This window comes from Telopea speciosissima, chromosome 9 (genome assembly GCF_018873765.1).
Source record: "Telopea speciosissima isolate NSW1024214 ecotype Mountain lineage chromosome 9, Tspe_v1, whole genome shotgun sequence".
Taxonomy (NCBI): Eukaryota; Viridiplantae; Streptophyta; class Magnoliopsida; order Proteales; family Proteaceae; genus Telopea; species Telopea speciosissima.
Window position 1 is genome coordinate 53,428,672 of NC_057924.1, and position 144,179 is coordinate 53,572,850.

At 37.9% G+C, this 144,179-nt stretch overlaps 6 protein-coding genes and 3 long non-coding RNA genes across 9 annotated transcripts in view; 8 read left to right on the forward strand and 1 right to left on the reverse strand.

The window, feature by feature from the left end:
* Positions 1-13,134: 13,134 nt before the first annotated feature.
* On the forward strand, positions 13,135-28,048 carry LOC122640644 (polygalacturonase non-catalytic subunit AroGP2-like). Its single transcript, XM_043833869.1, has 3 exons — positions 13,135-13,192; positions 13,295-14,290; positions 28,038-28,048. The coding sequence occupies exons 1-2, from the start codon at positions 13,142-13,144 to the stop codon at positions 14,267-14,269; spliced, it is 1,026 nt and encodes a 341-aa protein (XP_043689804.1). The 5' UTR covers positions 13,135-13,141; the 3' UTR covers positions 14,270-14,290; positions 28,038-28,048.
* A 6,523-nt stretch (positions 28,049-34,571) lies between these two features.
* LOC122640648 (ABC transporter C family member 3-like) lies at positions 34,572-42,110 on the forward strand. Its single transcript, XM_043833873.1, has 10 exons — positions 34,572-36,647; positions 36,942-37,028; positions 37,113-37,763; positions 37,863-38,027; positions 39,806-40,100; positions 40,207-40,415; positions 40,576-40,881; positions 41,324-41,387; positions 41,644-41,883; positions 42,005-42,110. The coding sequence occupies exons 1-10, from the start codon at positions 34,620-34,622 to the stop codon at positions 42,103-42,105; spliced, it is 4,146 nt and encodes a 1,381-aa protein (XP_043689808.1). The 5' UTR covers positions 34,572-34,619; the 3' UTR covers positions 42,106-42,110.
* An 8,424-nt stretch (positions 42,111-50,534) lies between these two features.
* On the forward strand, positions 50,535-51,635 carry LOC122639087 (polygalacturonase non-catalytic subunit AroGP2-like). The gene is made up of 2 exons (XM_043831923.1): positions 50,535-50,552; positions 50,661-51,635. Exons 1-2 carry the CDS (start codon positions 50,535-50,537, stop codon positions 51,633-51,635), a joined length of 993 nt encoding a protein of 330 aa, XP_043687858.1.
* Positions 51,636-53,378: 1,743 nt separating this feature from the next.
* Positions 53,379-54,156, forward strand: LOC122640650. The gene is made up of 4 exons (XR_006329715.1): positions 53,379-53,482; positions 53,658-53,789; positions 53,884-53,988; positions 54,069-54,156. It is a non-coding gene; the product is annotated as an uncharacterized LOC122640650 (long non-coding RNA).
* Positions 54,157-72,571: 18,415 nt separating this feature from the next.
* LOC122639089 (ABC transporter C family member 3-like) lies at positions 72,572-73,000 on the forward strand. The gene has a single exon (XM_043831924.1). The coding sequence runs from the start codon at positions 72,572-72,574 to the stop codon at positions 72,998-73,000; it is 429 nt and encodes a 142-aa protein (XP_043687859.1).
* Positions 73,001-82,902: 9,902 nt separating this feature from the next.
* LOC122640646 (ABC transporter C family member 3-like) lies at positions 82,903-83,787 on the forward strand. Its single transcript, XM_043833871.1, has 3 exons — positions 82,903-83,015; positions 83,124-83,332; positions 83,515-83,787. Exons 1-3 carry the CDS (start codon positions 82,916-82,918, stop codon positions 83,665-83,667), a joined length of 462 nt encoding a protein of 153 aa, XP_043689806.1. The 5' UTR covers positions 82,903-82,915; the 3' UTR covers positions 83,668-83,787.
* Positions 83,788-114,352: 30,565 nt separating this feature from the next.
* Positions 114,353-115,565, forward strand: LOC122640645 (polygalacturonase non-catalytic subunit AroGP2-like). The gene is made up of 2 exons (XM_043833870.1): positions 114,353-114,437; positions 114,544-115,565. The coding sequence occupies exons 1-2, from the start codon at positions 114,387-114,389 to the stop codon at positions 115,516-115,518; spliced, it is 1,026 nt and encodes a 341-aa protein (XP_043689805.1). The 5' UTR covers positions 114,353-114,386; the 3' UTR covers positions 115,519-115,565.
* A 4,642-nt stretch (positions 115,566-120,207) lies between these two features.
* Positions 120,208-124,345, forward strand: LOC122640562. Its single transcript, XR_006329693.1, has 3 exons — positions 120,208-120,301; positions 120,483-120,487; positions 124,335-124,345. It is a non-coding gene; the product is annotated as an uncharacterized LOC122640562 (long non-coding RNA).
* Positions 122,304-144,179, reverse strand: part of LOC122640560 — a 22,355-nt gene continuing 479 nt past the window's right edge. Inside the window, exons 2-5 of the long non-coding RNA XR_006329691.1 lie at positions 140,432-140,533; positions 125,110-125,188; positions 122,588-122,682; positions 122,304-122,476 (exon numbers count right to left, since the gene is read on the reverse strand). This is a non-coding gene — a long non-coding RNA (uncharacterized LOC122640560). The remainder of the gene's footprint in view (positions 122,477-122,587; positions 122,683-125,109; positions 125,189-140,431; positions 140,534-144,179) is intronic.

Consider the following 144,179-nt stretch of genomic DNA (forward strand, 5'->3'; position numbering starts at 1 on the left):
GAGGTTAGACCTTGGAAAGACTATCCTTTGGATCATGTCATTGGAGACTTAGACAAAGGAATCCAAACTAGATCTAAAACTCAAGACATTTGCAACAAATGTTGCCTTCATATCCAAAATTGAACCTAAAAACATAAAAAAAGCATTGGAAGATAGTGATTGGATAGTTGCTATGCAAGAAGAGCTTCATCAATTTGAAAGAAATAATGTTTGGTAGCTTGTCCCAAAACCCAAAAATCATTCTATTATCGGAGCCAAATGGGTGTTTAGAAACAAACTTGATGCAGATAGATCAATCATTAGAAACAAAGCTAGATTAGTTACCAAAGGATATAATTAACAAGAAGAGATAAATTTTGATGAAACCTATGCACCGGTAGCAAGACTGGAATCTATTAGAATGTTACTTGCTTTTGCATGTCATAAAAATTTTAAGCTGTACCAAATGGATGTCAAAAGTGCTTTTTTAAATGGCTTTATCATGGAGGAAGTATATATTTCACAACCTCCCGAATTTGAAGATACAAAATATCCGGATCATGTCTTCAAACTTAACAAAGCTCTCTATGGACTCAAACAAGCTCCTAGAGCTTGGTATGAGAGATTGAGTGAATTCCTAATTCAAAGTGGATTTCAAATGGGTAAGGTTGATACAACTTTATTTGTGAAACATAAAGGAAAAGACTCTATTATTGTGCAAATATATGTTGATGATATTATATTTGGATCTACCAATGAAAATCTTTGTGTTGAATTTAGCAAATGCATGAGTGATGAATTTGAAATGAGTTTGATGGGTGAACTAAATTTTTTCTTAGGACTTTAAATTAAGTAAACCAAAAATGGAATATTTATATGTCAAACTAAATACAATAAAGAACTTCTCAAGAAATTTGATTTTGATGGACAAAAGTCATCTAGCACCCCCATGAGTACCTCTCTAAAGCTATCTAAAGATGAGGAAGGTACTCCCATAAACCCTACACGCTATAGAGGCATGATTGGCAGCCTTCTATATCTCACCGCTAATAGGCCAGACATCATGTTTAGCGTGTGTGCTTGTGCTAGATTCCAAGCCAACCCAATGCAATCACACTTTAGTGCCGTTAAAAGGATCTTTAAATATCTTAAAGGTACTACAAATGTAGGATTATGGTACCCAATGAACCAAAATTTTGATTTAATAAGCTTTTCGGATGCCGACTTTGCAGGGTGCCATCTTGATCGCAAGAGTATAAGTGGCACATGCCACTTCTTAGGATCTTGCTTGGTTTCATGGTTTAGCAAGAAACAAAACGCTGTTGCTCTTTCCACTACTGAAGCCGAGTACATTGCGGCTGGTAGGTGTTGTGCCCAAGTCCTTTGGATGAGACAAACTCTCATGGACTATGGGATACATTTTGATTCATCTCCAATTAATTGCGACAATACAAGTGCAATCAATTTAAGCAAAAATATCATTCTCCATTCAAGAGCCAAACACATTGATATTAGGCATCACTTTCTTAGAGACACAGTTCAAAAAGGGGAAATTGTTCTAAAATACATTGAAACTGAAAAACAACTCGCAGACATCCTCACCAAGCCATTAAGTGAAGAGAGATTCTGCTATTTGAGGAGAGAACTCGGGATCTGCAACCCTTTTGAGTAAAGTGAAATCCTCAAAAAGCCCAAAAATCAGGCTGCTAGAGAATTCTGGGCTAAAATCCCTATTTTTGACCTATCGGTCGACCGACACGGGAAAAATTCATTTTTAAACAAGAATCGAGAGGATTCTTTTCATTTCCCTCTTCTTTTGTTCGAGACCTCTCCTCTCCAAAACCCTTTTTCTCTGAACTCCAAGGCAAAACCCTGCAAAATTCCTTGAGATTTCACCAAATCCAAGCCCCAAATCACTCTTCCTACACAATCTACCCACTTCTAACCCAAAAATCTCTATTTCTCTCAAATCTCTAAAGCCCTAGGTTTCAAATGGCTCCAAAGCAAAGCAAGAGCAAGCAACCAAAGAAGAAAGCCAAAGTTGGAGAGAGCTCTGCAGCATATGACAAGTCACTCTTCATCTCAGAAGAAGCCTCCATTCTCTGGGGAAGATTTGAGAAGAGAAAGGTTGACAAAGAAAGAACTGTAAGAGTTTCTCAATTCCTTGACTATGACATTGAAGAATATTTTAAATATTTGGGTTGGGAAAATACCTTAGTTTATGTTGATCCTTGCTATCCTGACATTGTCAGACACTTTTACTGTAATCTTAGAACCCAAATAGTGAATGATAGGCTTGCCAGCGCATCCCTAGTAAAGGGTGTTCCCATCATGTTCACTTATGAAGATCTAGAAGAGATCCTGGGAATTCCCACCTTAGGAGATATGAGATATCTTCCTCCCAAAGGGGATGCCAAGACCTTTATGAATGTAGATGAAATTTATAGTACCATCATGAAAGACTATGTTGGGTTTGAACCAACTGTTAAAGCTATCCAACTTCATGAACTACCTAGGATGATCAGTTTCATTGTAAGCTACAACATCTTGCCCAAAGGAGGCCATAGAGATCAAGTCAATCCCTTTCAAGCCTACATTACTTGGTGTCTTGTCACTGCCAATCCTATCAATCTTCCATACTTGATTATGAAGACCATGGAACACTGTACAGTACCTCATTACAGGGGAAACCTTCCATATGGCAGACTCATAACTGCCATCCTTAAGTTCCATGAGGTGGATCTCTCTGGGGAATTCATTGACCCCAAGATGCTTGACATTGACTCAGCCACCATCAAGAAGATGAAGCTGGGTTTTGTTGCAGCTCCTCTTTCACACCAAGCCCGAAGGAAGCGAGCTACCCAACATGTCACAGGTGAAGAAGCAGAGTCACAAGAAGAGGACGATAGTGAGGATGAAGACTATGTTGGTGAACCCTCAGGAGACTATGTCACCAGAGGAGAATTTTCAAGTTTTCACCAACAACTTGACACCCGCCTGAAGGGCTTTGATGATCACTTCACCTCTCTCCACAAAGATCAAGAAGAGATTCTTCACATCCAAAAGTTGAACCAAGTGATCTTGCAGCATCTCAATCTGCATTTCTTTCCTCCTCCTCCACAGTAGAGATAGTTGACCTCACTGACTTTATATTAGAACTCTTGATATGTACTTTTGTGACATACTTTTAAAACATGGAACTTCTATTTTGAAGCATGTGATGCTTTTAAAATTAACACTTTATTGGGCTTCATATTATTTGCTCTCTGTTCTTCTAACCATTCAGGAAATCATTTTCTTAGGGGGAGCCACCTTAAGATTGTTTTTGCTTGTTCTTGGTTACTAGCACTGGCTCAGGGGGAGCTACTCATGCTCTACACCTCCTTTTTGTGTTGACAAAAGGGGGAGAAGTTATTATGATTCAAATATTCATATTATGTGATAATGCATATATGATATGCATATTTATCTTTATCTTGAATTATGATTCAAATAATCATATGATATATGATAATGCATATTCATCTTGAGTTACATGCCTACATGAGTAATGCATATATTTATCTTGAATTGCATGCATACATGAGTAATGCATATTTTGAATCACATGTTTGTCATCATCCAAAAGGGGGAGATTATTGGAAAACACATTCCTCTATAAACTGATTTTGATGATAACAAACATTAAGATTAATACTAACATTCCAATCTTTAAGCAAGCGTCATAGTTAGACGTTAGAAGCATCAAGCATCCAGGAAAGACTTGATCAACCGAGCTCACAACAGAAGAGTTAAGGAAAAGAAGAAGTTTGAAGATTGAAGAACATCTTTTTAAAGGAAGCCAAGAATTAACAAGACAAAGACTCTCCAAGAAGATCAAGTGCATTAGAACACATTTCTTTACATGTGCATATCACATTGCACACACATTGCACTCACATGTACGAGACCCTAGGAGGAACTCATTCCCATACCCTAGACTCAAGAAACATGGCCATTAAAATGTTGAACAAAAACCTATAAAATCCCAAGGAAGCTGGACCAAAAATCCCCTTGACAGACAGTCAAAAACAGGACAACTGTCTGTCGGTCGACCTACAGACTCTGTCGGTCAACCTACAAACTCTGTCGGTCGACCTACAGAACATAAAAAACACACACCTATTTTTAGTAGCCTGTCGGTTGCAACCGACAGAATTATAGGTCGACCGACACTTGTAGGTCGATCCATAGGTCGACCGACACTTGTAGGTCGATCCATAGGTCGACCGACAATCGACTGACAGTCCCAAACTTGGCCTTAACGGCTAGTTTTTCAATGGCTAGTTTTTGATGGTCGACCGATAACCTTTATAGGTCGACCGACAGTCTAAAAATATGACTATTTTATATCCGTTGGAGAACAAACAAACTCCAACTTTTGGCTTTATAAAACACATCCAAACAAGAAACAAAATACATCTTTCAATAGAAAAAGTGCATAGTACATTTGTGAAAGTACAAAAGTAAAAATTTGTCATTGAGCTAAATTATTCAATTCAAGCTCCTCAAAGAGATCTTACCAAGCTTTTAACTCTCCACTCTCTCCAACTCATGTCATCAAGGAGAATCATCTAGGAGACTCAAGGTGCATCACTCTCATTCATATCATTGAGTACCATCACTCAAAGGGTAAAAGTGTCACTACTCTTTGATAGGTATTTATACCAAACTTCTATTGTATTTACTTGTTTATGCTTTTGATTTGATAAAACATTGTTGTATTAATCTAGACCGTACTTAGATTAGTACAAGGACCCTCTCATCCTTAAAAGATTGAAATGATACTCTTGTCCTGGAACTAAGATTGTAAGGATCCTCTTATCCTGTTAAAAAGAGTTATAAATGTGTCATTTCCCACCTATTGTATTGAAAGGGAAATACTAGTGGAATTCTCTCAAGGTTGAGAGGAGTGGATGTAGGCTAAGTTAGCCGAACCACTATAAATCTTGTGCCTCATTTACTTTTGCTTTTTATATTTAATATAAGTGTGCAATCAATCGAAAAAGAGGCAAAATCCACTAGTAGTAACCTATTCACCCCCCCTCTAGATTACCCAACACAATCTATCTCCAACTAGGTAAGTTCGCTTCCTTTCATTTTATTCGAGTTTTATCGCTTTTTGTTATTTTGCATCTCCTATAGGAATGTGATCTCATCTCCCTAGATGGTGATTACACATCCTCTTCTCCTCCTTTCTTTTCATATCTCTCTTGTATGCATGCATGCATCGATCTATAATCCCCATCCCCTATAGTCTAAGACTCCCCTTACTTTGGCTCATGTCACAAATTTGCATGCTTTCATATGCCTAGCATTCTCCATGTGTTTTTAGGATTTGTCTTTCTGTGGCTATCATCGTTTTTAATGTAGTAGGCTTTTAATCTTCTATATAACATGTATGTGATTTAGGCCTTAGTTTCCTTGGTGCTTTTTCCACATTTCATCCCATCATGTATGTTTCATGTTTCTCCATGTTTGCTTCCATCTTACCATTTTCATTACTGATATTTCTCACATAATATGGTCTTTATTTTACTTTCATGTATAGCCTTTGTTTTACAGCCGAACATCCAAGTATGTTTCTTCACTTTCCTTAGTATTTTACTCCTTTATTTCATTAATTTTGTATTTTACATTATATCCCAAAAGCATGTTATAACCCTACCCTATCAAGTAATAGAAAGACCGGAAAGTCTGAGCGAACTGGGGTGTCTAATACCTTCCTTGGATTGTAACTTGACCCGTAACCAAACTAATAGACCATTTGTTATACTCGTGCCCAATCTGTACTTAAGGTACTTGTGTGTGTGTGTGTTGTAGTGTAGCTTGGGCAACCCTTCAGAGTCCCGGAGGTAGACTTTGACTCAATAAGCTTGAGACTTAGACTTTGTAACTTAATCTAGCATGATTGGTTCTTGACCATTATCTTATCTTTTATGTGCATTAATTATACTCTTGCATGCCCTCTTTTCATGTACAAACAACTTCTATTAAAACCCCTCTCAACCCCTACCTAAATATCCTTGAAATAGGTGAGATCATTGGAGTCAATTCAATTCTAGTTTGCTGTCATTGCATAACAGCCAGCTTCGAACCCAATTTCGATGGCCTTTCATTTTGATTTTATCAAAGGTTTCTTCATGAAAACTTTAGCCCTTTAATTCTAGTTTACAATGCATTTTGAATTGCATCATTTTTTTTATCTATTGACCGAGTTATGGCTGAAACAGTGGGCTAAGGTCAGACCCTAATAACTCCTGCGGATGATACACCCTTGAAGCTGGCGGATGATGCATTATAAGACTGCTGCATCATTTGCCCAGTGTAAAACTTGCTCTGTGAATGTTATTTCAAATTGGTTCCATCTTGCCTCAGCCTAGGGCTTATCCCTTGGTTATTTTAGACCATTTGTGACCCATGTGGCCTAATTAAACCCTAAGACCATAAACCTAAAACCTGTTTGGCCAATAACATGTCTTAAACCCATTTTAGACCTAAATACCAACCCCAACCAAACTAGGCCTAGGATTCTTAGCTAAACAAGGAAATTACCGAGCCTTTCCTTCTTTTCCCTCACTTTCTAATGATAAAGAAGAGGGAGAAACATGGAGAGCTAAGCTTGAGGGGGAAAGAAGGAAGAAGGAGGAAGTGTAGGAGAAGCCCCAACTTCTAATGGAGCCATCCTTGAGTTTCAATCTTCACTTTAGCCAACCTAGAATCTACCCTTGGACCTTAGAGCTCGTGGGAAGGAGGATTTGCATCTCAATCCCAGCCTAGAAGTTTACCCCCTTGCCGTCCTAAGCTAACCCCATTGTAAATAAGCTAAACTATGTTAGTTTTAGGTAATTTTCATTTTGGTTTGATTGGAATCCTATCCAATCCTTATCCAAACCTTAGGGCTTCTTGCTCGACAGTACTAGACCTCTTACTGGATGCTAAAAGCTTCACTTGTAGAACTTAGATCATCCATCCCTAGCCCCATAGCTTCGAACCTCCAATTTGAGGATTCTTGATGTTGGAATCCATCCAATCTCTAACCAAACCATAGGGATTCTTTCTCCACTGTAATTAGACCTTTTATTAGGTGTTAATAATGTTATTTTGTAACCCCAATCTATTGGTTACCAACCCCATGGCCAAACCACCCTGAAACCCCATTGTAGACCTCCATTTTGGGGGATTTTGGTGTTAGAAACCAAAACCATGCTTTGTGGATCCTAAATGGATCAAACCCCCATGATTGGTAGCTTCCCTAGAGGCTAGTGACATCCCCCATAGACCCCCTATAGGCCCCTAGGCCATTAGCCAAAGGAGGGCTCGAGTTCAGGCCAAACTATAACATTTTTTGCCTAGGCTGACTAAAGAGCAGGCGAACAATGTATCATCCGCCTACATCATCTACCTAGGCTATTTTGTTACAGTTTTGGAGTTGTGACTCCAGACGTTAAACCCATACACTCTCTCACCTATTTTACACTTGTACGATGACATGTTAGGCTAGTGTACGTGTACAAAAGGAGCGTAAACTACATAGAAACCAAGTTTACCTACGCTTTGTCTATTATGAGTGGATTAGATATTTGGACTTAATGTATGGACTATTTTTGTGATGACCTACGTTGAATGTCATTCATGCATGTATGTGATAAATGATATGATGATCTATGCTAATTTCAATGCATGTTACTAATGATGGATCATGGTAAGGATGGTTTAAGATTATCATGTTGAATGCTAGTTGTTTAGGGACTTACGATTATACTTGAATTGTTATCAAGAATGGGGATATTGGTTATGTATTGAGACATGAATATGAGATGTGGTTTTATGATGATTATGCAATGAGATGTGGATGTGAATAAATGTTATGTGTTGGATATGCGGTATTTATGTGATGAGTGTAACTGATAAGATCCAAGTGCCATGAGTAGGCGCCAGACTTGGGATCACCATGAGTTGTGCAGATTTGTGACTGAGCAGACCGTTATTTGGTATCACATACATCGTACCCTTACATGGGCATATGTAAGCTAGAGGAGATGAGAGGATAGTCTGGCCGACCGTTATTCAGTACTTTGGACTCGACCTCTGGCTTATACGTGAGCGTGCACCCTTCGTTTTAGATGCATGGTTAGGATTACATTTTTCCAGTGCTACACCCCTTACCAATAGGAGGAAAGGTGTTGGGTAACCGATGGAGACTTTCGACGGACTGGGGTGCTATTCTCAACAGACCACCATATTTGAGTGAGAGCTTGGGTTATCTTGGGGGTTTATGGACAACCTAGTGAGGGGGTTCGGTCTCGCAGGTATCCAACCGCAACTCGGGTGCCATCACCGGATAGTCACCGTGTTTAACTCTGGAGGCCGGGGATGCTACCTAAGGGATGTTGCAGTAGCACTTAATCCCAAAAACTTAGGCATTTTTCTTATTAGGTGGATAATAATAAAATGAACTCATTATACACTCTTTGCATGGACACTGGATTTGATACACTAATTATCCTGGTGGTATGGGATGTTGTGGGATTCATCTATCATCCGTGACTTACGTCCTTACATGATTGTTTGTGTATACTTGTGTGATCAAATTGCTCACTGGGCTTAGTTGGAAGCTCATCCCTCGAGGGACCTCTTTTTTAGATATGACTGTAGGTATGATGGGACCTGGCAATGATGATTCAGTGTAGTTGTACGTTCATGGCTATGATGCTTGGGGTGTTCCTGACGAGGAGGAGCATGGACCGTATTGTGCTTATGAGACTTGTACTCATGGTGTGGCTTAGTATGGGCTTAAGGCCCATATGAGTTTTGGAATGTTTATTGAAAATTGATGTAATTAAATACGATCCAACTTTTGGGATTTTAATTACTTGTATATATACACATTGCTAGATAATGTTTGCAAACCTTGAAATGTTAGAATAAAATGTCACTTACTATATGATATCACCTGTGTAGCTTCTGCACTCTGATAACTTATAAATGTTATATAGCTTCCGCACACACTCTGATTCAATTTGTTATGTGGGATCAGTGATCATGGTACTGCAAAGTATAGATCCTTAGGGTTAGTCTGGAATGTCGGGGTTATTCCAGTCACACGTCCCTAGGTGTAAGGAGCGGGGTGTGACACTATTTGTCCCTAGAATTGCGCATTATGTGAGTCATTACATTATAATCTTAGGTCCTAGAAACCCCTCTAGGTGGCGACTCCTACATACATTTTCACCTCTCTCTTTTCCCCCAGAGAGGGACGGGTGGAGGACACATGGTGATTCCCCCCGCCAAAGCCATTTGTCTTCACTAAGGTCTTTGGTATTCCTTCATGTATCATCTCCAAAATTGAGACAATATTTTGCTCCTTCCTATGGAAAGGACTTGATTCTTCCAAATTCCTTCATACATGTAGTTGGGAATTAGTCTGTCTCCCAAAATGAAGGAGGCTTGGGCATTAGGAGAGTTAAGGAGGTCAATCATAGTGCCCTTGTCAAGCTCATTTGGAGGATCGTTTCCAAGGATGATTCTATTTGGATCAAGTAGGTAAACTCTAAACTTTTTAAAAATGATTATATCTGAATGCTCAACTGCTCCTTTGATGCCTCTTGGTCTTGGAGGGAGAATTCTTCAGCTAAGGCCCCTAGCTGCAATTCCTTTTCTATCTCTATCTCAATAGACGATGGTGGAGATACTTACCTTTGTCTAGACAAGTGGCACCCTAGAGAGGTTCGTCTTTCAACCTTGTTGATAGGATCCGTTATGATGTTGGATCTTATCATCTTGAGAAACTTTCCTCCATCCTCAGGGATGACATCTTGATACTTGTTCCCTCTCTATCTCTCCCACCTTAATTAAGGCTTGGGTGACCTTTACCTCATTCCTCGAAGGCCTAGAGCTTTTGGGGACTTCCTTCTTTGGATGGCTTCGCCTACAGGTAGGTTTTCTTCCACCTCGGCTTGGAATCTGGTTATATCTTCAAGCTTGTTGCCCCTTGGCACAAGTTGATTTGGGGTAAGGGAGATATTCCTAGACATAGCTTCATTGTCTGAAGGGCTATTAATTTCAGTTTTCCTACTCAAGTCTTTCTCCCCCTTCGATCAATAGCTATTTTCAATTATTATTTTGGATAAATTACACATCACCCCTTGGTTTTTGAAAATACTCAAATCACCCCCTCAACAGTAACGATGTTAGTCTGTTGTTAGTTATTGGTGTGAAAGGATTATTTTACCCTTATACTAAAACATTAGAATTAAATTTATAATACTATTCTTCCTTCATCTTCAACCTAATCATCTGTTGTTAGTTTTGAAAAGACATTTTTGCCCAACCCTCATCTTCCCCAAATCATCTTCTTCTTTTACCAAATCCACCACCAGCACCCACCATTGCAATCGTCGAGCCTCGATTCGATCGGAGCCCTAGTCATCCCATCTTTGAGCAATGAGCTTGAGGCACCACCAGATACGTCAATGGCCTTACAACCCATGTTGGTACTGGCCACCAAACAACCCTCAGTGGTGGCCATGGGCACCGTACACTCTCTCCCATCGAGCAATAATGGACTAGCAATTCCCACAGGAATCTGGACATACCCAACTGGCATTTCACAGCATTGGCCCAAAATGGAGGTGTAGTTAAACCCATCCAAAGGTAAGCTAGCAAGCAATCTCCCCGTCGTCCTCTGCAGTGCCTCACGGCGTATCATTGTGGCATCGAATCTCACTTTGGCACAATTCAGCTAGTTGTAACAGCCTCAGCGCTTATGTCACAGGAGTTCTACCTTCTTTGATTGTTTGGGAGTTATGGAAGGAGAGGAACAACAGAAGGCACGGAGAAAGTAGGCGCACCGCTGGCTCAATAATTGAAAAAATAAAAGCCTGGGTGAAAGAAATCAATCTTCCCTCAAGGGTGGGTCGGATAGGGTCCTTGAGGGACAGGCTAATACTGCAGTGTTTTGGCCTTGTACCTCCATCACCAAAGCTGAAAAGCCCTCTTCCGGTTTATTGGTGCCCACCGTTTGCTTCTGTAAAGCTTAATATGGACGGTGCCAACAGGGGTAATCCAGGCTATGGAGGACGTGGAGGGGTCATTAGAGACCCGGATGGTATGGTCTTGGCAGCCTTCTTTAATTTTTATGGTGTCTGCACTAACTCGGTTGCCGAACTTTGGGCCTTGAGGGATGGTTTGATCTTGTGCCAGGACCTGGGGCTCCTTGATGTTGTGGATAACTCGGATTCAGCTTCTACTATCAGAATGGTTAACCATAATAGGTGTAACCTCTGGAAAGGTTGGTATTGGTTCCAGGAAATCTTGGCTGGTCTCTTCTACCCAGGCTTGTGTTTCGGGAAAGTAACAGGGCGGCTGATTGGTTAGCCAATCACGCCTGTGATTCTAGTGCTTCAACCACATTCCAACAAGACTGCATGCGTCTAGGTGCTTTTCAGGTGTTACTAAGGGAGGACAAGGCGGGCCTGCCTGTTCTCAAAAATTAATTTTTGTAGCTGTCTTCTTTGTTCGGGTTTAGTATAGCTCTTGAGAGTCCATGAGTGGTTTGCTCCTTGGGATGGGGTACGGCGGCATGTCTCCCCCGTGTATTCGTTAATCATTTATTTGAATTTAAGTAAAACTCTAGGGGCTGGCCCGGGTCCCAGGTATGGTCAGTAAAAAAAAAAAAAACTTCTAAACATAAAATTTGGCTGGATGATACATTAGATATATTTTTATTTGTCTACTACCAAATTTTTTTTGAATAGAACTGATCAAAAAATATTTTTTTAATCACAATTATATATAGATTTTTATATGCCTAAATTGTTCTTACCAATTTTGGCTATGAATAAATTTCTTAGTTTCCTTATTTCTCAAAATTCTCCTTTCGTGGTCATACATTATGACCCGAAAAGTCTCAAAAATTGGTTCATCGGTTGGCAGTTAGAATTTCTCCTAGAGCCAATCACATGGGACGATATTCTGACCTAAAACAACGTACGGCTTAGGTTCTTCACAAAAAAAAATATCTTCTTCACTAGATAAAACTTCATCATGACATTAACTTTTTTGGTTGATGTTTTTATTTTAAAAAATTTCAAACATCTTAATTTTTGGTAAGCTAGGAATATCAGAGGAATTAAGTGATCTAATATCCTTTTAAAAGGGGAAGGTTTGGGTCCCTTTCTTGTTTTCGTTTGTTAAGTTCATAGAATGTCCATCAATTTTAGTGATATCTTCAACGTGGGAAAAGAAGATTGGGCTAAAACCTTGTAAATGGATGGATGATCATGTGGAGATTAAGTCCACCAAATTTAAGTCCCAACTCATGAGTTGCCTGATTAGAGCAATGGTTTCCTCCCATCACTCAAATATCTGCAATGTGGAAAATCAATTGAGGTCCAGATTTTTGGGCAGGTGAGGGTCAATGTACCCAACTTAAATGTTAAGTTTGGGGAATACTATATTTTACCACGTGGAAAAATAACGCATTAAATGTCCATTAGAAAGTCATATTTTGTAGAAATAGTTAAAATTATTGAATGACTAAAAAAATCTTATATAAGGAATGGAATGTAGGATACAATTTATCTTTGAAATTTGACAAATGACCGATCCAAACTGTACTCTATTATATAGCTATTAGAATTATCACATTACAATCCCATCTAGCAAAACTAATTCACCTTTATAGAACCCTTGTACCAATAAAACAAACTGATCTTCCAGACCAATTTGACTCTTCCTTGTGTTTTGTTAACACTTTGATCTTTCCTTAATCAATAGCCATACATATCTCAATCAAATTACTCCTTTTATTCGCGCAACTTTTTGAATACCACAGTTACCCCTTAATAGTAATAAAAGAAATTTTTTTTTCTCTATTTCATTGGGGAAATTTGGAAATTATAGAATACGTTAGCCATTCAAGGGACTGACAAAAACGACCACACCCCATGGATGGTGTGAGATTGACTATAGTGGTTAAATATCATTGGAGAACTTCTGTACTCGACTAAAACTCCCCCCCCCTTTTTATTTGTTGATACTAAATTTTCCGTTCATATAAAATCAAAGGCCCCCTCTATGAAACAAAACCAACTCATTCAATTTTCTTTTGAGTTCCACCATGACGCATCCCATTCTTTTGCTTGGAGTTCTAATGGTAGCATACTTTAGTGTAAGGAAAACAAGATTTTCTATTATTAACTTCAACGTGGTTATTGAATGTTCCTAATTTATCTTTTTTATTTGATTGTTATTTTTCCCATAAAATTTTCAGGATTCTCAAGCTGAAAATGCATTCTCACAATATTGGGAAGAGCATATTGGTCTTCCACACCCTCCACATTGGTTTGTTGCAAAGGCTTCTCCATTAACCCCCCATCAGGTGGCAGTGTTTATGAAATTTATGGAGGAAAATGAATTGGCTTTCCACCTGCGTTCGTTTTGTTTGCAGGCTAATGTTGCTTGTTCTACAAATGCACTGTTGAAGAAGACAAGGTATGACAAAACCCTGCCACCAGTAGTCCCATGGAATGATCTCAAACTAACATATGAAGGCCTTCCAAACGAAATACCATTATCGATTGCCAGCCAAGGGGGATTACAATTTTTCCGGGAGTCAATGGTGAAAGAGGGAAATTTCATGTCTATACCTGATCTAAGGGATCCAATGTCTTATAAATCGTTCTTGCCGCGCCCTTTGGCTTCAAAAATCCCATTTTCCTTTACACACATCAAGGAATTGAAGAAGCTTTTTGGTGTGATGGATAATTCAAACATGGATGAGTATATTCAAGACACCCTCAAGATATGTGAGAAAAGCTGCATTCGTGGCGAGCAATGCACCTGTGCGACTTCCGCCGAGGATCTCATCGATTTTATTGTTGAGAAATTAGGGCACCATGTACGCCTATGGAGTACTGAGAACATCGAAGGATCTTTTGAGAATGTCACAATTGGAGCTATGAAACTAATATATGGAAACCTCTCCGAACCACCAGCCCTATGTCATAGTCAACCTTTTCCATTTCAAGTCTATTATTGCCACATTTTAAAAAAAGTAAAAGTGTATGCAGTTGATATACATGCTCAAAAGAAGGTGAATCATGCAATCATGGCATGCCATTATGATACATCAATTTGGAATCCAAACCATCTTGCTTTCAAGTTGTTGGGTTTTGGTCCAGGCCTAATTGAAGTGTGTCATTGGATAAACAAGAACGGAGTGGTCTGGACAAAGACTCTAAGTTGAGCAGCATTTGAAGATTTGATAGTTCTATGATATGTGTTACATGCTACTTTTAATGATATTTTAAGAATAAATAATGACCTATTTTTTACCTTCATATTATTTCTTTCAAGTTCCAATATAATTTGTTCTTCAATTGTCCAACATAATAGATGACAACCTGATGAAATCAAAAGAAAATGTTTGTCCCATAAAGTCTTAGCTAGACATTCTTAGTCAACTAGAAAAAAAATCTCATACAAAAGTAATTATTTGACATAATATTTTACCTTCTTTTTGCCCTACAAGACAGAGTAATGGGAAACGTTAATGCGAATTCAAAGAATGGAGAGGAGATCGAGATAGTGAACAGAAGCACTAGAACAAACATGGGATTACATGCTAAAGGAATGCTTACCGAAGGGCATAGCCCTATGTATGAGGCTGACTCAGGTTTACATACGAGAACAATCTCGTAAGCCCCTGAGGCGAGGTACACAGATGGAATCCACTTCAAAGTTGGATTCTTTCTATGTGCCTCATGAATGTATGAGATGGTTCTTGTACGTGAACTTGAGCTCGACCCTGCCAGCCTTTCACACGTCAAGTCAGGAAAGGTAATTTTTTTTTTGGTAAATCAGGAAAGGTAATTTTAATGTGGTGATTTATACTCTTTTGCAATCAATTTCACTACAGCCCGCTGCTTTAGCTAATTATCCATCCTTTCCAAGTGTGATTTTATTAGGGGTGCAAGTTTGGTCTTGTCGGCCCAAACTCTCCTGGCCCGCCCTAAGCCCGAATAGGGCCTAAGCTGAGATACCAAGGCCCTGAGGGCAGATCAGGGCTGGAAATTTCTAGCCCTGAGTTAGGGTCAGGCTGGGCCAAGATTAAGCCCTCGGGCTATGCCCAACCTTTGCTTAAGTTATACCATAAAATATAGTAAACTTTAACTTTTTTTTTTTTTTTTGAAACAATTTTTTTCATGCCTGTTTATGAACATGATTGTGCCTTTTAACCGTTGGATAGGTGTGCGAGCAAAAATATAATTACCCACCCCTCTCTCCCCAATCCAACGGTTGAACGCACCACCATGTGCCTACATCGCTATGCGTAAAACATTTTGCTTTTCATTTTTTTGGATATGCTCGCCTCATATAAGTGTTGGCTTCATTTTCACATGCCTTATTCTTGTATATTAATAGAACTTCTTTGTTTCATCAATAATTATTCATTTTTGTCACTTGTAATCAATATATGATCCAAGTTATAGCGAATTTGTCATATCATAAAAGAGAAATTATTAATTGAGTGTTGTATCCATTATGTGAACTTGCAGAAGTCATCAATTGTCCTTTTAATAAAGATATAGTCTTGGTATATATATATATAAGGTAACATTTGATTCACCAAAAGGAATTCTAATTATATGATATAATTCTCTTTCATAGAGAATGTTGGGTACAAATAGGAACCTATTATGCAACTCAAAAGGAGCGACTTGCCTTGGAAGATCTATTACCATATGAGTCTTCATAGTTCACCCATTGACTAGGATAATTGACACTTACCATTTGTATCTATCCATTGACTAGGATAATTGTTTATTTCCTATCCATATCATATTGATAGGATTTAATTAGGGAATAATTAAGGGTGATTGACCCATGTAATCCTTGTATATATTGATACATTGACATCAATAGAAATATACCAATTCATCCCATGATTCTAGTACTATACAATTAACATGGTATCAGCCTAAACCGTTCTTGGAATACTTCTGCACAACACAAATTTGACAAATGTGCCAACCCAGGGGTGTTCATTGGTTATCCTCTTGCACAAAAGGGGTATCGCATCTATGACCTCCAAACAGGTCAGATTTCCATTTTCCTCGATGTTACGTTCCATGAAATTTTTTTTCCTTTCCACACTGTTTCAGATTTCACCACCCCCTTTGTGTGTCCCTTGTTTCCCAATGACCCCGAGCCCGATGCTTTGGCTCCCATTGGTAACGAGCCTGCTACCATGACTCCCATTGATAATGAGCCACCTGCTTTGACTCCTACTACTCCACCACCACCAACTTCAGGAACCCCTACATCTGAAACCGAGTCACCTCCGGTTCCCCATCACCTACCCACCCATACCCGGCCACAGAGGAATAAACAAAAGCCAAAGTATTTAGAAGATTACCATTGTTCGTTTACCCATTCTCAATTACTATCTTCGGCATCGGTTCAAGGTACATCTCATCCACTTCATCAATATTTATAGTACAGTCATTTTTCTTCCAATCATGTTGCATTTCTCTCATCCCTTGCTAGTACAACTTCTCTCATCCCTTGCTAGTACAACTGAGCCTGCCACATTTGCCGAGGTAATGAAATACACAGAATGGTGTGATGCAATGAAAGTAGAAATTCAGGCCTTATCCGAAAATAAAACATGGTCACTTGTTCCCTTAACACACGGGAAGACACCAATTGGGTCCAAATGGGTGTTCAAGATTAAACGGTGTTCTGATGGTTCAATCAAACGTTACAAGGCTCAACTTGTCGTTAAGGGTTACAATCAGGTGGAAGGCATTGACTATCATGATACGTTTGCACCCGTTGCGAAACTAGTTACAGTTCACACCCTTGTTGCTCTAGCAGCTGTTAAAGGATCGATATTACACCAGATGGATGTCCATAATGCATTTTTGCATGGGGACCTAGATGAAGAGGTTTACATGACCCCTCCCCCAGGTTATCGTCGTAAGGGGGAGCAACTCGTCTGCAAACTTCAAAAATCTTTATATGGTTTAAAACAGACATCTAGACAATGGTTCTCCAAGTTCTCTACTGCGCTCCTGGATTTCGGATTTTCTCAATCTCAAGCTGATCACTCCTTGTTCACTTTGCATCGTCAAATAGAGAGTGTTTATATAGTGCTCTATGTGAATGATATTATCATCACTGGAACCACTGCCGATTTGGTTGACACAGTTAAAAATTTCTTATTCAATAATTTTCACATAAAGGATCTTGGTCCTTTGAAATTCTTTCTGGGAATTGAAGTTGCGAGATCAACCAAGGGCACTTATCTCTCACAACGCAAAATATGTGCTGGACATTTTACAAGACAGTGGTTTCACTGGAACTAGACCAACCGAGACACCCATGGAGCAGAACTTGCGCCTTACAAAATCTAATGGGAATTATTATTGGATCCTTCACCTTACCGTCGTCTTGTTGGGCGCTTGATCTATCTCACAGTCACGCGCCCAGATATTACTCACACAGTCAACATTCTAAGCCAGTTTATGCATCAACCTCGACAGCCACATTTGGATGCTGCTCATAGGCTTCTTCGATTCTTGAAGGCCACCCCAGGGCAAGGAATTTTTTTCTCCTCCACCTCCTCGCTTCAACTTTCGGGATACTGTGACTCGGACTAGGCGACTTGTCCAATGACCCGACAACCGATGACAGGGTACTGCATTCTCCTGGGATGCAAGTCCAATTTCTTGGAAGACCAAGAAACAATCCACTGTTTTTCAATCATCTGCAGAGGCCGAATACAGGGCAATGGCGGTTGCAACATGTGAACTTTCATGGATATCCTATCTATTGAAAGACTTGGGAATTAATTTATCTTCCCCCATACCACTGTATTGTGACAATTAATCAGCCATCCACATCGCCTCCAATCCTGTTTTTCATGAACGAACTAAGCACATCGAGATCGACTGCCATGTCGTTCGCGAAAAACTACAACAAGGATTCCTAAGACCGACCAAGATTGCTAGCTCGGATTAGATTGCAGACTTACTTACCAAATCTCTTGGTCGTGAACAATTTCAGCTTAGTTCCAAGCTAGGCATTTGTGACATACACGCTCCACCTTGAGGGGGAGTGTTACCATATGAGTCTTCATAGTTCACCCATTGACTAGGATAATTGACACTTACCATTTGCATCTATCCATTGACTAGGATAATTGTTTCTTTCCTATCCATATCATATTGATAGGATTTAATTAGGGAATAATTAAGGGTGATTGACCCATGTAATCCTTGTATATATTGATATAATGACATCAATAGAAATATACCAATTCATCCCATGATTCTAGTGCTATACAATTAACAAGATCAAAATTGGATTGAGAGTCCAGTAAGTTCACTACACTATAGTTTTACCTATAGGGATACTCTTAACTGCTTAACTGCCACATATATTGACAATCTAATGATTTTTTTGGATGTCATGTAGGTTGTTGATGTCTTCGGGCAAATGCTAATCCTCAAACAGACAATATATATATATATTCCATTCTGCCACTACTTTCCCACTTATTTTGGGATAAATTTTTTATTTTTGTATATCCAATACTAATGCATGTGACTTAAGTTAGTCATATATATGCATTAATATTTTCAATGGTTATAATAGGTGATGAGCCCAAATTCTCACCAACCAATTAGGGGCCGCCACGTGTCATAAGGAAGACCGGTTCAAGACAAGAACCCAAAAATGAAGAACCAATAAGGATTTGACCCAACCCAGCATGGGCACCATAGGCGCGGATCATGGGCACGGACCCGGACTTGGGCATGACGACCCCGGCACACGTCGTGCCCACACACGTCAACTCCAAACACAAGCTCCCTCAAATCCCCATCAACAAGACAACATCACCAAGAACTCTAGGCCACCACCTATCGAGTCACGTGGAGTGAACGGACTCATACACCATGAACTCCATCTACCACGTAGATGAGTCTATCCATCAAGATTACCAAGGCCACTCGGACACTACGTCCCACAGGAAGGCAACTACCTAGTCTATCAAGGACACTACATCTCCCGGGAAGACAACTACCTAGTCTATCAAGGACACTACATCTCTCGGGAAGACAACCAATCAGAATAAGTCCTGCTACTCAGGGACTCTATCACCTACGGCAAACACTTTACATCAATTGGGACTCTCTACACCGCCATACACTACTATAAAAGGGAAGGTACACAACCCCATCGGGGGGCTGAACTCACCTTGAATACTACTATTCATTCATCTGTTTGCTCAGAGAGATCTAACTTAGCCATCGAAGAGTCCTAGGCCGGAACCACACCAGTTCTCCTTTGTCACCCAGGGTCTTTTGCAGGTTACGGCACTCGAAAGACCGCTGAGTGATTTCTTGACGCAACAATAGGAAAAGATTGCTAAAGGACTCATCAAGGAAATAAAGGATCTACAATCTTATCATTCAGAGGAGAATCTAAAGTACAACTTGATTCTTTGTGATCTGTTAATTATTTAAAAAATACTTGCCCCAAGTTTGTATCTTCTATGGTTACATGTTCACACATTGTACTGTAGCTTTGCATTGAGTGCATCTTACTTTTGTTTTGTTAAGTATGTTATTGTAATAAATGGATGACTAATGTACTAAACTTTGACTAATTATAATAATTTGTGTGCAGCTTTTCATCCCCATATGCTTAGATAAACATTGGTTTTTATACGTGATAAATTTGAAGGATAAAATATTACATACTTTGGATTCCATACAAAGAGAAAACACTTTTGATCAAAATATGACACAGAAAATAGTGGTTTGTTTATTGTCTATAATTAATTTTCTTGTGGCTCATTTAAAACATTATTTTAATTTCCTAGATACATGGATTAATGTGTGAATTGTTTGCAAAAGGATACATGCGAGATGATTTTAACCTCGCTAAATGAGGAGAGGATACTTTCAATTTCCAAATGGAGTCTAGATCGACCTAAACTACCATTACAAACAAACTTGTATGTTTTTCAATTTTGGGTTTAACTAAGATATTCTCTTACTGTTTCATAACATATTGACAACTTTGATAAATCTTGTAATAAGCATGATTGTGGTGTCTTCATGTTGAAGTTTATGGAATGTTGAGATCGACTAAAAATTTCTCCCAGTTATGGATATGTTTATAATCTTTATGCATACTTCATTTTTGTGGTTTATATTAATTTAATTTGATTAACTTATTTTCTTTTATCATTCGTTCTTTCAAAATGTAGGATGACATGGTATTTATCCGAAAGAAGATCCAAGAAGACTCGGTGTCATTCTCCAAAACAATGCAAAAAGGACACTTCAACAAAGTATGTCATTTTATTTTTTACCAATAGATATTATTAGGATATTTTAAAATCAGTAAGTAGTGTACCATTAAATTTTTTTAGGGCAAAAGTTCTTTGTGGGGGAGTGTGGCTTGTGTGCATGCACAAGGGCCAATGGGAGTGCGCATGCAAATCATCAATTGGGCGAGGCAAGCATATCCGCCTTTCATGGGGTAGGGCGATCATTTTGCCCCTGTGTGGGCATGGGCAGTACACTCCGCCACAAAAAACATCTCTCATTTTTTTTTAAATATTTAGGCACCATTTGATAACCACTCCAAGAAACATGTTTCACTGTTTTTCTATTCTAAGAAACGAAAAAACACCCCAAAAATTATTTGACAAATCTGTTTTGTTTTCTAATGTTTTTGAAACAGAAATTAGAATTTATGGATCATGGAACACTTTTGACGACACAAGTCTGAGGTGTTTTTCTGTTGCTTGAAACAAACTCAAAGAACTTGTGCCCAATAATTTCCAAGAAAGGGTTTCAAAGTTGAGAACCACACTCTACTCTCATCATTCTCAAGAGCTTCATAGGAACTAGGAAGCTCTTTCATCGCTGCATGTTCATCATCCAGGTACCCTCCCTCCCATATCGCTCGCTTATACTCTCTCTCTCTCTCTCTCTCTCTCTCTCTCTGAGTTGGTCTGATCTGATCTTCTTCAACGAAAGGCCATAGAAAGGTGCGACTAATTTGGGCAAAATTTCTAGGGTTCAACGATGAGCAGAAGCGTGCAAGTATTGTTGCCATAATTGGCTTGAAATCTGTAATAAAATAAAATAAAAACTCATTTTCCCCTCGTTCTTCTCTCATCGTTGAACCCTAGATTTCACAAATCTCACAAATTTCATCTATTCTTTATGATTTTCTGAATTTTACATTTAGGTCCCGTTTGATAACACTTCCATTCTGGGAGAATGTTCTTTTCACAGAAGTTCTCTTTTTCGATTCCTTGCTATGAGAATATCCTTGTGGAAGAGAAACAACGTTTGGTAAAACTGTTACAGAAGTGTTCCATGAACAGAAAAAGAACAGAAACAGTGTTTGGCAAACATTTTACAAAATCACTTCTTTTATACAAAAAAATTACATAAATGTCATTATGTTCATTATTAATCCATAATAATTATGATTATATCATTCATTATCATAAATAATACTATAATACTTAAAATTATTTATAATTATTTTGATAAAATCAACATATTTTTTTTACCTAAGGTCCTCTTTACCAGATTCAATCGAACTAATTTGGTTAACACCCCATGAGTTTCAAAATCTTGAAACAATGCCACGACTCTTTCAAATTTGAAATTAATTACAATAATGCAATTGCCATCTAAATTAAGACCAAAAAATACTTGTCAACCCATTTTCTCTCTTACCAACCTTAGCATAAATTAAAATATCTCTCTTATCAAGCTTAAAATAACCAAAATATATCAAATTATAGTTATTTAAAACTGAAATTACAACTTCAACAATCTAAAACTGAATTTAATCTTCATTTTTGTTAAAGTCTGACTTCAACAACCTAAAACTGAATTTGGACCTTGGTGGATTTGAACCACCATCCCCTTGGAACATGAGCATGTTCCAAGTGCTCCACCAATTTGAGCTAAAGACCCATCAAGTAGAGGTTAGAATTTATAAGTAACCATGAGACCTTGCCACAAGCCTTGACATTCATGATGTTTTGAAGATGCAGTCCTAAAGTTCTAGAATCCAACGTTATTCAATAATTTACAAGTAACCATATGACCTTGCCACAAGCCTTGACATATTCAAGTTTTCTCATGAGACAACCACATCTATTTCTAAATGGCATTTGTAAGCTTCTTGGGTATAATGCCCACAACCAAGAACTAAATGAAACAAAAATGAAAGGAAAAAAAATGAGGTATAACAGAGAGATACCCTTTAATTAAATAAAGATTATATAATCATGAAACCGTCTTATTACCTTCAAAATACCCACACTTGCCATACAAAGATCCTCAAGAGAAAGAGGATGATGGTACCTCATACCAAGAGAACTGAGAGAAGTATCCGCATACACCTTGTGTGTTTTTCTTTAGTTGAACGTTCAACATGGTTTGTGGCCTTCAAAATGGCAATGTCCAACTCCTGCAAAATTTAATACTAACACCCAATCCCAGAAGGGAAAAAAATATCAGAAAGCTCAAACTTATGAATTGGGCCTATGTGTAGCAGGAGAACTCCCTCAAACTTATGAATTGGGCCTATGGGGGGGGGGGGGGGCTGCCAATGGTGGCCTCAGCCACTGTTGTGTATAAGAAATAAAGAAGTGAAACAGAAGAGAAGAAAATGGAAGAAGCAAGGAAGAAGAATATACGAACCAAAAGCATAAATGTAGCAAGTAATCATTAGCTGAAACAAGTTAGTTGAGAAACATCTACATTGGAAGTATAAGAAGCCTAAAAAGCATAAGCTTGGCTGAGTCTGGCACAGCATCCCATCTCCCACTAGACTCATATGTGAAACAATGTGATGCAGTCCAGTTGGAATAACAGAACCATGATACTTTACTGGCCAAGAGCATTGAATGAGGGATAGATTATAATAATATTGGGCATCGATTATAACCAAATCTTCTAGTTTGAGGAAATATCACAAGAGGGATTCTTGTTCTTTTTTTGTATTGCTATTTTTGGAAGATAAGAGTTGAGTCATATTAGGCCATTGGAAAAATAGAACACAGCAATATATGACAGCTTCCACATCTAAGCTACTAACTTCAGAATATTTCAAATTTCCTGATGAGTTTCATTAATTAAAAAAAATATATCCTTTAGTCATTAGCTGAAAGATGCAGTATTAACCTAGACAAACAACAATTCAGACCACATGCATCCAGATGTAAAGAAAATATAAACTGGAAGGCCAAACTACATGCAATATTCTTGTTCTCTGCCTAATTTCCTATGCATGTAGATGTACTTACAGTAAAATATTCAAATAAGCATTCATTTACAGCTCCTGGTTAGTAGAATGAATGGAAGTTGTTTGTAACTCTAATTACACTCCTGGTTACTATTATTATTAGATGGCAGAGATTGATGTAAGCCCTCTCCATTCTCTATTATCTCTCCATCCATCTCTCCTTCTATATAACCCAGTCAACCTCCGCTCCTCTCCTTCACTTTCTTCTGTTTAAATCACAATACATCGACCTCCCTCTCTTGTTCCTTCTCCATGTCTGCAACTCTAAACACCCTCTCTCTCTAATTGTTTTATTCCCTCTGCATCTCAACTACCCTCTTTTCAGCCAACTACACTGAACCCATTACTACACTCACGCTAACTATTACAGGAGCCAAAATGTGGATGATGGGTTGCAAGAGACTTCGTCCTCTCATGCCAAGGCCACCTTCTTATACTACTCATCCTTGCCTTAGTCATATCTAGGGGTGTCAATACCCAACCCGAACCGATGAAACCGGTCCGAACCAGCCCGAACGAGCCCGGACCATACTGGACCGAACTCTTAATGGTTCGGGTTCGGGTTCGGGTTCGGTTTGTGGATCCAAAGGGGCAAACGGTTTGGTTTGGTTTGGGTTAGCCCGACGGTGCACCGGTAGTCCGAACCGTTAGGCCCGAACCCAAACCGAACCGATCTAACCTGATAAATGAGTAAATTAATAAATGCCCCTAAATGTGTTGTGATAATTTCTCACTTTATCTCATATCCTTTGTTAGTGATTACCCAACCAATTGTATCCATAGGCCATAGGACATAGGATACAAAGATGCATTGTATTTGAAATATTTTATGTACTTATAAGAGAAAGAGAAGAAAAATTAGCACTAACCGGACCTTACTAGTTATATAAAACCGGTACCAAACCGAATCCAAACAGATATCAATCCGTTATCATAAACTGAAAACGACACGAAACCAAACCGCACCGAAACCGAACATTTCTTAATGGTTTGGTTTCAATTTCTATAAAAGTCACACAGAAACCGAAAAGCCCGAACCGAAACCGGCCCGTTGACACCCCTAGTCATATCCATGGCTCTGATCTCTTCCCATGTTTAGGTAATTTTCTTTTCCATGTTTTCTCAACCTGGATTCTTGATTATTTTTTTTTTCCTAATTAATAATTTTCTTGTGTTGCAGCATCCATTACCGAGCAAAGCAAGCGAGAGTTCATAACACAACCTACGATTAGCACACGATGGAACCCCACACCTGAGCAGTGTTGGATTTTGTCTTTCTTGGGTTTTGGATTTTCTAGTTTTGAAGAGTTTTTGTTGGACATTTCAGTCAGGGGTTTTCAGAGAGAAATAAAGAAAGAACGCAGGGGAGGGGCTGTTTCTCGGGGTGTTTCTTAGGGTTCTTGATTTCAATAGATTTCATTTTCTTTTCCATGGAAGAAACCCTAACCTAAGGGCTTCGTTTCTTCTTTCTTGATTTCAACAGATTTCTTTTTCTTTTCCATGGAAGAACTCCCTAAAATCTCAAGGTTCAGAAATTTTGAGAGAGAGAGAGTCACCTTCGAGGAAGAGAGAATGGCGTGAGAGGAGGTCCAGCAACAGAGAGGAAAGCTGATGCAGCACCGTCTCGCACCTTCGTGGAAGATAGAATGGCGTGAGAGGAGGTCCAGCAACAGAGAGGAAAGCTGATGCAGCACCGTCTCGCACCTTCGTGGAAGATAGAATGGCGTGAGAGGAGGTCCAGCAACAGAGAGGAACGCAGATGCAGCACCGACTCTCACCTTTGTGGAAGAGAGAATGGCTTGAGAGGAGGTCCAGCAACAGAGAAGAAAGCTTATGCAGCACCATTGTCTTCAAATCCAGTAGCAGAGGTTTGGGCGGAGCTTGTGGAAGAGAGAATGGCGTGAGAGGAGAAACACCCTTTCACTCGAGTGTGACTTTTATTGGGAGTAGTTTTGCATTTTTCTACCCTTTTGATCTATAATTTGTGGTGAATAATCGAAGAAGCTTCAATTTGGTGTTTCTCAATTTCTGATCTTTTCATATTTTTCCAACTGGTCCAGTTTGGGAGAACACAAGATTACAAGATTGAACCATGTTTGCCAAAAACTATTCTATTCTATATGCACTCCCAAAGAGCAAAAGATCACCAGAAGCACTCTTCAGGAGTGTTACCAAACGGGACCTTAGTGTTTTGTGATTTTACTGATTATCTTTGTTAAATGTTGGAGTTTGGGAAATGATTTTAGGGTTCCGCGTGTGTGATTTTGTGAATTTTAAGTTGAAAATTTTTGTGATTCTACATCTTTAGTGCTTGATTTTGGGGTTCTGAATTTTTCTAAAATTGTATTTGGCTCTTGATTAAAGCCAACATGCTAATTCTCTTTGGTTAGTGTTCTTTCTTGTCTTGTTGTTTCTCTCTGTTCTTCCTTTGTTTTGGTCTAGTGGAGAGCTATAAAAAACTTCCAATGAGGGTTTGATTTGATTTGATGCACAATACAATGTGGGTTCTTGGCCATGCATGTAATGCTTATGGACAGTCAAGTGAGGATTATAGATTCTTCCCCATACATAACATTATCTCATAAGCTACATTGAATTCCCAAGCCACACTAGGGGCCCCTGTCTTTCAATTCATCTTTCTTTGTCTATGTAAGAGGTGACTTAGTAAGGTTTGCAAGTGAACTGATATGGTATATCCTGCACATCAGCATGGAAACACTAGAAACATTTTTGAGCCTTCTTTTGGCAGACACAATTTTCTTACTATAAGGTAAATTGCCCTGGTGCCTTTAGAATATATCTTGGATTATTGTTACTGTCATGAAGATTGGTAAGATAAAGAAAAAACAGAGGATGAGGGAGAAGCAAAGAAAGGAAAGAGGTGGGGGTGGAGGGAGAAGATATCCAATCAGTGGAGGATGTATGCTTTTGCCATCGAAACGGGTATAACCCTGCTTGTGTATGGCTCTCTCTTCCCCTTGTTAAGTTCTTCAAAAAAGAGTTTACTTTTCAAACAACTTTTAAGAATTTTATTGATACATAAGTGTACGTCTAAAATGTGAGAACATTAATAATAAATAAAGTTAAAATATTAATATATTATTAAATAAAAATTAAAAATAAAAGATATCAGATAAATATATTGATATTCTAACTTTATTTGTTAGTAATGTTCTCACGTTTTAAATGTACTTAAAATATTTTTTTGGTTAACCAGAGATTCTTGTCAAGGTGGGTTTACTCATACAAAAGATTTATGTCCAATCTATATGAATTATGTTGTTGTAGGGACAGTTCAGGAAGCTGAGGCTTGAGGAATCCGGGAAGGAATCACAAGAAGATTATCCATGGAGTGTTAAAACCTAGAAGTTTGGACTTATTTGCTGGAAATAGTCAATTAGATCTCTCATCCTCAAGATCACATCTGGTCGTGGCAGTTGTTTTCTTTACTTTTTAGACATTCAAACACTTGTGAAATTTGCTACTGAGAGATGTATTAAGAAAGTAGATAGAAATTTGAGTTGCTCATGACTTAGCAAACATAGCTAGAACTAATCATAAGAAGGGTACCTTTACAGACAATGTTTTTAATCTTCTTTGCTAGATTTAATGCATTTCATGTTATATCCATAAAATTTCACCCATCCAAAATTTTGCACCAGTTTAATATAACCATTGGAATAATAAGAATGAATTACTATAAATAAAGGTGTATTATTGACACTTAGTGTTCTACAGTACAGTCAAACTGTAGAACATTTGAAACAATAGGCTTAACCCAATAAGTAAAAAGTTGTGTGATCATCTCCAATCACTTCCAGAAATGAGTCAACATTCTCCCAAACTCCGTCAACCTTATTGTCAGCTTCTCCAATTTGTCTCTGATTTTTTTTCCAAGGCAACCTAACAGATCACTCATTTCTGCCTCAATCCTTAGTGGGCTTCTTTCCTTGGCTCAGCCTTCATAGCCTTAATGTTTGGGATAGGTTCTCCTGTGCTCTATGCATTTATTTCTGACTCCATGTGGAAGTTGGCTTGTTCAAGACTATTGTAACCATCTGAGAAGCTCTTTAGATCAAGTTCCAGCTTACCAGCTAGGTTTCGATATGTGGATGGATAAAGTTCAATCTTATCTTTTTCTAATTTGAGCATCTCAACCTGTTGCTTCTTGAATATCTCTGCGGACACATATGCATATGCATGCAGGTCATCTTGGTCCTTGCGCGTGACACATATGCGTCTTCACACTTAGACACCAAAGGATGAGAAGTTGGGAAAAACTCCTTTGGTATTTCTCAGGATTCAAACACTTGACCTCCCTACTCTGATACCATGTTCGCTATACATTGTGTTAATCCATTGTTTGAATATTGTTTCTTATTCCTATTGTTTACTTTGTTTTGTTTCTTATGAGTATGGTGATAATTGTAACGCAGTGAACAGATGCACATGTTTAGTGGATAACTATACATTGTGTTAATCTACCTTTGTGAAACCTTACACGATGCAGAGAATAATGGAAAACACAAACATAATCACACAATACGCACAAAGATTTACATGGTTCGACAAGGCTGCCTGCGTCCACAGTGAGATGAGATCTGTTTCACTATCAATGGAGAAATAGGGTTACAGTAGCTCGTTCCTCACACTTCTGTCAGATTTTTCAATTACTAGGAAAGAACTCTCGCTATGGATTTATAGCGAAAACCCTATACAGGAAATTTACCAAAATACCCATATAGTCCTTAAAAAATTTTTGTCGGGAGCTCCCGCCCCCGAACCCCCTCCATACCCCACGATAGTCCAAAATGGGTCCAACGAGTGAATCACGCAGCCCACGAAGACTCCAAATTACAATCCATCATCAGAAGTCAAGATACCAAAACCTCAACAACCTCTACAAATTTGAGTAGCCCATCAGAAAAGGGTGGTTTGTGGTGTGGATCCAACTCGATTTCTTAATCTATATTTTCTATGGCCCATTATTTAGTAAGGATATATTGAAGATTGATCTACAAACTATCTACAAGTGAAGTGTGGGTTGTGGACTTGTAAATTGTGGAGTAGAGATCCTCTTTGTTTTCTTCGTGATAATTGCATGGCTTTCTAACAGTGTTCATGGATGTTGGAATGGCCTAGCTTATTCTTACCATGTTGATGGTTATTCTCTCCTCCTCTACACCCCTTGAACCTTCAACCTCAAGGTTGTACACATACAGAATCGATCAATAATCCATTAAGGCTAGGAACAGGCTTGTTGTTGGTTATCCTCAATCTCTCCTAAGGACATACCTAGTGCACGAGGCTCCCACCACTGCGGGGTATGAGGAGGGTCATAATGTACGCAGCCTTACCACCCCTCTTTCTTCCAGATTTATTATATCATTTCATTTAAGGGGCCCACAAATCTAGCAAGCACAAAGATCAATTAACTTTAAGGGAAAAAGAACATTGTCTGGTGGTGTTACGCTGCACCCACTCACAAGGGGGCATAATGACCGCCATCACCCCTCTTAGTGGATGCCCCTATACACCCCATCATTGGCCCCCACATCGGTTGCCACGCAACTAGGCAACAAATTCTTCCCCCTTAATGAACTTTTGTTCACCCAGAACTAATCTGTTAATGTGAAAACTATTGAAACAACACCCTCTAGCTAGATCTTAATCAGAGAATCCACAATGACAATGTATCTTTCTCTATTTGTGGTTCCACTGAAGAAATTTCTTGGGAATCAATAAAGGAGAAGAATTGGATAGAAATTGTCAACTAAATTTGCAGTTAGGCATAAGGAATCTATTTAGCCATAAATTTAGTTGCTCTGCAAGTTAAACCAAGATGAGTTACCAATTCCTTCTTGATAGTATAAAGTAACCCTCTTTACTAGAAAGAAAAAGAAGGGGAAGAGGAAGGAAATTGGAGAAAAAAGAGAAGAAATATATTTTGGATTTAAATACTCAAAATAGGCTAGCAAGGATTGACTCATTTCTTTTCTGCGTGCAATGGGAGGTGGGTGGATCGATCGAATTGTGCAAGTTAGGGTTGAGTTGAGAGGTTGAAGATGACGATGGGATTGGGATTGAGTTAGCAATTCATTAAGGGCGAAAGGGTAACGTCTGAAATGCAAATATTTTCTTAGGGTTAGTAAAAAGTCGCTTTTCAAATTTAGCCGTTAACTAATCTTAAAATACTAACAGATTGGGGTTAAAGTGCAATGAAATTTGAAAAGTAGGGAAATTTGAATAATTGTCAAAAACACAGAGGAGGTTTATGTATTTATTAAAAAGGTTAGGGGAGGTCAAACTAAATTTAAACAAAAAAAATTTCCCCAACCGCAGCTAAACCTAGTCCTTTTTGGCGTGATTACATGTGGAAAGAATGATGTTGAACCATCCGTGCTTAAAAGATGAGTCTTAGCCACATGGGATGCCATCTAACTGCTATGTGTCATCTTTGGACATGCGTTTTCATGGGCCTAGTATCAACTTGAAAAAACAAAAAAACAAAAAAAACAAAAAAAAAAAAAAAAACAATTTTCAAGATCAATCCCCTATGTAGGATGTTAATCGGTCGGGCCCGGCCGGTGTCAGTTGGGCCTCCCTACTTTAGGATCTCGCACAATTACCGTCTCGTTTAGGTAATCGGGCCTCATATGCTAATCTTGGTCCCGTTTATAAACAATCGATAGGGTATCGATCCTTAATTGGGTTAAATGGGCCTTCAGTCGGGCCTTAAACAGGCTAATTATACATTTATCTATAAACGGATCATTATTAGGACAAGCTTTAAATGTGTCGGGCTGAGCAAAATGGATTGTAACATGTCGGGCTGAGCAAAATGGATTACAAACAGGCTATAAACATGTTGGGCTGAGTTGGACTATTAGTCGGTCAAGTGATCATCGAATTGGACCCTTGCCAGGCTCAAACCTGACACGTTTACTAAATGGGCCGGGCCGGTTGCGGATTTTCCTGGTCGGTCCTGAAATTGACACCCCTACCCCTACAATCATTGTTTTTGGGAAGAAAAACAAAATCCTCTACGGTCATTGTGTCCAACTGTCCATGAATAATACCTTTTTCTCGGTGTTTTAGCTGTTCAGTACTTATCGTGTATTTTGAATTTGATTGAACATCCAGCGCGTTCCCCGGAATGTCCTTTACTGGGGAAATCGACACCCACACTTTTCTGGTACCATGTCTCAAGAAGTGCGTGCGCTCCGGTCTTCCAGAGGATGAGGACCGCCAGTTTCCTATTTCTTAGGAAGTCAGGAGCTATGAAGCCAAGTCCAACAGGCCCATTTCATTTCCTTTCTGACTAATTATTTATGCTCCTCCTGCTCACGAACAACAACTCATCTAAGCTGTTTTATTAAGAGGTGCAGGAGAAATTCTTTGGTTCATAGAAGAAGTGCAGGAAGAAGTTAAATAGGTGCACCTCTCTCTCTCTCTCTCTCTGATTCCTGTTTTCCTTCTGTTTTATTGAGCAGGATTGAGGTGGGTTTTTTTATTATTATTATTTTTTGGTAGAGACATGGCTGCTTGTTTATTATAGAAAACTTGAAAGTTCATACTATATATGAGGAAGAATGTTCTCTGTGCCGCAACGCAGGCTGCGCTCAAGCACATGGGTTGATGGGCCTGTCACTCAGGTGGGCAGGATGGTCATTACGCCCACCCCCATGTGCCTGGGCGCAGCCTGCACCGCGGCACAGAGAACAGCACCCCTATATATGAATCCCTTCAATAGCAGCATCCTGGATTTGAGATATAGGAATCCTTTCAATAACATTTACAATCTTCATCCCCAAAAACAACTGATCCAATGGGCTGGGCTGAAGCCCAGAGAAATAAATCTTGATATGCCTATGCCTCAAACCGAATTTAAAAGAAAATAAAACCAGGCTAAATTTGGTAATCCAACATTAATTCAATTGAAAACCGGCCCATAGGACTCCTGAACTGAAATTCGAGCTGACCCAATCCCTGGTTCTACCGTGTGGTCTAACCAGAGACTAATCTTACCAGTCGATCATGACAGGTTAAAAAATGTTTAGTTTTTTGGGTTTTCTCCTAATCCGTAAATCTAATTCAACCAAAATTAACAACTAAAGGAATTAATGTATCCTACATTAATACGAACTATAACCCAAAAGAAAATACCTTAAACACTAAGCCATAATTAAAAGGACCTAGTTAAATAAACTAATTCTGTTCAATTAACTGGTTAATTTAAAATGAAAAAGAAAATTGCTTTCATTTGACTGTTATTAAGGCAAAGAGAGGTGGGTCTCTCCGCTCCAAAACCCACCTGTCCGGACTGGATCCATTGATTAGGCTCCTAGCTCAAGGGGCGATTAAAACACTCAAAAATGTTTAGAACTTAGACAACTCTTAAATGGGTCTTCTTGCCTTGAAGGAGCCATTCCTCGTGTAATTCAAGTTTTCCTTATATAGGCAATGGGTTGGGAGTAAGATTCCTAGCTATCCAATGTGGGATTAAAGAAAGGCTAGTTTGAGGCTAAAATGGTAGGTTTTAGGCTAAGGAGTGAAACTGCCATATGGCACTCCCAACAAAGCACCAAATCGTATCTTTTCTATACAAGCCCTAGTTTTAGACTTATTTCAAACCAAATTCTGGGGTCTGTAATCCGGTACTTTAAAATCTGGCTGTCGTTGGAAAGCTCGTTCCGAGCTCTTTCAAATGACGTGGGACACGGGGGCGGTCTCAGTAGGAACCTTATCAAAATCTCTTGACAAACAAGGTCCTGGACTATGCAGTGTATGGGGAGAAATAGTGGCCGATTTGCACCAATCTTGCACCAGAGTTTAGTGTTTGAACCATGTCAGTGAACAACATTAATTCACAACGTCGAAATCCATTTTAGAAAAATATTTTTCATTACAATTTACAAGGAAATTTTGGTTATTTTTTACCCTGAGTAGAATTGTCCTAGTATGAATCATCGAATGCAAAATCTACTTGTGTCATCATGAGGAGGAGGAGGGGGGGGGGTGTTTACAAAATTAGGTGTATGCACTATACTATATAAAGGTGCTTCTGGAATTAAGAAAATAAGAAAAAAGTTGACTTCACATACCAAGTAAAATTGTAGGGATCCTTCCCTTAATAAAGTAGCATACATATTTTGCATTTTAATAAATAATTTGTGTTTTGTTTTTTTAATCCAATAAAAGTTTCTATTATTTTCATCACAATTTCTGGAAAATATTTTCAAAATAAAAAGAGTTTTATCATCTTGTGTATTTAAGTATCATGCTTAGAGTTAACATGAGGTTTAACCATGGAAGCACTTGCAACAAGGTTCAATTTTTGCAACCACATTAAATCATAGTTAGGATACAACGAGTCTGGTTTAATTCTTTCAGTTTTTTTTTTTTAAAATTATAACTAGAGAATTATGAGAAATTATCAAGTTTTCTCTTGCAGTTTCTAAAGAAGCTTTTTATCACATGATTTGATTATTTAGTGTCTAAGAATTTAGATATGCAATATATAGTAGTCATAAAGTTTTCTGGATTTATTGTATTAAATAACTACTTGTTTAGCCTTAATTAACATTTATTGCTTTATTAATTGTGGCATGTTTATTTTCTGAATTCTACCAAAAAAATGTTTATTTTCTGAATTAATATCTGATTTATGGTTGCTATCAGAAATCATTTAGACAATTTTGGATCTTCAAGTGACTTATCCGTAGCTGTCCTACATCACAACTTCCATTACTGTCTGATGTTATAAGTTTTCCTTTAGGATAAACTTATTACAAGGGTATCTAACAAGCACACATGCAGTAAAATTCTAATAGTAGTCTTCCAATAATATGTCATATTTTAGGAGTGATGAATTATAATAAGCATCTCAATGTACAATATAACTATTGTATTCAATCTATGAATTTGTATTGATCATATGAAATGGATTGAAATGAACATCCACTAAATTTGGTGAGTTATTCAACCGATAATCGATTTATAGATAAAATCAGGTTGAGTGCGATTAGTTGCAATGTTGTTCAACTAGTGCCTCAAAAAAGTTTTTGACAAATGAAATTGTATTGATCATAGGACGGATTGAAATGAGTCACGTAACTTATTGTATGACTCAATCCAGTTATTGATTTTAAATATTAAATCAAGTTGAGTGTGGTTAGTTGCAATATCATGCCACTAGGATTTTCCCTTCTCACATTCGATGATCTTCAAGTTTCTTGTAGAAAGGCTAGTGCATGTCAACATTTGGTAGTTCTATTCACAGGTTACATATGTGGCTAATGTTGTTTCTATGGTTACGTTATTTAGAACTTTGTATATGGATTTGGTATTTTAGAAGTTCATTTCTTATATATTTCTTTTTATTTTTCTATAGAAACCAACTGCAATATATCATTTGGTATTCTTATGATATGAAGTTTTTTGTATTTCCTTTAATTTTGCTCCAATTTTATAATTCTAAAATATTTATTCATTTATTTCTTCTCATATCTCTAAGTTTCTATTCTCTATTGATGTTCTTAATTGAAGATGAACTAAATTATACATAATTGCAACTTCTTCCATTCTTTATTTTTTATGAAAATTTCACTAATCCTCTTGCTCTTTATATAATTTCAAACATTTAATTTTTGCGTGTTCATTAATAGGTTCAATTACATCTCAAGGTGATATTGAGACTCCAATACGCATCCAAGTCTTTATCGAACACCTAAGCTGGAAATGATTGGTATTTAAATGGTAGTGTTTCAGCAATATTTTTGCAAATGGGTTGCATCAATTAAAAATGTGGCAAAGCTAATTGGATTTCTAATTGAGTTGCATGAACTGAACTACCAAATTACAAACAGAAGAAAATAAAATTTCTGAACATAGATACTTTTGAAGAATCAAAGAACGATATGGATACTTGGATATTCTTTTCGCAGTCTTCTGTAACCATTTTCATGCATGGGATTTCTGCTTTTTCACACTTACTTTTATTAGTAGTTTTATCCATTTCTTGGGCTTACAAGAGACGCACGATGCCTTCCCTTCAAAATTCAAAACCAACGTTGAAGAGCAAATACTTGTACTATTTGTTAGCCCTTATATGTTGCATGAGTCTGTCTTTTTGGGCTATTCTCCTATGGGTGTTAAACTACATCTCTGGATATAGACATGGTTGGTCAGATCTGAAGGTTGTTACCCAAGTGGATTTTACATTCAGAATACTCACTTGGTTTATGATCTCTGCTTACTTGCACACCCAGTTTTTCCATTCAAGTGAGCATAAGTTCCCTATTCTATTAAGGATTTGGTGCACCTTCTACTTCCTAATGTCTTGTTCCTATCTTGTTATACATCTTGGTTTGTATGGGAAACATTCATCATTTCCATTCCTGCTATGGGCCACTGATGTTGTATCAATTATTGCTAGTTTGTTATTTTGTTCTGCTGGGTTGTTTGGGAAGGGACGAAAAGATGAAGATTTCCAATTTTTGAAGCCTCTTTTAAAAAATAGTTTTAATCGAAACAATAGTGATGATGTACAAGGATCAAGTGTTTGTGGAGATGGTGTAACTCCTTATGCAAATGCTAATCTTCTTAGTATTTTTACTTTTACTTGGATGGGACCTTTGCTTGAACTTGGGCATAAAAAAACACTAGACCTTGAAGATGTTCCTCAACTTCCCAATTGTCATAGTGCCAATGTGGTCTTCACTCGTTTCAGAAATAAACTTGAATCTAATAGTAATAGCAATGGTAATGGTGATCAAGTAAGCACACTCAAGTTGGTGAAAGCATTGATTCTCTCAACATGGAAAGAAGTTTTATGGACGGCTCTACTATCAATTGTGTGCACATTGGCTTCTTATGTTGGACCATACCTTATTGACGCCTTTGTTCAGTATCTCAATAGCCCTCACCAACAAAAATATAAAGGTTATGTGCTAGTGTTTATTTTCTTTCTTTCAAAGCTCATAAGGTGTCTCTCACAGAGGCACTTGTTCTTTATATTGCGAAATATGGCAATTAGGGTCCGTGCTGCTTTGTACTCAATAATCTATAAGAAGTGTCTCAAGCTTTCCAGCCAATCAAAACAGGACCACACTAATGGGGAGAATATTAATTTGATGAGTGTTGATGTTGAAAGGATTAGCATTTTTAGTTGGTACTTACATAATATATGGAGGGTGCCTCTTGAGATTGTTCTAGCATTGATGATCTTGTATAAAAGCCTTGGGCTTGCTTCACTTGTAGCATTTGTTACCACAATGATTTTGATGTTAGCAAATGTTCCACTAGAAAAACTGCAGGAAAATTTGCAAGGGAGGTTGATGGGTTCAAAAGATCGAAGAATGAAGGTAACATCTGAGGCTCTAAGGAATATGAGGGTTCTCAAGCTCCAAGGCTGGGATATGAAGTTTTTGGCTAAAATAATTGAGCTTAGAAACTTTGAAACAAGATGGTTAAAAAAGTTACTTTATACATCAGCTACTAATTCCTTTGTCTACTCTTCTGCTCCCATGTTTGTATCTATAGCTACTTTCGGGTTTTGTATGCTAATGGGAATTCCATTAGGGTCAGGGAACATTGTATCCGCACTTGCAATATTTGAGATATTACAATTGCCCATTCATAATGTCCCAAACACAATCTCCATGGTAGTTCAGACTAAAATTTCCCTTGATAGAATAGTCTCATACCTCTGTCTCGATGATCTTCAACCAAAGATAGTACAAAAGATTCCAAGAGATGACAGCGAGGTTGCAGTTGAGATAGTTAATGGGAATTTCTCTTGGGACATTCATTCCCCTAATCTCACATTAAAAGATCTTAATATCCATGTGAATCACGGTATGAGAGTTGCTATTTGTGGTTCTGTTGGGTCAGGCAAGTCAAGTTTACTTTCATGCATATTGGGAGAAGTGCCAAAAGTATCTGGAATCATTAAGTTGAATGGGACGAAGGCCTATGTTGCACAATCACCTTGGATACAGAGTGGTAAGATAGTAGACAATATATTGTTTGGTAAAGAGATGGAGAAGGAAAAATATGAGATGATCCTTCAAGCATGTTCACTAAATAAGGACCTAGAATTATGTGCCTTTGGAGACCAGACTATCATAGGAGAGAGGGGTATTAACTTGAGTGGTGGACAAAAGCAAAGAATTCAGATCGCACGTGCTTTGTACCATGATGCTGACATTTATCTGCTTGATGATCCTTTTAGCGCTGTGGATGTTCATACAGGAACTCATCTATTTAAGGTAGTTCTTTGATCTCTACCTCTAAATTTTTCTTTGATGAAATTGGAATGAAGCTCTTATATCATTTTTTACATCATAATTTGATCAACGAAAAATTTAGTTTGATCTAAGAAGATTGAAATCATGGTGGTCCAAAAAATGAGGCATATAGACACATGATATTGATCAATGCATGTTCTGACATGAAACCGAGGGTATCATTATGATATTAATATGGATAATTTTTTCTTACTTTTAAGTAACCAAAAATTCTTTTTGAATGCCGAAATGTGAACATTTGAACTTATGTGACAGGAATGTTTGCTAGGAATTTTGAGTTCAAAGACAGTAATTTATGTTACCCACCAAGTAGAGTTTTTATCCTCTGCTGATCTTATCCTGGTGAGAGTATACCATCTTTCTTTTTCTACTTCAAATCCATCAACCTTGTTTGAGAGTGATTATTCACCTTCTCTTATTTGGTAGGTTATGAGAGATGGAATGATTGCTCAAGCAGGAAAATACAAAGAAATTCTTAGTTCAGGAACTGACTTTATGGAATTAGTGGGTGCACATAAGAAAGCTTTAGCAGACCTTAATTCTATCAAGTGTATGACTGTTTTGGATAATTCAATGAATGTTGAAGAGGATGATAATATTTTGTGCAGCGAGAAATCTATTCAAGATGATGAGAAAAACGAACTCAAAAACAATGAAACAAAAAAATTGTTTGGATTAGAAGGGCAGCTTGTCCAAGAAGAAAAAAGAGAAAAGGATGGAGTTAGTTTTTCAGTCTATTGGAAATATGTTACCACTGCATATGGAGGGGCTTTTGTTCCATTGATATTGCTAGCACAAATTCTTTTTAAGCTTCTCCAAATAGTCAGTAGTTATTGGATGGTGTTGGTTATTCCTGTTTCAGTGAATCTGAGACTTCATGATAGAGGATCCACTATCATATTTATTTATGTTGCTTTGATCCTTGGAAGTTCTCTTTGTGTACTTATAAGGTCCATGCTTATTGTGACTGTTGGATACAAGACAACCACTCTACTCTTTAACCAAATGCATTCGTGCATTTTTCGGGCTCCCTTGTCATTTTTCGATTCTACTCCAAGTGGAAGGATCCTAAATCGGGTTAGTGAATGTGCTTATTTACTCTTGGGATCCAAACGATATTGATTGATCATCATAAAAGTTAATATAATTTTAAACAAACTCTATTTTTGTATACAGGTATCTATAGATCAAAGTGCGGTAGATTCCATTATTCCACAACAAATTGAAGAACTTATTATCTCGATCATAGAATTCCTGGGAACTACTGCAGTAATGTCACAGGTTGCATGGAAAATGTTAATGGTTTTTATTCCGATGACTATGGCATGCATCTGGTATCAGGTACTTTTATTGTCACTACGACTTCTCATAGTTAAAATTTTAAATCAAGCTCAATTATATTTTCCTTGTGATTAATAGGCCATTATAAAAGTTGGTTCAAGCTTTGTTTGATCAGTGAGTTATAAATTTTGTTTCTTCATACAAAATTGATTTAATACTGGATTCACATACTCTTTGGGTGTGAAAGTGGTGATTTAAATCTTCATATTTTTCTTGAATTATAAAGAATATGTGTGACAAATCCATTTTCTCAATTACATATTTTCATGCAAATTAATGAAACTTTTGCCTTTCGCTTACTAAAAATGTTTGAGAAGAAAAGACCAAACCAGGCGCATATTGTCATATTGCAAACCTACTCAAAGCAATGTAGATGTTTTTAATATGCATAAATGTTTTAGATATGCATGGACAATAATACAATCTGGCTTATTTGTTTGTTGATAGCTCCATTGGTTGGAGCCCATACTAAAAATAAGTTAATAATTAATAGAAGTTAACAATTAATAAATGGAGAATGTTTTCTGTTTTTTTGGTCCATATAACCAAACCAAGGTTTGGTTCCTATTTCTGCCATGTGGAATACAATATTGAGCTGATATTGAGCTGCCATTTGTGAACAACTGTCTAGCATACTTGGTAGCTTGTGGTGCGTAAATGCCCATTGCTACAAGGAGGTCTGTAAGGGGATCTTAGGTTGAAACACCTAATTTCATTTGTCGACCATGATAAATTAGTGAAACTTCTGAAAGTAGTAAACGATATATTAACAAATAATTCTTAATAACTAAATATTGAGGATTAAGGGAAAATGTCCATTGCAAGGCTTGATTGAATTTCTTACCATGTATTTTTAATTGTTGAACTAAACTTCCATAAAATTATGTAAGTTGAATTCTCCATCAATCATGGCTCAAATTTGAGCCCCCAGAATGATTTAGATGACCCATGTTAAAAAAATCTGAGTCCCAATGGACTTGCCATGTAGCTGATATATGGGCAATTAAGAGAAGCTTATCGAGGTGGACCATCAAGAACCATTATCACATTATAAAAAGTCAGTAATTTTCGATGGAAAAATATTCTTTTTCCTTCTTTTTTTTTTTTTCCTTTTTCCTTCATAATCCTTTTTATTACCTAAGTGAAGTGCATGGGCTCCACCTTTTGCTAAACATGGAATATCATTGCACTTGGCCTAAGTACGTGATGTACCTAGATTGTACTAGCCACAATTTTTCATTAAACTGCACATTCATGTGCTTTTGGCATTAGTGAATAGGCCATACAGTTTAGTCCACATAAGAAAATTTATATTTGGCAAAACAAATTTTGGATAGGGACACATGTAATTATAAGTTGAATTTGAAATTTGATAATGTGATTACAAATTTGTTAAAATTTTGAAAAATGAAAACCACAAATTTCTGGATACAGTTACGTCCATGTTCAATTGACTTCGGGGATAGAAATTTTGAGATACTGTCAACATAAACAAGTAATGTATATAATTCAATTAACATTTAATAAAAATAAAAATAGTAATCATTCAAAAGAGAACAATTAAACTTTACAAAATAGAATGAATTTTTTTCCTATAGTTTAATTTCATCCATGATGACCAATCATATCAACCATCTAATTATAAGCTACTCATATAAGAAATATCTCATAAACAAAGTATCTATACATTCATTACACATTTTTTTTATTTCAAAAAAATTACACATTTTCTTACATTGTGTCTAATTTTATTTTTTTTAATAAACCTTGTCTTCTAGAAATACTACATATCTGCAGCACGAGAACTGTCACGGCTATTTGGAGTTTGTCAAGCTCCAATTATACAACATTTTTCTGAATCTTGTTTAGGTTCAACCACAATCAGGTGCTTCGATCAAGAAGAGAGGTTTATGGACACAACCCTTAAGCTGGTGGATGGATATGGTCGGCCAAAATTTTATTTCTCTGGTGCAATGGAGTGGTTATGCTTTCGCATGGATATGTTGGCTTCTATTACATATGCTTTCTTTTTGGTTTTCTTGATCTTAGTGCCGAAGGGGGTACTGAGTCCTGGTAAAAGTTGAACTTGAGACCATGTAAAATAATCCTTTAGGGAAACCATGATAGACTATTCACATGAAACAATGATTTCAAATTTTTTTTCTTTTCTCTCTTGAAGGTGTTGTGGGTTTAGCAGTCACATATGGACTTGGTTTCAGTTTGCATGGAGTTGTATGGGATCTTAATCAACTTGAGACTAAAATCATATCTGTTGAGAGAATACTACAATACACCTGCATCCCTAGTGAACTCCCTCTGTTCAGAGAAGAAAATAGGCTAGGTTGTGAATGGCCATCACAAGGGGAAGTTGATATTGTTGATTTGCAGGTAGTCCTTTATCTAGATTCCTCAAGTTTTTTTTTATCTCCTTACTTATTTCCTCATTTTATGGAATAGATACTCTAAAGCCTAATGTTGCTAGATACTTCTTGTTACTTTTATGAAATTCTACTAAGCTACATGGTTTAATTGTATGATATGTATGTAGGTCCGATATGCCCCACACCTTCCTCTTGTCTTGCGAGGTCTAACATGCACTTTCCTCGGAGGGATGAAGATTGGCATTGTTGGACGAACAGGAAGTGGTAAATCAACTCTTGTACAGGCTCTCTTCCGTGTGCTTGAACCTACAGCTGGTCAGATTTGGATAGATGGTATCAACATATCTAAGATTGGCCTTTATGACTTGCGGTCAAGATTGAGCATCATCCCGCAAGACCCAACAATGTTTGAGGGGACTGTAAGAAGCAATATTGACCCACTTGAAGAGTACACTGATGAACAAATTTGGGAGGTGAGTTTTTCATTTGATGATATTTTATTAAATGACAAAGATAGAATATACATGCTTTCTGCTTTTTTATGACTTGCACTCAAATAAACAACACATCACTATTGACTGGTAGGGACATGTATCTCTATGAAATCCTTCGAAGTGATCATTCTCTATGAATTCCTTTCTTGTTGTCATCTCTTTTTATTACATTCTTTCCACTAAGATATTGAAGTAATTTCATTGATGCATTAGATCATCTTTGGGCCAAGTTTGGTCTAAGAGATTTTGTATTTGTGACGTGGAAACTGCACTATGTTTATTGCCCTTTTTAATTTCCACTTGGCATCCCTTGCTTGTCTATTTCATCTTTCACAACTCATCTTTAATGATCAATTTTCTATGTTATCTTAAATAATCAAACAAGTTGGCAAGTTGACAAAAAGAAAATTTGTTGTCTTAGGCTTTAGATAGAATCCAGCTTGGTGATGAAGTTAGAAAGAAGAAAGGGAAGCTTGATTCTGCAGGTTAGTTTCTTTTCATATTCACTATATACCAAAGTTTCTTAACATCAATTTATCCATGCACAATGCCACAATACCTCCAAAATTCTTGTTGTATGATATGACTAACTTCTAGTGCACAATCCAACCTCTCAGTCCTCAATTATTTTCCAACAAAAAGCAAGGGATCAAAAGATTAATAAAATTAATATCTTGAATACCTAATCCATTTTCACATGGTGGATTTTTTTTTTTTGTTTAAATGTGGTGGTTATTGTAGTGACTGAGAATGGAGAAAATTGGAGCATGGGTCAAAGGCAACTAGTTTGTTTAGGGCGGGCACTGCTTAAGAGGAGCAAAATCTTAGTACTTGATGAAGCTACAGCATCAGTGGATACTACAACTGACTATCTAATTCAACAAACTCTAAGGCAACATTTCTCAAGGTCTACTGTCATCACAATTGCACATAGGATAACATCAATTCTTGATGTCAATATGGTCCTCCTTCTTGATAATGGTTAGTAGCTAGTAATTAGTACACCATAATTAAATGGGTTCAATTGATCTTGGTAGTACGTCTTCTCATCTTTTCTAGGTTATTTTCTAATCAGGTTGATGTGTTTTCTTGTCTTAAGCAGGCCTTGTAGTGGAATATGATTCTCCAACGAAATTGCTAGAGATCAAATCTTCATCATTTGCAAAGCTTGTTAAGGAGTATACTCAAAGATGTAGTTCCTAATTTTTTAAAGGCTAAGTAAGTGAGCTTTGAATGGCCAAATATAAGCAGGTTTCATTAAATTGAGTTGCATTGCTATTTTGACAAAATTTTGATGGGAAAAAACAATGGAATATATATCAAGGCTGTTTGTAATTTTTTTCTCCATGCATGTCAGTATACCTTAGAATAAATTTTAGTAGTTCAGTGGTATCTTTAGAATGTTACAAATATGGCACATTGGATAAAACTGAAATTTTATAGACAAGTAGAACCAATGTCTCTTATTCACATGTCAAGTTTTAGTTAAAATAGAGTTGGCCAAGTGGAAAAATAAATCTTTGAAAATCCAATGAAAAGTAAAATTTTTAAACAAATAAATGGACAGCTGAAAAATACAATTGAACATGCCAATACAAAAGGGTAAATGCTCAACACTGAACCATTTTCTAAATATATATATCGTCAAAGTTGCTACATCGCCCTTCCATGTGGAAAAACTTGGTGCTAGTCTAGAGATACTCTCTAGATCCTGTTGGACAAAAAGATTTTGTTATAATGCTTCTAGAGCATAAAATGTGGTTGGATGTTACATTAGATATATCTTAATTTGTCTACTGCCAATTTTTTTTTGAATAACAATGATATTGACATGATGACACTGAGAGTGGTGAATCAATATCACCAATATTTCTCCCCAGAATTTTGACCTTGACTATTCACCTCACTTCTGGAACTCTCTACTAACACACTGACTGGTTGGGACAATCCTAAGTTTACCAGTACTACACACAGTCATATACACATCCACCCCGCTACCACAAAGTAGCCAGATCTACTAGACCGTGCATACCCATCCTGCAAATATACATAGCACTCTAATATCTACATGAACAATCACATCCACACTACACTTTGGCACTCTCTACTAACACACTGACTGGCTAGGACAATCCTAACTTTATCAGTATCACACACAGTCATATGCACATCCACCCCGCTACCACAAAGTGACCGGGTCTACTAGACTGTGCATCCTGCAAATATACATAGCACTCTGATATCCACATGTACAATCACATCCACACTACACACAATATTCATGATTCAGCAAGTTGCTTACATCCACAGAGCAATACCATACCTATGGTTTCATATATTGCCACAACATTATTTGACTGCGATAATAGTCCAAGAGCTCCTACTTCTATTTCTATTTATGCTACAATACAAATAAGGGCTGCAATCCCAATCCTATCAAGCCCTAACTTGATTGATTACAATGATAAATAAAGTTTAATACAAATCAATAGATTAGGTAATTCAATAATTACAACCAAGTCATAAACTAGGGATTTGAAATGAATGATTACCTAAACCTGGATAATCACAAAAGGAGAGATACAAATAAAGTCTCCAATGATGTTCACTAGAATCTTCAACTAACCCCATCTGATGGAGACACTTGAATCTTCAAGTGAACTTGCAAGTAGTATCTCTTTCCTCTTGTACTCTCTACTCTTGCTTGCAAAACCCCCTTTATGTCTTCACAAAATTTACTAATCTTTCAATGATCTTCAAAGAAACATAAATGCACTTGAGAATGGTTGTTTGAAGCGTTTAATGCAACACACATGCCCCATCTTCCTCTTATTAATTCTGTTTAAAAACTAAGGCTTAAGATCCACTTTTGCTCCCACAACTCTCCTAATCATGTTCTTGGTTCAATTTAGTGAAAATAAAAAATAGGGCTCAATTTTGACTTAAAATGAGCCCTAAAAGTCCAATTGAATTCTAGTCATTGGATTGACTTAGAAGAAGGGCTCAAATTCAGTAAAATTGAATCTTGTGGAATTTTGTCCTATCATGTCCCGACAGCATGGTTCATAGTCATCGGATCGAGTCTTGTAAGTGTGGATGGAATATGGAGGATAGGATTGGAATAATCTTTATCGAGCGGAAGCAGGAAGCATAAGAGAGGGTGTTTAGAATTTTGGCGGGTTTACCGTATATATGACTGCACTCTATGTACCCAATTACTCATTGTCCTCGTTTGGGAAACTAATAAATTGAAAGTCTAGTACCAAAAATAAATACATAACCGTCTAAAACAAACTTTGAAACAAAAATAATATTCCTTTTGAAAGAAGGAACATAGTAACAATTCTTTAAAACTAAAGATGTAGAATCAAATTCTATATTATAGGTTCGTAATGCCACAGCTTTGGCCTCTGCTCCAGTGCCCATCCTGAGACATGCTTCATTCTTGCCCAGTCTTTTTGTTCCCTTGAACCCCTACAACATATTGCAAGCATGTACCGTAGATTCAGTATCCACAAGTCATGGGTTAGATAGTCCAATTGACATATTAGTTTCGAAAAGGACAATAATATTAAATTTACCTTCTGAAGAGTTATCCATGTTGTTGGACTTATTTTTCAAGAAAATCAGGTATCCACGGAAGTTACATTTTCAATGTCTCTCTTTCTGACAAAAGAAACATTTTCCTTCCTTGGAAGATTTTTATTTTTTTTTGAATCTTTCCACTCTTGCCTTTTAGGGCCTTGCCCTTGAAAGTCTTCTTTTTCTTCCCCTTGTTCTTGGAAGAATTTTGATTCACCTTGGTGAGGTGTACTTTTGCTTTTTCCTTTTTGATTGCTCTCTCGACTTCTTGCAACATATTACCTAGCTCAGTCAACTGGACATCTAGTTTGTTCATGTTGAAGTTGAAAACAAAGGAGATGTATGAGCCAATGAGAGATCTAAAAATGATGTTTCTTTTATATTTCAAAGAGAACTTCTCGGAACCCAAACTCTCTAATTTTTCGAACAAGTTTTCAATTTTTATCACGTGGTTTATGACTGGAGTTCCAAATTTCATCTTGATACTATGGATCTGATCCATCAGCTCATACTTTATATGGTGTCTTGTTGGCTATACAACTCTTTGATCTTAGACATCATGTCACCTGTAGAAGATTCCCTTGACAGATTCGACAATCAACTTGTCAATGGAATTCCAGATGTACAATTGCGCCTTTAATTGAATCCCTTTGATAATAAGATTTAAAGCCCTCTTATTCAGCCAGCTTTTCCTTTCGTTGTTTTGCTGTAAGTTCTGTAGTAACTTCAATCCCATCCATGTTAGTGGAGTTTATAGTGGGAGACTCTTTCGTCAGAATAGAGTCAAGTCCTTCAGCCTTAAGAAGGAGCATGATGTTGCCAAAAAATAAGGGAGTTGTTGATTGGGGCAGCCATGTCGAATAAATCTACACAGGTAAAAGTAAAAGCATAAAAAATATTGTGCCCATTGAATTCCTATTTTGAACAAATTTAAATAATGGTCCTTCACTTTTTCCATATCCCTTCATAATGGAAAAAAAATTATATTAGAATTCATCAATCCTTGTATGTACTACCTACCCTATCAGGAACCAGTGCACACACAACGATTTTATGGACTACTTTGTCCGCCTCCTAGGGTTCCAATGTGATTGGTCACTTGAGTGTGAGTCCATGTCCTATCTGTTGACACACACTCAAGTCATGTGTATTCCTATCGATTCAGAGTGAATCATGATATCATGAGAGATGGCTCACTAACAAAGTATCCTCTCACTATCCATATCCATTTCCTATCCAATAGGAGATAGTGTAGACCGTATGATGGTGAGATCCTTACAATGTTCTATCAGTTCTATTGTGGGGCCCTCATTATCTACCTCTACATCCATCATCAATAAGAGGCCATGAACAAAGATCTACTAGTTAAGATCTATCCAGATCACATATGCTTTAAAAGTAGAGGGTAAACAATCGCACACAAAATATATCGTCATATATAGAAATTACAATGCACAAACTAAAGTAACATATAAAATGTGGTTATGGGATAGTAGGTTTAGTGAGAATAATAATAATATTATTATTCCTACTAAAACAAAGATTATTTAATTTAAATTAATTTGAAAAACTATGCTTCAACCAAAAAAAAAAAGGTGAAAAACCATGCATTCAATGCATCAAAAGATGCACATACAAAGTGTTTGCTCTGTCCTTTTGCATCTCTATGCTTTGTCTTTGACATCTCCATGTTCTTTTCTATCTCCTTCCATCATCGTATGGTGGCCTTCATAATTCTTTGTGATCTTCAAATCTCCATTGGTTGCCACTATATAAAGTACATAAAAAATACAACCTAGTTTTTATATACACTTTCTTTGGGAAAGAAACCCCATTCGTAAATACAACCCATCATTGTATTGCCTAAGGGGTCGAGTACATAATTTTATCAAAAATAATGGGAGGAGAGAGAGAGAGCACAATGCGCATCACATTCCACATTCCATTTAATACATGTACAATTAATACTACCATCCACATAGATTTACAAATTAAATCTATTCCCATAACCACCAATATATAATAAGATTTTCCATAGAGATGTCTAATAAGGTAATAACACATGTGATGTCATATCAATATGTGGCATATAGGGTAAGTACACCTCATTCACATAACTCTTTAAGTAAGAGTGTACCACAAAAAAATTGAACATAAAAACGTTCAATAAAAAATACCCCAAAAATTTTTCATTTAAAATAAGAAATTTAAAAAAACAATGGATTTGGGTCTGCCAGTGTACCGTACGCTGACAGCATGCACTGGCAGCAGATGCTGCTTACGTTCCACACGCAAGCAACAGTTTTTTTTTTTTTAATAATGATTGAAATAAAAAATAAGAAATTTATTTTTCTCTTCCTCAATTCAGTCATACACATCACATTCTAAATACAATATGCAAACCCTTATTGGAAAAATATTAACCATTAACGTAAGAACATGGAAAACTCTATTCTATCATAACCATTCTCTGAATATGAACGATCAAGCACCACTCTGATACTAATTGTTGGATTTAACCCGATGGTGCAGTGGAATCGGATCGGGTCACGCACTTTTCGTTTATATTCAAGAGAAGTGAGAAACAATTTCAAAACAAAATCATGGTTACCTTAGAGTCGTTAGTGTAACTCCTCCTATAGATAATAGGTCTTCTAAATATGTATAAACTTTGAGATTGATATGGGTTCAACACTTTGAAGCTTGTGATCAATCCTTACAACTTGAAATCGAAAACAATTTACCAAAAATTCTTGGGGTTCCAAAACCTAAGTTTTACTCCTTGCACACACCACCACAAGAGAGGGGAGAGAGGAGAAATCGTGGAAGGGGGAGAGGAGCCACCAAAACCGTGGAAGGCTTCTCCCCTCTTTCCCTTTTATAATTTTATTGACCCATTAGGTCACAAGGTTGCCTTCCATATTGGTTTTGGCCTAATCTTCTATTTTGGTGATTTATTGAATCGTTACTTTTTGCAACTCTAATTTGCTATGAATCAAAGACATAGAATCTCAAAAGGGATGCAATCTCTCTGATATATGGCTTGTGAGATACTCTTACAATATCTCTTGCCATAATATAAAAAGATAATTAGCCATAAATATATTATTCTCTCATGTGATACCATGTGTCCAATAAACTCTTTTAATTATACATAAGCCCTTCCACTTTTTCAGTATCCCATAATGAACTATAGTGTATGTACTTTAATATTACTAATCCCCAATTCATCACGTACATTGATTAAGAGAATATGTGATTGTAAGAGAATATGTGATTGTAATCGGACTACTGAAAAACCTTTGAACTAAAAAATTCAATATAATATATTAATTTTTATATCAAAAATAAATTCAGAAAATATTTCAAATAAATATTGGATCCAGATTTTATGTACGACCAATCACTAACTTTCTCTCTCCTGGATATTCTTCATAAACGGATAGGGGATTCCATGTTGAGATCCTCTTTGCTTACAATGTAGGATCACGAATCCAATGTGCCGGTTTATAATCCTAACAGACATCAACCATTGGCTTACTAAAATCCATAATGCCACACTGCAACAAATGGAATCTCAGGTTAAAGGGTCATCGAGTGGTGGATAAGTATATCAAATCACTCATACAACTTGTAACACTACATATGATATAAGTATCAAGTTCATATCTATACACGTTCTCGACGTGTACCCACATTCATGCATTAAAATCACCTTTTCTCATGACATGTGATATGACAGTCATATAAACGGGATATGCAGTCGAGTTCCCAGTCAAGACCAATTTTAAGTTTAGACCTATGGTACATTCTTATAAGCCCAAATAATAACAAAATATAATTTTAATAATCTGGGTTTGATGGACACATTTCCAACATTTAGTGTTTTTCTTTTTCATCATGTATGCCTTACTTTCATGTATACTAACCATGCAACAGGGCAGGATTGAGGCATGTCATCACTTTCCTCTTTTTTATTGTGTGGATTAAGTTTGTATATAATTGACCCTCTCATAATCAACACACCTAGGGTTGAAGTCCAGTTTTACCAGGTGAACCTAGGTCCTTAACACCTTCCTTGGACCGCAAATTTACACAAACCTTAACTTGTAGTTAGATCATTTTGGAGTTGAGTTTTAGATTTATTAAGATTTATTTGTGTCTAATTAAGACCCTTATCTAGGTGGCGACTCTCAGTCAATAGATACTAGGGGACCCTTTGCATTCTTTCAAAAGAGGGAGAGGTTCTGAAACCCCCTTTGTCCCCTCAACTCGCTATCATGCCATGTTGCTAGCTTGGGCCATGGCCTTATGACCCCAACACCTATACTATGTCCATGCCACCTCATCAAAACATGTCACATCACCAGCCTCATGCCACAACATCTGCCATCATCCATCTACCTCAGCCACTATGTTGCCATGCCTGAAATCTTACCAAGCATATCTGCCACATAAACCTAGGATGCCTCCCATACACTACCAATGCCATTAGATCTCTGCCAAATTCTAACACTGCCAATATTTTCATACAAAACCATATAAACCTGGAAGCCTTTGAATCACTGCCAACCTGACTGTCACTGTCATTGCACTGCATACTATGTTCAGTCACTGCCTAACCTCTATGAACACTGCTATAATATTTGTGCACCTTCAACAGTTGCCAACAATGGCAACACTGCTCCAATTTCCCATTTTATTATGCCTAAATTGTTCTTACCAATTCTTGCTATGAATAAATTTCTTAGTGTCCATGCTTCTCAAAATTCTCCTTCCATGGTCTTGCATTATGACAAGAAAAGTCTCAAAAAATTTGAGCTACAGCCAATCACATGGAATGTTATTATGACCTAAAAAATGTACGGCTTAGGTTCTTCACAAAAAGTATATCTTCTTCAATAGATAAAACTTCATAATTACATTAACTTTTTGGTTGATGTTTATGTTTCAGAAAATCTCCAACATCCCAATTTTTGGTAAGTTAGGAATGTCAGAGGAATTAAGTGATCTATATATCCTTTTGAAAGAGGAAGGTTTTGGTCCCTTTCGTTGAACGTGCTTTCTTTGTTACCTCTCCTTGTTTTCGTTTGCAATTACCATTTTGGGCTGGATATACTTGTTAAGTTCATAGAATTTTGGATTATATATGTCATACGTTATTGTTTCAATGGATGTAATTATAAAAGTAGATTTCATGATTTGGTTGTTATATTAATCTTCCTTAGCAACTGTTTTTGGACAGTAAATTCCCTTTCTTGGGTGCATAGGGGCTCTGGAAGTTGGAGTAAAATGTGAATTTTGTTAAGGGTAGAGTTGGACACAGAGGTGAGATGCCTTGGGGAAAGGTAAGGCCATCACCCCACCTTTCCCTACCTGTATAGTGAGGCATACTTATCACACAAATTAAGTCTCACATGATTGAAAAGGTCATACAAAAACAAGTGCTAGCTAGTTCAATGGGTTTACATTGAAATTATTGATTGGATGGGAAGTTCCAATTACGGATTAGCCACGTTTCCATGATACAATTGTTGGGCCCTAGCTTGTACCAATGAAGCAAACTGATCTTTCAGATCAATTTGACATTTCCTTGCATTTTATTAGTTCTTTGAAAATTGTTTGAGAAAGTGAGGTTAGTAGAATAACAACTACTACTCCAAATATAGGAAGAAAAAATAATAAAACCTGATTTTATGAGAATAACCCTGAATTAAGGGTAATTTTGGTCTTTAGAAATTTGAGGGCTGAATGGTAATTGCAAGTTTACTTTAACAGTAGTAATAAAAGATAATTTTTTTTAAAACATTTTTTCATAGAGGGGACATTGGGAAATTATAGAATACATTTATCCATTTAATGGACTGACTAAAAAACTTTCCCCGCTTTTTTATTTGTTGATAGTTGACATAACTGAATTTTCCCTTATAAAATCAAAGACCCCATACATGAAACAAATCCAACTCATTCCCACAAAGGCACAAACCAACTCAGTCCATTCTCTTTTCAGTTCCACCATGATGCATCCCATTTTTTTGCTTGGACTTCTAATGGTAGCATACTTTAGTGTAAGAAAAATGAAGATTTTCCATTATCAATCATTTCAACATGGCTATTGCTTCTTCCTAATGTATCTTTTTATTTGGTTTTTATTTTTCCCATAAAAAATTTTGCAGGATTGTCAAGCTGAAATTACATTCTCACAATATTGGGAAGAGCACATTGGTCTTCCACACCCTCCACATTGGTTTGTTGCAAAGGCTTCTCCATTAAGCCCCCATCAGGTGACACTGTTTATGAATCTAATGGAGGAAAATGAACTGGCTTTCCACCTTCGTTCGTTCTGTATACAGGCTAATGTTGCTTGTTCTACAAATGCATTGATGAAGAAGACAATGTATGACAAAACCCTACCACCAATAGTCCAGTGGAATGATATGAAAAAGATATATGACGGCCTTCCAAAAGAAACAACATTATCGATTGCCAACCAATGGGGATTGCAATTTTTCCGAGAGTCAATGGTGAAAGAGGGAAATTTCATGTCTATACCTGATCTAAGGGACCCAATGTCTTATAAATCGTTCTTGCCACGTCCTTTGGCTTCAAAAATCCCATTTTCCTTTACACACATCAAGGAATTGAAGAAGATTTTTGGTGTGATGGATAATTCAAACATGGATGAGTATATTCAAGACACCCTCAAGATATGTGAGAAAAGCTGCATTCGTGGCGAGCAATGCACCTGTGCGACTTCCGCCGAGGATCTCATCGATTTTGTTGTCGAGAAATTAGGGCACCATGTACGCCTATGGACTACTGAGAACATCGAAGGATCTTATGAGAATGTTACAATTGGAGCTATGAAACTAATATATGGAAACCTCTCCGAACCACCAGCCTTATGTCATAGTCAACCATTCCCATTTCAAGTCTATTATTGCCACATTTTAAAAAAAGTAAAAGTATATGCAGTTGATATACATGCTCGAAAGAAGGTGAATCATGCAATCATGGCATGCCATTATGATACATCAACTTGGAATCCAAACCATCTTGCTTTCAAGCTGTTGGGTTTTGGTCCAGGCCTAATTGAAGTGTGTCATTGGATAAACAAGAATGGAGTGGTCTGGACAAAGACTCTAAGTTGAGTAGCATTTGAAGATTTGATAGTTCTATGATATGTGTTACATGTTACTTTTAATGATATTTTAAGGATAAATAATGACCTATTTTTTACCTTCATATTATTTCTTTCAAGTTTCAATATAATTTGTTCTTCAATTGTCCAACATAATAGATGACAACCTGATGAAATCAAAAGAAAATGTTTGTCCCATAAAGTCTTAGCTAGACATTCTTAGTCAACTAGAAAAAAAATCTCATACAAAAGTAATTATTTGACATAATATTTTACCTTCTTTTTGCCCTACAAGACAGAGTAATGGGAAACGTTAATGCGAATTCAAAGAATGGAGAGGAGATCGAGATAGTGAACAGAAGCACTAGAACAAACATGGGATTACATGCCAAAGGAATGCTTACCGAAGGGCATAGCCCTATGTATGAGGCTGACTCAGGCTTACATACGAGAACCATCTCGTAAGCCCCTGAGGCGAGGCGCACAGACAGAATCCACTTCAAAGTTGGATTCCTTTTGTGCGCCTCATGAATGTATGAGATGGTTCTTGTCCGTGAACCTGAGCTCGACCCTGCCAGCCTTTCACACCTCAAGTCAGGAAAGGTAATTTTAATGTGGTGATTTATACTCTTTTGCAATCAATTTCACTACAGCACCCGCTGCTCTAGCTAATTATCCACCCTTTCCAAGTGTGATTTTTATTAGGGGTGCAAGTTTGATCTTGTCGGCCCAAACTCTCCTGGCCCACCCTAAGCCTGAATAGGGCCTAGGCTGAGATACCAAGGCCCTGAGGGCGGATCAGAGCGGGAAATTTCTAGCCCTGAGTTAGGGTCAGGCCGGGCCAGGATTGAGCCCTCGGGCTATGCCCAACCTTTGTTTAAGTTATACCATAAAATATAATAAACTTTAATTTATTTTTATTTTTTTGTTTTTGAAACAATTTTTATGCACGCCTGTTTATGAACATGATTGTGCCTTTTAACCGTTGGATAGGTGTGGGGGCAAAAATATAATTACACACCCCTCTCTCCCCAATCCAACGGTTGAAGGCACCACCATGTGCGTACATCGCTATGCATAAAACATTTTGCTTTTCATTTTTTTGGATATCCTCACCTCGTATAAGTGTTGGCTTCATTTTCACATACCTTATTCCTGTATATTAATAGAACTTCTTTGTTTCATCAATAATTATTCATTTTTGTTATGTGTAATCAATATATGATCCAAGTTATAGCGAATTTGTCATATCATAAAAGAGAAATTATTAATTGAGTGTTGTATCCATTATGTGAATTTGCAGAAGTCATCAACTATCCTTTTAATAAAGATATAGTCTTGGTATATATATAGAAGGTAACATTTGATTCACCAAAAGTAATTCTAATTATATGATATAATTCTCTTTCATAGAGAATGTTGGGCTCAGATGGGAGCCTATTAGGCAACTCAAAAGGAGTGACGTGCCTTGGAAGATCAAAATTGGATTGAGAGTCTAGTAAGTTCACTACACTATAGTTTTACCTATAGAGATACTCTTAACTGCCACATATATTGACAATCTAATGATTTTTTTGGATGTCACGTAGGTTGTTGATGTCTTCAGGCAAGTGCTAATCCTCAAACAAACAAAAAAAAAAATATTCATTGTGCCTTTCCCACTTATTTTGGGGTAAATTTTTTATTTGGCATATACAATACTAAAACATGTGACTAAAGTTAGTCATATATATGCATTAATATTTTCAATGGTTATGGTAGGAAAAGATTGCTAAAGGACTCATCAAGGAAATAAAGGATCTACAATCTTATTATTCAAAGGAGAATCTAAAGTACAACTTGATTCTTTGTGATCTGGTAATTATTTCAAAAATACTTGCCCCAAGTTTGTATCTTCTATGGTTACGTTTTTACACCTTGTACTGTAGCTTTGCATTGAGTGCATCTTACTTTTGTTTTGTTAAGTATGTTATTGTAATAAATGGATGACTAATGTACTAAACTTTGACTAATTATAATAATTTGTGTGTAGTTTTTCATCCCCATATGCTTGGATAAACATTAGTTTTTATACGTGATAAATTTGAAGGATAAAATATTACATATTTTGGATTCCATACAAAGAGAAAACACAATTGATCAAAATATGACACAGAAAATAGTGGTTTGTTTATTGTCTGTAATTAATTTTCTTGTGTCTCAGTTAAAACATTATTTTAATTTCCTAGATGGATTAATGTGTGAACTGTTTACAAAAGGATACATGCGAGATGATTTTAACCTCGCTAAATGAGGAGAGGATACTTTCAATTTCTAAATGGAGTCTAGATCGACCTCAACTTCTATTACAAACAAACTTATATGTTTTTCAATTTTGGGTTTAACTAAAATATTCTCTTATTGTTTCATAACATATTGACAACCTTGATAAATCTTGTCATAGGCATGATTGTGGTGTCTTCATGTTGAATTTTATGGAATGTTGGGATTGGGAATTGACTGAAAATTTCTCACAGTTATGGATATGCTTATAATCTTTATACATACTTCATTTTTGTGGTTTATATTAATTTAATTTGAGTAACTTATTTTCTTTTATCATTCGTTCTTTCAAAATGTAGGATGACATGGTATTTATCCGAAAGAAGATCCAGGAAGACTCGATGTCATTCTCCAAAAACAATGCTAAAAAGGACACTTCAACAAAGTATGTCATTTTATTTTTTACCAATAGATATTATTAGGATATTTTAAAATCAGTAAGTAGTGTACCATTAATTTTTTTTTAGGGCAAAAGTTCTCTGTGGGGGAGTGTGGCCTTTGTGCATGCACAAGGGCCAATGGGAGTGCGCACGTGGATCATCAATTGGACGAGGCAGGCATATCTGCCTTTCATGGGGTAGGGCGATCATTTTGCCCCTGTGTGGGCATGGGCGGTACACTCCACCACAAAAAACATTTCTCATTTTTTTAAAATATTTAGGCACCATTTGATAACCACTCCAAGAAACATGTTTCACTGTTTTTCTGTTCTAAGAAACGAAAAAACACCCCAAAAATTATTTGACAAATTTGTTTTGTTTTCTAATTTTTTGAAACAGAAATTAGAATTTATGGATCATGGAACACTTTTGACGACACAAGTCTGAGGTGTTTTTCTGTTGCTTGAAACAAACTCAAAGAACCTGTGCCCTATAATTTCCAAGAAAGGGGTTCAAAGTTGAGAACCACACTCTACTCTCCTCGTCCTCAAGAGCTTAATAGGAACTAGGAAGCTCTCTCATCGCTACATGTTCATCGTCCGAGGTCGCTGCATGTTCATCGTCCATGTACCCTCCCTCCCATATCTCTCTCTCTCTCTCTCTCTCTCTCTCTCTGAGCTGGTCTGATCTGATCTTCTTCAATGAAAGACCATAGAAAGGTGCGACTAATTTGGGCAAAATTTCTAGGGTTCAACGATGAGCAGAAGCTTGCAAGTATTGTTGTCATTATTGTCTTGAAATCTGTAAAAAAAAAAACTCATTTTCCCCTTCGTTCTTCTCTCATCGTTGAACCCTAGATTTCACAAATCTCACAAATGTCATCTATTCAGATTCTCTTTGGTTAGTGTTCTTTCTTGTCTTGTCTTTTTCTCTCTGTTCTGCCTTTGTTTTGGTCTAGTGGAGAACTATAAAGAACTTCCAATGGGGGTTTGATTTGATTTGATGCACAATACAATGTGGGTTCTTGTCCATGCATGTAATGCTTATGGACAGTCAAGTGGGGATTATAGATTCTTCCCCATTAGTGCTTAACATTATCTCATAAGCTACATTGAATTCCCAAGCCATACTAAGGGCCCCTGTCTTTTTTTTTTTTTGCTAAGGATCAGCAAGAATATATTAAAAGGAAGAAAAAAGAATACAAGAATTTAATGTCCAGGCAAACCCAGATAGATACAGAAACATCACACTAAGGCCAAAAGCCTACAGCCAAAAAAGAAACACAGAAACAAGCTAAGGCCCAAAGCCTTGCAGCCAAGAAAGAAAGACACACCCACACTAGTCAAATCTGAATCTAGGCCTACCCTTAGCATCATCAGACAAAAGGCTCCAGGCCGAGGAGGGGAAGTCTGAAACCCATGGAGAAGATACACCACTGTTCGCCGCTGACTTAGCAAGGAAATCTGCTATGGGGTTGGCTTCACGGAAGCAATGGGAGATCTTCCAAGAGATAGAGAGAAGGAACGGTGGCAAGCCAATCCACTGTTGCCTGACAAACCAAGGAATCGAACCAGTACGGAGAGCACCCACAACAGACATGGAATCACATTCTACCCATAAGCGAGTCACACCCATTTCCTTAGCTCTCAATAAACCATGGAATAAAGCCATGAATTCCGCCACATACTTGGACTTAATGCCAAGAAAGAAGCTAAAGGCCGTTACCAAGGTTGCCCGATCATCCCTAATAATGCCGCCAGCCCCAGCCTTCCCCGGATTCCCTAGAGAGCAGCCATCAGTATTAAGTTTCACCCATCCTTTAGGGGGACTGTACCATCGGACTTCTGTAATGGCCTGAGCATGCTTAGGGAGCACCGGAATATCCAAACATCTAGCACATGAGAGATCAAGCAAGGAGGAGACTGGGTAAGAGAAAGCCCTGGAAACGTCCCTCAAAGAAGCAAGAAAATTGGAGTAAAGAGCTTCCAAGCCCTTGTCCTTCCCTTCAAATTTCCTACAATTCCGCTCAGACCAGATGCAATATGGAATCAAAACCAAACCAGACAGCCAGGCATCTCTCATGGGGACAGAGTTGGTTTTCCTTTTCCACCACAAAAAGAAGTATAATAGGGGCAAGGAGCCAGGCCATTTGACATTAAACAGGATCATAAACTTCTGCCAAAGGCTTCTAGCAAAAGGGCACTCCTGGAAAATGTGGGCGTCCGATTCCACATAGGCCTTACAAAAATCACAACGCGAAACCAGGTAAACTCCTTTTCTAGACAGCGCCATGTCCGTAGGTGTTTTTCCATGAATCAAGCGCCAAGCCAAGTAGGAGTGTCTAGGAAGGAGGGCCTTATTCCACACCAAATTACTCCAAGAGACATTCGGGCTTTTTTTCCTTGGCATCTCCCAAGCTGAATACACAGAAAACACCCCCTAGGGGGTGATAACCCAAAAACAAGAGTCCAAACTAGACGGTTTGGGCAGCAGAATGCTCTTAATGACTTCAAAAGTATCAATAAGATATGAAGAGCGGACTTGGGGAGGGACCAAGAGCCATCAGAAATGAAATCTGAGGCCAAAGCGGTTTTATCCAAAAAGAAAACCGAACCAAGCCCCGAAGCATCTGCAATCGATCACTGCCCAGCCAACAATCATTCCAAAAGCCGACAGAATTTTCATTACCAATAATCCACCTTTCTTGCTGCTTAACAAAGTCCCAAACTTTACGGATACCCGGCAAGATTGAGGAGGATAGAAAAGGGGACGTTAAGGAGCCATTAGGGGAGACAAACCTCGATCGCAGGAAATTACAAACCATCGAGTCATCATGTAGGATCTACCAAGTCAACTTACAAAGCAGCGCCTTGTTGAGGTCACGAAGGCGACGAATGCCCAACCCACCTTCCGCTTTAGGCTTGCAAACCAAATCCCACTTGACTGTCAAGACCCTTCTAGCCTCAATATCTCCCGACCAAATAAAGTTACGGATCCATCTTTCCATTAAAGACACCAGGGAAGAGGGCCACCTGTAAACAGAAAAGATGTGAACCGGTAAACTTAACATCACAGACCGCACAAGCTCCACTGTACCTGCAAAGGACAGCAGCTTACCTTTCCGAGGGGCCCCTGTCTTTCAATTCCTCTTTCTTTGTCTATGTAAGAGGTGACTTAGTAAGGTTTGCGCACAAGTGAGCTGATATGGTATATCCTGCACATCAGCATGGAAACATTGGAAACATCTTTGAGCCTTCTTTTGCCAGACACAATTTTCTTACTATTAGGTAAATTGCCCTGTTGCCTTTAGAATAGATCTTGGATTATTGTTACTGTCATGAAGATTGGTAAGATAAAAAAAAAACAGAGGATGAGGGAGAAGCAGAGAAAGGAGAGAGGTGGGGGTGGGGGGAGAAGATATCCAATCAGTGGAGGATGTATGCTTTTGCCATCGAAACGGGTATAACCCTACATGTGTATGGCTCTCTCTTCCCCTTGTTAAGTTCTTCAAAACAGAATTTACTTTTCATACAACTTTAAAGAATTTTATTGATACACAGGTGTACGTTTAAAACGTGAACATTAATAACAAATAAAGTTAGAATATTAATACATTATTAAATAAATATTAAAAATGAAAAATATCAAAAAAATGTATTGATATTCTAACTTTATTTGTTATTAATGTTCTCACGTTTTTAACGTACTTACAATATTTTTTTGGTTAACCAGGGATTCTTGTCAAGATGGGTTTACTCATACAAAAGATTTATGTCCAATCTATATGAATTATGTTGTTGTAGGGACAGCTCAGGAAGCTGAGGCTTGAGGAATCCGGGAAGGAATCACAAGAAGATTATCCATGGAGTGTCAAAACCTAGAAGTTTGGACTGATTTGCTGGAAATAGGCAATTAGATCTCTCATCCTGAAGATCACATCTGGTCGTAGCAGTTGTTTTTTTTACTTTTAGACATTCAAACACTTTTGAAATTTGCTACTGAGGGATGTATTAAGAAAGTATATAGAAATTTGATTTCGGTTGCTCATGACTTAGCAAACATAGCTTGAACTAGTCATAAGAAGGGTTTCTTTACAGACACTGTTTTTAATCTTCTTTGCTAGATTTAATGCATTTCATGTTATATCCATGAAATTTCACCCATCCAAAATTTTGCACCAGTATAATATAACCATTGGAGTAATAAGAATGAATTACTATACATAAAGGTATATTGTTGACACTTAGTGCTCTACAGTACAGTCAAACTGTAGAACATTTGAAACAATAGGCTTAACCCAATAAGTAAAAAGTTGTGTGATCATCTCCAATCACTTTCAGGAATGAGTCAACATTCTCCCAAACTCCTTCAACCTTATTGTCAACTTGTCCAATTTGTCAGTATTGTTTTTCCAAGGCAACCTAACAGATCACTCATTTCTGCCTCACTCCTTAGTGGGCTTCTTTCCTTGGCTCAGCCGTCATAGCCTTAATGTCTGGGATTGGTTCTCCTATGCTCTATGCATTTATTTCTGATTTCATGTGGAAGTTGGCTTGTTCAAGACTGTTGTAACCATCTGAGAGGCTCTTTAGATCAGATTCCAGCTTAGCAGCTAGGTTTCGATATGTGGATGGATAAAGTTCAATCGTATCTTTTTCTAATTTGAGCTTCTCAACCTGTTGCATTGCTTCTTGAATATCTCTGCGGAACACATATACATATGCGTGCAGGTCATCATGGTCCTTGCACGTGACACATATGCGTCTTCACACTTAAACACCAAAGGATGAGAAGTGGGGGAAAACTCCTTTGGTATTTCTCAGGATTCGAACACTTGACCTCCCTACTCTGATACCATGTTCGCTATACATTGTGTTAATCCATTGTTTGAATATTGTTTCTTATTCCTATTATTTACTTTGTTTTGTTTCTTATGAGTATGGTGATAATTGTAATGCAGTGAACAGATGCACGTGTTTAGTGGATAACTATACATTGTGTTAATCAACCTCTCCAAATTTTAGTCACATGGAATAAAAGGTTATGATTAATTTGAGTAGCCCATCAGATAAGGGTGGTTTTTGGTGTGGATCCAACTCGATTTCTTAATCTATATTTTCTATGGCCCATTATTTAGTAAAGATGTATTGAAGATTGATGTACAAACTATCTACAAGTGAAGTGTGGGTTGTGGACTTGTAAATTGTGGAGTAGAGATCCTCTTTGTTTTCTTCGTGATAATTGCATGGCTTTCTAACAGTGTTCATGGATGCTGGAATGGCCTAGCTTTTTCTTACCATGTTGATGGTTATTCTCTCCTCCTCTACACCCCTTGAACCTTCAACCTCAAGGTTGTACACAGAATCGATCAAAAATCCATTAAGGCCAGGAATAGGCTTGTTGATGGTTATGCTCAATCTCTCCTAAGGGCGTACCTAGTGCACGAGGCTCTCACCACTACGAGGTCTGAGGAGGGTCATAATGTACGCAGCCTTACCACCCCTCTTTCTTCCAGATTTATTATATCATTTCACTTATGAGGCCCACAAATCTAGCCAGCACAAAGATCAATTAAGTTTAAGGGAAAAAGAACATTGTTTGATCTTGTTCCCCTGCACCCACTCACAAGGGGGCAAAATGACCGCCCCCACGCCTCCTAGTGTATGCCCCTATACGTCCCCTCAATGACCCCCACATTAGTCGCGGGCAACAAATCCTTCCCCCTTAATAAACTTTTGTCCACCCAGAACTAATCTGTTAATGTGAAAATATTGAAAAATAACACCCTCCAGCTAGTTCTTAATTTGAGAATCTATAATTACAATGTATCTTTCTCTATTTGTGGTTCCAATGAAGAAATTTCTTGGGAATTGATAAAAGAGAAGAATTGGATAAGAATTGTCAACTGAAATTGCACTAAAGGAACAAGGAATCTGTTCAGCCAGAAATTTAGTTGCTCTGCAAGTTAATCCAACATGAGTTACCAATTCCATCTTGGCAAGATAAAGTAACCCTCTTTACCAGAAAAAACGAAATTAAAAGAAGAAGGGGAAGATGAAGGAAATTGGAGAAAAAAAGTAAGAAAACTATTTTGGATTTAAATACTCAAAATGGGCCGGCAAAGATTAATCCATTCCTTTCTCTGTGTGCGATGAGAGGTGGGTGATCGATCGGATTTGCAGGTTAGGGCTGAGTTGAGAGGTAGAAGATAACGATGGGATTGGGATTGAGTTAGCAATTCATTAAGGGCAAAAGGGTAAACTCTAAAATGCAAGTATTTTCTTAGGTTAGTAAAAATTCGTTTTTCAAATTTATCCATTAACTAATCTTAAAATGCTAACGAACTAGGGTTAAGTATTTTTTTTTTTTTTGGGTAGAGAACTAGGGTTAAGTACATTGAAGTTTGAAAAGTAGGGAAGATTTGAATAATTGTCAAAAAAGCAGGGGAGGTTTACGTATTTATCAAAAATGTTAGGGGAGGTCAAAGTCATTTAGTCGAAAAAAAGTTTCCCCAACCGCTAAACCTAATCCTCTTCGGCATGATGACATGTGAAAAGAGGGATGTTGAACCATCCGTGCTTAAAAGATGAGAGTCAGCCACTGGGGATGCCATTTAACTGGCTATGTGTCATCTATGGACAGGCGTTTTCATGGGCCTAGTATAAAACTTGAAAGAAAAAAAAACTAATTTTCAAGATCAATCGATCGGATTGGCCCGGTTTCGGTTAGGCCTAATCAGGCCTCCCCACTTTAGGACCTCGCACCGTGATCGGCCCGTTTAAGTAATCAGGCCTCATATGTTAAGTATGGTCCCGTTTATAAACAATCGATCGGGTAACGAGGCTTCGGTCAGGCCTTAAATGGACTAATGATACATTTATCTCTAAACGGGTCATAATCAAAACATAGACGGGCTTTAAATATGTCGGTCTGAGCAAAATGAACTATAAACAGGCTATATACATGTCGGGTTTAACAAAATGGATTATAAACGGGCTGTAAACATGTCGGGCTGAGTAAGACTATTAGTCGGTCAGGAGATTGTCAGATTGGACCCTTGCACCGAGAACGATCGACTGTTATTCAGGCCAGGCTCAAGCCTAACATGTTTACTATATGGACCGGGCCGATCTCGGGTTTTCCCGGTCTGGCCTAAAATTGACACTCCTACCCTTTGATCATTGGTTTTTTTTTGAAGGGGGTAAACATCCGATACGGTCATTGTGTCCATGAATAATCCAACCCTTTTTCTCGACGTTTTAGCTGTTAGGTAGTTATCAAGTATTTTGAATTTGATTGGACATCCAGCGCAATCCCCGGAATGTCCTTTCCTGAGGAAATCGACACCCACACTTTTCCAGTACTATTTCTAAAGAAGTGTTGTGCGTTCCAGAGGATAATTAGGACCGCCACTTTCCTATTTCTCAGGAAGTCAGGAGCTATGAAGCCAAGTCAAACCCGCCCATTTCATTTCTTTTCTGATTGATTAATATAGAGCAAATTACTTACACCTCTCCTGACCTTTTTGATAATTTTTTAAATTATCTTTGTCCTTCCGACAACTACAGAGACCTCTCTTACTTTTCAAATTGGGTTTCACTTAGCACTAATCCGTTAGTTTTTTAACGATAGATAACGAATAAATGTGAAAAAACTAAAAAAAAATGCTAATTATAATTTTTGGGTAATTTACACATACCACCCCTGAGGTTTGACGAAAGGATAATTTTATCCTCCAGTTTTGAAAAATTCTGCATACCCCCTTGAGGTTTGCAAATAGTAACAAATAAGTCCATTCTGTCAGTTCATAACTAACAATGTTAAAAATAAGAGGTGAACTGACAAAATTACCCTTGAAGGAAAAAACAAATAAAAACAAAAAAAAACCTGCAACTCATCTTCTCCAATCGATTGGGAAGATGAGTTGCTGGTATCCTTTCAAAATCATGAAGATCCTTTGTCTCCCTCTTTACTGTTAAAGCTTTGATCATTCATTGAGATGAAATGGAAATGGTAAAGTTACTCAATTAAGAGAATGGAAAGTCCACATTCCTTCTAATTTTTTAGATTCCTTTCACGTTGCTCAAACTCAAATAAGTAAAATTGATACCAAAGACAACCAACTCTTCAAGGTTAGGGCACCCTTTGGCAATGGCAATTAGACCGTGGTCACCTACATTATTGAGCTTTCTTCCACGGATGTGGAGTTCCTTTAGGCGCTTGCAGTGGTCAGCGATGGACACAAGCCCCCAATTTGTAAATTCGGACATCTTATCCAAGTGCAAGATCTCCAGATTGGAGCAGTAATTAGAGATAGAAAAGAGACCGACGTCGGTAACCACCAATGATTTCATATAGACCTCAACCAGGGATCCCCTCAACCAGACCACCACTGACTTCTTCCACTATGGCTTTGAGGATCTCATCCCAACGATTCCTAGAGTAGCAGTTGGAGATCTCTAAGGTTCTGAGTTTCTTGGAACAAATAATTAGGGGTCCAAAACACTGGCAAAGGATCTTTTCGATGCATATTTTCTAAATGGACTTGGTAGCTACACCTGGTCCAATAGGCATGGCTGCAGAACTGTCAGTAAGGCCTTTAATACCCTTCAGGGAGAGATCTTCCTGGGAGGAGGAGTGATCGAGGAAAGCGTTTATGCCCTTGGCACCAAAATTGCAGTAATCACAATTGAGATCCTTTAAACCCTTACAGTTTAGGGCGAAAGCGGCCATGGCTTCATCGATTAATTCGTCACAAGCATGGAGTTTGAGGCGAGTGAGGTTAGGGCAATGGAGAGAGATGAGGGTAAGAGCGTCGTTGCCGATGAGGACGGTCCGTATGGGATACTCGCATTTGAGGGCAAGTGTGGTGAGGGCATCGTAGCGAGTGAAGAGAGAAGGGATTAAGGGGATGAGATCGGGTTTGGGGCGTTCTGGCCCTTCAACCTCGAGGAAAAGGCGGTGTCCGTTCGACTCTCGACATCGAGCCAACGGCGCAGACGAGAGAGCAGGTTTCATCGTCTCGGTATCAGTCCAAGAAACCAACGAAATGGTAGACAACAAGCATCGCTTTATATAAATAAGGAACACATTGAGTAACTTTACCATTTCCATTTCATCTCAATGAATGATCAAAGCTTTAACAGTAAAGAGGAAGAGAAAGGATCTTCATGATTTTGAAGATGGAAGAAGAGGGAAATTCTTCATCCACTGTTTTTCCCAACTTATTTCATGGAGATTAACTCATTTATCCATGAAATAAAAGATCTTTTTAAACTTATTGTGCATAAAACCTGCAACTCATCTTCCCCAATGAGTTGCAGTTTTTTTTTTTTTTTTTTTCTTATCTTGTAAGGATAATTTTGTCAGTTCACCTCTTAATTTTAACACTGTTAGTCATGAACTGACGGAATGGACTTATTTGTTACTATTTGCAAACCTCAAGAGGATGCACAGAATTTTTCAAAACTAGGGAGTAAAATGATCCTTTCGTCAAACCTCAGGGGTGGTATGTGTAAATTACCCATAACTTTTTAACCTATAGGAAGTTACCCTATTGCCCTTACAATCTTTCCCTTTCTTCTACTTCTTCTACTTCTTCTTCCTCCTGCAAATCCACTTGCTCCCACCCCTCTCCAACCCCATCCACGTAGATCGCAATCCCCACTCTTCCACCTGAGAAACATATTAAAATTTTTCTATCTCTCTACCATTGCCCTTAATGAATAGGTAAGTCAAATCCCATCGTCATCTTCTACCTCCCAAAATCTCTCAACTCAACCCTAACCTGCAAATAGAAAGGATTTATCTAAAAAAAAAATCTGTTGCATCCTAGGAAAGGATTTTTCCTGCAAACCCATCTGGATTATCAGCAATAGAACTGAAACAAGTTCTATGCTTTTCCGGCCAGAGATGGAGCATTGATCCAAGCTATCGTTGAGAAATGAGATCCTCCAATGAGTTCCATAGTCGCGAGCAAGAAGGCACCGAATTCTGTAGGATCCAATATATAATTAAACCCCAAGCCTGAGTATAAGTAATTAACTAAAGGAAGAAGAAATCATCACAGAATGACACTGATCTAATTAAGAGTACAGCAACCAGTGAACAAAAAACAATTCTGAAGATAAAACACCCACATTTTGGGTGATATCAAATTACTTTCAATTTGAGGGGCAGGTTGCCACCAAAATCAGATCAAAGGACCCTCCAAAGGGCTATAATAAAACCCTGGAAGGACAGCTGAATCTGATGGACAGATTCAGATTAATTGCAGAAGAAAATATGAAGAAAATTACCCCAAAACAGGGTACCGCCAGTGGAGATTCTTCAATGAGACAAATTAACTCAGATCAGTCTTCAACCAAGGATCGAGTGTTCATACTTGATCGAGTGTTCATACTTGAAGACCCAAAACAGTCCTAAATTTTAATTAACAGTAGCAGCCAGATTGAGAGTACCAAGGAAAATAAAATGAATCGACAACCAAGACATTAGTAGTACCGCCAGATCAAAGTTACAAAAAAAATTAATGTAGATAACCAAATAACTCGATGGTCTTCAGGTAGATAATAGCATTACCGAAGAGAACCTACAAAGTTACAAAAAAAATTGATGTGAGGATTTAAGTGTCTCCGTCTGGAAACATGATTTTGTTTGTTCATTTTGCTTTCATTTGTTGGTGATCTAGGATTTGGGTTCAATTAGGGTTTTCTCTAGGGAGTGAAATTTGATGAGATCGGGGGTTTGTTGCCCTAGAATTGTTCTGCAAGTGATCTAATTCGCTCTAAGGCAACAAGGGAACCTCTTGCTTGGACAAAGGCTTGCATTGCATCAGCCGAGAAATCTGCTCATCAATGTAGCCATGGGAGTTCAAAGGGACGGAATCCACACTCATCTTCTTTTTCTCTATTCATGGGAACCTCCCCTGCCCTGAAGGGCATCTGAAGCTGTGGAAGCGAAACGAGAAGGATGAGGAGGTGGGTTTTGGAGAGAAGAGTGCTGTTGGATCTCATCTGGATTCAAGGTTTGTAGGAGGAAAAAGAAGAAGAGGAGGAGGAAGAAGAAAGGGAAAAGGTGTGTTGTTGTTGTGTTTTGTAAGTAAGGGTATTTTGGTCACATCAGGTTGATTATTAACACCGTTAACAGCCTGGTGCTAAGTGAAACCTAGTTTGAAAAGTAAGGGAGGTCTGAGTAGTTGTCAGAAGGGCAGAAGTGGTTCACTGAATTATCAGAAAGGTCAGGGGAGGTCTAAGTAATTTGCTCATTGATATATGATCCTTCTGCTCACGAACAACAACTCATCTAAGCTATTTTATTAAGAGTTGCAGGGGAAATTTTTTGGTTCATTGAAGAAGTGCAGGAAGAAATTAAATAGGTGCACCTCTCTCTCTCTGATTCCTGTTTTCCTTCTGTCTTATTGAGCAGGTTGAGGTGGGTTTATTATTATTATTATTATTGGTAGAGACATGGCAGCTGGTTTATCATAGAAAACTTAAGAGTTCATAATATGAATCCCTTCAATAGCATTTACAATAGCAGCATCTTGGATTGGAAAAGCTTAAGTTAGGGAGTTAGTAAGATATAAAATACCAGTATCCTGGATTTGAGATATAGGAATCCCTTCAATAGCATTTACAATCTTCGTCCCTTCAACAGTTTGTAGTTTCTTATTCCATTCCCCCCCTCCTCCCCCTCCCCCTCCCCCTCCCCTCTCTTCGTAAAACCCCGGACTGATCATTATATATGCGAGGTTAGCAAAGTCCATGCCAAAATAATATCTAAGGTCCAAAAAAGTAAGAGAGACTTTACCCAAAAAATAAAAAATAAAATAAAAGAAGAGAAAGAGATACTTGAACTTATAAATTTTACTTGAAACTTTTAACTTCAAAAATTTTGACTATTTGCATGTATAAAAGTTTTTCAATGGCTTTTATTTTTTTTTATGAAAACGAACATTGGAAAACTTTTCAACATATAAAATTTATAAGGGAAAAATTTTCAGGTAAAATTTGACGCCAAAACAAACGGAGCCTTTTCAATTTTACCAAAAACTAAAAGTGTGCATGTGTTTGTACTGCACATGACAAAAGAATAGAGAGAGATGTTATAGTAAATGGGAAGGGGGAAGGTCACATAGATATAGAAGTAGGGAAGGGAGTATGTATAACTAACTAACTAACCCTCAAGTAGTTAAGATATTAGAATGTTGTCGTTTATTTATTTATTTATTTTTTTGGAGAGGGTTCCTTCCAATAGGGGTGTTAATGGGTCGGGCTGGGCTGGGCTTGGCCTTAACCCTAACCCAACCCTAACAGCCTTAACCTTAACCCAAGCCCAGCCCGACTTTGCCAGGGTCAAGCATACCCTCAACCCAGCCCGACCCTGGCAGGTTTTTCCCAAGCCAGGCCCGGCCCTGATTGGCCCTGAATAGTGAACAGCCCAATGACCCCACTTAACAAATATACAAAGCCCCAGCCCACTTAACATATATATGTTATGTATACACATAGCCCCAGCTCATTTAACATATATATTTAGGTGTATTCTGCTATGATGTTACTTTATTCTAAAATGCATTTAAAATTTAACAAATCTAAGTAAGTTAAGGAAATTAAATGGCTAAGGCTATACTGAACTACAATGTCTACAAAGTTTAAACAATTATTCTAGTGGAGTGTATTAACTAGTTTAATTTATACTAAACATGTCATATGCGAAAAAGTGATCTAGTATATAAATATATTGATCTAATTTAAACACAAGATGAACTAATTAACTATTCTTAAAGCCAATTATGTTACATGAAAATAAATCCTAACTAGGCCTATCGGTTTGAAATTGCTTTTGGGCTGGATTGGGCCAGCTGAAACCTAAAATTTGATCTTATTTATTGAAAAGATTTTGATTTGGATTGCATTAATTTGAACTGGATTGAAATGCATGGCACTTGAAATGGGGCTATTGGGGCCCCAATTGATATGGATTGTAGATGTAGTGCATATCCGGGTCCCCTATTTATGGAGATGTACACTCAAGGGCCCATCTGTGGGCTCAATCCTCTCCTCACTCGGTTCTTCCAAATACTGGCCATGGGCCAGAACCAGATCAAAGTCTGGTTAAATTCTATCAATCAAACCAGGGGCTAAAACCTAAGCCTAAACTGAAATAAATCCTTAAGTCACTTGACTAAGCTCGACTTAAAAATTCTAGATGTTCAAGACCTCTCGGTGGGCCAATCCAATGCCAACATAGGCCCTCACGGACCCAATCCGAATGGGCCACTTAATGGGCCACTGGGCTGGATCAAAGAACAAGATCGAAGCCTATTAAGAACCAAATTCAAATCGAACCCACATTCCCAACAGATTTTTAACGGCTCAAAACCTGAAATTAAAACCAACTGCGCTCAATTCGTTAAACCCAAATCTACCCCATGATTCTGCCATGGTCTAAAGCTGAAACTACCCGAAACCATTTCAATGGGCCTATCCAATCCGAATAACTAGAATTGATCCAATGGGCTGGGCTGAAGCCCAGAGAAATAAATCCTAGAAGCCCATGCCCCAAACCGAATGTAAAAGAAAATAAAACCAGGCTTAATTTTGTAATCCAACATTGATTCAATTGAAAACCGGCCCATAGAGCTCTTCCTGAACTGAAATTCGACCTGACCCAATCCCTGGTTTTACCCTGTGGTCTAACCGGAGAGTAACCTGACCAGTCAATCGTGACAGGTTCATAGGAATTAATCACAGCCCACGTTAGGGCTGCATCGCTATGGACATCCACCTATGGTTCCTCAGGAGAATGGGTAGGTTTAGTTTTTTGGGTTTTCTCCTAATCCGTAAGGAATAAAAACCTAATCTAATTGAACCAAAATTAACAACTAAGGAATTAATATAACCTACATTAATACGAACTATAACCCAAAAGAAAATACCTTAAACACTAAGCCATAATTAAAAGGACCTAGCTAACTAAACTAATTCTTTCTATCCAAACAAAAAAAAAAAAACAAAACAAAACTAATTCTGTTCAATTAACTGGCTAATTTAAACTGAGAAAAGAAAATTACTTTAGTTTGACTTTTATTAAGGCTAAGAGAAGTGGGTCTCTCCGCTCCAAACCCGACCCCACCGAACTGGATCGATTGATTAGGCTCCTGGCTCAAGGGGAGATTCGAACACTCAAATGTTTAAAACTTGGACAACTCTTGACTTGTGGGGAAAATCCTATTAGCTTGGGCTAAAAACCTCTAAATGGGTCTTCTTGCCTTTAAGGAGCCCTTCCTTTGTGTAATTCAAGTTTTCCTTATATAGCAATGGGTTGGGAGTAGGCTTCCTAGCTATCCAATTTGTGAATTTGGTACAAAGGAAAGGCTAGTTTTAGGCTAAAATGGTAGGTTTTAGGCTAAGGAGTGAAAGTGCCACATGGAACTCCCAACAAAGCACCAAATTGTATCTTTTCTATACAAATCCTAGTTTTAGACTCTTTTTTTCAAGGGTTAAATACGCATACCCCCTAAAATGCACCCAATATTCCTCATACCCCCCTAAGGTTCTGACAAGTCCACACGCACTCCCTGAAAATTCTATGTACCACCCCTACTTTACCCCCCTAAAGCCATTTAAGTCCACACCAGGCATTAAATGCAAGAAAATGACCAAATTACCCTTTCTTCTATCTCTTCTAAATTTTGAAAAGACCTATTTGCTAAAATTTAAAAAGACCAAAATGCCCTCATCTTCCCCAAATCATCTTCTTTTACAATGTAGATACCCAATACTACCACCACCACCACCGCCACCCACCATTAACACCATTAACACCATCACCACCGTGAAGCCCCACCTCCAGCACCACCTCCAACTCCTCCACCTTTACCAACTCCACTACCGAGTCCCCCTCCCTTGCCTATTCCTCCACCAACACCGCCGCCCTTACCATTGAAATTCAAGCTCGTTCCGAGCTCTTTCCACTGATGTGGGACACGGGGGCGGTCTCAGTGGGAGCCTTATCGAAAAGGCTTGAAAAACAAGAGCCTGGACTATACAGTGTAAGGGGAGAAATAATGGTTGATTCGCACCGTTCTTGCACCAGAATATAGTGTTTCGACTATGGTAGTGAACAACTACACTAATCAAACGTCAAAATCCATTCTGGGAAAATATTTTTCATTGCTGTTTACAGGGGAAATTTGGTCATTTTGTACCCCAAGTCTAGAATTGTCCAAGTATGAAACGAGTGCAAATCTCCTTGTGTCATCATTGTCGGGGGCGACAAAATTAGGTGTATGCACTCTAGTATATAAAGGTGCTTCTAGAATTAAGAAAATAAGAAAAAAATTGACTTCACATACCAAGCAAAATTGTAGGGATCCTTCCCTTAATAAAGTAGCATACATATTTTGCATTTTAATGAATAATTTGTGTTAATTTTTTATCCGTTAAAATTTTCTAATATTTTCATCACAATTTCTGGAAAGTAGTTTCCAAATAAACAGAGTTATATCATCTTGTGTTGATGAAGACATGTGTATTTAAGTATCATGCTTAGACTTAATAAGGGGTTTAACCATGGAAGCACTAGCAACTAGGTTCAGTTTAGTTTTTTTTATTTCTTTCAGCACTCTCTCAACTAATCCTTGAACCCTTGACTCAAATTTTGCAACCACATTAAATCATAGTTAGTTTTTTTTTTTAATTATAACTAGAGAATTATGAGAAATTATCAAGTTTTCTCTTGCACTTTCTAAAGAAACTTTTTATCACATGATTTGATTGTTTTGGTGCCTAAGAATTTAATTATTCAATATATAGTAGTTATAAAGTTATTTGGATTTATTGTATTAAGTAACTACTTGTATAGTTTATTTTCTGAATTACTATCCGATTTGTGGTAGCTATCAGAAATCATTTGGACAATTTTGGATCTTCTAGTGACTTATTCTTAGCTGTCCTACAACGCAACATCCATTATTGTCTAATGTGATTAGTTTTACTTTAGGATAGACCTGTTACAATGGAATCTAACCAGCACACATGCAATAAAAAGGAAATTGTAATGATCATATGAGGGATTGAAATGTGTCACTTGACTTAATGTATGACACAATCCAGTTATTGATTTAAAGATAAAGTCAGGTTTAGTGTGGTTAGTTACAGTGTCATGCCACTAGGATTTTCCCTCCTCATATTCGATGATTTTCAGGTTTCTTGCTAAAAGGCTACTGCATGTCAATATTTGATAATTCTATTCATTGGTTATATATATATTTCTAATGTTTTTTTTTTTTTTCCGATAGATAGGGGTGGGGATGTAGGATGTGAATCAGGAGACTTGAACTCAAGACCTCCTGATAGCAATGGGTCTTTTACGCACCACTAGCTACCAAGTGCGCTAGGCACTTGACCACATATATATATTTCTAATGTTGCTTCTTTCTTCTTCCTCTTTTTTTATTTTATTTTATTTTATTTTTGGGTGAAATTCTAATGTTGTTTCTATGGTCACATTATTTGGAACTTCGTATATAGATCTGGTATTTAGAAATTCATTTTTTATTTCTTTTTATTTTTCTATAGAAACCTACTGCAACATATCATTTGGTATTCTTATGATATGAAGTTCTTTGTATTTCCTTTAATTTTGCTCCAATTTGTTAATACTAAAGTATTTATTGGTTTTTTTTTTTTATAAGTATTTATTGGTTTATTTCATCTCATCTCACTAAGTTTCTATTCTCTCGATTGTTGTTGTTAATTGAACATGTACTAAATTATACATAATTGAAGCTTCTTTATTTTTTATTTTCCAATGAAAATTTTACTATCTCTTTCTCTTCATATATTCTTAAACATTTTCTTTATGTTTGTTCATTAATAGGTTCAATTACATCTATGAGTGATTGAGACTCCAATACGTGTCCAAGTCATTGTGGAACACATAAGCTGGAAATGATTGGTATTTAAATGCTAGAGTTTCAACAATATTCTTACAAATGGACTTGCATCAATTCAAAATGTGGTAAAGCTAATAGGACTTTTATTGGAATTGCATGAACTGAGCTACCAAATTACAAATAGAAGAAAAGAAAATTTACAAACATGGATGCTTTTGAAGAATCAAAGAATGATATAAATATGTGGATATTCTTTTCGCACTCTACTGCAATCATGATTATGCACGGGTTTTCTACTTCTTCACACCTAGTTTTGTTATTAGGTTTATCTATTTCTTGGGCTTGCAAGAGACAAACAATGCATTCTTTTCAAAATTCAAAACCAATGTTGAAGAATAAATACTTCTACTATTTGTTGGCCCTTATATGTTGAATGGGTCTGTCTTTTTGTCATATTCTCCTAATCATGTTAAACTACCTCTCTGGGTATAGACATGGTTGGTCTAACCTAAAGCTTGTTACCCAAGTGGATTTTGGGTTCAGAACACTCACTTGGTTTATGATCTCTGCTTACTTGCACACCCAGTTTTCCCATTCAAGCAAGCATAAGTTCCCTATTCTATTAAGGATTTGGTGCACCTTCTACTTCCTAATGTCCTGTTTCTATCTTATTATACATCTTGGTTTGTATTGGAAACATTCATCATTTCCATTCCTGTTATGGGTCTCTGATGTGGTATCCATTAGTGGTAGTTTGTTATTTTCTATGTTGGGTTGTTTGGAAAGGGACGTGAAGATGAAGATTTCCATTTTCGGGAGCCTCTTTTGAAAATTAATTCAAGTCGAAACAACGGTGATGATGGACAAGAATCAATTGTAGGTGGAGAGGGTGTAACTCCTTATGCAGATGCCAATCTTCTTAGTATTTTCACTTTTGCTTGGATAGGGCCTTTGCTTGCACTTGGGTATAAAAATACACTAGACCTTGAAGATGTTCCTCAGCTTGCCAATTGTCATAGTGCAAATGTGGTGTTCGCTTGTTTTAGAAATAAACTTGAATCAAATAGTAATAGCAGTGGTAATGGTGATCATGTAAACATACTCAAGTTGATGAAGGCATTGATTCTCTCAACATGGAAAGAAATTCTATGGACGACTCTACTATCAATTGTATGCACATTGGCTTCTAATGTTGGACCATAGCTTATTGACTCCTTTGTTCAATATCTCAATAACCCTCACCAACAAAAATATAAAAGCTATGTGCTAGTGTTTATTTTCTTTCTTTCAAAGCTTATAAAATGCTTCTCAGAAAGACACTTGTTCTTTCTATTGCGAAATATGACAATTAGGATCCGTGCTGCCTTGTTCTCAATAATCTATAAGAAGTGTCTCAATCTTTCAAGCCAATCAAAACAGGAGAACATTAACTTAATGAGCGTTGATGTTGAAAGGATTGGCTTTTTTAGTTGGTACTTGCATAATATACGGAGGGTGCCTCTTGAGATTGTTCTAGCATTATTGATCTTGTACAAAAGCCTTGGACTTGCTTCATTTGTAGCTTTTGTTGCCACAATTATTTTGATGTTAGCACATATTCCACTAGGAAAACTACAGGAAAAATTTCAAGGGAAATTGATGGATTCAAAAGATCAAAGGATGAAGGTAACATCTGAGACTCTAAGGAATATGAGGGTTCTCAAGCTCCAGGGTTGGGATATGAAGTTCTTGACTAAGATAATTGAGCTTAGAAACTTTGAAACAAGATGATTAAAAAGGTTACTCTATACATCGACTATTAATTTCTTTGTCTACTCTTCTACTCCCACATTTGTATCCATGGCTACTTTCGGATTTTGTATGCTAATGGGAATTCCATTAGGGTCAGGGAACATTCTATATGCACTTGCAACATTTGAGATATTACAATTGCCTATTTATAATCTCCCAAGCACAATCTCCATGGTAGTTCAGACTAAAGTTTTCCTTGATAGGATAGTATCATACCTCAGTCTCGATGATCTTCATCCGAATATAGTACAGAAGGTTCCAAGAGATGATGTCAAGGTTACAGTTGAGATAGTTAATGGGAATTTCTCTTGGGACCTTCGTTCCCCTAATTTCACACTAAAAGATCTTAACATTCGAGTGCACCATGGTATGAGAGTGGCAGTTTATGGTTCCATTGGGTCAGGAAAATCAAGCCTACTTTCATGCATATTGGGGGAAGTTCCAAAGGTATCAGGAATCATTAAGTTGAATGGGACGAAAGCATATGTTTCTCAATCACCTTGGATACAGAGTGGCAAGATAGTAGACAATATATTGTTTGGTAAGGTAATGGACAAGGAAATGTATGTGATGATCCTCCAAGCATGTTCACTAAACAAGGACCTAGAATTATGTGCTTTTGGGGACCAGACTATCATAGGGGAGAGGGGGATTAACCTGAGTGGAGGACAAAAGCAAAGAATTCAAATTGCTCATGCTTTGTACCATGATGCTGACATTTATCTGCTTGATGATCCTTTTAGTGTTGTGGATGTGCTGACTGGAACTCATCTATTTAAGGTATTTGTTCTTTGACCTCTACTTCCAAAAAAATTTCCTTGATGAACTTATCTCATTGCTTACATCAAAATTTGGTCAACTAAAAAATGAGTTTGATCTAAGAAGCTTGAAATCATGGTTGTCTAAACAAATGAGGCATATAGACATGAGTTTTATCAATGCATGTTCTAGCATGAAACCTAGGGTTTGATGTTGCTCATCGTTATGATATTAATATGTATAACTATTTGTCACTTTTATGTAACTGAAAATAATTTTTGAGTGCCAAAATGTGAACCTTTGAACTTATGTGACAGGAGTGTTTGCTGGGAATTTTGAGTTCAAAAATAGTAATTTATGTTACCCACCAAGTAGAGTTTTTACCCTCTGCTGATCTTATTCTGGTGAGAGTATGTCAACTTTCTTTCCCGACTTCAAGCCCCTCAACCTTGTTTGAGAGTGATTATTTACCTTCTCTTATTTGGTAGGTTATGAGAGATGGAATGATTGCTCAAACAGGTAAATACGAAGAAATTCTTAGTTCAGGAACTGACTTTATGGAATTAGTGGGTGCACATAAGAAAGCTTTGGCAGACCTTAATTCTATCAAAGATGTGAATACTTGGGATAATCCAATTAATGTTGAAGAGAATGGTAATATTTTTTGCTATGAGAAGCTTATTCAAGATGATGAGAAAAAGGAACCTAAAAACTACAAAACGAAAAAATCGATTGGCTTAGAAGGGCAACTTGTCCAAGAAGAAAAGAGAGAAAAAGATGGAGTTAGTTTTTCAGTCTACTGGAAGTACATTACCGCTACATATAGAGGAGCTTTTGTTCCATTGATATTGCTAGCAGAAATTCTTTTTAAGTTTCTCCAAATAGGCAGTAGTTATTGGATGGTGTTGGCTACTCTTGTTTCTTCAGAGAATGTGAGACCTCACGATAGAGGATCCACTATCATATTTATTTATGCCGTTTTGATCCTTGGAAGCTCTCTTTGTGTAGTTATAAGGTCCATGTTCATTGTAATTGCTGGATACAAGACAACCACTTTTTCTTTTTCTTTTTTTTTTATTTTTTTTTGGATGAATAAGACAACCACTTTACTCTTTAATCAAATGCATTCGTGCATTTTTCGGGCTCCCTTGTCATTTTTCGATTCTACTCCAAGTGGAAGGATCCTAAATCGGGTTAGTAAATGTTCTTATTTACTCTTGCAATCCAAATGATCTTGTTTGATCAACATAAAATTAATATAATTTTAAATAAACTCTATTTTTTGTATACAGGTATCCATAGATCAAAGTGCAATTGATTCATTTCTTCCACATCAAATTGAAAAACTTATTATCTCGATCATAGGATTCCTGGGAACTGTTGCAGTAATGTCACAGGTTGGAAAAATGTTAATAGTTTTTATTCCGATGACTGTGGCATGCATCTGGTACCAAGTAATTTTAATGCCACCTCCACTTGTTATAGTTAAAATTTCAAATCAAGCTCAACCATATTTTTCTCATGGTTAATAAGTCATAATAAAGTTGGTTCAAGCTTTGTGTGATTAACAAGTTCTGAATTTTGTTTGTTCACATCAAAATTGATTTAGTACTGGATTCATATACTCTTGGGTGTGAAAGTGGTGATTTAAAACCTTAATATCCTTCTTGAATTATAAACAATATGTTTGAGAAATCCATTTTCTCAATTACACATTTTCATACAGTTAATGCAAAGTTTTAGCCTTCCACATACCAAAATTGTTTGAGAAGAAAAGATCACATAAGGTCAATTTTGCCAAAGTGAAAAGTCCACTCAAAGCAATGTGGTTGCACTTTTAATATGTACAAATATTTTAAATATGTATGTATAAGAATACAATCTGGCCTATTAGTCTTGATAGTTCCGCTGGTTGGAACCCATATTAAAAATAATTTAATAATTAATAAAAGTTAATAATTAATAAAGGGAGAAGGTCTTTGGTTGGGTTCCTATTACTGTCACGCGGTAGGCCAGATTGAGCTAACATTTTCTGCACAGGAAGACCTGAAAGTCCTCTGCTCTCACATGTCAAGTTCAGTCCAAACGGAATTAAGTGTCTCGACCTAGGAACCCTTACCTTGTCTATCAACCATAAACTTTTGCAAATAACAAATTAGTAAATAATTTCTAATTTTTCATACTAGCTAAATAGCAAATCAATTAATATTTGTGAATATAAATTAGTAGATAATTTTAGAATGATAAATTGGAAAAACTTTCTAATTTTGTAAATTATATGTTAACAAATAATTCTCAAATATTGATGATTAAGGAAAAATGTCCCATTGTGGTGAGCTTCTCTGCGGCCATTAAAAAACCCCCAATCCTTCCCACATTTTTTTTCTTCTCTGTTTTCCCCTCCGACCTGCAACTACATTAGCCACCATCACTTAAAAACCAGAGAAGCACACATAGAAGAAGCCCAAGAGTTTGAAATGACCAATGGAGGGCATGCTGGTTGCAACTTGCAAGCGAGAGACAATTAATCACAAGTATCTTCGTTAATTAAATAAGACCAAAAGATCAATCTACTTTGTCAGTTTGTCCCCTACTGGAGATCTGTCTCGGTAGGTGTAGGTACAACGCACACCGATTGGGCACTTTTAGCGGGTACTGCAGGATTTACTGAAGGTTGGTATCCTTTTCAAGCAACTCAATTGATTGTGGTTCTACTAACAGGTGATGGGGGAATGCACAATTTAAAATAAAATGAAGGGAGTCGTCACCTAGGTTGTGAAGGGCCTAAAACCTTGAAGGTGTAGACCAAATCTCAATTAAAAGATAGGGTTATGATGGATTGCATATGATTTGGTCAAAGAATGGATAAGAAATTAAGTTACGGAGAAGGGAAGGTTTTACGCACCCCACTCCGCTCAGAGGAGCCAGTCCTTCGTATTAGATGCTTGGGGTTAAAGATTCTCTCAAAATATAAGTCTCATATAACAGCATGCAAGGTTAGCCTATATATCATGCATCATAAGAAATTAAATATGCAAACCAGCATAAAATGGTAACATTACCAAAATGCGAAATGTCATAAAATGACAATACTTACACAGACAACCCCCGGAAGGCAAAAATGCATGAAATATATTCAAAGTCATATTTTTACATCACCGTTTATTAAAAAAAACAAAACTTGACTAAATGCATTAACATAATGTATGTGAGGCATTCTAAATGCCTAAGATGTAATCTAGCATAAAATGGAAATAGTTACACATAAACCCTTGGAAGGTTAAAAATGACATGAAATGCACTAAAAGTCATATTTGAACATCATCGTTGATAAAAAAAAAATGACTAAATGCATTAACATAATGTATGTGAGACAATCTAAATGCCTAGGATGCAATCTACTATAATTGATCAAAATACCCCTAGAAGGCAAAGTTGATATTTTGTGCATAAAATCAGATTTAAACATCACCACTGATCTTAAACATAATTAAATGTAGGGTTTTTTATAATTACCACCTTAAAATCTTTATTATTTACTATTACCCCTCAAAAAACTTTCAAACAACTGTTACCCCCCTCTGATGCATACTAACCACTAACTGACCCCATCGTTACATTTCCGTAACGGGGTTAGTCGTGACAGTGTGCCGTTGTCATGAATTTTCTAGGACCAAAATGCCCTTTTGGAGTGGTAATTGTAAAAAAAAAAAAAAAAACCCCGTCACCTTCTTTCTCCTCCTCCTCCTCCTTCCTCCCCTTCTTCTTCTTCCTCCTCTGCAACCCCAAAGGTGAAATATCTATTTTACCCCTTAGCTGTAACCATCACCTGCTCAGGCTCCGGTGGCCATTACCAGCGGCATCTCCCTATATCCCTTTCCTTCTTCGTCTCCGACACCTCTCCCCCTCATCTGCTCAGACTCTCCCTCTCCCTTCCGGCCTGAAAACGTTGGCTGATCTTGACATGTAACTGGTAAAATGATATCTACCTCCAACATGTAGGTGACCGTTTCAAAACCTGCAAATCAAGAAGAAATTTATTTCAATCCTAATTTCAATCTTCTCAAAAAGGAACAATTTGAACCTATTTTCTAGAAAAATTAGATGCAGAGAAAGGAGGATCAGAAGAAAACCTCTGTGTGGATGATCAGGAAATCCACCAGGAGCTGTAACTGCAAGATTCAAATGAAAACCAAAAGAAATTTAAAAGGATTCAAAGAGAAACTGAAGAAATCCAACAAAAAGAAAAAAAGAAAAGAGAAAACAGACCTTGGAATTCATCTAATAAGAGGAATGGATCAAAGTATCTGAGCTCAAACCTGAAGAAATCAAAGACCCATTTAGCCAAAAGTACTGAAATAAATCAAGATTTTGCAATGTAGTTGATGAGTTTCTCTTACCTTCCGATGCTTCGTCTGACAACAGCACCAGCTCCTTCTCTCTGAGCTATGGCCTGAAATTTTTTAACCACAAAGCGGGGTTCTCTAAGAACACTTCAGATCTCTGTTTCAGGCATTCTTTTTCCCTTTTTTTCAGAACAGTTTGGATCTTTGGAACAAGAAGTGGAAGATTTTTGTGTATTTATAGAGAGATGAAGATCAAGTAGAGGGAAAAAGAAAACTAAAAGCCAAGCCAGATAGGGTCCCCAAATCAAACAAGTAAGTGATTCAAGAAATGATGATGAGATCATGAGAATGACTGATCAGAATCAGCCACCACAACAGTACTTATAACTGAAAGTTTAAAAGTCCTTTAATGGCGAGTCAAAGACTTGGCTGCACTAATTAGACTAGAACTCCATCTATAGCTGGATTGAAATAGTAATTTAGTAAAGTCAAAGCCTTGCAGATGCAATTTCATCCTTCCACTTGAGCAGCCAACATTTTCAGGCCCGAAGGGAGAGGGAGAGTCTGAGCAGATGAGGGGGAGGGGTGTCGGAGACGGAGAAGGAAAGGGATATAGGGAGATGCCGCTGGTAATGGCCACCGGAGCCTGAGCAGGTGATGGTTACAACTAAGGGGAAAAATGGATATTTCACCTTTGGGGTTGCAGAGGAGGAAGAAGGAGGAGGAGGAGGAGAAGGACGGTGATGGGTTTTTTTTTTGTTTTTTTTTTTAAATTACCATCCCTAAAGGGCATTTTGGTGCTAGAAAATTCGTGACAACGGCACACTGTCACGACTAATCCCCACCGTTACGAAAATGTAACGGTGGGGTCAGTTAGTGGTTAGTATGCATCAGAGGGGGGTAATAGTTGTTTGAAAGTTTTTGGGGGATAATAGTAGATAGTAAAGATTTTGGGATGGTAATTCTAAAAAACCCTTAAATGTATTAACATAATGTATCTGAGACATTCCTAATGTCTAAAATACAATCTAGCATAAAATGGTTATATTTATCAAAATGCCCCTGGAAGGCAAAATTGACATTTTATGTGCATAAAACCATATTTGAATATCACCATTGATTAAAACATAATTAAAACCAATAATGCATGTATACAATTACGTTCCGGGCCTGACAAAAGGGTTGAACGTATTTTTAGGAAGATTGGTACTTGACGATACAAGGATCGACAGGTTTTGTTTTAGGAAAACGTAACGGCGTTGGGGCTGAAAAGCTATAATCCTGGAAAGCAATAATGACTGAGGAGTAGGCAGAGCCCTACATGTGTCGGTCAGATCATTTAGTGAAATAAAGCATGCATACGTCACAGAAAATCCAAAAAGATCGATAATGACTGAGAAGTAGGTAGAGCCTTACATGTATTAGTTAGATCATTAGTGAAACAACACATGCACACATCACTATAATCCAAAAAAATAATGACCGAGGAGTAGGCAGGGCCTTACATTTATTGGTCAGATCATTAGTGAAACAACACACACACACACATCACTAAAATCCAGAAAACGGGAATCGATGACCGAGGAGTGGGCAATGCCCTACATGTCTCGGTCAGATTTGTTATTTTATGTGTAGTTATGATGTATAATGGGCATGTATATGCATGCAAACCATATGAAACACCCTAACTTATATTAATATGTATAATAAATCTTGCTACTTTATGGACTCTTTACATTATGCCAAATATAAAAGAGGTAAAAATACCTGGATTCGACCTTCCACAAAGGTAAAAAGAGAAAAAAACCTTCGTGTAGAAATTTTGGCGGTGCTTCTGCTCTCTCAGACAGAATTCATTGATGAAATGCGGGCATAACCCTGGTTTGCGAAATGAAATTTTGTTGACGAAACTCGGGCAGAACTTCAACATATCAGAAGAACTTTGTTGGAATTCCGACAAGGCTTTGGCGTATCAAAAGAGCTTCGTCTGAAATTGGACAGTACCCTGGCTCAGGTAAAGGGGGAAAAGACTGCTTCTCTCTCACTTGAAGGACTATACCTCCTAGGTAAGGTAGGGTAGGGTAGGCTTAGAAGTGGATCACACATGCACTTCTAAACCAAAACTGGGGAATTCCCACTCTTGAGGATTTGAGGCATCGAGGAACTTATCGAGGGACTATCCGCATAAAGAGGGGATCCAATGTGTTGAGATGACTCGGACAAGGTAACAAATCTAGACAAAGCTAGGAGAGAGAAAATCACCAAAATCCAAGTTTTGGGAGTAAAATTTGCTCTCAAGAAGTGAGAATTTAGGCAAGAGGTGAAAAAGCTCTCCTAAAGTTATGTTTTTGAAGAGAGAGAGGGGACCCTTTATAGGCAAATGAGGAGGTGGTCATTTGAGCATGTGGGCAATGACTCACACTTCCACAGATCTGTGGAGTGTTCCACGGATCCATGGAACCGCTCCACGGATCCATGGAATATTCCATGGATCTGTGAAACTTTCCACGCATCCAAGCAATCGCCTTAGGCCCCAAGGTGGGCCTAGGCCCTCCTATTTGGCCTGAAAATGCATATTTTTCTTACTTTGGGCACAGTTTCACACTTGGTGTTAGAATTTGATGAGTAATATACCATTGGAATTGTTTTTCAGAGCTGTATCCAATGGTGTACAAGTTGGTCCAAGTTTTGGTCGAAAAACATCATAATTTTGAGAACAAAGTTAAACCCTAATTTGGTACCAGGGAATTCCCGATAGCCTGTTTGATTAATGCTCCTACACCCTTGGCTAGCATCGAACATTTTAAATTTAAAAACATTTATCAACCTTATTGGGGTCATGGTGGGGTTGGTTAGGGGGTCTAGCCCTTCCTGAGAGAGAAACTTCGCCAATTCATGTCTAGTTGTCGTCATCGCTGGGGATGACAAAATTCAGGGTCTACAGTAGGACTAACACCAACAGTGGTGGAATTTCCATTCAGATTAATGTTGCAGCAACAATAAAAGAATGAGAACAAACATGGGTTTATTAATTAATTAGCACAACACAAAAGAATTAATGAAAAGGTGAAGAAAAGGAACGAAGAAGATGATAAACCTCATATCCAAATAGAAACAACAAAAAAATCCATGATTGTTTTAGGGAAAGCCAAGGGCTCCGTGAGCATAGGAAAAAGGATGAAGCAAAGAAGCCAATAAGAAAAGAGAAAAACCCTTAGAAAGGAGACAAAAAAAATGAAAACATAGGGTTTAGAATCTTACAAATCTATTACCCACGACCACTTGATAACAAATGCATGCCCACTTTCCAATTGCTTTCCCCCATTTCCACATAAAGCCAACAACCACAGTTGCCAATAATCTGCAAGGAATTGGACCACGAAACTACTGATAGCGTTGGAAAGAACCAACCGTGCACAACTCTCGTCAATTTGTTGGCATTGAGTTCCACCGTCTCCAACTGGGGGTGCACAGACTGGTGAGGGAGAGTAAACAGACCTTGCATCAGACCAGACTTCCTTTGAGTTTGAGCATGGATGCCATGAAGGATGAGAAAAGTGAATTCCATGCTACGCACCAGTACACTAGACATGGGTTGAATCGGTGAGCCTTCGTTGGAAATTTTAGCGATGAGGCATACCTTCATCTGGGAGTTGCAGCGGTGAGCCTTGCCGGGAATTTCAATCGTCTTTTTCACTTTTACCTTCTCCGACAATGGATTGACTCAATTTGGGTCTTTTAGGTTAAAACCTTTAATGGGTAAGTTGGTCATTTTAACTTCAGTAGTTTCAGTTGAATAACTCATAAGGATAGATGGAATTTCTATTCAACCACTAACAACAGGCTAACACCGTCAGGTTTTATGGGGCTTAAAGTAATTATTTGAAAAATTGGGTGTATCAAGCATTTGGGCCATAGTACAAGGGGTGTACACATAATTTTCCTTTTTCCTTTTTCCTTCACAACCCTCTTTATTTCCTAAGTGAAGCGCATGGGCTTTGCATTATGCTAAGCATGGAACACCATTGTACTTAGCCTAATTGGTCGATGTACCTAGGTTGCATTGCGCTACATTTTTGCACTAAACTGCACATTCATATACTTTTGGCACTAGTGAATAGGCCATATTGTCTAGTCCATAAGAAAATTATATTTCACAAAATAAATTTTGGATATGGACACATACAGTTATAAATCGAATTTGAAATTTGATAATGTGATTAATTTTGTTAAAATTTTCAAATAAAGTTACATTAATGTTCAATAAACTTTTTATATCTAAGAATTTAGAGATAGAATTTTGGTATAGTGTGAACATACAAGTAATGTATATAAACAATCAACATTTAGTAAAAATAATAAATAATAACCATTCAAAAGAGAAAAATTAAACTAAACAAATAGAATAGAATATTTTCCTATAGTTTCATCCATGCTGATCAATCTCTATCAACCATCTAAACGTAAGCTACTCACATTAAGAAATCTTTCATAAATAAATTTAGTCTATATCATTCCCATTATCTATACAGTCATTAGACATATTTTTTTTACATTGTACCTAATTTTCTTTTTTATAAACCTTGTCTTGTAGCAATACTACATATCTACAGCACGAGAATTGTCACGGCTATTCGGAGTTTGTCAGGCTCCAATTATACAACATTTTTTAGAATCTTGTTTAGGTTCAATCACAATCAGGTGCTTCGATCAAGAAGAGAGGTTTATGGACACAATCGTCAAGCTAGTGGATGGTTATGGTAGGACAAAATTTCATTTCTCAGGTGCAATGGAGTGGTTATGCTTCCGCATGGATATGTTGGCATCTATTACATATGTTTTCTTTTTGATTTTCTTGATCTTAATGCCGAAGGGAGTACTCAGTCTTGGTAAAAGTTGAACTTGACATCTTATGAAATCATACTTCAGGGAAGTAATGATGGATTTCGCACATGAAACAATGATTTCATTTTTTTTTTTTTTTTCTTCTCTTGAAGGTGTTGTGGGTTTAGCAATCACATATGGGCTTGGTTTCAGCTTGCATGGTATTGTATGGGATCTTAATCAACTTGAGACTAAAATCCTATCTGTTGAGAGAATACTACAATACACCAACATCCCTAGTGAACTCTCTCTGTTGGGAGAAGAGAATAGGCCAAGTCATGAATGGCCATCACAAGGGGAAGTTGATATTGTTGATTTGCAGGTAGTTCTTAATCTAGATTCCTCAAGTTTTTATCTCCATAACTTTTTTTATGGATTTTATCTCGTTACTTATTCCTCATCTTATGGAATAGACACTCTAAAGCCTAATGTTGCTAGGCAGTTCTTCTTGCTCTTATGGAATTCTATGAAGCCATATGATTTAATTGTATAATATGTATGTAGATCCGATATGACCCACACCTTCCTCTTGTCTTGCGAGGTATCACATGCACTTTCCCTGGAGGGATGAAGATTGGCATTGTTGGGCGAATAGGAAATGGTAAATCAACTCTTGTACATGCTCTCTTCCGCATACTTGAACCTACAGCTGGTTAGATTTTGATAGATGGTATCAACATCTCTAAAATTGTCCTTCATGATTTGCGGTCAAGATTGAGCGTCATCCCACAAGATCCAACAATGTTTGAGGGGACTCTAAGAAGCAATCTTGACCCGCTTGAACCCGCTTGAACAGTACACTAATGAATAGATCTGGGAGGTGGGAGTTTTTCATTCAATGGAATTTTTGTTCAATAACAAACATAGAATGGACATGTCTTCTTACCGATGATTTGCACACAAAACAAGCACATCACAATTAATTGGTAGGGACATGTATCTTTATGAAATCTTTCTAAGTGTCGTTCTCTATGAACTCCTTTCTTATGGTCATCTTCTTTTTATTTTGATTTCATTTTTATTAATTCTTTCCACTAAGATATTGAAGTCATTTCACTGGATGCATTAGATCATTTTTAGGCCAAGTTTGGTCTAAGATATTTTTTTAATTGTGACTTAATTGGGAAGTGCACTATTTTTACACTGCATTTTTTTATTTACACTTAGCACCCCTTCTACATTTCATGTTTTGTAGCTCATCTTTAATGATCAATTCTATTTCATCTTGAATAATCAAGCAAGGTGGTAAATTGACATGAATTTTTTTTTTTTTTTTTTGGTCTTAGGCTTTAGATAGCATCCAACTTGGTGATGAAGTTAGAAAGAGGAAAGGAAAGCTTGATTCTGCAGGTTGATTTCTTCTAATATTCACTGTATACTAAAGTTTCTTAACATCAATTTATCCATACACAAGGCAACAATACCTCTGAAATTCTTGTTGTATGATTTGACTAACTTCTAGTGCACAGTCCAACATCTTAGTCCCCAACCTCTTTTCCAACAAAAAGTAGTGGATCAAAAAATTAATTAAAATAAAACATATCCTGAATATCTAACCCATTTTCATATGGTAGCTGTTTTTTTTTTTTTTTGGTGTAAATGTGGTGGTTGATGCAGTGTCTGAGAATGGAGAGAATTGGAGCATAGGTCAAAGGCAGCTAGTCTGTTTAGGGCGAGCATTACTCAAAAGGAGCAAAATATTAGTACTTGATGAAGCTACAACATCAGTGGACACTGCAACTGACTATCTAATTCAACAAACACTTAAGCAACACTTCTCAAGGTCTACTGTCATCAGAATTGCACATAGGATAACATCAATTCTTGATATTGATATGGTCCTCCTTCTCGATAATGGTTAGTAGCTAGTAATTAGTATACTACAATCAAATGGGTTAAGGCAATGTTGTTACTGTTGTTGAATCAAATGGGGTCCATTGAGTTCAGTAATACGTCTTTTTCTTCTTTTTAAGGTAATTTACTAACCAAGTTGACATGTTTTCTTGTCTTAAGCAGGCCGTGTATTGGACTATGATTCCCCAGCCAAATTGCTAGAGATCAAATCCTCATCATTTGCAAAGCTTGTTAAGAAATATACTCGAAGATGTAGCTCCTAGTATTTTAAAAGTTAAATATGTGGGCTTTGAATGTCCAAATGTAAGCAGGCTTCATTAAATTGAGGTGTGCATTGCTATTTTGACAAAATTTTGTTTGGAGAAGACAGTAGAATAGATATCAAGGTTGTTGTAAGTTTTTTCTTCATGCAAGTCTGTATACCTTGGGAGAAGTTTTAATAGTTCGGTGGAATCTCTAGACTATTACAAATATCTGCCATGTGGTACATTGGATAAAGCTGAATTTTTATAGACAAGTAGAGTCCAAGGTTCTTTATTTACATATCAAGTTTTACTTAAAATGGAGTTGTTCATCTCTTCTTTTAGCATCTTCCTTGGTCAGAGTATGAATTATGTGGCAGAATTTGAAGGATTTGTCCAAGGAATCTTTCATGCAAAGGAGCTAGGAATGAGAAATCTATGGATCAAATATGATTTAGCTGCAGTGATATGTTCCATTCTTTCTAAATCAATACCTTGGTTTGTGAGGCAAGTTTAGGTCTCTCTTTATTTTTTATTTTTTATTATTTATTATTTTTTTGATAGGTAATACGCTTTATTGAAAAGAAGGAAACAATACAAACTACGAATAAAGCATAGTTAGAAACAATCCCCAAAGAGAATCAAGCCAGCCTCGCCCTATCTTGGACAGGCTCAAGAAGGGAAACTCAAAAACGCAAAAGCAACAAGCCGTAGGGGATAGGGATCTGGCTCCTGTCCAGCCGTGGCAGGAGTTGGACGGTGCCGCACCCCTTGAGAATGCGCTACCTGGACTTAATAGCATCCAACGGTTTTAAATTCTAAGATTCGATTTAATCCCATTTGGCTCCCATCTTCCCCTCTCACCCGACCAGATTGACGAACCCGACCCGATGGGATGCTATTTTGAAAATAAACCTCAAAACCCACGTTTCCCTTTCATCTTCCCCCCTTTCTGCCATTCTCCATTTTCTGCTCTTGAAGTTTTCTCAAACCCTAGGAACCAACAGCTCCGTCTTGCCATTTTGAACGGCGAACGTCAAACCAGGTTAATGTGACTGTCCCCTCTTCCTTCCTCTTCTCTTCTCTCTCTCTCTCTCATTTTCGTTCTGAAACCCTAATGAGGGGAATTTTGTTGTTGGTACAGGGGATTTACTCATCTTATTCAAGGGATTTGGGACGGCGTGGACTAATTGGGTAATCAGGCTAACCTGGAACTTCTTTGTTGGTACAGAGGATTTACCTGGAATTTTAGTTCTTTACATGCCATGATCTCTCTCTCTCTAATTTTCGTTCTGAAAGGATTTCGGTTCTTGGTACAGAGAAAGAGGAAGCTTATTTTTTGCTCCTGTCCAGCCGTGACTCATCTACTTCTAGGCAAGGCTAACCAGGTACTCTGATTTTCCTTCTTCTCTCTGTATTTTTTTTTTTTTTTTTCATTTTTCTGTACATCAAATGCTTCATCTTCCTATTTCCAAAGTCTGGAAAACCTGTACTGCATGGCCGTTCTCTGTGATACACTTGATTTTCTGATTTTCATCTTAAATCCAGACTTAGTAGGTCACAAAAAAAATGTATTGACAAGTGTTTCACTGGTACATGTACACATCAAACAATTATTCTTTGTCCTGTATGTAAGTTAAACAGTCTTATTCCAAATTTCCAATTGGGTTCTTTTTTTCTATTTGAAAACTAAATTTCAATCCTGAAATCATATCGATTCTAGTAGGAATTTTTAGTTTTGTTCAAGGATTCATTTTTTTCTACAAGCTATATGATTCTCCTATCTGATTCTCTTATCGATATGGTGTTTTGATTGAGTCTTGTATTGTCAAGACGAAAATGCAGAAGAACTTCTTAGATAACTAGACACTGGTGCTCTATTTGGTCTTTACATCATTCCATGTGTGATTCGTTAAATTTTTATTATAGACTTTAACTATAATGGTTTATGGACGTATGTGAGTCTTTAGCTCAAAAAGGAAGAGCACCTGGGTTGTTCCCGGTAGATGATGGTTCGAACCCATCGGGACTCGTACAACCTTTTCCTCTCATGTTATTCTAATCCTGCTATCATTGTTTTAGGGCTACTATTTGTCGTAATTTTGTGCAATCTATGTGCTTTAATTTCATATTCTGATGGACTGTCTTAATACATGTTCCTTCTAACCCAGTGTTCTATCTCCATTTAGCATGCATTATATGGATGTCTGCTTTTGTTCCTTCACACCTAGATCTAATTACGAAGAAAGAATCAGTGATGTGCTTGAAGCTAGATAGTCTTTGCTGTATCATTGTTTGTCTTACTTCTTAAATTAAAACCATGTAGTGGCTTAGTTTCATATAATTGTGCATAATATATATTTCTTAGCCTGCTTTCTCTTTATTTTTTTATCTATTTTTCTTGTTAATATTCTTACTGTAAGTTTTTTATATTTCTTATATTTGTTGAATAGGGTAGGACATCCGGAAGCAGTGGATATTTTGAGGAAAATCCTCAGGTCCATGTTTTTTTTTTTCTTTATCTTTTTTGGTAAGATCGGGTCCATGTTAATGTTCCAAATCCTCACTTCCTCTCTAGTGGGCTGTTTGGAGCTGAAGTGCTTTTACATAATAAATGATCATAGAAGGCTTGAGGAAAGCTGGCATTGAATGTTTGAAAGGGAATGGAGGATTGTTTTGTTGGACGAATTTGAGTCCATTTCTGGAGAAACCCACAAGAGAAGGAGAATTGGATCTGTGGAATTCGATAGTGCAAGTAGCAATGCTGAACATATCACCAGGATCTTCATGCCATTGTTCTGAACCAGGCTGGTTTATGTAGCAAAATCTCTTGAGTTCCAAGTTCCAACCAAAGGCAACAAATCTGGAATTGTGAGCAATGTTTGAAAACCCATAATCTGAGATGATAGAGAATAGAAGTTGGGGGCTTGGGTTTCTCAAGAAGGTATTCCCACTGCAATTTACGGAGGTTACCTCTTTGTCCTCTCTCTCATCTCCCCAACTATGTAGAAGGATATTAGAATTCAATGTTCTGTTAATCAGAACACGCTATTTGGTGATCTGGTTTGGTTTCTATGTAGAACTCAATCAGACCATTGCCATCTTCGTCTAATTATAACTTCAGTTTGAATATTCTTCTGTGAACTGTTAGTGGATGGTTGAGTTCCAAATCCTACGGTCCATGTTACTATGAACAAGATGTAAGGATGGACAATACTGAAAGCATAATAAATTCAATGCAATCAATCAAAGACAAGGCAAAAGATATGATAACCAAACAGACCATAAAATTCATAGCACAGTATTGGACATGTAGAGATGTCATAGAGCCAGCTGTAAATTTTTTAAATAAAATTCAAACGAAATTCAATGATGTAAATAAAAGAGCATGCAACATCAAATAGAATATATTGCAAAACTTATGAAAATGTCCAATAGTAAAACAAGAAACTACTAAACTCTTCAATTCCAAACGGAAAAGGTTGTACGAGTCCCGATGGGTTTGAACCATCATCTCCTGAGAATAAACACAGGTGCTCTTCCTTTTTGAGCTAAAGACTCACAAAAAGAGGTTTTCTTTATTTTTGAGTTTTTGGGTTGAATACAGTTTATATATTCCAACAGTTGAGCAACTTCCACTGACTTCCTCATATCAAGATTACTAATTTCGGCATACCATTCTGCCCTTTATATAACTCCAACAGTTGAGCAGCTTCCTTCTCATACTCGGTCACAAACTTCTCCAAGAAACATGTCTAAATAGATGAGAAGAAGACATGAAGGATCTGTTGGTTATATACTAGTTCCAGGCACTTGCTGGTCTATTTTTTTTTCTTGAAAAGAATGCCAAAGAGGGAAGTTTAATCAATTAATCTGAGCAATAACAAAACAAAAACAAGAGAAACCCAGAAACCAAACGAACAGAAGATCAAGAATAAGCTTGCAGAGCGTCCTTCTAGATCCCAAGCTGGCATTGGTACTCCAAAATTGTCTTGGCTCTTGAGTCGATCTTTGCCATAGAATCCTCCACCTGTAATTTTCTTTCTTGGAAATAATTTGTTTCTGTCCATATTGAATGTACTAGCAGGCTATAAGGGAGATATATGAGCTGCTTGCTGATCAAATACATTTGGGTTTCAACTTAGAAATGCTACAACTCTGTTCAGCAGATTTAAACCAAGAATTTAAAGGGGAAAAATGAATAGTTGAGAAGACACTTAATAAAATATAGATTATTCGTGGTCTTAACTACCAAACCCATGTTTATCCGGAGTCCAAACCGTTCCCCTACCTTTAGTGGCCGTAAACCCACCAACAAGAATAAGACTGTTTAACTTGCTTCAGACATTTTTCTGTGACCTACTAAGTCTGGATTTTAAGGTGAAAATCAGAAAATCAAGTGTATCAAAGAGAACGGCCCTGTAGTACAGGTTTTCCAGACTTTGGAAATGGGAAGATGAAGCATTTGATGTACAGAAAAATGAAATAAAAAAATACAGAGAGAAGAAGGAAAATCAGAGTACCTGGTTAGCCTTGCCTAGAAGTAGATGAGTCACGAATTTTTCTCCTCTCAGGTTCCCTGGCTGGATAGGAGCAAAAAATAAGCTTCTACTTTCTCTGTACCAAGAGCCGAAATCCTTTCAGAACGAAAATGAGAGAGAGATCATGGCATGTAAAGAACCAAAATTCAAGGTAAATTTCCTGTACCAACAACGAAGTTCCAGGTTAGCCTGGTTACCTAATTAGCCCTGGCCATCCTCAAATCCCTTGAATAAGATGAGTAAATCCCCTGTACCAACAAGAAAATTCCCTTCATTAGGGTTTCAAAGTGAAAATGAGAGAGAGAAGAAGAGGGGAGAGTCACATTACCTGGTTCGACGTTCGTCGTTCGTCGCCGCTTGTCGCAGTTCGCCGTTCGATGTTCAAAATGGAAAAATGGAGCTGTTGGTTCCTAGGGTCTGAGCAAGTTCAAGAGCAGAAAATGGAGAATGGCAGAAAGGGGAGGGGGGAAGATGAAAGGGGAACGTGGGTTTTGAATGTTTATTTTCAAAATAGCATCCCATCGGGTCGGGTTCGTCAATCTGATCGGGTGAGAGAGGAGAAGGGAGCCAAATGGGATTAAATCGAGTCTTAGAATTTAAAACCGTTGGATGCTATTAAGTCCAGGTGGCGCAATCTCAAGGGGTGCTGCACCGTCCAGCTCCTGTCCAGCCAGCTCCCGCCACGGCTGGACAGGAGCCAGATCCAGAAGATAGCCCCATTAGTTAGTTGACCACGATGGCATGATGCCCCACTTCTAGATCAAGAACTAATTCTTAGCACACTTCTACCTGTGAGCGTTAGACCAAGACATTTGTCCTTAACATCCCTTTGTATTTCAGAAACCATCTGAGGATTATCTTTGTATTTTTTTTCCGGAAAATTCTGAAGTTCCATTCATTCCAAATGTGGCAGATAGACTAGTAAAGAGAAAGACAAGCAACTCTTCTAATTCCGCCACATGATTCGTGGAATCTACTACTACATGAAAGATTACTCAATGCTAGCTTTAGAGAAGCCGATCCCATCACTGATTATCCTGTTAAATTAGCGGCTAAAAGCGGATTGTCCTCCTCATCCTTAACCTTCTCTTCCAATATTCTGGAGAAATTAAAAAAGGAGGAGCAGAGCAGGCCTAGATTTCGTCTTTCTAGGTGACATCATGTATCTTTTATTTTTGGTTGGTTTGGTTGTCCTGCTGATTGCCATGCCTAACGTGGGGCTGCCCAATCTACAATGTTCTTATGTATTTGTCTGAGTATGGCCGAATGCTAGCTAATTCCGTATCTCTCTTTTATTTTTTAATCCATTTTTGCTGACCTTTAGCCAAAAAAGAAAAAAGTGGAAAAATAAATGTTTGAAAAATCCAACGAAAATAATACTTTTTTTAATGATTAAATGGACAGCTGAAAATACAAGTGACTATACTAATACATGAGGGTAAATGCTCAACACTGAACCATTTTTTAAGTATTCATATAGTACAAATTGCTACATCACCCTTCAATTTGGAAAAATTTGGTGCTAGTTTAGAGATATCTTCTAGATCTTGTTAGTCAAAAATGTTTTGTTATAAAGTTTCTAAAACATAAAATTTGGATGGATGCTATATTATGTATATCTTAATGTGTCTACTGGAAAAATTTATTTGAATAGCAATTCTATATTTTTTGTATTAAATTGTTTTTTCCAATTCTTGCTATGAATAAATTTCTTAAATTTTCAACTTCTCAAAGTTCTCCTTTGATGGCAGCCCAATTGCATCCAAACTCAACAACTAAGCCCGTAAAGAGATCAGTCTGCATTAAATCCCATCAAGCTCACAAGGCTCAGCCCCAAAATATGGTCCAAAGACAAACCAAGTCATGCACTAAGTCATCGAGCATTCGAATCTCTTGCGTGAGGAGCATGCCACGCAGATCAGTGTAGGATAGCGGCTCTCGACAGGTAGTGATCAAGGTAACGAATGCCGAATATTCTCAACCTAGGCCACCGAGTGTATAAAGACAGAGATCTTCATCAGTAATAGGTTTCCCTGTGGCAGCGAGGAGATTAGTGATATTTTTTATCTTTAGGAGATGCTCTTGAATAGTTGATGAACCACGCTTGGTGTTCTGTAGCTGAAACCGGAGTTGCAACACTCTGGCATTGGATATGTTGTTGTTGTAGGAGCATTCAAGAGTATCCTAAACCTCGTGAGAGGTACTGCAACCAACGATCTGGGCATGGACTGATTCAGTTAAAGAAGAAATTAACCAGCTCATGAGGAGTTGGTCTTGACGCTGCCAAGTTTGATAGGCAGGGTTGATCGTTGGAGACGCATTAGCCGCAGGTGTGAGATATTCAGAGGGACATGGTGTTGTACCTGTAACCATGCCATAGAGATCATATCCACGGAGAAGAGGAACAAACTGAGATCGCCATAGCAGGTAGTTGGTGTCGCTCAGTTTAATAGCAATAGCATGGCTGAGAGAGGGAAACAGAGGTAGAGAAGACAACCCTGTCCCAAGGCTGGGTAAGTTGCTGGTGGAGCCCAAGGAGCCCTGGTCTGATGATACCATGTTGAAGTTAAGAAGAGGATAGAGAAAATAGGGAAGAAAGTGACACAAGGTTTAACATGGTTCGGTTTCTCAAAACCTATGTCCACACAACTTCTTTTGTTTTTCACTGCTTTAACTCTTCACTAATCCTCTCTTTATATAGATGAGGAGGATTAGTAGATATGGATTTACAGAGATAATTACAAGCTATCAGTGTTGATCTAGAACACTGCTTATCATGATCCTTGAGGCTTGGAGAGGTGGATGATGACTCAAACACTGTTGGTGAGTGGAGTGTTGAGTTGCTTGAATTGTTATCACATGTAACGGTCTGATCCTTGATGATGCTTGATCTATTATCATATGCGATGGCCTGGCTGGACTCTAATATTGTGGCTGTTGGAGATACGGATGAGTTGGATGTATCCTTATCGTTTACAGACCCAAGGACTAGGTCCAGCCTCAAAACATGGTCTCTTTGGTGATTTTTTAAACTCACATAGTGGAAGATGATGTGGCGGCCTTTCTCTCAAAGTTTCTCTTGGTCCAAGCTTCTTCAACTACTGCTCCCAATAATCTTCCTTGAAGACTACAAAGTTTCATTAGTCCAAGAGAGTCTTCCTTAAAGACTATAAAGCAACAAACATATTCTAAAGTCTTTTCTATTTGAACATCCACTTCAACCTTAAAGCTTGCATCAAGACACATGGAAACAATCCTTATGTCTTGGAATCTACTTTTAGTTATTTATTTTCTATAATTTTCTCTTTTTTGAGAATTAAGCATATAATCTCAACCCTTGAAAATTAATGGCTGAGATATTATAGGAGTTTTTAGGGTTTTTTTATTTATCTATAAAAAGCCTAGCTATCTATGTTGCTTGTAAGGCATCCTATTCTTGAATGAAATTCTCCATTGTTGCTTCAAGCACTCTTGTGAGCCAAGTTGAGTTCCTCCCCTTGAAATCAAGATAAGTTTCAACTTCAATCTTGAAGAATTGAAGATTCTTCGGTGACCACGAAGTGTTGCCTCCGTCAACCTTAAAGAGTTAATAAGTCTTCCACCACCAATAGACCTAGAAGAGTACTTTCTTGGAGTTATTATCATCCCTACCTATCCTCTATATTTTTCTCTCATTTTATGATATTTTTGTTACATCCATATCATCCTTTCCAATCCAAATCCGAGTCCATAACATCCCCTTTTCATTTCTACATTGCACACCAAGTTTGGAAACTCATTCTATAAGTTTTCCATATTCGGATTTGTGCAATGACCTCCACTTCACGGCCACATATCATCCTATTCTATACATAATTTCAGAACACAAAGTATAAAGTGCAAATTACATGCACCCCCCCGATGTTTAAAATAATAACAAAACACCCCTTAGTTTCACCTTTTATGTGCAGCCCCTGGATTATTGGGAGGCTTATAAATAAGCCCTTGCCATCAAATTAAAACCGTTAGTTGTAGTTAAACTTTTAAAAAATCCTATATTACCCTCTAATTTTTCCCATGGACCCTTTTACCCTTATGAGCCATAAGGGTAGCCCAAACCCATCTCCTCCAAATAGCATTCCATTTTTTCATCTTCTTTACCTTTCCCTTTCTTCTCCGGCGACCTGCGAAGAGGAGAATCAACGTCATTCCAGCTGTTGTTGCTAAAAATCATCGTCGGTGCTACTATAAATCATCGATGGTGCTCGCTGGTATTGCTGCTGCTGGTATTGAAGAAAGGAAATTGAACATGCTACTTCTGCTGCTATAAATCCCCAAATCGAGAACTCCTCCACTGTCCTCTCCGATAGATCCATCTTCTCTCTTACTGTCTTCGAGGACATTTGGCACTTGAATGTAACTTTTCTCCCTTGAATCCATTACTAATTTCATGAAAATCTAAATATTTTGTTAGATTTGTGCTAGGGTTTGTGTGATAGCTTTACAGAACTCAGGAAAAAGGAATAAACTAAATTTTTTCAAGCTTTCTCCTGTGTTTATTGGTAATCATCCACAATTATTTGGAGAAATATCTAGTTTAGATACTTGGTACAGACACAATTATTTAACCTAGCTAGACCACTTTATAAATCAATCTGAATTATGTAGATCAAGCTTCAGATGTTAATACCATATTTGTTGGAGTAATTTCAAATTCTATTTCTTTTGGGAACCATGATTTGGGTTCATCACGTACACTTTCTTTGGAAGACCAATCTAATTTTGTCATAATCCTTCTGTCTCTTAATTAAGATGATTTGATTGTGCGTACATGCTTTTGACTATAATGAAGTATTATAAAACAGTCACTGGGCCTTACTATTAAACTTCTACTAATCTCCCTTATAAGTTTGTTCTATATGTCAGATGTAGGCTCTCACATAGTGTTGGAATTTTTTAAAATATTGATGTGGACTTTTAGTCCCACATCGGCTATGAAAGGAAAGCTCATTGGGTTTATGTGTTAGTAGTTAGTAGTTATTATTATCACATGTAATGCTAGAAGAGATTGTACGGTGCACTTGTGAACGAGGACGGTAACTGTCCGAGCACGCATGCGTGAGGGGCAATGTGGTACTTTGATGACGCACTTTGCACTTCGCACGTGTGCATCGTCGCAGTATGTCGCCTTAATCTTTTCGGGATCGACGGTGTCTGATCAAAGGGTGCTTAGGATCGATCCGACCGTTGGATCGGTGGCTGATCAAAGAGGGAGTGCAACCCTTGGTTTAACATTGACCCCAAGAGTTGCAGCCCACACGAACAGCCAAGGGAGCCCAGCCCAATAGTCATGACCTGTCAGGTCAAGCCATATGAGCCAATGGGTGTGACCCATCCGAACAAGCCTTGTGGGCCTATAAATGGGCCACGAATTCTCTCAGTCCAAATATCAAAAAAATATCTGATAGCTTCACAGTGTTACTGTCCCTGCAACCAGTAACAGTCCGCCTGATTTATCTTGGGAGGCAGGTTTGCTGCAACCCTTTGCAGGATTAGGAGGGTGCAAATACTGTCTTAAGGACAGAACGATTTCGTTCGACTCAGGCCATCTTTCAGTCCTCTCCTTTTTTGTTCAGATTTCTAACACATAGCCTATAAGTTCTATTGGATGACCTTTGTTGCAAGAAATCTATCCACCTAGAACTAGCAATACCCCTTAATCATAGTAATAATTACTTGAACTTTGCTTTCCTACAAAGTAGGTTTATATATATGAAAATGCACTTCAGCTAAAAAAATCTTGTTAATGAACATGTAATTCATTATTGAATTATGAGTGCTATAGTCATAATCATGCATAACAGGTACTGGAACACTTATCCAAGTTATGAATATATTGGTGATTAGATGGTGTTGAAGTACTTTTATTCAATTGAAGTTGTTTATAGTCAGATTTATGTGTGAATTTTAAAATTTGTTGTTAAAATCAGAAGTAGATTTGTGGTGTTATATAATACTTCTACCACTATTCAGGTGTCAAGTTCAATTATTCTCCATCAACCAAACTGAAATTTTACTGTTAACCGCCACCATGAGTTATGTGACTCAATCATGTCAAACCATGGATAATTAGCAAAAGAGAGGTTGGGTTTAATACTGAACCTTGAGTTTGACCCACCATAAGCTCATCTTCCCTAGTTGTTCTGAAACAAATTAGGAGAATGTTTTTCTTCATTCACTAAATAAAATTGGAGATTCAAGGATCATAATTACTCCTCCATACTCGATGAAATCCGAAACTTCCCTTGGAATCTCAAATAGTCCCATCCACATAAATAAAGGGGTGGATAAAGAAACCTACATATATGTTTCTTAGTTACATTGATAAATTTTTCTTCTTTACATGTTTACCAATAAAGTATATGTTTCTTCTTTGCATGAACAACTCTTTCCAACTAATTATAAGTTCCTTTAATCATTATGCTTTTTCAATTGTCCAGTAATGAATGTAAGGTGTGTTATAGCATTTCATTGGGATGGTAAAATATTCAGAAAACGTTGACCCAGACATGTGGTACTTGGACTTAGTTTTTGACATCTACAATTCAGTCATTAACCATGTACCTGTAGGCCATAATGTAAGCTAGTCAGATGTGAAATCCTTAATGGGGTGGTTATAGAGGTGATAGATGACTGTATATATAAGTTATTTGGTTTGACTGGGATAGATGGTGTCAATTTGCATGTTTATGATCTTGAAGATAGCCCTGGTAACATTGACAATTATACAATCAACAACTTCCCTAATGAGATTGTTTATAGAGAAAATATAGTTGAGCAGAGAGTTGAATTTGGTTCTACAGTTGATGGTACACAGCTTGAGAGGAGTTAGACTAGAGATGTACCAAGAAGGGTAAAGCAGACAGCTAGGAGGGGTGGTGGTGTTTGTCGGGTATCGACTAGTGCTAATAGCAATGGTAGTGGCTCTACTAGGAGTGCTAATGCTAATGCTACTGCATCTAGTAGAGATAAAGCTAGTACTAATGCTACTATTATTGTCATTAGTGGAAGAGCTATAATTACAAGTGTTGCCACTAGTAATGGCTTGAAGAAGACTTCTAATGCATTGAGGGTAAGTAGTAGTAGAGTGAGAACGAGTCCTGATGATTTGAGGGCAGTTAGTAAGAGTGTTGCATAGTCAAAGAAACCTGTGCATAGTTCAGGTCCATCCAGTAATGATGAAGATTGGAGAAACCAAAGTGGTGATGATGATGATCAGAGTGATGATGAAAGTGAAATGGATAACAATGAATGTGATGAAGCTAATTTTGAAAGAAAGAGTGATGAAAATAGTAAGAAAAGTCATGATGATATATTTGAGAATGAATTTGAAGATGTTATTTCTAATGACTCTAGGAGAGTAACTTTGAAAAAAGAAACTATTTATGTTGATATGCATCACTTCAGGTCTGCCCCACAGGACTTTGTGATTCAGGAGAGTTTTGAGAAGTTGTTTGAGAAAAATGAGAGTCACAGAGTGACTGTTGTATTTAAAGTTAGTGGATGTATTTGGAGAGTCCATGCTTTCCGTGTTTCATTGACCAACACTGCTGACATGACTTTTATGATAAAGTCATATAATCCAACACATACATGCACCAAGACCACAAAACATAAACGTGTTACATCAAAATGGATAGCAGGAAAATTTGCAAATCAGATTAAGACTAATTCAAAAATGAGTTTGAAGACAATAAGGGCAGTTTTGGATGCATCAAAAATTAAAGTCTCTTACATGAAGATGTACAGGGCACGCAACATTGTTGTAGAGATTAATCAAGATAGCTTTGCAAAGTCATATGCACTATTACCTGAGTATGTTGATTTGGTCTTGAAGAACATGCATGATAGTATAGTTAGGCTACGTTATAATGAGAGGCAAGACATATCACAACCTCCTGTATTTAAGAGGTTGTTTGTATCATTTCTAGCATGCAAAGAATGTTTCAAGAAGGGATGCAAACCATTCATTGGTATTGATGGATGTCATCTCAAGAAAAATATGGTGGTGTTCTACTGTCAGTCATATCTGTTGATGAGAATAATGTCTTGTTTCCCATTGCATTTGGAATAGTAGAAGTAGAATGCAAAGATAGTTTGATCTTTTCCTTGATTGTTTACATGAAAGACTTGAAGATGTCAGTCATGATCAATCTCTGCCTTTTATGTCAGACAAACAAAAGGTACTCTATTATTTTTATATGTTATTTATTTGTCATCATGCTTTTATATGCTTGGTAATACTGAAAATTTGATAATGTTGTGTAGAGACTATCTGATGCAATTAGTATGATTTTCCCACATGTTCAACAGAGATGTTGCAGAAGGCATTTATATCAAAATTTCAGAAAAAGGTTTCCTAGTCCAATTATGAAGAATCATTTTTTGTCAACCTTAAGACCATGTACTACTATCCAGTTTGAAAGTGAGATCAATTGTATTAAGGAGCTTAACAGTGAAGCATATCAGTGGCTGATAAACAATCCCTCAAGCATGTGGACAAGGCATGCATTTGATGCTAAGGCAAAGCGTCACATGCCTATTCTTGTCTTAGTTGACCAACTAAGAGTGAAGTTGATAGAGAGAATCTATAGAATGTATGACAAGGGTTGTGGTTATGACATTCAAGGTATAGTAACAAATGTAAAGAGAAAGTTAGACATAGTGCAGCAAAAGACAAGGGAATGCATTGTTCATCCATTTAGTCTACATACCTTTGAAGTGACATTTCAAGGTCAGTTGGTGGTTAATTTGGTAGATCACACTTGTACCTGTAGAGTGTGGAATTGTATTGGGCTGCCATGTAAACATGCAGCAGCAGCTATCACATTCATGAGGAGAAAATCAGAACAATAATGTGATCCATTCTGCAGTGTAAAGACATTTATGGATACATATAGTGGGATGATCCAACTACTTCCTGATCTTGCTGAATTGAAACCAAATAATCCTACCAAGCTGGAACAACCTCCGATTCTTAAAAAGAGACCAGGAAGACCTCACAAAAGTAGGAAGATGGATGGTGATGATGAGTATAAGGAGAGATCAAAGCATGTGATATGTATAAAATGCAAGCAAGTAGGCTACAACAAGAGAAAATAACAGTTAGCTCCAGTGAAGGGCATTGAAGCTTCTACTAGTTAGGGAGCTGGTGTGAAGGTATAACCTATATGCTTAATTCATTAATTTCTTGAATGTTTCATTGAAATGCATTACTAACTAACTCTATTTATGTATATCATGCATATGTAGAGAAAGAAGGTGAATGAGAGCCGAGATATTACTTGCAACTCTCAAAATATTACTAGATCACAGGCATCTACAGCTATGACACAAGAGAGTATACAGGATAAGACCATATCCAAATTAACCAAGAAGCAAGCACGCAGGAATGCAAAAAGGATAGCAGCTAGGAAGATGGGCAGCTGAGGAGATGAGTGCAAACAAGGAAAGTGTAGTTGGTCAGGAATTGAAAGAGAATTGAGAAGGATGTATTGTGGGGGTGTTTTTGATTAGTAATTAAAATAATAGATGTATTTGATGGATTTGAATTTGAACAAGTAATATTTGTGTGGATGTTGATGACATGAATTTTACTTAGATTGTATTGTGATGCTAGTAATTACTGTGTGGATGATGATGGTAGTATAATACAGGTCTGTAATATTGTTCTATATACGAGTAAATGTTGTCCGTTAGAACATTGAGTTGGAATGATGTTCGTGTGGAATTAGGTATTCTTATACATGTAAGATTAATTTTTTATTATATACAGGTTTATACTACTGTCATCTATATGCCGAAATTTTGTATGTTTGAAAATAAATGTTTATATACGCAAATCTAAAGGAATTAAAATCATTTCAATAGTACTACATTTTGATCACATTCAAATTCAAAGTAGAAACCTTATAACTTAATTTTGTCAGTTTAAACAATAAACAACAGTACAAAGACACCACAAACTTGCTTTCCTAACTCGATTTGTTAACAAATAATACAAAGACCAACACAACCAAAGTTGTTACTACAATCTTCAGTATTCCAACAGAGTTCTCCAATTCCTTTAATCTTTTCTTTACACCATGCATCTCTTGCCTACTCTGTCGATCTTCTTGACTTCTTTCATCTACAACCTCATGTAGATGGTCTCCAGGTGTGGCCAATACTGTTGGTGGTAGTGGTGGTGGTGCATTTATTGGGTCACATCATTTGAAGAATCCACATCCATTAGGTACATCTTTGCAGCAGTAGTACAACTTGTTCTTGTTTTGTGTAGACTCTGATATTCTCACTAATGCCCTTCTTTTACATCTACATTGTATGTTCAAATACAATGTTGAACCTTGGTTGCTCTCATTCACACTTGATGTTAACATTTTTTCCTAAAAAAACAAACATGAAAAATGTCATATGTAGAACTAATAAACAATTCAAAAGAGATAAAAAAAAAAATGTAGAACTAGCAAAAAAATTAAAATATAGAAAATGTCATATGTTGATAACAATTCAATGAGGAGATCTGATCCATATTAGATGCCTAGATTTTTCCTCAAAAAAGATGCCTTGGCAGGTATTTCAAAATATCTCCATCCCAAATATTTCAATTCCTTGAAATGACACTCATTGAAATTTCAGCATTTCCCTTCTTAAGCCACTGCAACAACAAGAGAATCTAGAGAGTACCCAACAACATGAAAGTCCTTATAATGGCCCCACAATTTACACAATTCTTCCTTGCTCGTGATTATTCAGTTTCAAAGGATCATCACCAGGAGGTTTTAGCCAGTAAAAACATTGTGTTGGTGAATTTGATCTTATGTCTAGCCAACAATAAACTATAAAAAATCAGGTGCATACTTCATCCAGAAATCCCAAAATAGAGAATTCAAGAAAATTCATCATTTCCTGAACATTTCGACCCTCAATCAAAGATGAGAAGTACTTAAGATTCCTTTCTTTCTAGCTAAGCACAAAGTAGCCACCATGTGGAACTTTAAAGGATTGTCTGAACACATAGGAATTAAATGGGCTCGACAAGATATTATGCAAAGTTAATTTCAAATCATATCCACATTTGCCACATTACTGCCCAAAAAAGCTCACAGGAAGACTGTACCCAAAGTGGAATCTGGGAGAAAAATTGACACAAGAGAGTCCATGCATCTAATGCATTTGGACATGGCCGATTGGGACTTGGGAAAACAGAAAATATGGATAAAGCTCAGTTAAACGATGGTAGAAGCTCAAGAAAGAACGATGTGAACTTGACTCAGCAATAGGAAGAGAGAGAGAGGGGGAATAATAAAATGCAAATAATCACCGAAACTTACCTTTGTCGGAGGGTGCTAGGGCCAGAGGAACTCCACCAGAGAAGGTGTGGTCTTCTACAAATCAACAGAATTTATGTGTAACAAAACCCTAACTCGATTTAGGGGTTAGGAGGAGAAGAATGAGAATAAGGGTAAAATGGAAATTTAAAATAAGTCACTAAATTAAAAGGGTAAAACCATCTTTTTGCTTTCAAAACTAACAGTTTACTAACACCATGAGCCATTAGGGGGTCACTTGAAAAAGGTGAAACTGGGGGGTGTTTTGTTATTGTTTCAAAGACCAGGGAGTGAATGTAATTTGTTCAAGTATAAATGTTTTAGTCCTATCTGTTAGTTTTCATATACAATTGGAATCACCTTAATCCAAATTATATACTAGAAGTTATCCTCATTTTACTGTAACAGTGCGAATATGCCTAGAATTGAGATTACGCTCTTGTAGTTATTATTCTCTTCTGATCCAAGTTTGTCTAACCTAACAAAGGGTTACATCATTTGGTTTCAGAGTTTTGGAAGAGAGAAGACCATCTACTACACAATATGTTTCATTCGGCGTGCATTATCTCCGGAAAGATTTGTTGACTCATTATCAACTCCGATTGCAATAGGAATATTATTTCAGAAGTAGCGGTGCAAAAATTGCAATTAGAGATGAACGAACTCCTTACACCTTACAAAGTTACATGGGCCAAGAAAGGTGTTGAGGTAATTCTCTCAAAACAATGTTTGATTTCTTTCTCTATTGCTTCTACATATTATGAAGAAGTACGATGTGATGTAGTTCCGATGGATGCAAGTTATTTGATTCTTAGTCAACTATGGAAGCTTAATAGAAAAGCAATCCATGATGGATACCACAATACATAGTCATTTGAGTATGAGGGGAGAAAGATTGTATTGGCACCCTTTATGGAACCACTTAAGACCCCTATGCCTAATAGCACATCTTTTACTCTGCTTACTTTGAAGGACTTATGGAATGTTGTATATGAGAATGATGTTATGTGTGAATTGTTAGGCAATTTTGGTACTGAAGTTGTTGTGACTGATTTGCACGAAGCAAATGAGCCCCTCTTTAAAGAAAAGCAACAAAAATTTTGTTCACCCTATGATGTGTCAACTGCCCCACATTCAACAGATTTGATATGTGTTATGTCTCAGCCGAATCTCACTTCTTGTGTTTCCCAAAACACGCAAAGTTGTTGGGGTATTGATGAAGGTTATTGTCCAACGTTGTCATGCCCTTTGACAATCATCCATACCTATCCCCTATATTTTTCTCTCATTTTATGATATTTTTGTTACATTTATATCATCCTTTCCAATCCAAACCCAACATAACATCCCTTGTTCATTTCTATATTGCACACCAAGTTTGAGAAATCATTCTATAAGTTTTCCAAATTCAGATCTGTGCCGTGAACTCCACTTGACGGTCACATGTCACCCTCTTCTATTCATAATTTCAGAAAACTCAAAGTATAAAGGTTTTATCCTTGTCTATTAGCTTTCATATACAATTGAAATCACCTTAAACCAAAATATATACTGGAAGATATCCTCATTTTACTACACCAGTACGAATCTGCCCAGAATTGAGATTTCGCTCTTGTAATTATTATTCTCTTCCGATCCGAGTTTGTCATATCTAGCAAAGGATTACATCATCCTTCCATAGTCATGCATCATGACCTGAATAGTCTCAGAAGTTGGTTCCTAGAGTAGAAGTTTGAATTGGTGCTACAGCCAATCACATGAGATGTCATTCTGACCTCGAAAACGTATGGCTTAGGTTCTTCACCAAATAGATGTCTTCTTCACTAGATAAAGCTTCAGCATGACATCAACTTTTTAGTTGATGTTTTTGTTTCAGAAAATTTCTAACATCCCAATTTTTGGTAAGTTAGGAATTTGAGGAATTAAGTGATCAATATATATCTTTTTTTTAAAGGGAAGGTTTGGGTCCCTTTCGTTGAACGTGCTTTTCTTTGTCACCTTTCCTTGTTCCATTTGCAATTACCATTTTGGGCTGGATATACTGGTTTAGTTTATAGAATTTCGGATTATATTTGTCATATGCTATTGTTCCAAGGAGAGTAATTATAAAAGTGAATTTCATAATTTGGTTGTTATCTATGTCTTCCTTAGAAACTTTTTTAGATAGTAAAATCCCTTTCTTGGGTGGATAGGTGCTCCAGTAGTTAGAGTAAAATGTGAATTTTGTTTAGGATAGAGTTGGACATAGAGTTGAGATGCCTTGGAGAAAGATAAAACCATTACCCGACCTTTCCCCACCTCTATAGTGAGCCTACTTAATTATCACACCGTTACCCACAAAAAAAAAAAAACTTGATTATCGCACAAATTTAAGTGCTAGTTCAATAATGGATTTACACCCAATTGTCCTTCAGGCTCCATTTGTTTCAGTGTAAAATTTTACTTGAAAATTCACTTAAAAAAATTTAGATGTAAAATTTTAAATATTGAAAAGTGTTCCAATATTTGTTTTTTTGGTGGAAATAAACATTAAAAAAAATTTCAACATATAAAATTTTATGGGTGTTTTACCATTACCACCCCAAAAACTTTACTATCTACCATTACCCCCAAAAACTTTGAAACAACTAATACCCCCCGTGCATACTAATAACCAATCGCCCCGCATTACGGACTAACTGATGGAGGTTAGTTGTGAGGGTTTGCCGTTGTCACGATTTTATTAGGACCAAAATACCCTTAGTAGTGAAATAAACCATTGTCGCATTTGTTAGGACTAAAATGCCCTTAGTAGTGAAATAAACCTAGTTCAAAGAATACCTTCACTTTCTCTTCACCTCATCCGCTTCACTTCATCCTCTTCGATTCAGCTGCTGCAGCAAACCGAGAGGAAGAAGAAGAACTTCGGCTCAACCCTCTTCTCGAGGCCACCATTTCTTCCACCGTATAGAGAGGTGCCACGTTAAAGCTCTCTCGGAGCGGAGAGGAAGGAAAAATGCGAGTTGATTGCTCTCTAAGAAGCGCAAAGAGAACCGAGAAAGGGCACAAAGGTATATTTTTCGGCTCAAACTCGCTAAGAACTAAGGTTTTTCGACTCAAATTTCTATTCATTTTGAATTTTTGAAAAGATTCTGTCAATTTGTTGCTACCATGTCTCTGCATCATAAGCCGCGTCATCGGAAAAAGGGGGAGTGGGAGGAGGACGAGGACGAGGAGGAGGGTAATGGGGATTGGGAGATGGGTATGGATAGGGAACGATATCTGTCAATTTGTTGTAGATAGAGATCCTGAGTCATAGCTTGTTTGTCAACATCTTAACCTTCGATTCTCAACTAAAACCATTTGCCTAAAATGTAGTGTCTTCAATGAAAGCTTAAAGAGGGTGCAACTACATTAAGAGAAGTTGATGGTATATACAATATGCAAAGAATACAAATTTCTATTTCCTTCCCTCCCCCTCCCCCTCTTGCCCTCCTGCATTTCCAATGAACCAGATATATATCCACCGATGAACATTTAGAAAACCTCATTTTCCTCTTCATGGCTTCCCACAAATACATGAACATTTACAAACATTAAATAAAAATATAAAAAAAGAATTAGGGCAACAACGACAAAATTGAGAGCCAACGGACAACTAATACACATTATACATTGGGTGTGATTAGATTCAAATGTTAAGCTCCATTAAGCTTTGCTTAAACTCGGTTGAGATTGTATTCCTCGTGTCTCGTGATTGATCCCAAAGTTCCTCTAGTCCACCAAGTATAGCTTTCAACCCCTTCCCACCACCAACTGATTTTGGGTCTCCGTCAAAGCTACGTCCGAGCTCTTTGAAACAAGAGCACCCTAGTTGATCCAATAATGTCCAAAATTTTGGCAAGGTGAGAGTGAGAATTAGTAGAATCTCAACTGTGGCTAAAGAATTCAATATCTAGTCTTCCTCACCAAGTGGGAGAGATTTGCATTTGTGCTTTAAATCCATAAAAAATCATGGGTATATTCAGGTTTTAATTATGCCTCATCCAAAAAAACCAAAGTAACTTATTTTTCCGGTGTAGATATGTAACAATTTTCTTCATTTATTAAAATGTAATATAAAATGTAGAGAGTGGTCAAGATTACCTTTCTGCTGTGCGGGCTGATGTGAATAGATCAAGCAATTGTATTCATTGTCTCTAGGCTGGTGTTCTCTGCATTAATATGCATTAGCAACGAAACTTTGAACTTTTGGAGGCTCATAACTTTCTTTTCTAGAGTTCCACAAGTAGTTCTATCAAAGTGTTGGGGTTTGTCTTGTTTTAGGGATGGTTGTGGGGTATGCAATAGCTATAGTAACCTTCAATTAAAGCACAAGGATGGATGCTTTCCTTTTCATATGGTTCCAAGGGGAACAAACCCAGAGAATCTTATGGGGCAGTCCTTGACTCTTTATAGTGAACCATCTACATCACCTTCGATTGCCTTCTCCCCTTACCTTACTTGCAAAACCTTTATCTTTTAGTTTCCATGCATATGTGGCCCATAGAGGGCTTGGTTGGTTGGTTGCCTTTGAGATCTCATATTTTCCCTATTAATGTGTCATTCCCAAAGCATGAGCCATTCTTTCATGCATGTTCAATATAACCACTCATGAAAGTACTCCAATTTCTACAAGATGCTTGCAGCATATCTTTCACTCATAATAGCTCATCAAATGGAAGTCCAACCATGTTACTTCATCTTTTTAATATTTTCTTTTTTGGTCCCGAGTTATTAAAAGATGTCACATTAATAAGCTTCACATCATGTGACTGATTTTTTGTTAAGTTTTATATTGATACTTGGATGTAATTTGTCAAACTTGAATTTTAATGACTGTTCTTGACATATGTGATGTTTCTCCCACTGTTCTATAAAATCCATAACCATGCAGCCAAAGCAGTCTATAATCTTCAAGATGACAACAAGCTGAAAGTACGTACCACTATCTTCAAGGGACATTTACAAAGATTATTGATGTTGAACGATTTGGTTACCTAGATATGATATCGACATATATAATTCACTTTTGAGTCTGTTCCCAAAGGGAGATCTGGACTTCAATGTCAAATATATGACGAGTTGACAAGATGAAAGATATGGTAGTGAAGCAGAGATAAAGATGTGATGGAAATGGTAGACATGCTTGGTACTCGGGTGGATTGTATCCACATGTATGTCTACAATGTCCAAGTTGGTAACAACACGATCTTGTTACCATCAATGGACACCATGTCAAGTTTGTGGGTGATCTGCAAGAAATAGACCAGAGATTGGAGCACCATATCCACTATTCCCCTTACTAATATGTCTACAAGTACTAGGCCAAAAGCTAATATAAGAAGGGGTGGCCTCGTAATCCTCAAAGGGATGGTGGTAGAAATATTCAAAGGGATGGTGACATGAATGTTCGAAGGGTGGTGCTATTTTGATGCATAATAGCGATCGATACTTGTTCTTGGGTCAACTAGTGCATCTCATAACCGAGTCACATTTGACAATAGGAGTTCGCATTATGCATGATAGTGGGGTTGCTTTTACTGAAGTTGGTATGTCTAGTAGGTGTAGGAGTGCTAGTATTGTGAGATCTACTACAACTACTACTACCATTATAGATTTGGGAAGTAATGATGCAATCATTCCATCATCTCGATCCAACCAATCCATCGCTAGCAGGGTACTTGAGGGTGAGGAACAGGAAGTGAACAATGACACATCGATTCTCGATTATGTAGTGCAGAATCGATGATTTAGTAAGCTGAGAGAGTTGTGATGAAGACTATGAAGAATTTGGAAGTGATGCGAAAAGGAAGAGAACAAGTAAAGAGGGATCAAATGGTGAGGAAGAGGATTATGATACTCGATCGATACCGAGGATCCAAGCAATAGGATCCATTTTGACAGTTGGACAATTGTTCAGAATGGGCAGCACTTCGGAGAAGTTTTGAAGGATTATGAAGTGCAAGAATGTTTTAAGACATTGAAGATAAAAAATGAGGGCAAAAAGGTGAGTGCAATTTGTGCAGGAAAAGGGTGTCCATGGAAGATATATGCTTCACGTTTAAAAGATGGCATTACATTTGCTATCAAGACATTTACTCCCACTCACACATGTGTGAAATTGGTTAGAAATGAGGGAGTAAGTGCACGTTGGATAGCAGGAAAGATTGGGTCCAAAATTAGATCGGACCCAGATATGAGTCAAAACCATGGAACAAGCTGTTGAGTGATCAGTATTCATTGGACACCTGCAATATGCAATTGTATAGGGCTAAATGGATTGCCCTAGGGAAGATAGTTCAAGTCATAAAAAGCATTTAGGAGACTGGAAAGTTATGCGACGGGATAATGAGAGCAAATGTTGGGAACCAAGTAGCGATAGAATATCAGAATGGATTCCAACATGGACTGGTAGAGAGTGAATTATTCGGAGATGAATACAGAGTAGATCGTCAATTCAGGCGTTTGTTTGTATGTTTTAATGCTTGTGTTCAAGGTTTTTGAAGGGATGCAGGCCATTCTTGGGCCTTGATGGATGTCATTTGAAGGGAATATATGGGGGAGTTCTTGTATCTGCTGTTTCAATGGATGGAAACAATGGCATGTATCCAGTTGCTTACGGTGTGCTTGAGAATGAATCCACTGACAGTTGGTTATTCTTTCTCAGTTGCTTACGTGATGCCATAGGTGCAGTCACACCTACAGGACTTCCATATACATTTATGACAGATAAACGAAGGTATGACTAATATCATTGACATTATATTTGTGATTTTATGGCATGATATTTAGGTTTTTGACTAGTGAATATTCTTTTCATATATAGGGTCTTATTGAAGCTATTGCAAAATTATTCCCTAAGGCACACCATAGGCATTCTGCAGACACCTATACAATAACTTCAAGTCACGATGGGGTAGTGCAATTCAACCGAGGAGTCGTTCTGGGTTGCATGCAAATCATATAATGCCTATGGATTCCAAAAAGCTATGAATGAAATGAAGGAAGATAATGAAGGGGCCTATGATTGGTTGATGAAGACACCAATACCGATGTGGGCAAGACATGCTTTTGATCATAGAGCCAAAAGTGACCACATCACCAACAAGCATCTTGAGTCATTCAATCACTGGTAGGACCCTTGAGGAGTAAGCCTATCCTTACTTTGGTGGATGATCTTAGAGTGAAGATGATGAAAAGGTTACATAAAAGGTATGAGAGTGGCTTAACCGGTGTCACAAGGTGACTCCAACAATTTGTGAGGCGGAGGCGATGAGAAGGGTATGAGGCATCGTGTACCCATTTCAGCAGTAGAGAGATGTTTGAGATACAAGATGGATCTGGCCTAAGATATGTTGTTAACATGACTGAGTCAACTTGTGAGTGTGGGGTGTGGGTAGCAACGGGGTTACCTTGTAAACATGTTGGAGTTTGCATTCCAAATTATAGGGGAACTTTAGAGGACTATTGTGATCCACTTACAGACAGAAAGATATTTAATGGCCTATCAAGAAATCATTTACCCAATGAGTGATCTTAGTACTGCAAGAGACCGACTTGCTTCCTCCAATATTAAAGAGAGGGATTGGTAGACCTCGTATGAGTAGGAGAAGAGAACCGGATGAGGCAACCCCATGCAATTCAAGGAAGAAGAGAAGGAGTATCAAATGTCAACTCTGTGGAGGTACTGATCATAACAAGAGGACTTGCAAGTATAAAGACAAGAGACCATCCACTTCTCGCAGTGCTCCTAAGGTATGGCATGATAACATACTCAATGTCATATTTAGTTTTGCATGATAAAACTATGTAGAATGTAATGTTTTTGTTCTTGTCTTTTTTAGAGAAAGAGAAACAACAGGGATGATGATGCTACCTCTACACAGAGGATAACCAGGTCCTCACAGAGGTCCTCACAAGCAATCTACTACAACCCGGACATTGTGTGTGCACAAGAGAAGGTGAAGGGAAAAATGGCTGCCAAGTCCGCAAAGGTTATAGCATTCGGAAGAGCAAACCCTCAACAATAATGGTATGAGTCCTACTAATTATCAATGGGGTGTAAAACTTGATTAACTTGATTTGTTTAAAATAAACATTTAACATTTACTTAAGTATAGTTGGTCACTTGGAATTTGTTTCATCACTTGTAGGTATGGTGAGGTGATCTTGAGCGATGAGCCAACTTCAATGAGATGTTGCAACCATGTCTTTAGATTTACAATTATGTCTTGGGGTTGGGCTGGTATTAAGGTGCGGGTCATAGGTTGTTTGTAACATTTTTAAGTACAATGAGTCTTTGTAATTTCATTGTGACTTTTAGAGAGACTATTTACATGTACTCCTACGGGGTTCTTGACTTATTTGGGGCTTGACGCTATCCCGCCCTTTGGACTTGATTTTCAGTAACTTTATTTGTGAATCTCGTGTTTGAGGTTCTTTGTGCTGTTTTTTATTTTTTGTTCAAGGACAATCATGAATTGAGCTGTTGATTTTCATGTTTTTTTAGAGGGACTATAATTACTTATTTTTTAACCCTCCCGAGAACATTTTTCCGCCTTTACACTTTTTTTCTGTTAGATCTATTGTTTTATCAAAGCGAAAGAGGGAAGTTGCACATATGACGAATACGACTACAGTTCCTTCGATAAGGAACCTTCAAAGCAAAAGGTCTTGCTTGTATATGGGTCGCCCATCTATATATGAACAGATTTGGATTAATTGCAAGAAGAAAAATCTGCGAGAAAATTTCCAAACGATTTGAGGCTATGGACATGAGATTTCACATCTTTGTGAAACAGATTTCATGCAACAATGCATTTTTCCAGGTTGTTGTTGCGGCAACAATGCATTTTCTAGGTTGATCCATCTTTGACCGAAAAATGTGTATTTGCAGAACACATTTCCTATTCTATTGTTTTGTATTCATTCCACCTTATTTGTTTATACTCTTAAAAACTTGAAATTTACTTCCTACGTTAGTGGTAGTGATTCATCGCACTTTGTTCTTTTGCTTGATCAAAGTTGAGGCATATTCCCTCTTTTGCAGCCCCTCTTTAAATCATTAGCACAATGCACTTCCATCGGGGCTGATCTTTTGATTCTCATGACATTAAAGTGGGCAAAATGGTCAGGAAGAAGTTCACAAGATGCAACTTTACTACACAAGATGCTACTTTACTACATATTCTAATAACAGAGAACATTTGACAAGATGCTACTTTGCTACAATATTCAACCATAATTAACATCCATCATTACAACCCAAAACTAAAAAACATCCATGATTACAACCCAAGACTAACCAAAATAGACTTCAACAAAATGACTTTGATATTCCCTGGACTTAAATCACTACGTTCCAAATACAGACAATACAATCGAACTATTAATACTTGATTTGTGATCTTCATTCTTGCTACGATCTTCTCCACAGATTCAATCTAATATTGACGCCAATCTCTTCACTTCTCTGCTGCTCTATTTCACCCTCATTGTTTGGTGCATCACTAGCATGCACAGATTGGCTTGTTTCACCAATGGGTACGCCCATGAAGAATCTACAACCACCATTATCTCTGTTGAAACAAATATAATACAGCCTATCCGGGTTGTTCATTGACTCGATATCCTCACACAAGATCTCCTCCGGCAATAACATTCCATGTTTTGGAACCTCACCCACCTTGCACACCGCTATTCACACTCCCGAGATGACATCTTACCTGCAGAACATTTTTGTTTTGGATGTTCAGATGGGAAACACAACAATAAAGTTAGATAAAATTGTGGGAATCATCTACGAGATGATGCTTTTCATTTTAGTATTTAGCTTGAGAGATGGGTTCTACTATCTTGTATGTATACCATTCCTGCAATAGTGTGGGGGTTACTTCCATCCCTCATTTACTTTTACTTTAGGTGTGATAAAATTGTTGTTTGCTTTCTATTTGTGTAGAATGCGACTTACCTTGAGTATCGGGGTTTAAGTGTAATTGATGTAGTTTTTGATTCCTTAGACAAGTCTAGTTACAATAACCTGACAATCCAAAAAGTAATGATCCATCCACCAACAGCTCAGCATCAAGGTATTTAAGGAGAAAACTAGTTATGAGCTTGTATACTAGGTTGATGAAACTATCTCTGATGCCCTTAACTCATCCATTGAAGGCATCAAGGGATTTTCCCATTCGTGTCCCTCACCAAGGAGACCATCTTTCCAGAAAATCGGCTTTATTCTTCACTAGTGCTAATGAAATTGTAAAGAAGCTTCAGTTGTATAACATTTGATCGTGTAAATTTGTTTACTAATGAGTTTGTATCTTAAGCATGGGACTTCTTCTCGCACCCAATGGTGGAGATAAATACATTTGTTAGCTCAACTAATATTGATGGAGTCGCATGAATTCCCAGTAAGTATGCATCCTAACAATGCCTTCAATTTAAAGTGTGCCGAATGTCTAATACTTTAAAAATCACTATCTTCATGGTAGGGTTCGGAAGAGAAAACCATTAAGAAGTGTTTTCAATTTCTCATTAATAAAAACAAGGACAATGATACCGGGAGTAGAAGACTAATTAGATGGGCTGGGTAATTTCATTTACACAAATATCAAAAGGGCACAAAGACAAGACATTGTGATTTTATGCCCTAATCGAAGAGAGAAAATAAGGAGAAGAAGACATGAATGTATTACCTTAACTTCGCGGAAATTGCAATGTCACCCGAGACGATGGAGATAGTTAAACCAGAGAGGGCTAAAATCGTGGCCGAGAAGAGGGTGAGATAAGTTCTTCTTCTTCCTCCGGTTTCACTTCTCTCTTCCCTTCTCGAGAGAGCAATCAACTGCGTTTTTCCTTTAACGGTGGCACCTCTCTATATGGTGGAAGAAATGGTGGCCGAGAAGAGGGCTGAGCGAAGTTCTTCTTCTTCCTCCGGTTTGCAGCAGTCAATCGAAGAGGATGAAGTGAAGAGGATGAGGTGAAGAGAAAGTGAAGATATCCTTTGAACAAGGGTTTATTTCACTACTAAGGGCATTTTAGTCCTAACAAATGCGTGACAATGGTTTATTTCACTACTAAGGGTATTTTGGTCCTAATAAAATCGTGACAACGCAAACCCTCACGACTAACCTCCACCGTTAGTCCTTAACTGGGGGCCGTTGGTTATTAGTATGCAGCACGGGGGTAAATGATTGTTTCAAAGTTTTGGGGGTAATGGTAGATAGTAAAGTTTTTGGGGTGGTAATGGTAAAAACCCAAATTTTATTTGTATTTACGAAGTAAAATTTGTCGTGTAAAATTTTGCCGAAACAAATGGAGCCAATGTGGAAAGATCACACTTCGGATTAGCCATGTGTTAAAACATTTAAAAAAATAAAATAAAATTTCAGGCTCTATCTCTATTGTATTGCCCACTGTGATAGGGCTTCTACCATTGCACTTTCACTAGTTGCACCAATTTTGTCAAAGATAAGTCGTCAACCAATTTTTGTGATGAAGCAGAGTGGGTAAATGGATGGATGATCATGCGGAGATTTCCATAAAATTTAAGTGCGTACTCCTAACTCATTTCTACCAAAAAATAAAAACTCATGAGTTGCCTTATTAGACCAATAGTTTCCTCTATCATCACTCAAATATCTGCTATGTGGCAAATCAATTGAGGCCTAAATTTTTGTGCAGGTAGGGTCTGGATACCCTACTTAAATGTCAGTTTTCGGATATATTGAATTTTACCACGTGACAAAACAAGGCATTAAATGTTTCGTGAGAAAGTCAAAACTTTTGTAGAAATAGTTAAAACAATCATATGGCTAAAAAAATGAAAAAAGAAACCTCCTATATAAGGAGAATAAGATTCAATTTACCTTTGAAATTGACAAGTGGCTGATCCAAACTGTACTCCATTATGTAATTGTTGAAACTATCACATCACAATTTTATGTGACAAAACTAATTCAGCTATGGGAGCATGTTCTCTGTCCAGGAGCACATCTAGGCGCAGGCAGCATCCAGACACACGAAGCAGGACAGAAATGAAATTGTGGGCATTCACGGATCGATCATTCACCCACCCCCAGATGTCTGGACGCACCCTATGCCCGATGCAGAGTACTTTATTCCTTCAGCTATATAGGAGGACCCTTTACAAATCAAGCAAACTGATCTTTCGGATCAATTGACTTTTCCTTGTGTTTTATTAGCACTTTAAAATTTGTTTGAAGCACTGTTAAAAATTATCTGAGAGTGAGGTTAGCAGAATAACAACTCCAAATATAGGGGAAAAGTCCCTTCATCATTAGCCATACCTCCATCAAATTACTCCCCTTGCTCGCTCAGACTATTTTGAATACCACAATTACCCCTTGAATCTTTCTTTTCATCACTTCTGCTATCAGCAAACCAAATTAACAGTCCGAGGCAAAGGTATCAATTTATTCCTGAAAATCACAGCTAACTAACACAATCGGTGTCTAGTGATTTTGATATCCTCAGACATCGCCTTTGAAGAATTTGTGGGCGATCTGTAGCGGGAGGGTTCAACCATGACCAAAGGAAATCTGATCTCTTTACAACTCATGCTGAAACTGGTAGTACTGACTTACTATATGGCTGAGTTTTCTCTCTCAACTATTTGAATGGAAAGGCATTGGAATTCTTTGGCGGTACATTTAACGGTAGCTTTTGTTTGACTGCAGGGTACGTCTTCCCGGTAGAAGTGGAAAACCCTATGGGTTTGGTTCTCTCCACAATTAACTAACTTATGGGAGAGGGTTGGACATGCTGCCAGCTTTTGGTAAACTAACGTTATACACCAATCATAGAGATGGACATAAGGGGTAAGGGGTTCTTTTCAAATGGAAGAGGAGACAGGATGACACATTGGTGGGCACCATGGAGTCGGATTCAGCTTTTTACCTTAACTTATTAAAGCCATATCTTTGACAATGATGGTTAAGCTTTACAGGAAGACCAAGCCAAATAAAACATAATACTAATTAAACAAGAAGGAAAATGGTTGGGCATGCTGCCAGGTTTCTAGCATATGTCATCCTCTCTCCTCTTTTGAAAAAGACCCACTTGCCCTCCTTCGTCCAGCTCTATGATTGATGTATTCTGCTAGTTTACTGAAAGCTGATGTCATACCCAACCCTCTCCCTTATGAGAATTACCCTAAATTAAGGGGTAATTTTGGTATAAAATACGTTTAGCCATTTAAGGGACTAACAAAAACTCCCCCCCCCCTTTTTTATTTGTTGATATTATTGAATTTCCCCTTCATATAAATTCAAAGACCCCCTCCATGAAACAAACCCAATTTATTTTCTCTCTGTTTTAGTTTCACCATGACGCACCCTATTCTTTTGCTTGGACTTCTAATAGTAGCGTACGTTAGTGTAAGAAATATGAAGATTTTCCATTATCAATCATTTCAAAGTGGCTATTACTTGTTCCTAATTCAACTTTTTTATTTGGTTGTTATTTTTCTCATAACAATTGCAGGATTCTCAAGCTGAAAATGCCTTCTTACAATATTGGGAAGAGCATATTGGTCTTCCACACCCTCCACATTGGTTTGTTGCAAAGGCTTCTCCCTTAAGTCTCCATCAGGTGATAATGTTTATGAAACTTATAGAGGAAAATGAATTGGCTTTCCACCTGCGTTCATTCTGTATGCAGGCTAATGTTGCTTGCTCTACAAATGCATTGATGAAGAAGACAATCTATGACAAAACCCTGCCACCAATAATCCAATGGAAGAATCTCAAAATGACATATGAAGGCCTTCCAAACAAAACACCATTATCGATTGCCAGCCAAGGGGGATTGCTATTTTTCCGGGAGTCAATGGTGAAAGAGGGAAATTTCATGTCTATACCTGATCTAAGGGACCCATTGTCTTATAAATCATTTTTGCCGCGTCCTTTAGCTTCAAAAATCCCATTTTCTTTTACACACATCAAGGAATTGAAGAAGATTTTTGGTGTGATGGATAATTCAAACATGGATGAGTATATTCAAGACACCCTCAAGATATGTGAGAAAAGCTGCATTTGTGGCGAACAGTGCACCTGTGCGACTTCCGCCGAGGATCTCATCGATTTTGTTGTCGAGAAATTAGGGCACCATGTACACATATGGAGTACTGAGAACGTTGAAGGATCCTATGAGAATGTTACAATTGGAGCTATGAAACTAATATATGGAAACCTCTCCGAACCACCAGCCTTATGTCATAGTCAACCATTCCCATTTCAAGTCTACTATTGTCATATTTTAAAAACAGTAAAAATATATGCAGTTGATATACATGCTCGGAAGAAGGTGAATCATGCAATCATGGCATGCCATTATGATACATCAACTTGGAATCCAAACCATCTTGCTTTCAAGTTGTTGGGTTTTGGTCCAGGCCTAATTGAAGTGTGTCATTGGATAAACAAGAATGGAGTGGTCTGGACAAAAACTCTAGATTGAGAAGCATTTGAAGATTTGATAGTTCTATGATATGTGTTACATGTAACTGCTAATGATATTTTAAGGATAAATAATGACCTTTTTTTTTACCTTCATTTTATTTCTTCCAAGTTTCAATATAGTTTGTTCTTCAATTGTCCAACATAATAGATAAGAATCTGAAATGAAAAGCAAATTTTTTTCCCACAAAGTTTTAGCTAGACATTCTTAGTCATCTAGAAAAAAAACTCATACAAAAGTAATTATTTGACATAATATTTTACCTTCTTCTTTTTGCCCTACAAGACAGAGTAATGGGAAACGTTAATGAGACTTCAAAGAATGGAGAGGAGAGATAGTGATTCGAAGCACAAGAACAAACATGGGATTACATGCTAAAGGAATGCTTAGGGAAGGGCATAGCCCTATGTAAGAGGCTGGTTCAGGTTTACGTACGAGACGTAAGCCATTGAGACGAGGCGCGCAGATGGAATCCACTTCAAAGTTGGAATCTTTCTGTGCATCTCATGAATGTGCAAGATGGTTCTTGTACGTGAACCTGAGCTTGTCTCTGCCAGCCCTTCACTCCTCAAGTCAAGAAAGGTAATTTTAATATGGTGATTTACACTCTTTTGCAATCAATTTCACTAGAGCGCCCGCTGCTCTAGCTAATTATCCACCTTTTCCAAATTTGATTTTTATTAGGGGTGCAAGTTTGGTCTTGTTGGCCCAAACTCGCCTGGCCCGCCCTAAGCCCGAATAGGGCCTAGACTGAGATACCATGGCCCTAAGGGCGAATCAGGGCTGAAAATTTCTAGCCCTGGATTAGGGTCAGGCCGGGCTAGGGTTGAGGCCTCGGGCTAAGCCCAACCCTGTTTTAAGTTAATACTATAAAATATATATATATATATATATATATATATATATATATATATATATATATATATAGTAAACTTTAAACGTGACACACAAGGGTGGTGCACCCCTGGCCCTCTTTTTTAAATGTGACACTGCGCCCAAGCAAGCACTGCCACCCGTGAAATGGCCGGTGCACCCCTGGACCTTTCCGCCTTTCCAGAGTGGTGGGCCAGTCATTTCAAGTGCAATTGTGCCTGTGCATAGGTACATGCTGCGTCGCTCCCAATATATTATGAAGATAATAAGTGATATAATATATTTTATTATAGAGTTATTTTATGTGACACACATTTTGCTAAATAATATATGGGAAAAAGATCTCTACTTGGTGGTGTTTCCTATGCCTCTCACTGGGCACCGTGAGGTGATGCCTCTGCCTCCTAGGTAGATACCCAGGCGTGCTCCCCCATCGGCCCAGATGCTTGTGTAGAGACTATGCCACCAAGTAGAGATCTCTTGCCCATAATATATTATGGGAAAAGAAATGCTAACTAGTGTTGTAATGCGGCGTGTACCTGCGCCCAAGAAGGAATAGCCGCACGTGAAATGATCGATGCACCCTTGGTCCTTTCCGCCTTTCCAAAGGGGTGTGTCAGTCATTTCACATGCGGTTGTGCCTGGGCACACCGGCATCGGTACACGCTACGCTGCAGCACCGATTAGTGTTCTTTCTCTCAATATATTATATATAAAGATAATAAGTGATATAATATATTTTATTATAGTGTTATTTTATGTAAATTGATAATTTTCTCCCTGGCCTAGCCCATGCATCTCCCTACTCCCTCCCTATGATCATGGCCAATTAGGGTCAGCCTGAGGGCAGGTCAAGATTGGATTTTTCAGGCCCTAAATTAGGGTTGGGCCGGGTCTGAGCTTGGGCCCAACTAAGGGGACTCAGGATTGGGTTAGGGTTTTAAAAAAACCCGACCCAACCTGCCCTGTTGCAGCCCTAATTTTTATATTTTGTATAGTCATGTCTAAGGGCATATCGGTTGAAGTAGATTATTCTTTTGATCTATCAAAAGCCCGACTAAGTATGGCTGCCTAAAAACTTTATGGGACAAACAGTTTCTTTTAATTTCAGGTTGTTATCAAGAAAAAAACCAATATGAAAGCAATTATTTGAGATAATATTTTTTGGGAAAAATTATGTTTTCTATCCCTGTAGTTTGAATCTATTATGTTTACCATCTTTAAAAATTTCTTAATTACAGCCGTACCCCTGAATGTTACTGTGTTAATCTTAAATTTGAAAAGACAGTTTTTCACTTTTTCACCCCTGTAGTTTGAATCTTGAGAAAATTATGTAGCCCCTCTGTACTTTATCTTAATTACATGTTCTTCCCCTTGGTTTTCCCGCCTTATATATTGACCCTTTATGATTGACGGTGTTAGGGTGTGGTTAGTTGATGGTTTGAAAAGATAATATTACCCTTATTCTAAAACACCACAAGCAGAATTACAATGATACCTATTTCATCATCTTCAACCTTAACACCCATTATTTCCACCACCACCACCGCCATCACTACAGTAGCTGGAAATTTGATTAACAACAGGACTCCAGCGACTTGTTGATCTGCTACTCATTCTAGTGAAATAGACCATATATATAGCTTACGATCTCAAGAGGGAAAAAAAAAAGGTTTTTGTTTCCAATGGAGATTTTGCCGGTTTTGGGCACAGAGAAAGGAGGTTTGATGATGAAGAGTTGTCGAGTCCTGATTCGTTGGAGAAACAGAGGAAGGAAATGGAGAAAGAGTAACCCTATTTCTTCTGTAACAGTTGAGGTTAGTTTCTTCAATTTTCGTCCTCTTCTCTCCAAAGCTTTTCTACACTCGGAATCATTGCTTATAATCCTTTCCCATTTTTATGTTCTCAAAAAGCCGCCATCCCTAGAGTTCCATTTTCTTCCATTTGAAGGGCAAAACAAAACAAAACAAAAAACAAAAAATATCAAAATGAGACGAATTTAGGTTATATTTGATAAAAATTTCAAGGAATCAGGAAGACCCACTTTCATTTGAATAATTTTATCATACATCCATTCAGTTTGTGTTTTTCTTCCTTCTTCGATTTTTGAACCCACTATCCAAAAAAGCAGAAAAAAGCTAAATAGGTTCTGAATCTGTGAGTTTTTGGATATCCATGTTCATGACCAGATCAATCACGGGCATGTTGAGATGTTAATCAAGCTCTTAAATGTAATCCCTTGGAAGAGAAAAGAGAGTTGTTCATGTGTCTTGCCCGGTTTCTCTTTGCAGTCCGAAGCTCTTGTCGTCATTCGCAGAGAAGTGCAAAGCGATAAGAATACGGGCGGAGGCATCAATCGCGGAATCATCGGTGGAGAAGATCCCGATCTCATCATCTCTCCTCCTCTGATTCAATTTCAGAACTGGAGGAGCGTATTAGGGAGTTTGGATAAGAAGAATATGGACTATGAAATAAAAGCATACCTCTTGCAACAGTTGGGACAGTTACAGAACCTCCGGATCTCGAAATTGATGGAGAAATCTTATGTGAGATACACATTGTGCCTGAATAACCCAAAAGAAGGGTAATAAAAATGTGAATTTATCCATGATGATGTGGGTGGGGGTGGGTGGGGGTGGGTGGGATTGCAGCATGAAGAAGAAGGGTATTGTTGGGTTCAGAAAAGTTTGATTCAATGTCAAAATCAGAGGTTGCAGGAGCATGGTGGGGACAAAGTTGCAAGAGGAGGAAGAAGAAGAAGAAGGGTAAAAGGATCATCTCACAATGATCAAAGGTTAGTTTGGGCATTATAAAACATCTAACTACAGCACATCAGCACTAAACAGCCAGATGCTAATGGCAAGGGAGGAATTACTAATTTTTTAAAAAATTTATGTAAGATAGGAAAATCAAAGGGAGGAATGTGTAATTAGGGCAAAGTATAAGGGAGAGATACATAATTTTTCCTTGAATCTATCACGTGTATCACCTCTAAAAATTTCTTAATTATGTCCGTACCCTTGAGTGCTAATTTTGTTAGTTTATATTGAAAAGACAATTTTGCCCTTTCCTATTTGGGAGCACTTGCTGCTCCAGCAAGGACTACCTGCTCCGTCGACGACCACCTCTTGCTCCGGCGATAGGTATCTTCTTCCACCCTTGTAGTTAGAAATGATCCTTCGTTGATGATACGAGATCCAAGCAGCTCCTCCTCTCGAATTGCTTGTGCTCAATAATTTTCGCTCTTCTCCTCCAAATTCTTTCCTGATTGTGATAGCAGAACCTCTCTCTCTTTAATTTAAATAAGATTTGAGATACGATCCCGGCCGAAAGTATCATCTGAGATTGAGTAATTTTTTTTTTGGTGAATAAAATATTTTTTAATAGGTAAGAAAAATATTTAAAGTGTGGCTGCGGGGATTCGAGCCCAGTTCTCCACGGCCACGAGATTGAGTATTTATCACTTACGAGAATGAAAATTTGAAAATTTTCTCTCGGCGAGCCTTTGTGGAAAGCTAAAATAGATTTACAAGATTGGTAAAATCGAGGATCTCGAATTGCTTCGAAATCAATCAGTGGGAGAAGAATCCGTGTTCTTCTCTGAGGCTGAGGAAGTTCAGGAATCTGCCGACAAGTACTTCACAATTCAGAGAAAGTTCAGGAATCTGCCGACAAGTTGGGATTTTATTAAATTATCTAGGGTTTTGATTATTTCTCTTTTTCATTTAAGGGTCTTTCGCTAATATTCTAATTCAAACGTTCTCCCATTCCCAAATGCTTTTCCCTATTTATTGAAGGATGGAATCGGTGTAGAACTTGGATACACGAAAGCAAGGACGCGTAGAGCATCTGCGATTTCGATGAGCTTCGCAGGGACCTACATACAGTCCTTAGCACTGCCAAATGGCAGGTGGCTTTCACATTCCATAGTTTCTTCTCTAAGATTAGAGTTCTTAAACGTTGCTAATTTGTTGAGTTTGTCGCGTTCCAAATTTTGATTTTTAAAGGTCAATGGATCTAGCAATCGGACGAGAACTGCTTGGGAACAGGTCTGAGAATCCTTAAAGTCTAATCGAGATTCTGAGACAGAGTTGGAGTTGGACCCATGGAAGATACAAACTTGTAAGCCACCAACAATTCGTTTGAGCAGACCATCACCTCAGAAAATTTGTGATTGTACGACTAGTGTGTGGAGGGGGGGGGTTTCAGCATGGATATTTGACGTCCGTGGAATCAGGCTAAACGTCGTGATAGGTGGGCTGTTGGCCGTACGGCGGTGATGGTTGTAATGGCCGGTGACGGAGGTGGTGTAGAAGAAGAGGAAGAAGAAGGCGGCGGCATTAGAGTCATTTTACCCTTCAAGGGTATTACTCGGGCAAGGGTAAGGCAGTCATTCAGTCATTGTACGCCTCACCAAGTCGTCATGTCTAGGCAGCACGGTCCTGCTGGGCAGCTCGACAGTAGAAGATCCAAATTCTAATATCATCACTTAACTATTCTAATCTACGAGTAAGGGTTTGATTGTAAGATTTTTTCAAAATACAGGAGAGATTTTTAAAATAGATAAAATTTTAGGGGTTATAGACGTAATAGATTCAAACTACTTGTTGATTTACTGTTGGAAACCAAAACTAGATCACGAATTTAGAAGAGAAAAAGGAGATTTATTGATGGAAAGCAAAACTAGACCACGAACTTAGAAAAGGAAAAGGACAGAGTGAGCTGTTCAAGGCTTAGGGTAGGATCTCTTCAAGTCGTCAAAGCACAATGGCGCAGGAAATCAATTCATTAATCAACAGTTTAAGCTTGTTCAACCCTTGCATGTTTGAAGAGAAAGAAACCCTAATATCAAGCTACTACCCCTACTTAAACTATGGCTGAGATTCGATTATATGAAAAGAAAGAAATAAAGATGGTGGCAAGAGTAGATTTGGATCCTGAGGTTGAGCGGCCCATCGTGCTGCGCTCAACTCACAGGCCGTCACATTGAATTAATGGTGATCCAATGATTGGTAGATGGCGATAATTCAAAATTCCAGAATACTGCTCAATATTAAAAAATATCAAACCACCATCTACCAACCATTGGATCGGCATTAATTCCACATGGTGGCCTATGAATTGAGCGCAACATGATGGCCTCCCAACTCCTGGATCCAAATCTACTCTTGCCACTAAGAAATAAAACAAGGCAGGTGAAGATCAGCATTCCTCTCGAGTCAACTGAGTGGTATAAGTAATGCAAATAATTTTTATGATGATTAGTAGTGTGTTTTCCAGATTTAGAGTATCCATAAACAATCATAAGCAGGATTAGATAACCACACTATGGTCATTTCCCAAATAAAAAAGATTTATATGATGAGGCATAAACAGTCCCAGGGGGCCAAGCAGTGAAAGGAAGGGATCCAATGGTGAGTCCACATTCTTCCCTGATTTCTCTATAGAACCTTCTGGTAGTGTTCAAGTCATTGGTGAAATCTCTCCATAACTAGTGACCACCATGTTTGTATGAAGCATGTAACAGGTAGAGACCCTTATCAGACTTCTAAGAGTGGAGATGAGCCCACGGCAATTCGGTGCCTCTAATACCGCCAAACAAGTATGATAAGAGAGCTTGTTTAGTAAACGATTAAGGAAGATGACACTGCAACTAACAAATATACATTTTGGCCAAGATACAAGGAACAAAAATACAATTAACTAACATGTGTGGGCTGCATGTAGATCTTTTGGGAGGCAAAGCATCCATCAAAACCAATTTCCTTGGCTTAACAAAAAGAAATATATAACAGACATTTACACCAAATATACGCCACCATGTGCATCTGAACAAGCTCATCCAGTTTGTATCTCAGCTGGACTGTCAGCTTAAACAACTCATAGCTCTAATCGCCAAATCTCTGCTCCACTCTCCATCTCCTTTTCTGGGTTCAAAATTACCCAACTAGCGGAAAAACTTCTGAAACTTAGGCCAAGAGGGGAGAACCCGCAGCATCACATTGCAGAAGATTGTCAACTGAAGAGGATGAAGCTATTCTATTCATGTCCACGTTGTCAACATTCAACACTTTATCACACCTCTCTACCATAATGAAAGCACAAAGATTAGGACCAAATGATCTTCAACTTATCTGTTAAACAAAACAAAAACAAAAAAAAGGCAAAGAAAAGGAAGCATAATTGCATCACTCACTCCAGGCACAGACGGTCTTCTACTGATCCCATCAAGCCATATACACTGACACGCCTGGTCATTCCATGTATCATGAGACAATAATTGTGAAACGGCTGCACGCATACAAGATATGACAGAATCATTAACCCACATGATTACATAAACTACTTATATTTCATACCATATTTAGTAATGATACTTTTTAGACGTTATTTTTAATTTACTTTTCAAAACCAAGGGATCACTGCAATACTAGGGAGCACTGTAACATACATATGGAGCTTTTTTGTGCAAGATGCATCTTCCACATCCCTTTTGACGACTCAACTAGCAAACCTGTCTGGTAACAATAATAACTAGGAAGCATAGTTCTCAAGATGTCGCCTTGACGATGCCTTAGGCGTCCAGGCTCCTTGGTTGCCTTGGACGCCTTGCCGCCTGGACCCTCTAAAATGCCATGGTTGCCTTGTCCCCTTGATAACTACGCAAGGAAGTATTAAAAAAGAGAAATTGATTCCTACAAGGTCCTGTCCAAGCAAGCTGGCACTGACAGCCACCTATTTACGCCATTTGCGGGCTGAACTGGCTGATCCGGCCACTGTACTGGGTCTGTGACATTTTTTCGCACCATAACAACAGAATGGCCTACTACCATGTATTGAACTTACACCCTTAGAAACAGTAACATGTCCCAATAGGAACAGTAACTAGAATTACTAAAAAGAGGAGCTGCCTTTACAAGCACCATCAAGGTGAGGTTGCCTTGATTGCCACCTATTCAAGCCATGTGGAGGGTAGATCAGGCTAACGACCATTAGGTGGCTAGGCTACCCTTGAGCTTGGTCATGTACAACTTTTTGAGGTTTATCTCAACAATATGGCCCACCATATATCCAACCCTTCCCCTTGTATTTTCATTTCTAAAAATTTGTCCAAAGTTTACTTTTTCACCATTTTTCAAATCTAAAGACAACCACCAAGCAAGATGCTTTTATTCTGAAACTAACCAGATTAGAAGGTGTTGTCATGGACAATTTTTCCACAAAATAAGTTCCAGCTGAGCTGCCAAATGGAAGATACTTATCACAGTCAAGGCAAAGCCCTAAGGAAACCTTTACCCTTTTAAAATAGTGACTGTTATTTGACCAAGGACTTGGTACACCTAATATGAGTATTACAAGGAATCCAAGGACAAATTGATGCAGAGCTGAAGCACTACATCCGCAAGAAGAAGAAGAACAAGAAGCTGCTGCCCAAGTAGTAGTAGTAGTAGTAGTAGTAGATCCATACTTTGTTTTTCAAGTGTTTTTATGTTTTTAAATTGAACCGGTCCAACCTGATTGAACTAGTGGTTCAATTTAAGTGACTTGGGTCACCCTTTTAATATTATGTAATTTTTCCTTTTCTTTGGGTCCACACCATACTCCCAAGAGTGTGGGCTAGTTAAGTCGGCTAGAGGTGCTTAGACTCCTAGGCTGAATAGATGTAAGGCTTTAAGCCCTATTTAAATTAATGAAAATCATGGAGCACCTCATTCTCCACTTTGAAAATCAAAAGTTATGCTTGTCCAAGCTGCTGCTGCTTCTCTTCCACTGTGAAGTTGCTTTGTGTCTGATCAAAGCACATGGGATTGGTGCGTGATCCAATCGACACCTTGCGGTGTGAAGCCTGGGTGGTTTGTACAAGCTCTCCTTCAATTTTCATTCGCAAGTTTCAATTTTTATTCAAGGTTCTGCTGCTGCCGATTGTTCTCTGCAACTACAAGTAAGTTTGAGACATCCCCAACCCCATACTTCTTCTTCTAAACCCTCTACAGCCCAACCCTAATTTTCTCCTTTTGTTTTCTTCAAATTCCAATAACCTAAACCACTCACAGACCTAACCCACCATCAAAATCACTTCAAATTCAAACCACGGCATCCCTAGTGCACCCCCTCCACTCGATCCAGACCTCTGCTCCATCCAACCCTCAAAACCCTAAATTCCCTCAACTCCTATCAAAACCCAAAACTCCATTAACATGTCCAGCATCATGCCATCATCTAACCATCACCAGACTTTCATACCTTGGCCGAGTGACCCTCTCTACCCCTAGAGAACTCGACCTGAAGCCCTTGCCTTAATTCCCCCTCTAAACCCTAGTTCCCAACACTTCCCTCTTTTCAAAAACCCGAAACCCTAACCTGCTTCCTTTTAAGTTCTCACACTTCCGCTCATCAAACCATCACCGGACCAATACTGATAGACTCCCCTAAACCTGCCTAGCATAACCAACCCTTCAAACCCTAACCCTAACCCTAATTTTGACCTAAATCCATATTTTACCTCAATCGGACTGCCTGTTCATGGCAGATCTTGTAGTACTGGTTCCTAGTGGGTCTTCTACCTACCTAGGACTACCTTACAAATTTCCAGAAATTGGGTGGGTGGGGGGGGGGGGGGGGGTCCATACATAGGACCTTGAAATTTAAGAATCACATATAAGAGAAATGATTGCTCCACACAAATCCAATACCAATGATATGATGAATATCTCTTACCTCATAGAAGAGCTGATTAAAATGGTTTAACAGTTTCCCCACTCAATTCTCTTCCAACCAATTTCAGGACATCCATAATCTGCAACCAGTAAGAAGGGTGATAAAAACTAGGATTGGAGTTCAAATGTAAATAAGATAAATGAAAAGATGTATGGGACAAAAACAGGCCCATAAAAAGATTTTTTCCCATCAGAAAATCCTGGGAAACCAACAAAAACTCAAAACAGTATTTAAAAGCATATAGGATGACAAACATATTGCAAAGTTCCATTTCAAAAGTCTGGTCAAAATTTTATGGCAAATTCATTGGAAGCAGCATAGAAGGATAAATAAAGAGTAAGCGATAGCAAGCTAATTACCATTCCAAGTAAATATAAAAAAAAAGTATTGTGCAATGCATATAGGACAGTCAGTGAGCCAAGCCTGAGCTCACTTTTCTGGCATTTAAAAAGGCCAATCCAACCCAGCTCCTCGAACTAAACAAGCTAGAGGCAAGCACGTTGAACTTGGTATGGTTGAAGTGTCGCCTGCTCAGACATTAAATCAAAGTTCTTGCAATAAGATGTTCCAATGCGACCTAGTGGTTGCAGGTTCGAGTCGGGAAACAGCCTCTCCACAAAGCAAGGGTAAGGCTGTGTACACTATGACCTTCCCCAGACCGTGCAGTGGTGGGAGCCTCATGCACTGGATATGCCCTTTCGATGTTAAACATGGGGACTGCCACTTGGTGAGATGGTCAGAAGCTTGGGCTGCCAGCATGAAGATGTGTTGCTCGAGTCTCAGAGCGGCAACTTTGTGAAGAAATCCCAAAGGTTAGGACCATCTCTAATCCTTTTTCCCAAGGCCCTGCAAAAGTGGGACTCGTACCATATTACGGGCCTTTTAATAAAATGTGACATAATCCAAATTATCACACAATTTATTGTAGATTTCATTAATTAACTTATCTTCTATAATTTTAATGAGCTAGAGCTTTGGATTTTGGATTACATTCTCCGTGGTCTTCCACCATTAGGGATTTAAATAGGCCCAATATTACAATCACGCTTCATGAGCCTTCAGCCTGAAAAGTACCAATGAGCTAAGTCTATGGCCAGCTGAAGTGTCAAGATTCTTAGACAAGTGAATATGATTATTTAATATTATGGAAAAATGTTTATACCAGTTTCTTCAAAGTTTGTAAGAGAATGGAATTTATTACATGGTTTTATCACTTAGCTGTGAAGAAAGATCACGGTTTTATCATTATTGTCTTTAAGATCCTAATTCTTCACTCATGTATGTCATCATTATGCTGCCCCTATTTAGCCCCCATGGTTCAAGTCAAAACCAGGCCCATATGGTCTAAGGGTGTCAATCGGTACGGTATCCAGTATTTGGTATGGTGGTATGGTACACTGTACATTTACTCATACTGATACCATACGAATACTGATCGGTACAGGTAGTTCATACTGATACCGTATTGTATCTATTCGGTACAAGTATTCGGTATGGTATCAGTACGGTATGATTCATTTTTAACATTTTGGCCATACCGATAGCATACCGAATACCGACTTGGAACAGGTATCTCATACCGATACCATACCGAATTTATTCGGTACGGTATGAACGGAATGGTTTCGATGTCGGGATACGGTATGCGGTATGAGTTGACAACCTTTTATGGTCCATATTGTCATTCACCTTAAGGCCTATATTGATGCAGTTCAAGGAAGAAGGTTTTTGGAGTTACTAATTATTTAGTTTCTACTTTCATGTTATAGCTAATTTTAGTTTCTACTTTCATGTAATGGCTACTTAGTGAACAAGTTAGGCTAAGTTGGAATTTCTATTCAAGTTACTTTCTGGTTTCATTGTATTAGTTTCCTTTTTTTAATTGCTTGGCAGACAAGCTACTTGTAATGCTCCATTGCAAATTATAAATATAGAGGTAGCCGGTAGGGCTACTACAGGCCACGATTTTGATTGTATAATAAAGTTTGATCCATGAGAGTGAGTGTCCTGTGGTGAATCAATCAAAACCAAGGTGAGGAAACCTTGGAGGGAGAGTGGTGAAGCCCAACCTCAGGCCATAGATTGTGAAGCCTATTGGTCGTATCTTCTTCTTTTCTTTATCTTCTCTCTTGTGTTTCTCTTTCATTCACTATCTGATCAATATTCCAGCCGCTGAGACTCCCATCGTGGTCAACTCTTAGGTGATCTGTGACCTTTTACTTGGTGTCAAATTAATTCCTAATACTGTTATCTAAGTTTCTTTAGGTTCTGTTAGTTTCCAGCACTGTTTATATACTGTGATTTACTTTTGGACACCAACATAATCTAATCTTCAGCCAACAGATTCTGAGAATCTGACCATCAAATTGGACTGAAATTAAATATGTTATTCTCCCCCCTTCCTACTCCATTTGACCTAAATATGGTGCTCATTGGATGATTAGATCATGAGCTATACTACTTTTCTTAACTTGCTAACTTCTGTGTTCTAAAATTTCTATTTTCTGCTACACTTCATTACAGCAAATCCAACCATTGGATCATCTCGTTCTTTGAAAAGATTAACTATCCTAGTGAGGGGTCTATTCAATCCAAATCTGAGCCCCATCTGACTGCTGGATTCTGAATATTTAACTTTCTATATTCTGCCATGTTGTTTTCTTACTTGGATTGCAGTGTTTCTGTCCTGGGTTATTGTGTTCTCTTAATCTTACTTTATCTACCCTAGAACATCATATATTCTGCCCATAATATGGCTTGCGCATCTACAAATTGAATGAAGACTGTGGGCCCCTAGTGATTTGCATGGAGAGGAGAATATCTAAAATATTTGGTTGCTGGAATTCCTTTGGATGAAGAAGTGAAGCTGATGGAGTCCAAGAAACCATATCTCCTGGTCTTGCCGCCCTTCTAATAATAGGAGGGAGGGCATTCCAAATAAATGCAAGTTGGGGGAAGGGGGGGGGGCCAAGATCCAGATAAAATGGATGATGTCGGCAACTGAGGAGAGTCTATGAAGGCTAGCAATGTAAATACTTCTTGAGCTGAATAAGGGAAGGAGGATGCCCATGGGGTGCCAATGATCTAGCCAAAGTCTGGTGGAGGAGACATCAACAATCTGGGAAGTAACAGTCCCAAGGGCTAAGTGTCTAAACTTGAGAATGTTTTTCCAGACCCAAGAATGCGGAGAGTTGGAAACAGTCCAGATTGAGTCTCTTTGAAGGAACCCCAAATATATCCAGTCTACCTAGATACTGTTGTGCTTGGAAGCTATTTTCCAAATGAGTTTAAGGATCCCTGCCTTGTTGACCTCTTTGATTCTTTTTAAAGCAAGAACCCCTTCCTCTTTGGGAGGCAAACTGAGGACCAGATGATAGGACAAAGGAATCTAGTATTCAACACCTTTCCAGAGATAGCCACACATAAGAGCTTCAATATCCTTCAGGATGGATTGGGGAGGGCGAAGATGCCGGACCAGTAGATGACCCTTTACAGCCTTCAAGTTAGAGTTTAAACCAGCCAGAAATTTGTAGACGAAAAACTCATTCCTTTTGAGTCTTCAATTTTTCAATATCTGTTGTTAGTGGCTGAAACACATTTAGTTCATCAATCATCCCCTTAAAGGCACTATAATACTCTTGAAGAGATTTATCACCCTGTTGGAATTGGAACAGCTTCTCGTATAAGTCATAATTACGTGTCATGCTCTTTGCTTGAGAGTAGGTCTCCCTCAAGTCATCCCATACTCCCTTGGCAGTAGTGTGGAACATCACATTGGCAGCTATGTCTGATTCCATGCTATTCCACCGCCAAATCAGAATTATGGCATTCTCCTTTACCCAGATATTATAATCTTTAGAGTCCGAAGCCGGAGGAGCAGAAGTAATATAACTGAGTTTGTCCTTAGCCATAATATAAACGCGGACAGCTTGAGCCCACAGTAGATAATTAGAACATCCCTTAAGTTTGATAGAGGTAATCTGAATATTAACATTATCTACTGAATTCTTTATATCAAGCCTTAAAAAAAATATATGAGGAGATCAAACAGTACACTCGATACATGAAGAGAGTAAACCAGACTAATAGCAATAATCACCAATAAAAAGTAGCAGCAACAATAGTCTCAATCCATGAAGCAGCCACAAAATCAGAAGTAGCTACAAAGCCAACCAAGAGAAAACGATGAAGATGGGGATTGAGAAGGTCACGATTACCTTAAAACAAGTCACCAAAGTGTTGATTTGATATGCCATTAATCAGAAACAGGTAGGAAGGTCCTCACGATCACAACTGTGAGCAGAAAACAGCCCAAAAATTGCCATATATAGAGATCGATCCTTGTTAGGTTTTTTTTTTTTTTTTTTTTTTTTGTGTGTGTTCATGAGATCGATACCTGCAACCAGGGGCTGTAAGTAGTGATAGAACACTTCATTAATTGATGAAGGAGTGTTCTAAGGCATAGTAATCACAGCTGTTAGTGGCTGCACACCACAGAGGAGGATCGGAAGAGAGAAACCAGAAGAGAGATTGAAAAGAAAACTCTAATCTGATTATATAAGCTCTGATACCATGTTATAATATCAAATTTAATATAACCAAACCAGAATTACAGGATAGAGAAGAAGAAGAAAGAAAAAAAGGAGAAGAGGAGCCGCAAGTCTCCAAGATGGGAGAGAACCTGCGATAGAACAGTATGCAATATCGCAGGTCTGTCCCCTAATATAAAATAACTTCAATAAAATAAGGTTAGGACAATAATGCCCCTACATAAACCGAAACTACAGAAAACCAACTAATAAGACTGAAATAAAGAGAAAATACTAAACTGCCCCTAGAACTAATACCTTAACACCCATCATATACATGACCTTGACAATGTACTCCCATTTTAAAGAGTCAAAGGCATTGTGCAAGTCAATCTTCAAAAGAGCAGGCAGAGGGGTGGTTCTTTCGATCAAATCCACGAACTAGCACATTGCAAAGAAGAATGTTGTCTGAGATGCTTCTACCGGCATAAAAGCTGATTGATTGGAGCTAACAAGAGAATCAATGACCTTTGTTTGACCTGGTTAGCAAGCACCTTGGCAATAAACTTGTAGAGCATATTGCATAAGGCAATGGGTCTAAAATCAGACATGGTAGTAGGCTATCTTTGGGATGAGATAGAGGAAAGTCTGGTTGATGTCTTTAACCTGAGAAGGGTTGAAGAAGAAGCTCTGGATAGCTTTAACAAGATCTTTGATAATATCCCAGCAGGAGCAGAAGAAACCCATACTGAACCCATCTGGACCCGCGGCTTTATTATCCTTATGAGAACGGACAGCAGCCAATATCTTGTCTTCTGAAGGAATCTTTCGAAGAGCATTCAGGGAGGAGTCAATGGATTTGTTCAGAAGGCCAATAGGGATGGGAGCAGCTGCGGCTAAGGAGGGAGGCCGAAATTGCTGCTTGAAAATCTGACTGGCTTAGATTTAATGCCATCAACTGAAGTGATGAAGGAACCATCTAGGAAGCTGAGCTGCATAATAGAATTGCCATTATTTCGAGCTTTTAAGGATCTGTGAAAGTATGCAGTGTTGGAATCTCAGTTGAGAACAGAGAGAAAAGAGAGAATGATTTGGCTTGTCAATAAGACAGACACCACCATTTTATTTATAATCTTGAGAATATTACAAATATGGTATGATTGCACAATCACACAATTAACACATTAAACATGTGTATAATGAATCTAGACACTCCAATGTACCTAGTTACATTACACACTTTACCAAGAGAACCGAACCAATCTTCAACACTCACCCTCAAGTTGGTGCATATCACGCATGTCCAACTTGGAAACAATAGGATGAAAGGTTTTAATTGTTAAGCCTTTAGTGAACACATCGGGAAGTTGGTTCTCAGTAGTAACAAATGAAGTGCAAATCAGACCATCTTCAATCTTCTCCTTGATGAAGTGACGGTCAATTTCAACATGTTTTGTTCTACCATGCTGAACAGGGTTATGAACTATACTGATTGCAACCTTGTTGTCTCAGTAGAATCTTATAGGCCCTTCAGGAGCTATTTTTAGATCTTGGAGGAGTTTCTTCAACCACATGAGTTTACAAACCCCCTGTGCCATCGCCCTATATTCTGCCTCAGCACTGGATCTGGAAACTATAGATTGTTTCTTGCTCCTCCATGTCACCAAATTCCCTCCAAGGAATGTTCAGTATCTTGAAGTAGATTGTCAGTCATCAACGGAGCCAACCCAGTCAGCATCAGTAAAGGAATCCAATTATAGACTAACATTGTTTGAGAATAAGATTCCTTTCCCTGGGGCTGACTTCAAGTACCGAAGAATCCTATATACTACTTCAAGGTGAGTAGTCTTCGGATCATGAACAAATCTACTAACGACCCCCACAGCATAGGCAATATCTGGTCTGGTGTGGGAGAGATAAACAAGTCTTCCAACAAGGCTCTAGTACCTCTCTTTGTCGACAGAGTCACCACCTGGGCTGCCCAGTTGGTGATTGACTTCAATGGGAGAGTCAATAGGTTTACACCCAAGCATCCTTATTTCTTCAAGAAGGTCTAAGACATATTTTCGTTGGGATATGAAGATCCCTTTGCTGGATTGGGCTACTTCAATCCCTAAGAAGTACTTTAGATGTCCTAGATCCTTAGTTTCGAATTTAGCTGCCAACTGAGTTTTCAAGGATGAAATTTCTACTTCATCATCTATGGTAATTACTATGTCATCCACATATACAATCAGCACAACGACTTTCCTATCCTTGTGTTTGACAAATAAGGTATGATCAGCATTACTCTGCTTGTAGCCAAACTTGATCATTGCTTTCTGAAATCTACCAAACCATGCACGAGGAGATTGCTTCAGCCCATAGAGTGACTTTCTGAGTTGACAAACTTTGCCAGTTGTAGTAAGTGAGTCAAAACCAGGAGGGTATCCATGTAGACCTCCTCCTCAAGATCGCCATTCAAGAAGGCATTCTTTACATCCGGCTGCTAGAGACTCCATCCAAGATTTACAACGCATGATAACAAGGCTCGAACGGAGTTTATTTTTGCAACTGGAGCGAAGGTCTCCAAGTAATCGATGCCATAGGTGTGTGTGAATCCCTAGGCAACTATCTGGCCTTATAACGAGCAATGGTCCCATCTGCATTTTGTTTTACTGTGAACACCCAATTGCATCCAACTAGTTTCTTCCCATTAAGAGAAGGTACAAGCTCCCAAGTATCATTCTTCTTCAAGGCCGCATCTCTTTCTTTTTATTATTGTTTTCTAATGAATGGAGAACATAAAGGATAAGAAGAAAGGAGAAGAAGATAAAGAAGAGAAGATAGAAGAGAAGGGGGTAGGGGGATGGCTCTCTCAGCCAGAGTCTCTCACTTACAACTATCTCAGCTGTTGAAACGTGGAATTTCTCCCATAACCGATGGCAACAAGGCCTGAAATTTCTTTTCTCCAAATCTGATCCTTCCTTACAATAGGGGGCCTATTAATAGCTTAGGCAAGCTTACAAAATAGAGGGTATAAAATAGAAACTTCCTAAAACCAACATAGAAGGTAGGAAAAGAGCAACTAATGAAAGGCTTTATAGATCCCGCCTTCTAAACAAGCAAGGAAACAAAAATAGAAACTAATAGATTTAGTAACTAGGTATTATTATAACATAGAGGGTATAAAATAGAAACTTCCTAAAACCAAAATAGAAGGTAGGAAAATAGCAACTAATGAAAAATAGAAACTATTAAGGCTTTATAGATCCAGCCTTCTAAACAAGCAAGAAAACAAAAATAGAAACTAATAGATCTAGTAACAAGGTATTACAAAGAGAATAGTAACAAAATAAAATCAGATCTTCACACCAGCTGTCCATATCAGCCCCCAAATCACTGTTCACGTAAACAGTAACTCGGGTACTGTTCATGACTTCATGTGAACGGTAACTTTTGTTTTTTTTTTAATTTCTTGGTCTCTTTTCTTCTTCTCCATGCTTCTCTCTGGGCTGGGGCTGCCTTAGGTGATGCTCCATCGAACCAACGAAAACTTGCCACATCATCAGACCAGATTGCTTCTCACAGCGGTCGAATCCACAACCTTGTTGGGCTGGTTTTGGGGCTTGTTCCTGCGGGTACATATGGACTTGTGATCTACATCAGCTCTCCCCATCGTGAAAAAACACTCGCCCTCGAGTTTGGTAGAGTTGTCAAATATGACTTGCATGATGAATCTTCAAGTAGAATGCAACAACCGTCGATCTTGAGCCGCCTCTCCTTAGCTCTGATACCAAATAATGCAGAAATCAACCTCAAACCAGGGAAACAGTGGGATATCGATTGCAGCCAGGATCAACACGATAAGGAATAAATTAAATAACTAAAAATCTCTTTCTTTTTATTGTTGTTTTCTATTACACATGAATGGAGAACATAAAGGATAAGAAGAAAGGAGAAGAAGATAAAGAAGAGAAGGGGATCGGGGGATGGCTCTCTCAGCCTGGGTCTCTCATCCACAGCTATCCTAGTTATTGAAACATGGAATTTCTACCATAACCAATGGCAACAAGGCCTGAAAATTCTTTTCTCCAAATCTGATCCTTCCTTACAATAGGGGGCCTATTAATAGCTTGGCAAGCTTACAAAATAGAGGGTATAAAATGGAATCTTCCTAAAACCAAAATAGAAGGTAGGAAAATAGCAACTAATGAAAAATAGATACTAAGGCTTTAGAGATCCAGCCTTCTAAACAAGCAAGGAAACAAATATAGAAACTAATAGATTTAGTAACTAGGTATTACTAAGAGAATGGTAACAAAATAAAATCAGATCTTCACACCAGCTGTCCATATCAGTCCCCAAATCACTGTTCGCGTGAACAGTAACATGTTAACAGAAACTTCTTTTTTTTTAAATTTCTGTCTTGGTCTCTTTTCTTCTTCTTCATGTTTCTCTCTGGGTTGGGGCTGCCTTAGGTGATGCTCCATCGAACCAACGAAAACTTGCCACATCATCAGACCAGGCTGCTTCTCACAGGAGTCGAATCCACAACCTTGTTGGGCTGCTTTTGGGGCTTGTTCCTGCGGGTACATATGGACTTGTGATCTACATCAAATCACTCTTACCATACCAACAACAACAACACAGCCTTATCCCAACTAAATGGGGTCAGCTACATGGATCCTTGAATGACAGAACTCTATCTAGCAATTAGGTATTCTAATCTAACTCAAACACTCAACTTAATTACTAATCCCGCGTACTCATAGTCCGACTCGCCGAGATTCTAGGTTTTTTAGAAAGCCGAGTCGAGATGCCAAGCGAAACACAAAAGTGCACCGGCAATATCTCGCCGAGATCTCGGCGAGATCTCGTCTCGAATAGGCTTGAAAAACAGGGAAAAAATGGAAGAAAAAATGCAAAATCTCGCCGAGATCTCGGGTCGAAATCTGGGTCTCGGGTATGGGGCTGGGTGGTTTGACCCAAATTACTTGTTTTAAGTGATTTCAGATGTGTTTCTGGGGCTAAGGCTCGACAGAGACACCTCTTCTTCTCTCAATCTTCTCTTCCCTTCTTCATTTTTTGGTTGGATTCAAACATTTGGAAGCTGAATTTGGTGCCAAAGTGAAGATTGCAGCTCAATTTTGGAGGATTGCTCAAGTTTGTGAAGGTTTTTTGAAAGGTAAACCCATTTTCCCTAAACCTATTTTTTTGAAAAAAAATTGATGAAATCTTTGTAGATGGGTGTGATTTTGAGTTATGTTATACAAGTTAGGCCGATCTATCACTTGATGGAGGCCGAATTTTTTTTGGGTTATTAAATTATTTATTACAATTTCTGAAAAATAATGATTTTTTTTAAAAAAAGAAATTAAAAAAAATAGGATAATTACTTATTGTTTGGATGTGATCTTGATGTATGTTAGACTAGTTTGCATGCTCTACATCCTCATGGAGTCATTTTTTTTTCACCCATTAAAAAAAATATTTTATTTTTCAGATTTAATAATAATATTATTAAAATAGTTAAAAAATATATAAAATTAAGGAAAAATACCTGTTTTTGTTGGAAAATTATGCACAACATTTGTACATAATGTCCAACTTCAAATGATGTCAAATAAATCATTATGTTATAATATTTTATATTTGAAGGTATAATTATTTTTAATAAAAATTATAAATATTATTTTTAATTAATAAATAAATACTAGGGTTAGGGAATAAATAAGAGATAGGAATTTGGTTGTTCTAGTAGCTTCATATTATGTTTAATAGTTATGAATATAATACTTTATGTGTTTAATACCTTATTTTAAGTCTGTAATAGTAACTAATACATGTTTTTTTATGTAACAGTGTAAAAAATAAGATATTTCTTACACAATGGGGGATATAGCATGGCTACATGGAATTCCGATGTCTGAGGACAAAAAGAAGTCAAAGTGTAACTACTGTGGAAAGATTTTAAATTCTGGAAGAGCAACTAGGTTAAAGGAACATTTGTCTGGTGGGCAAGGATGTTGCCAAATGCCGAAATGTTCCGAGCCAAGTGAAACTGGCAATGGCACAAAAGTTGAGAGGAGTACGAACAAAGAAAGCTGAGAGGGAAAGACAACAAATAGCTTTTGATGAGGCAGTTCTAGAGAGGTTTGGTGTAGACATCATTGGAGGAGTAGGAGATGATACTGAATATAGGCCTACACCTGGTGAGTTCCAATCAGAGGCTGAATATAGGATTTACCAGCAGACTTTGGCAGAGAGTAGGCAAAGTTTTCATTTTGAGAATATAAGAGCATATGAGCAAGCAAGAGGAGCTAGTGGATCTGGCTCAGCTGCACCAGTGCAACAAGATGAGAGGAGGAGAAGCACTGGCACAAGAGATATCCCACGGCCCCAAGCCCGACCACAAGCACGTTCCCTAGATACCATTTTTGAGCAGGATCCATCTACTTTTAGGCAACAAGATGCCTTCCAGCCAACCATCCCGCAAGTGTTTGGTAGTAAACAAGAGGAAGCACAGAAAGTCTTCAGCAAGTTCATGTTATACAATGGCATTCCAGCTAATGTAGCACAAGGAACATATTATAATGCATTCCTTGACGCTGCAGGATGGAAGGGGCCTACACCATATGAGTTGTATAGTGTATATTTGCCTCAAGAGGTAGAGGAGCTAAAAGGGTACATAGAAAGTCTGAAGCTAGATTGGGACACATATGGGGTTACTCTTATGGCTGATGGTTGGACTGGACTTACTAAACAGTCCATCATAAATTTCATGGTGAGTTGTAATGGGAAGACTGTCTTCTTGAAGTCTGTTGATGCATCAAAGCATGTCAAGGATGCATCATACTTGTATAAGCTACTGAAGCAAGTGGTGGAGGAAGATATAAGAGCAAAGAACATTATCCAAATTGTGACGGATATCGGTTCTAATTTTAAGAAGGCTGAAGAGAAATTGATGAACAAGAAAAGTAAGAGGATCCGCCTCTTTTGAAATCCATGTGTAGCCCATTCTATTGATTTAATGCCGAAGGACATGGGAAAAAAAGCTTTGGTGGCTGGTGTGGTCAATAGGACAAGGCAAGTGACCACCTTTGTGTATAACCATGGTTATGCTTTAGCCATGATGAGGGACAAATGCAAGGGGGATTTAGTGAGGCCTAGTGTCACTCGATTTGCCACCAATTACATTGCATTGAAGAGCATTCAGTCGAAGGTGGTATATCTGAGGTCAATGTTTGCAAGTGAGCAATGGTTTAATTGGCCAGGTTCTAGGACACAAGAAGGGAAGGCAGCACAAGAGACCATTGTAAGTGATGGATTTTGGAAGGACTTGTATAAATTTGTTGCCATATTAGAGCCAATGGTGGCAGTACTAAGGATGGTTGACACGGAGAAGAAGCCTACCTTGCCCCACATATATGCTGCCCTGCAGAAGATGAAGGAAATGGTCCGACTTGCAATACCCCGAAGTGCTCGCTTATACATTAACATCATTGATGAGCGATGGGAGAAGCACTTGAGTCATCCCTTGCATAAAGCTGGTGAGTTCAACACTTTGACATACTTTACACTTTATATGGGTTTTTACATTTACATATTCAAAACTCAAAAGTATTAAGTCACTAGCAACTTATATTTGTGGTTTCCCCTTTACTAGCATATTATTTGAATCCAAAGTACCAGTACTCGCATAATCTTGGGCTGGACACGGATTTGTTACTAGCAGTTGAAGCTGTTATTGAGAAGTTGGAGGTCAATCCCAAGACACAATCTGACTGCAATGATGAGGTGAGACTATGGGACTTTGGTACATTGGTAGTCAGTAAAGGAATCTAATTACTAAATAGCAAATACTAATGCCTCTAACACTGTTTGAAATTTAAAATGAACATAGATCAAAGCCTTCAGAGAGGCCTCAGCAAGTTTCAGTCGAAAAGCTGCAGTGGAGGGTAGACAAAAGTCAGACCCTGGTAGGTGGCAATGTGGCATGACTTTACATTTATGAATTATAATTTTATCCCTTTACAATGCACATATTCTTAATATTCTATGTTTATAATGCAGCTGACTGGTGGGTGCTTTATGGTACAAGTTCACCCAACCTGAGGAAGGTAGCAATCAAAGTGCTCTCACAAACCTGTTCATCCTCTGGGTGCAAGCGCAACTGGAGTACATTCACATTGATACACTCAAAGAGGCGGAACAGATTGGGTAGTCAACGACTAGAGCAGCTGGTGTATGTGCATTATAATATGAGACTAAGGATGAGGCACATACGTGAAGAATTTGAGAAGAATGACAAAGATCCCATCAAGCTAGCCAACATATTCTAGGAGGACTCTGATGATGATGAGGATCCCCTATTCCCGTGGGTGAGGGATCGTGGTGCACCAGAGATGGATGAGCCTGGAGGTAGGCCCGACTCCCCCATTGCGTCCGTAACCGGTACAAATGTTGACGACTATATGTCGCAAGAGGGGCGTGCACATTCTCAGTCATCGAGACTTTTTTAGGCTGCAATAGGAACTCCTCCTAATGATGATGATGATGATGGTGGTGATGGTGATGGTAATGACTCTGCTGGTGGTGATGACCGTCCTGGTGGTAGTGGTGGTGGTGGTGGTGGTGGTGGTACTGGTGGTGGCATGCCTGCTGGTGCATATTATCATGATCATCATGAGGGGATGCGCGAGCAATACCAGTATGAAGTGGGAACACAGGAGGACCCTGTGCGTTTCATAGGTGAGTCTCAGTTTACACATGCCACACAAGATCAAGACCATGGTGGCCACAGCAAAATTTATAAGAGGACGGGTCGCAAACACAACCAACCTCGGTATGATAACACGAGTATGAACACCATGCTAGCAAGTTTTGGAAGCATGAGTATGGATACTGGTAGTCAGCATCAGCCGTGGCAATCATCTCAACCTCATTATGCCTATGATTATGGCCAGCAGAGCACCGGTTCTGAATATAGTTCCTATGGTCAGTTTGGGGCCTTTGGGCAGTCAACACATGCGTATGACTATCAAAGCAGTGAGGCTGGCTCTGGCATTTGGTCCACATTCCCAGTCCCATACATTCCACAATATGACAGTAGCATAAGCAGTGGATATCAACCTTCACAGCAATGGTCTAACGCCACTGTTGAACAGCTATACCCTAGGATAGGGGTCTTGGCATATGTGGATGAGAACTCTTATATGAATGCTGTGGAGCACTATATGCAACAATGGAGCAACAATGTGTCATGGGAAGACTATGTGGGACAAATGGGGAATGAATATATCATTCAATCTCATTTTATATGATGATAGTTGTAACTTGTAACTTGTAACATTGTTATTTGTTAAGCTTGAGCAATTTGATGTATCACTTATTCAACTTAAACATTTGTAATGCTTATTAACTTGTTTTCCTATTAATTGAATGTTTTGTTTGAGTTCTATGTACATAAATTATGTCATTAATGTATATACTATGCTATTTTAATACGTCGCCACCTACCAACTAAGGGTCCGATGTAAAAGTCATCTTTGGACTTTGTTTTTGCAAAATCTAATAATGCCATTTAATGGCCTAAAATAGGTTGTATACCGATTTTCAGACCCAACAGAGGTCTAAAACCCACCGAGATGGGCTTCCGAGTCGAACAAAAAAAAAATGCACAAACTCGCCGAGATCTCGGCCCAACTCGGTTTTTTCATGGGCCGAGATGGCTCCGAGACCCGAGTTTTCGAACCTTGCGCGTACTAACTATACCCTATTTTATGGGCGCTAATAAATTAGACCCATTACAACGAAACCCAAAAAAGTAAAAAACCCAACCTATAATTTAACCACCCAAAGGTCGATTTTCAGCCCATTGGACTGCCACAAGTACCTTATGAGCTTCTCAAGCTTGTGCGTAAGCCTCCATACAGGATTAATGTCTAAGGCTGTAAGTTGGTCTAAAGAACAACGATATTGCTTCATCATACAAGATCGTCTCTCTCATCTTTTTGAGCGTACCGCTCCTGCTCCTGCTCCTGCTCCTACTCCTCCTTCCCTACTTTTGATCCCAAGTTGTCCTAAATTGCAAGAATAAAGGTAGTGTAGCATCTTGTACCTAATAACTTGACTGCTATCAATGCAAACCTTCCATTTTATGCTAATCTACTGCCCTTCAAATGATGATTGAAAATTTGGAACACAGACTGCTGATACATGACAGTTCTTGAGATTTCACTCAAATATGACATTTTTAGACTGGACACATTTTCATGTGCTTCTGCTTCTAAAGAGCCAAAAAGTAAGAATTTAAAAAAATAAAATAAAATAAAAAAATTTGTACAAGTTAACTAGGTGTTAACCTTCTAACATCAGGATGGGAAGGAACTGGTTTTTACCAGGTAGTACTATGGTAAGCATATTATGCATTAATGAGTTTGCGAAATCTCTCATGCCAAATTGTAAAAATTAGAGCATCTTGCCATCTGACCTCAGGAAAATCTTTGGACACTTGGATGTAACCTTCTTAGATCCAAAGGATGCACATATCAGATGGTTAGAAGCCTACAATTAATGACGAACATCATTTAGCATAGGATATTCCTAGGCGTGGGACAGACAATTAACAATTTCAACTCGCTTGGATGTGCGCCACATATACATCAAAGGAAGCCAGAAAGATATGAACAAAACAACCGCAGTAAAAAAATAAGACATTCTAGGGGGAAAAACAACCATTAGTACTAAGGGGCAAAAAAGATGTTAAAGAAAGAAATAGTGAAACCAAAATTACAAGAGAGAGATCTTACCCCAGGATAATGTTGCAATATTGGTGAATAATGATCAAGAGCAGCATATATCTTTTCCAGAAGGTTTAGAAGAGCATCCACCTCATCCCCTAATAGGTCAACCTGAGGACAAGAAGAAAGTCAGTCTTAAGAATTAGCCTGCAAACAGAAAAGCCAAATTCTGGGTACATATAATACAAATTTGGGACACAACGGCATTCTTTCATAGATGCATGAGTACTTGTGCTGTAATTCAAGTCTAAGATTGTCATTTGAAGGATTTTGTACTCTGTCAAACTCCATTACAGAAAACTAAAAATTTCTATTAGAACTTTGAACTCAATGAGCAGGGTTTAATGAGGATTTCTGGGTTAACAATTCAATTCATTAATAATCACTAATAATGAGTACAGGGCTGGTAAATGCTTACTTGTATAAGTTGGAAAGAGCCTCTATTTGTTATGTGATAAGTTTTGTGTTAATGCCTTCTTGCATGCTTTTACAGGCTTGCCCAGTAGCAACCCATCAACACCAAAGATATATAAATGCCACTTTTAAATTTTAATAAACTCGTAACTAGCGACACAGAGCTAGGTTCAAATGCCTGTCTTCACCCGTTACCACCCACCAGCTTGTCTACCATGAAGAGTGGTGGAACCAAAAAAGGGAAAAGAGATTCTTGGGAATTGAAGATATTCATCAGAGCCTGAACCTGTTCAGATGTAAACTACGATTATCCATTTCGTCACTGTCTAATCGGTTATTGACCTCATTTGAAGGAAGAGTCCTCAACAACTGTCGGTGCCAAGTCTAGATATAGAAAAAGCATGCTTGGCAGAGTTCTTAATGCAATCCAAGGTTACAAAACCCGGTTCGGATTACTTCTGGGCCCACTCAGTGGATGGCAATCCTGTAAATTAATGAAGTTCAAAGCTCACAAGAGAAAGGACAAATTATGTATGTACGCAAGTGGAAGTAAATTTATGAGTGGGGAGGGTAATTTTGGAATAAAAATAAAAAATGGACATAGCTAGATAAAGAAAGAAGGTTAGTGAATTAATTAAGAGGATGTTAATCGTGAGGTCTTCTTCAACCTCTTTACAAAGTACAAAACCAGTAAAGGGAGCTCCTTGCGATCAGCCCAGCCACTTAATTAGGATCCCACTTAACAGGGGATATTAGGGAGGATATCACACACAACAATCCTATCAAATCCACCCAACATCAGACCCAATGATCAACAGAAATTTTAAAAGAAACCTCTGACACCAGTTAATGCGGAGATCTCAAACCAGATTTGATTTCTGATTCAATCTCATGATAGAGGAACTAACAGGGGCAGGGACATAGGGTCTGAGTCACCCTAGGGAGGGGATCTTATAAGCATAATCTGAGGGAGAACAAGAAGAAGATGAGAAGGATCGAAGTCAACATAGTAGCTGCTGGTACCACCAGAACCATACTGACTAGACAATAGCAGTGTAGTACAAAAAAGAGAAGAAGGTATGGGGATCAGAGCAGAACGCAGAGAAGGGGGGAACAGAGAGAGAGAGAGGAAGGTGCTCTCACACAAGCCTACTATTGAATTACATAATTATTTATATATTTATTAAAAAAAACAAAAAATAAAGACTCCTAATTACTTCCTAAAACATAAACTAGCAAAATAGAAACTCAATAAAACTCAAACTGGAAATTTCCCTACATGTCTAAGGCTCTCTTTGGTCTGGTTTATATTTATGTTTGACTGACTCATAAACATAAATATAGGTGTTTGGTATGATTTCTAGCCATTGTTTCTATTTAAAATAAATTAAAAACCATAAAGAGGTGAGGAGGTGTTTCTGATTTATTGGCATAAAGTGTTTATTTCTCTTTATGTGCTGAACCTTATGAACACGTGTTCTAATGGTTAAAAAATAAGGATAAAATACTAACTTCATCATCTTTTTATAAAACCATCTTTCTTCCCCATTCTTCCCGTGCAAACCCTTTCTAATAAAACCCCTTCCACCGCTGCATCGCTTCTCCCCTCCTCCCTCTCCAACACCTTCCTCCACGACGAGGCACCAAGGGCACTCTCTACTCCTCTCTTCCTATCTACTCATGGATTCTAAACACAAGAGAAAGGTAAGATCAGATCAACCTGTCAAGCCCAAGCAAGAACTTATAAGATCTGAAACTAGCAACTACGCTTCTGATGTCGGAGCAGATTTTTTTGATCTCTAAGTAGAGTCAACAATACAGACACAAACTGGACAAACAACACGACGAATTGTCCTATTCAATCATGTCCTGAAAATGAAGGATACGAATATGTTCCTGCATCTCCTTTACTCTGTTCTTGTGCAACACCTCTTTGGGTTGGATATCGATTGAAAAGTCCTGGGTTCTCTTCTCACATTTCTGCCCTTATAAGCTTCTGTTTGATGAGAACCTGTCCTCAGGCCTCTACTTGGCTCTTTACCAGGTGGTCATTGATAACTTTATCTATGAATTGAGAATGTACTTGAAGTTGTTTCAATGTATCCCTCATCAGAACCGCCCACTATTATTTTTTTCCCCTTGGCTTTTACCTTTCTCTATCTACCCTTTTCCTTACTTCCCCCACTTTTCCCCCTATCACAATCATCCACTACTACTCCCCTCTCTCTTTATTTCCTAAAAATCCTCTCCCTCTTTCACCTTCCCCCTAATTAGCCTTTCCTCTCATTGGCAGTGGAGAAAGATCTTGACCCAACCCAAATAGAGCAAGCATCAAGAACCCAAGTTTTTAATTTTTTAAAGTCGTGATTGGGATGCCATGCCCAAGATCAAGGACACCAAAATCTCTAGCAATGGTGGAAATGAGATGGACAAACTAGAAATGAAGAGCAATACGAGTTCATGTTAGATGGTTGTGGAGGAAATTGATCAAAATGGCTCCAACGGAGGACGAATAAATAATGCACATATGTACACCAAACTTATTTTTGCTCTATAATATATTGTCTATTAGTTACCAAATGATTATTATTTATAGTCCATAACTTATTATCATAAATGATTTTCCATAAATAGATCATAAATATAAATATAAATTATGCAAAAGAGAGCCTAATGTATATCCCAAAATAAAAGATTACATAATATCTTTCCCAAATAAAACAAATTCTAATATCCTACTGAACCAGAACAAGGTTCGGACCAAGTTAATCTTGGCCTGGATGGCCAGGCTAGTCAAGCCGGTTCAACCACGAATCTGCATCAGTTCTCCAATAGATACACCTCCTCTTGTAAGTAACACCATCTCCAACAATTTCCCCTAATCAATGTTTTGTGGTGCATCTGGAAGTTGCAGTCTCCCAACTTGAGGACATCAAGTTGCTGAATTGTACATTAGGTACACCTGGCTAAGGTCTTAACAAGCATCCAGTCATCTCAATTTTTCCATTATTTTCCCATTTTTTAATGTACTGAGGACCTTTTTCATTCTTTATACTATTCTGGTACTTCCCAGAAGGAGGGGGAAATATATCCAATGGCGATAAAGGAGATTGGAAAAATGCCACAGGTTAAGCAGAAATTCATATGAGGCGTCAAAAAAATTAGAGGTGATGCAGAAAGCAATCCAAGGGACAATTAAGCTTAAACACCAACCTAAACATGTGAAGTGGAGTTTTCGTTGTGGTTACAACTAGGAGAACAGGATAGCTGATGAACATCCCAAGCACATGCAATAGCTTAACTTAAACAGAATAATTTGATATAAACACAGAACCAATAGGTG

Coding starts and splice junctions, on each gene's coding strand:
- LOC122640644 (XM_043833869.1), top strand. CDS start 13,142: ATGACGCATCCCATTCTTTTGCTTGGAGTTCTAATGGTAGCATACTTT. Junction 13,193..13,294: donor TAATGGTAGCATACTTTAGT/GTAAGGAAAACA, acceptor TAAAATTTTCAG/GATTCTCAAGCTGAAAATGC.
- LOC122640648 (XM_043833873.1), top strand. CDS start 34,620: ATGATCTCTGCTTACTTGCACACCCAGTTTTTCCATTCAAGTGAGCAT. Junction 36,648..36,941: donor CAGGAACTCATCTATTTAAG/GTAGTTCTTTGA, acceptor CTTATGTGACAG/GAATGTTTGCTAGGAATTTT. Junction 41,388..41,643: donor AGGGAAGCTTGATTCTGCAG/GTTAGTTTCTTT, acceptor TGGTTATTGTAG/TGACTGAGAATGGAGAAAAT.
- LOC122639089 (XM_043831924.1), top strand. CDS start 72,572: ATGACAATTAGGATCCGTGCTGCCTTGTTCTCAATAATCTATAAGAAG.
- LOC122640646 (XM_043833871.1), top strand. CDS start 82,916: ATGGAGTGGTTATGCTTCCGCATGGATATGTTGGCATCTATTACATAT. Junction 83,016..83,123: donor GAAGGGAGTACTCAGTCTTG/GTAAAAGTTGAA, acceptor CTTCTCTTGAAG/GTGTTGTGGGTTTAGCAATC. Junction 83,333..83,514: donor TTGATATTGTTGATTTGCAG/GTAGTTCTTAAT, acceptor ATATGTATGTAG/ATCCGATATGACCCACACCT.
- LOC122640645 (XM_043833870.1), top strand. CDS start 114,387: ATGACGCACCCTATTCTTTTGCTTGGACTTCTAATAGTAGCGTACGTT. Junction 114,438..114,543: donor TAATAGTAGCGTACGTTAGT/GTAAGAAATATG, acceptor TAACAATTGCAG/GATTCTCAAGCTGAAAATGC.